Raw genomic sequence first — 144179 nt, 5'->3', positions numbered from 1 at the left:
TTTTGTCTGCAGCATTCTATAATCCTTGCCGGAAGATATGTGGTTCTTTCTGGGAAAATGTCGTCCTGGAGTCCACCAGGCTACACCGGTTTCAAGTACTTAAATGCCGTCCCTCACCCTTAGTCGGTAAGACCAGGAGAAGCAAGGCAATGGACTTAGTAAGGAAGATTGCGTCTTCCTTTTGCCTTGCCTTGAGGGAAAACCTTGTATTCTTTTGTCGAAATAAAAGGAAATAAAGAAAGAGTGCCAACACCAAGCCTGTTACTGTGAATATTATGCACGAAGTTAACCACTTGTTTGTATAATTTAATTATACTTCCTTTTTTGTGCCGTGCATTTCACGTTTCTCTTTGTTACACTTTTTAAAACTTGAAACTCGACATAAGTTTTCTTCCCAGCCCGTTACACAAAAGTTTCGTATGCTCTCTAGCTGAAATTTTGAATAATTCAGTCAAAACCTCAATTATAGTAGCGCCAGTTCTCAATAAAATTTTGGGCTGTCATAACTAGAAGCGTATAATCAGCCAGCTGTTTTGTGACTTGTTAATGAATGGTTAACGTTGGACCACAATCTGCTGTTCACAAAAGATCGATTGAGGTTATAACGTGTAGCTGCTACTGTTCCGTATGCTTTTGGTTACGCTTGTTTTCTTTTCTTTCCGTCTTCCTATGTAAACGTGTGCTTCACTTCTCCGTTTTCCTTTCCTTCTCTCTGTCTCTTCTTAACGCTTTTACAGTACGGGATAGTAAACCAGACGTCTGTCTTCAGGTCGGCCTTCCTGCCTTTCTTATTTCGTTCGCTCCTTTATTTAATATTCTCCATTTTATATTCTCCGCTTTCATGTTGAACCTTGCAGGTAACTTGGTGCTCTCAGTCTCGTTAGTGTTTGTTAGGCATTTGGTGCTTCCCATCTTTCCTTGCTTCGTGATCAGAAGCAGTCGGCGCGATGACCCTTCAACTTCAAGTTCACATGATTAAAATATAGCCACTTGGTCGTTCTAGTAGGGGCGGCTATACTTGTACCTTTCCTCTTAAGATTTGGCGTTTTTACTCTTAACATAGGTAATTCGGGGGGGGGGGGGGGAACTTGAGTTTAGTTTCGGGAAGAAAAAAGCATATTCGTTGCCCACCATAGAGGCTGACGACTAGCCGCTTACTGACAGTCGGCCGTTGAGAAAGTGCATGCTTCAGCAATCGCAGCCGAATTTATTTCGCCACACGCACCACGGCTCACGTGCATGGCTTCTTTGCTTGGACTAAGCTTGCGAGATTACAGTGAACTTCCATCTCTCGCAGCCAGTAAATGATCACAATTACTTAAGCCTAGACTACGTATAACTGAACAACGGCCTTTCTTACCCAGGGTGCACTTTCGATGTATCCAAATTTGCAATAAGAGCAAGAAGTGAAGGCTTGCACACCGGTGCTATATGTGCGAAAAAAGCGCTATACATTTTAAAAAAGCTCAATTATTCTGAAATGTTCTCCTAAGGTGGTCTCACAAGTCCCCAATAGATCGAAGTGAATACATTGAAGCGTTGCATATCTTTAGCTGGTATGAATAGAGTGCGTACAAAGTGCTTGTCATTCATCTATTGAACTCGTGGCCTTTGTTTAAGTGCTGCCCAAAGTGTGTTGTTCCCTGTCTACAGACGTCTTATCTGTAGCTTATAACCCTCAGTGAAGCTCTTCTTTGTTGGGTAGTTTAATTATTTTTTACGAAACTTTCTCTTTCTATTTTTTTTTCTTTTTGATTCAATGACCATCTTGAAGAGTATATAGCGTACCAGCCAGTTTAATGGAACCCTCTTTAGGAGAACAGTAAAGTGGGCGATTTGGTATTCATTATTTATTTCTGCAGCCAAAAGAACGAAAGCTGATCTTCGTCCTTCTCGCCGTAGGTATATTGAGCAACACTTTTTGAGCAACCGTCTGCGAAGTACAGTAGCTTCTTTCTGCTTAATACAGCTGAACACCCAGCAAACTTATCACAAGTTACAAAACAATGTTTTTTTTTTCGTCTCTGTTTGGTGCGATTGTGTTTCGGTCCATTATAGTATGCGTGCATCGCTGACACGCCTTCTTGAAGAGTTCGTTTACAGTGAACTTGTGTAAGTGTGCAAAAATATATTTCACTGAATAATGTGGACGCTCAAAAGAGCTTATCTCGGAGAGGGACAAATCATGCTTTGTAAAAAATGTGCCACTGGAGTACAAGTTAGATGGCGCGCTCATGTACTGTACAGACTCTGCTCTAGACGGTCACGAGGCTCTAGCGCTGAGAAACATACGGCGCTGCAGCACATACATTCGCATCATCGTGCTCGTGACTGTCAGATTTTTTCTCCTGCTCTTATCGTGCACTTGTAAAAATATCAGCGAGGCTTTCATTTAAACGTGCCTGTTAACCACGTTCCCGTTCTCGAAAGAATTGAATAACTTACACGTAAAATTGTGTTTACTAGCTGTTTTCTTCCGAAGGCTTAGGCTTCGACATTATTTCAGACATTATTTCATTATTTTCTTAAGTCTCTCAGTGTCCCCAAAAGAAGCCCCAGGCTCCAGTGGGTCAATATATCGTGTCCTTGCTATTGTTGATACCGAAAATCCCGCCCCTCAGTTCCTTTCTTTCGGTCTCAGCACAGAAGTGCCAGGGTAGCCCATTTTCTACACCTAAGTCAACGCCCCTACCCCACGCTTTCCGGGCAAAAAGAAACAAAAAACACAAAAAAATAACAGAACGCCAGTGAAGTTCCTAAAGAATTAGGTACCTATATTTAAATTCGATAACTGGGTAGCGTAGGCAAAGCAGTGAAATTTAGAGCCTCGAGTCTCTGGTCTTGCTCGATCCATCCCTCGTTCTCTCAGACTTACGGTGAAGCTGCAGACATTCACGAAACACTGATTTCCTGAAACAGCGCGGGTCATCACTAACGAAGCGATGCAAGTAGGAGGCAAAGTATTCTTTTTTTGTTTTCTTCCTGAAAGAATTGGATGATGGACTCTGCTTTTTTCACGTTATGCATTCTCATAGCATTTACGTCCGGCCAGCATGTTTTATATCCCAGAGTTCATCTTTACTGCTCTTAGGGTGTGTGAGCTTTCAAAACCAAGCGTGGCCCATTATACTCTAAAATGGCAACAAAAACAAGAATAAATGTACAATAATATCCCCAGAGAGGCTTTAAGTTTATCGCAAACGACTTTCGTGGAACTGATGCGCGGCTATATTGACAGTAAGAAGTGCACAAGAAATTAGGAAAATAATACTTATTACACAAGGTCCTAAATGCACACCACCACGCAGTAATTTGACGTGCGTGATCTTCGCTTTCGAGTTATCTTGGGCTGCACTGATTATAGCGGCAAAAGCAATTTACTTACAGGGACACGTGCAAGCAACAAGACGTGTGGGGCCCTCTCAGGGCAGAACCCCACCAAAGCGGAGGCCATTACGCCGGTGTATTTTCAAGTGGCACTTGCAGCTTTTCTTCTCTGTCTCCCGCAATCCATTGGAAATAAAGATATATTAAATTCAATATTTAATTCAAGAGCATTGAGGTATCTGGGTTCCTATCCTAACGGATGGAGGGAGTGGATACAAAGGCAGCGGACTACATGCGTGTGCCAGGGGCTGCACTGCGGGGAAATTCACGAAGCGCTCTTTTTTGTTGTTTTACTATTGTCACGTTCTAGTGATGGCGAAGAACGACACAGTGTCAAAGCTGTGGGTTTCAAATTTAGCTCCTTATTGGGCGAACTAGTGCCCAACAAGACAAGTAGCACTCAAGCACAACGATTAGCGGCGAGCAAACTTCGGCGGTAGTCGAAAATCTGCACTCGTCGAGCGTACCCGCTCGTGTCCGCATGCCTTCCAGAAAGTACTACACAATTCGTGTCGCGCATACAGTGAGATTACACAAGGTTCGGTTATGACCACAGAACCGATAGAACCATCGATACCGTTAAAGAAACTTCCGATACAGGCCGGCGCGTCCTGCGCCGAGTGATTACGTTTAACATTTGTGTACCGGTGAACAGTGGCGATCCGAGAAAGGTGAACAAGGGCAATTGTCACTATAATAAATCCGTTGTAATTAATGCTCACTATATATACTTCTTATTCTTAATATGCGTGCAGCTATGATGTAAGGATTACGCTGGCTTCTTGGATAATGCAGGCGCTCGGTCGAAGAAGATGTGAACGCCTTTGTAACGGGCGCAGAAAATCATTATGTTATGTTGTGCTGTTATTTTGAGAACATGACACTATAACATGTGGGCCTAATGATCAACCAGACTTCATTTCCGGCTTTAAGACAACGCACGCTGCGTCACACTCAAATAGGTTTCATCTCTTGGGGGTAAATATCGTGGTCCGTTGTACTGGAATAGCCAATATTAGGCCGATGTTGAGCTTCCATCAGTCCCTGAGTGCAGCGTTCTAGCGCGCGACCTAAAGGACTTCGCACAGTGCTCATCACAGCGCCAAAATTGAGTGCAAGCTTTCAACATTGGCCTCCAGGAAGTTTTCTAGAATACTGTCACTTGGACAGCATGCATCTGAACCTTGCTTTCACGCACTTCGGGCGCTTGTACTGCATCTGGAGGTCGCCTGCTATAGGAACTGTGCCTTAGTAACGAGAAAAGAAAGCTGTTATATTGGCGAATCACGATTAGTTGGCAGTAAACATAACTGATTTAGTTATTGTTGTGATAACCATTTTTTCTTTAAATGAAAGTAAAATCAAGACAGTTATTCGCCTAAGAATGTGACGGCTACTCTTTTTTCCATGGTATAGTATATAGTTCGTCATCACATCACATTTTCTTTGGGGTTAAGGTAAGTATATAAAATAACATTACAGACAAAAAATAAATGTCTGGACGTGCCGGTTGCTGGATAGAACCGACTTTACGTAGAACCGATTGCAGGTAGATTCGATTGCAGGTGGAACCGCCTGCTGGCATCAAGTGGTTCCAGCAGAGACTTGCTGGCAAATGTTTCATTCGATCGGCGCCTTTCACAAGAGTTCTTAAAAACCGCAGAATTGATATTCGGGCTCAGTGCGTCGCGATTCAGAAGACAAGTGGGCGAGCGGTATACTAGACGACGCGTACAGCGACGCAAGGCAGGGCGCTCATTTGCACCAGCACATTAAGAAAACTGAAAATAGCTGAAGAGACTTCATAATAAATGTGCTTCTCGACCTCACGTTCAAGGTCACGTTAAGGATCGCCACAGCACGATACTGTTCCGAGCAGATTGACGGAACTGATAGAAGAACTGACTGACGCCAACGTAGAGATGGTGTTTCTTTTGTTTGGTACGACTTCTCTTACTTTGCACTAAAGGAAAATTATTTTCACGTCTCCGTAAAGTTTAACGCCGAACCCCATTACAGTCTTCACAAGTTTCGAAGAGCCTATGGGCATAGCATTCTTGTCGTTCCGTAGAAGCTCCTGCAGAAATCACCACGAAACATCAGAGAATTTTTATCTCTATTTGATATTTCTTTAGTTTAATAACTTTTTTTCTTAATTCAACGTCACAAAATATATGTATAATGTCAAAAGAAGGGCGGAATATTTTGCATTACGAAGCCAGCTGATCGTGTTCCAGATAGCGTGAGCATGTGCTCCGAGTTTTAGACTGTCAACGAATGATTTCAAACTGTGCTAAAGATTTGCCAATTAGTGTAATCCATGATAAATGTTCTTTTACATAAATTCTACAATTCTGAAGCTCCAGCAGAAAAACAATGAACCAGCTTTCCGGAAATCCCTTCCACATATGAAGACTTCGATCAATCAGAAACCATTAACGCACTATCGATCACTTCCGTCTTGAAATAGTTATTTGTCGTACAAATTTCTGGTTGGACGACACATAATTCAATGATGTTTACGAAGAAGTGTGATGCCAGACATTGTTCTCGACGTAAAGCCATAAATACATATGGTTGGTTAACAGCCGTAGCTTGCTTATTTAAAACGGCAATGTCATTCATTTCTCGCGCTGAATTCACCTTTTCTTTGCATTTTCAATAAAGAGCAGCCCTTGACGTGATCCTTATAATATATGTATTCTAAACATGCAGAGTAACAACTTTCGCTCACATTCCCGGCCTGCATGCTTACGCCCCAGTATGAGTGCTTACCTCTATCATCTTAGCTTCCCATATTTATGCACAAACGCTTAACAAACATAGGGCGCTATAACGTAAAAGTATTCCAAACTTTTCTATTTCGATTCTGCTATCAGCCCTCCACAATTGGTCAAAAACTTTTTCGACCACCCCCACTTCACCTGTCTATCACGCGACGTCACGAAAACTGCGATACCTCCCCATCTGATATGATGTGTACACACTTATTATGCATGATTTGACAGAAAAAAGAAAAACAGTTATTTTTGCTTCGACGCCTTTTCGCCATTAGCATCCGGCTATTGGTCAAAAAGTTTTTGGGCTGCACCCACTTCATCTGCCTGTCACGCGACGTCACAAAACCGCGAAAACTTACCACGTCAAAGTGACGTGTACGCATTAAAGATGCATTAATATGCCGAACAAAACTCAATTTTCTTTTGAATAGCCGCAGGCTGCCCCGTTCCGAAAGGAATAAAAGATGGCTGCCGCCGATCGCTCAGGCACTGGCTACTCGCACCTGCCGGAGAGCATGGATGTATTTGCGCATAATAAAACTTCTTGCGTGGCCGTGTAACGCTTTCGAGCACTTTCAGCACGTTTACCACCTCATTCTGCCAACTTTTCTTTGCTGAGTGTCCCTTTTAGCGTCATTCTTAAGCTTCCGTTGCATGCCGCCGCGATTTTCGACCAGCCACCGCAAGCTAAGTAAGGGAAAGCCGACCAATCGCAGACGCCGGCACCACCCTCTTTGTCTGGTTATCGATTTTCAGTGCACTGGCTCTGCCCCATCGACTCCCTCCCCACTTGAGCGTTCTCCTCGCTTCTTGTCAGCCAATAAGATACGACAAGCCGTTCAGTGTAGGCAATGTTATTTGTTTTTCAAGCAAGCAAACGTGACCTCCAATTAACGAGGAGAGCGTTTTATTGGTGTGTTCAGACAACCCTGCGGGTGACCGCCCGGTGCTTGCGTCGGTGGTTACGCAAATTTGACGTCAGGAGATTGGAATAGAAACATATTGGAATAGTTTGACGTTATAGGGCCCATGGTAAAGGGAAAATTTTGATGTGGGCATTTTTCCATCTGAATAAGATTGGGCTGCGGCGTGTGACGTCCAATCAAGAGGGCCAACCAACTGTGAAAACGAGTCGCCAGGCGCATTCCGCCTGTTCTCGCTGCTGCGTCCGTTCAGACTGAGCGACGGGATACGACACGTGCAGCTGGCCATCCTGCTTTCTCTGCAGTTGCCAGCGAGAACCTCCGAGCATCTCCGTGGCGCATATTAACGGTGGTAAAATTAAGCAAAGGAATAGCGCGAACGGCATGCAATCATTCCCATTAAAGGGGCCCTTAACAGGCGGCTATATGCCAAAAAATAATGCAGCCTAGTAGAAAAAAAGAAGGTATGTGAATTTGAAAGTCAGTACATGTTTTGCCATATCGGTAGCTCAGCGGATATTTCTTTAAATGTCTGGCGTAATGACGTAGCAGTTGAAGCTTATTTACATTTTTTTTTTTACTTTCAGTCGTCCCCAGTTTTCTTCCAATCCCTTTTCTTCCAATGCAGTTTTTCATCTTCTGAGAAATGTATTGCATTTCGGCCCTAAAATTCTCGTCCGGCTAACTTCACGTCATTGTTTAACTGAGAGAAGAAAGCACAAATTTCTTGCATAATCTCCCCGCCATGTCTACACTTGTAGTTTTCTATGTTATTTTTGTAGACAAATATCAGGGCATTCAACAAAACCGCGTAAAGAGAGTTTCTCTTATTGTAGAATTGTGTCGCTAGGTAAGTTTATTAGTAGGCGCACATGAATTACAGACGACAGAAAATAGCGTTTTCATGGTGTTTTTTTGTGTCCGTATCGTATAGTATCTCAACAGAAACATACAAACGCAAATATTTATAAAATTACCTCTCCTTGCCCTCTCTCCAACCCGTGTCTTCTGCCATAACACAAGTCGCATGCAACGTTCACAACTAATACAAGAGCAACTTCAACACAAGAGAAACAATAAGCACACGTATGAAGAAGAACCCAGGGTGATGTGCTATTATTGGTTGACTAAATTCCAACAAGGAAGGAAACGCGACAAGACTAAATCGAGCGGCCTGAACATTTCGAGCGAGTGTTGAATGCTGCGTAGTGTTGAGTGGTGTGTTTTGTGTATGTCTTGTATCTGTGTTGCGAACTGTGCGCATCATTTTATTTTTCATGATACCCATCTATCTATTCTATGCATTCCTACTGGCAAAGCTCTCTAGGATTTATTAAAGGCCATCCCTCTCTCAGTTGATCAACTGATTGCAGACAGATATTCATGACTTGGAAAGCGATGCCGGCTGTCATGCACCACAAATAGCAACATCCTCGCCATCACCAATATGCGATGTCCTAAATACGGCGTCTATGACGTGTTTCTGGCTTGTGCACTTGTATCTGGTGCATGTAGCTAGCGAAAATGCAGTCTTTGAAATCTACTTGCGACACCCAAGAAGAGCCTGTACTAAGAGTGCATTTTGACACCACTTAAAAAACATAATGGAGAGAGCAAGAAATAATAATATCTGACTAATAGTAAGTGTTCGAGCGAGCTGATTATTTTACAGGAGTCCACCTTTCTCTTTAATATTCCTCAAGGTGCACTTATATTCTTAAGGATTCCGAAAAAAAATAATTGCATAGGGAAACTAGAAAGATCTTCAGAAGGAGCTTTTGACAGAAGACCTAGGCTGTAGTAACATGGAACGCGGCTGGCTAACGGTTTGCACGAGTTAGAGAGCACGCTAAAGAGTATCTCGACTGTGCATCTGACCCCTTTAGTGGTCATCGGCGTACCTGTTTGCTGTGTTCACTTTAGCATTTAATGCAGTTGAGCGCATAGTACAGAGATTGCATTAAAATGAACATATTGTGACATGTATTAAAGAGCAGTGCTGAATGCTTTTCAAGTGAGAACACAGAAGTGTCATCAAGCATCACGCAGGACCTATATTTCTAGATACTTTGCTTCGGTTGTGCGGAAATCACAATCACTGCATTGCGACTGCAAGACGTGCTTGTGGTAAGGGAGAATGCGCTGGTTGCTTTGTTCCTCTAGAGTAATAAAGCAAAGGAACGAGTGAACACGTGAGCAACGCAAGTAAAGAAAATCAATAATTGATTAGGTCCCCAAATGATAGATTGGCGTAGGCTTTCATTATGATCCTTGTATGTGTGGAGCAGAAACATACGTAGATATTTAGCACAGCTGTGTCAGATGCTCGAAAGAGAAAAGCTATAGTTGTTTTGAACTTCGGCAAAATTATGCGCAGCAGACCGTCCCTGAAGCAGTCTTTTTAGGACATATCTTTCACGGGAGAGAACAATTCTGAAACCGTTGGCCCATGCGTCTGTGATGTACAACGCCTCAAATGTGCTATTGTGACTCTTAGGTGCACCAGCCTTTGTGACCGCTTGGCTAGAACTGAAGGATGAGTCTTTTATGTGTGTGTTCGTGCTTTTTTTAAATGTTTTTTCTCCTAATTTTCCTCTTTCATCACCATTTACTAATTTTCCAGTTCACTGTGCTCCTTTATGTATATATTTTGTTGCGCGCCGGAAAACATTAAGCTACTTTTCATATGTAACGAAAGTGCGTCAAAAGAAACTAGTTGAGGGCTGTTAGGCGCTCTTCAGAGTGCATTCTAATTATTTAATTGTAACCATATGTGCTAGCTTTTTTTGTCGAGATTGGTTAGCAAGCTTTCTTTATCCTCGTTTTGTTTGTACAGAGTCTTTTGACGCAACAAAAAGCACCAAGGCCTAGTAATAATTTTATATGAAAACAATTTTTCGCATTTTCTGCAGTGCTGCATACAAGTATAGTAAAGATTGCGTCCAAGTCTTCAAATTAGATCTTTCGTTACACCTTGCAAAGTCATATTCACCGAATAAATGAACCGGCATCAACAAAAGTTTACGGATCATGGGATCTCAGAAAGCGTTGAATTTACGAGAAGCCTGTAATATTAGTCAGTAAAACCGTGCATCATAATGTTGTTCGCACGTACCAGTATAGACTGGAAATGTGAATATCAGGGTGCGTTGTTAGGCTGTGGAGATATAAGGCTTTTTGAAAAATCTTGTGGTCCGTAAAATATTCTGGTCGACTGCACATGTGAAGAAAAGCCCAAGGTGTCGACATTAATGTGTTGATTCCTTTTCTATCTCCACCATCGCCCGAAAGACAAATAAAGAAGTTCGAAGCAGGTGTAGTTAAAGAGCATATGTTGCCTTTGAAGACTCGTTTCAGCATGAAGTGTTCAATTAAAGGGTAGAATTCATGCACACAAGCAAGCTGTGGGAAAAACCAAGCCTGCTCTGTTTTAGTAATATTTTTACACTTAACCACGCAGACTCAACGATAGCAGTTCACTGTCAGACGCTCGTTCTAATTCCTAATCTCAGACTTCCAAGAAGCCGGACAAAACTATACTCACCAAAACTCTTTTCCTCCTTCTATGAACAGAATGGTAAACCGATCTTCTGTTAGCTGCTACTGTGGGTCTTCCTTTGTATGACTTGCTGCCATCGTGTTCTTTTGTCCCTAAAGAGGGCGGTAACGCGGAAATAAAAATAAAAAAAGAAAGGTTCAGTTGTTTATCGACAGAACTTTCGTGACCTGCACTGCTCACTGTAGTGGGGCTCCAAAATAGCACAGTAAAGCGCAGTTCCCTTTGATGTTGAGGTTAGCGGAACACTTAGGAAGTTAGGCTCATTTACATTAAAGTTAATTTGGTTCCTACTCCCTTTATTTCTATTGGCTCCTTTCAAAATTTTGTCGCAGAGCTTTGCGTTTCATATTTCTCTATGCTGTGCCATTACCGGCCTAATTTAGAAAGCTGTCACGGCGGAACTTACTTTCGGGCACAATTTCTTGCTCAACTTTCTTTGGTGCTGGCGTCTTCAAATTTTCCAGAAAACACACTGATTTTAAATATACGATGGAAACGCACTGCATCCCAAAACCTGCTACAACCAAAGAACTTTACCGTAAGCGTGGTGGATCTCGTGTCTTGAAGTATAATTTTTTGTTGCAATTTTTTTATGTGATATGCCTTTCTTAAAATATAGCTGGTGCAGCTCAGTGTAATGAGGAATATTCAGTTTGGGTGCTCGAATATATATTTCCAGGTGAGATGGTAAGCTCTTACAATGACGATGTTCGATAAGTACATGCGAACTATATCTTTCCAGCAAAAAAAGCACGTCTGAAATGTTGCGCCTGTTGTTGGGGCCAGAATGAATTTGAGCCAGTCTGTAAAACGAATGCATAGTGTATGCCCTTTCAAGCACAGCCCGCGATCGCGATAGTTTGCAGGGATTTGTAAAAATAAAATCGAATGGGTGCTATTGAAATATAGCCATCGGGTATGCAAGCCAGTGTCAACAAATGTCAACATCTGATGTACTTAACGGTTCGCATGTCTAAGGTGTTTATGAATTATAGACCCTAACCCGGCAATAAAATACATTAAGAATCATGAGTAAGGCAAGCCAAGCTTACTAGTATGTTCTGTCTCAATTTTCTGACCTGAAGCGGAGAATTCCGTTTTAACTTCTTGCCCGTACTATAATTCTTATAGTGTGTAAACGGGGCTATTTCTTCTCCTCTTATTTACCCCTGCAAACATTGCTTGCCAGAGAACTCACGCAAAAAATGGGACAGAGCCATCATTGAACGAATGTGCGCGGACTCCTTGATGACGAATCTCTTCGCGAGAGCTCTGAGAAAAAAAAACGTAAAATTGGCAGTTTCTGTTTACGTTGAAACAGTATTCCGGCAAACGAGGGGACGGTCGTTTAAAGCACATTATCTACAAATTTACATCTGGGTAAATGGAACATGCGCGATACCTTTCTCACTATTATTTCTTAGTTTAGTTAGCATAAGTCTGACTCATTCGGAGTCCGGAGTGGAACCAAATATATCATGTAGGCCCTAAAATGTTCCCCTTCTATATTACGTTTTCTTTTTCTTTTTTCTATATTCCTGATTTCTCTAGTGCATAGCGAAGAGAACGACACTCAAGGTAAATCTACTGCGGCCACAGCGTCGTCGTAATTCTCTCTGATAGCGACTAGTACGCCCTCGGAACCTTCGAACTCTCCTCTTACCAGGGGTAATGGAACAAAGGCGATGGGCAAAGCCAATCAAGCTTGTTGCAAGGAACCTGTGCATTTCCTATTCACCCGAACATTGCAAGGAAGCTCGGATGCCCAAGCAAGTCCATCTAAGTATTGTCCATCAGCGTGGCTCCCCCAACACTATCTTCCCAGGCGCGCAAAAGCAAGCATCTGAAGGCGCCCCGAAATAAGGCCATGGGGAACTCTTTTATCCTAAGTAAACGCAGGAACAACAGCAGGAGGAAACCTGAGAGCCTCGAAGAGAGCGATTGACCGAGGGTTTCTGTTGCTATGACTGTCGCTTGCCTTGTTTGATTCGCTGGACTGGATGCAACCCTGCAGTAGAGTCGACCATGTTGCTATGGAATAAGCCCGTGGCTGCTTGCATTTCGATCACGAGGCCTGCAACGCGATTAAGAAACCTACTGGCTAGCGATCACGTGGAGGCATGACGACGTGGTGTCCAGAAAGTTTATTCCTAAAAGCTTGCTCATTGGGCACGCACGTGCATACAGAAATTTAAACAACACGTGAAAAAAAATTCCCTGCCGTATGCTACGCCACCTGTTTACTTCCTCATCCATTTTTGCTTTACTAAAGCGCTGTGCTGTGTCTATGAAACAGCGCAGGCCCTTTCAGAGCTACATCGTGAGAAACGATATTAGCAGGTTTGGCGAGTTTCGTAGGAGAATACATGGGGGTGCGGAGCACTCACAATCACCTTCACTGATGACGACATGAGAAGCGCTTGCTTCACATCGTATGCGCAGGTAAGTAATGGAATTGTTCTCTTTAACTGTTTAGTATAAAATTCATGCTTACTTTTGAGCCACTTCAACAGTACTTTCACTTCGGAAGGATGGCACAAAAGAAAAAAAAAAAGAAACCGGCGGCATTTCTCGCAGAAATTGAAATCGTAGCCTTTGGGCCTCGCGCTAGTAATTCCAGTTTTCTTTTATCATTTATGTGTGTCATCTCAGTACCATACTCGATGCTTTCCCTTCTTTTTTTTGCGTTGAGCTTACATTTCTTTGAGCTGCGTTGAAGAAACTTTTATACAGCGAATACCTGTACTAGACAGTCCCCCACGGCATTCGTGAAAAACTGGGACAAACTTCGCCAGATTACCATTATCCATTAGAAAAGGAATGTTAGATCATGATCTTCTTATTCGACAAGCAAGTACTCCTCCTTCCGCCATTTTGCGAGAAAAGACGGGAAACAGAGCAGAAGGCTGAACAGGACATGATCAGACCCGAAAGTAATAGTGTCGCCGGCCTCTATATCGAAATGCGAATCTCTTTATGTTTTGGAGAGTGGCATCGGCAAAGGAAATAGAAAAAAAATGACAGTAAGGAATAAAACATTACCAACAGTAAGCTGCCTTAAACAGAACGCGATAACCACAGCGTAAACAAAACGACGCGAATTCTCCTCAGCGAATCGACGCAATCACTGTGTTCACGAATCTTTATACCTAAGCTGCGTCTTCCATGAGATTGATAGGGGTGTAATTTTTGCGTATGGCGGTGCCATAGAGAAGCTCTCTGAAATGACGCGCACTTAATTTACTTCTCGGCAACCCCATCATTTTCTGCACGCACCCACTATGCGTTGTCATCCATAATTGCGGTGTCATCTTCCCCTCACTTCGCTCATCCTTTCTCGCACAAACAGGTTCGAAGTCATGCGTCCCGCATCGATTTCATTTCAACGGCGCTATGTCAATCTCCATACAGAGTGGGGAACATCAGCAGAATGTCCGATTCAATCAGAGGAATCGTACCCTGCCTTCTCATCTGCAGCCACCGAAAGATTGAGATATTCGAGGTTTGACATCGGCCCGGACGAAGCTCAAACATTGAACCTCGGTTTCGCAATCTGGGACTTGCTCAGCTGCATTCCCGTCTCCCTACCTTAATTCGGTATTTCTCTGAAGCATTTCTCGCTGCGCCCGTAGAAGTTGCTTTTTGCCCGTTTTATGTATGCGCAGGACGCTATAGGTGATGTGCTATCCGGCATTGAATTGTTCGTGATGCGCCATGCTTACCGCATCCACAAACTTGCTGAGAGGCATGTCAGCGGCCTGGTTCACAAGAATGGCCTGAGCTTTGCCGCAAGCATTGGGAGGAGAACTGCATGGAACAAGAGCGGACAGTCCACTGCCCGCGTGTTCTCACTGAGGAGCCATCGAATGGAGTATATATATATATATATATATATATATATATATATATATATATATATATATATATATATATATATATATATATATATATATATATATATATATATATGATTTGCGACTCTTTGGAGGTTGTAGAACTGTGCGCGGCGGATCTGCTGCAGACGACAACGCCTTCTTTTGAGTGGCGGGTGAGGCAGTCGTGTTCCACGTCGGTGCTCGCGCCGCTGCCGACAGCACATGCATGCTGAATCAAACCTGGCCCTCTCCCACAGCCGCCACAAGCGTGGCTGCAGATTGAGGAGCGCTGCTCTTCCCCAAGGCTCCTGTATACGCAGCAACTAAGCCTAAAGACGCCACAAAGCTCTCGCGCAACAGCGTGTGCGCCTCAATATAGCTACAATAGTTGGCGTTCGGTAAAACGCACCCCGCATCTCGAGTACGCGAGCACACGCGCGCATTTGAATGGCACCTTTGTATCCGCGGTGGAAGTACGACCACCTATGGTCACAAAAGAGGGCGAAATAGCTAGTTAAAGCTATACCGATTCAAGCGTGCAGTATAATATGTCCCACGGCATCTTTCAGAACGAGGAAATTAAAAAAAAAGACTTGAGTTAGAGATTAGTGACAAATAACGGCGTCAAACTTTCTTTTGGGAATAAACCGCGTAAAGGAGAAATCCTTTGAAAATAAAATGACTACCAGTTCAATTTTCTGGCTCACAACCTGGACGACATTCGTTTCAGCATGTCTTCACATCTTCGGCGTCCAAGTTTGGTGTCGATATTTAGCCTACGTTCTCCGAACTGAGAACTGTACATAAAAATACATAAAAAATAAAAATGTACATAAAAATATTTTCGCCTTTCATTGGCGAAAATAACTAGGAATGCCGCACATGCGTGCATTACAGCAAATAATCCCGAATGACATGACATCAAGCAAACTTCACTTCTAAGACGTATATAACCGCGTCTATGAACACAATATTTCTTTGTGTATTGATCCATCGCAGTTCTTTGCTTTAATACGTTACGAGTAAATTCCCATTCTACTTGTGTTCTAGTCTCGAACCCGTTTACTCTTCATTCCAAGGCTTTCACAGTACCGTATAGCTCTGTAGCAATCCCTATGTTGCTTTTATAAAAGACCGTATGAAGCACTGAAGCGTGCCAAAACAATGGTAGTTTAACACCATGTTAGTATAAAGCATTAGTTAACCAAGTGTTTACTGCAAAAAAGAAAGAATTAAGGTCGACCTAAAATAAAAGGAATGTGAAATGTTCATCTGTAATAATAGGTTCACAGAATGTTTTTCTTATTTGGGGGGGGGGGGGGGGGGTGGGAATTACCGCTGACCATTTTTCGTGCCTTTATACTCCTTGTCAACCAGTTAATTCGGACAAGTGTTCTTTCGACAACAGAACTATAGTATGGGTGTCGAAACAATGCTTACTATGGTTGGCGCCCTAATTGCACTAATACAAACGTACAACTTTTTCCTTCAGTTACAGATTCTTTCTCTGTAGTTTCATTGCGAAAAGAGATAATCTTGTTGCGGCGCCATCCCGTTTGGTTTCATTCTTTCTCTCGGGGTCACCATTAGGTAGAGTTATACACAGCAACAGATGTGGCCCGGGAAACTAGCAGCGAATAGCACAACCTCAGGAGTCGGCAGGTACTAATGAGATTAGCGTCGAGAGATTCGTAGCACGAGCCAGGGGAACCGTTGCTCGTTTATGCTCGAGAAGCGCTTTCGTCCGACTACGTTGGCCTCTTGCTCCCGCCATGAGATGCTGTCAGCGAGGTACGGCTGCCAACATATGCGCATTCTCTTTCTATCATACTCTTCCTGCTCGCGTATACAGCCAGAGAGATTAGCGGACGTACGAAGCTGGCTATGCACGACTACATGCGTGCGCAAGAAGTCTAGTACATTGTAAAGCATCAGTGTCTGTTCTAAATTAGGGAGACCTAAGGGAGAATAAATTAGGGAGACCGAGGGTGCCGTTGTAGTCTTTGACTTTGGGACCCTCTTCTGTATATTGTCTTTTTCCGATTTATTTTATCTAAAGAATAATAAACTGAAACTGAAACTGAGACTAAAACCTTGCAAGAGCTTCTTAGCCGAGCATTTAATTCCAAGCATCATGGCGATGAACAAGAGCAGCCCCACAAAGCAAAACGAAGCGTAACATGCCTGCAGTGCGGCGGTCTCGAAAATGGGTCATGCACAAGTGAATCTGGATGAAAAGCAAAAAACAAATTGCGACATTCTGCGCTGCTTGCCGGCGCAAGGGCACAAATACTTACGATGACACTACTTCATTGTGCAGGAAGTTCCTTCACAGAGCGTGCAAACTTGTAGACAAGAAAGAAGGGTGGAAGAATGGTCGTAATTACTACAGCTCCTACAACGAATATGAAGAAGAGACATGAAATGACAGGATCATAGGCTGCAGTAATTATGAATCAATACCAACCAGCCGAATTCACCATTCGTCTAAATATGATCGTCTGATATGGTTTTACGAATTGCTTCTTTCTTCCTTTCCTTTTTTCTTTGGATGCAGACTGAACACTATACGAAAGCCAAAAAGTTTCAGTGCACGAGTTTCTTTTTCAATTATTTTTCGACGATATCTTGCCGCCCTACATTATATACGTTGCAAGCGCGTTCGTAAGTTTGGTAATAATTATTTGCGCGCTCTTTTTGTTTTACTCTGCAAATTGGTCACATCTCTTAAGTCTTTCCGAAACCATTATTCGAGGCTTTCTGTTAACATCAATTTAGCTCATTTTGGTTAACAAGGTTTCTTCGTAATATAAACCATTTTCATGATGGCATTGAAATTATCATTGAACGCGGACTGCCATTCTTCTTCCGGCAGCCTGTTAATGTTCCAGGTGTCCCGTTAATATTGAGCCATAATTACATTCTGCAAAAATCAGTTCACATCAAAATTCGACCTGTGTTTTAAACATTACACAAACGCAAAATTTCAGTAACATTTCTCAGTACGCAGCTTAAAGTGAAAGAAGGGAACGGAGCAATCTCAGGGAGCATGAAACCTCGGTTATTCGATTGCAATTCTAACTTGTGAAGTGCTTTTCCGAGTCTTATGATTAAAAATAAATACCGTTTCAGGAAAGAGCAACCATCACGAATAATATTGTTTTTCCGCCTCACATAAGGAAGAAAAATGAGTATTCCCGGATCCTCTTCGGTGCGAACATTATACGCAGTCAATTTATTTGCTTTTTACATGCGCTTAATCAAAGTTAAGACACCCTCGCTCTATACCACGCCCAATATGCCTATCGCTAACTGTTGACTTAACCAAAAGTGTATGTCTCACAAAACAAAATGTGCTTTAATTTTGTTCGCGAGTTTTCGAGCCCATTCACAAGTCGCCGACTGAGATAATATTGGACTGTTTCTGGAATGAATTTAAAGTCTGAGGTGCCCGATTTCTGGTTTCCCTAACTCTTATCACAATAGTTTAATCATTCCTTAAAAATATGTCAAACTTAAAAGATAAAGTTATTCGGAATGTTTTCGACCTCCACGTCAAAAAGTGAGCGTGAATTGCAGGAAGGCTACTTTCGGCTTTCTTACGTTCTTTTACAGCTTAAGGTATTGTAGAGCTCCTGAAATTATACAGAAACGTTATCGACGTACGGTGCTCTGTCGTCTCAAAGAGGGCCGCTCGTAAATACAATGCGTTAACGACAGCCTTGCTTCAAATATTGCTGTAGGTATACTACAACCACGAGCTAAACATAACGTCATACGCGAATAAAAGTGACAGATAACCAATCTCGGCATTTGCTTCTTTCTCATGCAGTCTTGCCTTTACAGCAAAAGTAATCTTTCCTTTACAACCTTTGAAATTAAATTAAGCTTTTGCCATTACTTTGAGCAAGATATTATAAAAAAAGAACTATGAAAATGGGCAAAGTTCCTCTTTGTAAAAATAATAGAAGATTGTGCATTTATTAGGAACATAACAGCGCTTACATAGATAAAGCACACAGAAAACATATGCTTGTCTAAGAGATACCCTTGGGGTCTAAAAGCTTAGCAAAAGTAAAGCTTAGCATCGATATATTTTCTTTTATTGCGATTGCAATTATATGTACATTACAGCCTCATTTTTTTGCCATTGCAGTGATGTTCCGTGTAAAGCCCAAGGGCAATAACACCGCCGCCATGCGCCGTGTACTGTATACGTGTGAGTGAAAGCGCGCGAGGGGAGCCGACGAGCGCGGTTCAATTTGGCGCGCGCAACAGAGGAAATCCAAGAGGAAACGCGCTGTCTTCCGTCGCGCGAAAGGCAGTGGTGAGTTGGTAGGGAGGGATGAGGGGTGGCATTGCTCTCCAGCAGCAACCGCGTATTTTGCGACCGCGCGCAAGGAGGAACCGACGATCGCCGCTTAATCTCACGCGCGCAAGGGAGGAAAGTGGGGAGGCAGCTCGGGAGAGAGGAGAGGCGCCGATCCGCTCCGGCCTACTTTGGGCGGCCGCGCGCGCCCGATCATGAAAGCGATTTGCAGATGGCTCATACCTATGTGCGTGCCCTGTTCTCACCGCTCAGTTTACGTTGAAGCGATAGACAGCACAAAGGTAACTTCGCTCGCTGCCGCTGCTGCGCTTCCTCAGGCCAGCATTTTGACAGCAAGTGTCCGCGGTCATTGAGTGGGGTGTGTTCATGTTTGCCTGTGCGTGCTGATACAATGCTTGTTAATTTAGTTAGTAAGCGAATGTGGCCAAGTTTGCGATATTGCGAAATTTGCTTATTATCGCAATGCCACGATGCTTAAAGAAAGGTCGCGCCGACAGTACGTACTTTCATGTTTCCCAGTGTTTGTGAAAATGAACTCGGTAACAAACCATGAATTGCAGGAAATTTCTTTTTACTAAGTAGAACATACATTGTATTGCGCAATAAAATGTACTAGCTGCTTCACAACCTTATTTTAGCCTTTGCAGCAGAAAGAGATAAACGTCAATTCAATTTACAGTTTATTAAAATTAAGGAAGATGTGTCATGTAACAAAATTACCGGGCTTTTGCCACGAATTAGTCTCACTAGAAAGAGGATTGAGAAAATTTAACCTTCATTGAACATTTTTTCCCATAACGACTCATCATATTTCGCAGAAAAATTACCTCCTACTACAGACTTGATTCTTAAAGAATAGCCAAAAGAATCATGTCTTTCGTTTCGTAAATAACAATTTGTGGAACTGACCTCGCTAATGTAAACGAGAACGAGAAGAATACCCCTCACTAAAGCTGTACGTAACGACCAAATTGTGTTGCATTTACCAAGTTTTTCATCACGAATGTGGCGTATCCGAACAAATATAGTTACAATTGCATACGCCCTTAACCCCTTAACCTCTCCAAGTCGGAAATTGAAAAGTTGGAGGCACTGATCCGGAAGGCCTACAAGACGGCACTGGGGCTACCAAACTCCACGCCAACGGCAAAGCTCATGGCTCTAGGAGTACATAATACCCTCAAAGAGATGTGGGAAGCACAATACCTCTCACAACTCAATAGGCTCGCACTCACAAAACCAGGTAGAGATCTCCTCGAAAAGATCCATATTAATCTGCCCTATACGATAGACCAAAGGGAAGAGGTACCACGTGATGTGAGGAGACGCATCAACGTGTACCCCGTTCCGCGGAACATGCATCCCGCATATAACATCGAAAGGAGAAAAGCAAGAGGGGAAGCCCTGCAGAAGAAATGGGACGAGCGACCTAACACCTTCTATGTAGACGCCGCAGGGCCAAAGAATGGAGTGATGACTATTGTGGTCTCAACGCCTTCAGGATTGATGGTGAATTGCGCCTCGATGAAAACATCCAACCCCACTCACGCAGAGGAAGCAGCTATTGCATTAGCTATAGCATCTAACCCCAACGCCGATGTGCTCACTGACTCCCAGAACGCCTGTCGCAACTTCAATGATGGATTAATTCACAGGTCAGGGTTGTCATTGCTGACTAAGCATCCACCCAGCCAAGCCTCAGTCATCTGGTTTCCCGGTCACCTGGAACTACCAGGAGGAAACGAAGCCGCTCACAGGCATGCCCGAGCTCTTCTATACCGGGCGTCTCCCCCTGATGACCGTGAAGAGTGCTGGGACCTAACTGCTTTAGCAGTGTATGCTGACCATCTCGCACCATACAGAACAGCCAGGAAGGAGTACCCAACACCACATAAATCCCTCGATAAGTTGGAAGAGAACACTCTTAGGAGACTCCAAACTAATACATACCCAACGCCAGCTAAGTTACACCAGTGGTACCCTACACTGTACTCCCCGCAATGCCCACACTGTGGAGAGGTAGCTAACCTCTACCACATGGTGTGGGCTTGCCAATTTAATCCCATAGTTGACCCCATTCCAAATCCCTCAAAAGAGCAGTGGGAGGCTATTCTGCTCAGCGATGATCCTGACCGTCAGCACTGGCTGGTGGGGAGGGCCAGCGCAGCAGTAGTAACCAGTGGGCTACCGGAATAGGCGGCCCACCCACGAGTTCTACGAATATCCTACAAATAAAGATGTTTTCAATCAATTCAAAGAAAAATAAACACTATAACACAAAGGGATCCGGCTGCCAGGCGAGACAAAATTCTAAGCGTGTCACTAAACTACTAGTAGCTGCAAACAAATGGTAAGGAAACTGGCAGAAAAAAGCGGAAAAGAAAGGCAAATCAAGAGCGATGATAATTCTAAAGACTACGAAGATAACTACATGTTTGTGCATAGCTTGCTGGTCCTGTTAAGAGAAGGAATGGCTCATACCTGGTATCGTAAAAACAAAACAAAGGCAAGGCTTAACTTCAGAGTGATGTCAGGAACAAATCCACATTCGTGCGTTATCTATTTACTAAAAGCACATGGGGCTATAATATAATATCTTTCCGCAGTATAGCACTTCACTGCCTAAAAAGCAGTAGCACTCAGTCTAGATAGCGACCGAATTGTGGGCTCTTTTTATTATTGTTCCTAGTTGTTATTATACAACTGCCTCCTAATGTATATGCAAAAATTACACCGAGTGGCTTATAACCACCTGCTCTGGTGTACTTTTAATCAAAGAATTCTCGCACCAGAGCACCAACTCAGACGCTGTCTCAGTGGCCTCCGAGTTTCTCGCAAGGTCTTCTTTCTCGCTGGCCACTGCGCACTTTTCTGCAGCATCACGCAGTATTGCAGTTTCGTATGTAGTAAGGCAAATGGCAAGCGCAGGCACAAAATCAGACGGCTTCGAAAAATAACCAGGAAACAAAGAACGGCGAATCTAACGGCACATACGTACCTGTTCTCTAGAGATAAAAGGATTTAAAGGAAGCTTCGCTTGTATTTCCTACTGCGCGAAACACTCGAAAGAACGGTACACTCTTCTATGCTGCGCTAAGTCTTTATTTGAGTCATCTCTTAGGCGTACACCTTTATTTAGCGTATGTGGAAATCACACTAAGGTTCGCGAAGCTGCACGCTTGCGAAGTTTTTCAGTACACGTGGAAGTACATATCCTCAATACGAAAAGGCAAATCAACGCAACGCTCGCCAAAATGGCAGTCCACCTCACCTGTCCACATACAAAGATATTGTTGTGCGTAAGATAGAGGAGCGTTGGTAGAGTGTGTGACAGCGTTTCTTTTAATTATCATCAATCATTCAACAATGTTCCACCAATACTACAGCCGTTCGCTTACATATTTTTGCAGTGAGTTATGTGACATATAGGAATAAATTGCTTATGCTGCACAGGTATGCCAAATTAGAGAGCCAACTTAAAGAATTTCTGACAGAATAAACTGATGGGACAGACAGGTCTCAGGTGATGAAAGGTGCATATCGTGAGCAAAAGATAGACGAAATCTAAATTGTTTCACCGCACCAACCTCAAAGCCCTTATCCCATTGAGCGCTGTCGCTTACGCATGTTGATTTATACATTTCGGTTAGAAGTCCTTAAAATATCTAGCGTAAACCGGTTTCAAAAGGAAGATATCGCAACTGAAAGGAAACTTCATGAACACGATGTATAGCCGCGGCGGAGATTCAGGGGTTACAATTAACAGCGCATACGCAGTTAATCTGCGAAACGATATTAGATACCATCCTGAAACTCAATAATAGTAAACTAATAAACAAACACAAATAAGTAACGTGTTGTATTGAACTATTATGCTGTAAATCTTAATAAATAAATGAAAGAAAAGATGACAACGACACTGTTGCTAAATAGACAATGCACTGCGAACCCGACAAGAACTAGTGGGCGAATTGAAACTCACTAACTTCGGCTACACTTTTCCTAACTCAATTTTTACCAAATTTAAGAATGGCACACGATCAGGCACCAGCCTAATTAAAGCTTGTCCTCATTAGATATGCAGAAACAAAAGTTTAGACGCTTTTTTTGCACACAGCAGCACCACTCACTAAAGTGACTTCCTCGGTACCTGTAAAACACACACTAAGCGCGGTCGCTGTATTTAACCACACAGCATTTTTAATTTCTACAATGAAGGCGCGTCATTCATTAATTGAATTTATCCACCAAACTTGGAAGCAGTACCACGCCTACAGTACGAACACGCATATTTAGCGAAGTTGCATGCTTCGAGCGCACGTCAAGACGGGTGTTTGGGTGAATTGGCTCGTCCATTGCCTTCGATTGGCCTTGTCTCGGACGCCTCATTTACATATTATCGAGCACCGCTGACAATGTTCGCGCCTTTGCCCATCCCTCCCCCCCATCCTCCCCTTTCCTACTTGGGCAATAATTGCATACAAACTATACGTAGCTACACACAATAGACCGCCGGCAATGCATAGGGGTTATTGAATTTCTGCGGCGTTTCCGCGGGAACACGACTCACACTGCGCAACCTGATTTTATTGGTTGCCCAAGTCTTGTTTAATTAATCGGCGAGTTCTCAGTAACGCTAACTAAATAATTATTTATGCGAAGCATGCCAATGGAATTTCTCTAATATGTCACGGTGCTCATAATTAGGCCGCAGTAAAGCTCGAGTATGCATAATGACAGCATATTTGTGCGCGGTGCGAACCTGTCATAAGTGTCACTTCGCCATGATCATAAACATACATAGTCAAGCATTCTCAGGCATACATACAAACATTCTCGGGTATACGTTCGAGTCTAGGCTGGAATGCACGCCCCGAGAAACAATATTCTACTTGTGGAAGACAGCCACGCATTCTACGAGGTGACACATATGTATACATGCCACTCACTGCCTCCCAGACAGTGCTGAGGCTTTTTTTATCCAGCAGACGCCCAAGAAAGTTTTTTTTTTTGCCACCGTCGAATCTATACCAGCACATACTGGCCTTTGGAATTCTCCTTCTCATACATTTGTTTTGTTTGTGTCTGCATTAAGGATCTGGGGAAACTTTTTGTCGCTTACCGCGCCTATGGAGATAATCTTTATTGCGGCTGCGTATGTTACAACTCTACAGTAAAATACATAATTTGGGGCGTTAGACGCTCCTTGAGTTCGCTTTTTGTTTGTTTGTTTGTTTGTTTGTTTGTTTGTTCGCTTTTCACGGTCGTTGGTGGTTTCAATTGCTTACGTATTTATTTTCTTCTCTCTTTGCATTGTACTACATATGTACCCTTCTGCTAGAAACTGAGTTGTCTTGCGAAGTTAGGTTGTCTCATGGTAACTTTGTGCGTTCTTTTTTTTTCGTTATTGTCAAGTTCTACCATTATGTCACAGCTTCTGAAACATAGCAGTGACATTCCTGCCGTGGTGTCTAACGGCGCATCATTTGAAAGAGATGTTTTATTCTCTTAATATATGCTAAATATAGAAACCAATTTTCCTACAGCACGATTTATCGCATTGACAAATATAGACAATAATTGTAGAGACAGCTTTTTCTTGCGTAAACATGCCTATGCAGTAACGAGACACGTCTTCAAGAAATAAGGGTCATGTCTTTGAGTGAATTTCTTTTTTACAGCTTATTTTTTTCAAAGTGACAAGCAAGAAACATATTAAGTCCGGTGGCAAGTCCTATCAAGCGGGACAAAATAAACGTAACCCGCTAGGACCAACCCGATTTGTAGGAGATCAAAATATGCTTGTCGGATTGGCTTTTATATGACGACTATGAAAGCTATAGCAAGCTTAAAGGTTGGCATTAATATAAAACATGGTGAAGATGCGTATTTCGATGTCTCCATCACACTTACATATTGCTGTTTGCAGCTCCACGATAGAAAGTAATAAAAATTAGGGCACAGCTCGTCTACGATGACTACCTAGGCATGAAAACAGCCGAAACGCATCGTGTATCAGCCGTGTACCGAATCCTAGCTCCGTTCTCCCGCTAGTGCGGCTGGTGATGATGTTGATGAGGTTATGACAGGCATCCCCTTTGAAACGGGGCCGGGGCAAATACTTCCCTAGCCTGTTTAATTTAATCAAGTTTAACTACATCTATCGCTATCTAGACTTTGGCCTATCGGATCTCGATCTTTCGTATTTAAAGCCTTTATCGCTATTGTGCATCATTAGCTACACTTGCAATGACTCTGGTCATATCGTTTATTTTTTCCAGTTTCTCTTCCACAAATGCTCTAATCGTCTCTTACTTATCTCGACTGCTGACCAGTTCGTTTTCCCATGTTCTTTGAAGCGAAGTTCTTCTTGAAGGTGGACACTCCCTACTTTTCACGCTGGATCAATCTCTAGGCATTCCATTATGATGCACCGAATCATTTCCTGACTTTCTTTTGCAGCACACGCATGCATCATTCTATGGCGCATATATTCGCGGGCGTGTTCTTGTGCTCAAGCAGCCAGCTCGGGCCCCATAGAACAATACACTCCCCTGTGCGTTTTCATACGGATTTTTCCTCCATATTTCTTTCTTGCTGTTTTTGGCAACCTCCATCAATCCTTTGCACCCAATTTACCATCTCGGTTTCTCTCACTTCCTTTTCCATTACTCCTCGTTGTCTATTCACACTTTTATTCATTCTGTACTTGCTGGCCAACCTTTTTTTTACTTCTTTCTTCGTTCAGTGTCCACACTTTTGAGGTACAGATATTTGCGCACCCTAGCCTGCCATTTATTTTCATTCCTGTTCCTTATTCCTTCAAAATTGATCTTGCTTTGCGCTACGCAAAATATAAAATACCAGCTATCCAATAATTCAATGGCAAGATATTTTTCAGAGAACTTTAATGGGCTAGAGATCGCTCCTCGGAATGTTTTTATTAGTAGGTTAACTTGCTTCAATTTTAACTTGCCTTCAAGACACGCCTGGGTTACGTTTAGTCATAACGTCTGCCGTAGTGAAAGAACCGAGCACTTGACTGACTCCTTTATTATTGTTATTTTGTTTGCTTTTCAAGAGGTTTTCGGCTATTCGCTTACAATAACAATAATATTGGATGGTTCCCCCACAATTTTTTATTGCAGTTACGTGTATTGGAGTTCAGAAACCGCTTTCGCGTGATGTCACAGGCTTCTCGTAAACTATTAGACCTTTTCTGCAAACTTTTACCCGCTGAAGTGCCTCAGTGGGTACGGCATCCCGATACTACTTGAGCACAATATCAGCGGTTAAATTTCCGGCCTCAGCGGGCGCATTATGATGGAAGAAAAATGACAATACCTGGGTTTACCGCCTATTGGGTGCACGTTAAGAAAGCCTCAGGTGACCATACTTATTTCGGACGCCTCCTATACGTCGTCCTCCATTAACTGCCTATATAAACTTATATTAACTTATCCTTATTAACTGCCTATTTATATATTTCAATTTATCTTATCTCTCGTTGAGCTGGCAGATGTTGTCCCCTACTAGTAGAAGTTGAAAGCTAGCGCTTTCTGCCTTCTCTTTGCGATCGTACATATATACACAAACCTTATAATAATGATGTGTCAATGTCCAGAGGCCGCCGTCACTTATGTTTTAAAATGCGTACTACTGCAGGTTATGCAGAACTTAACTGAAATGTTAAACTTACTTTAGGATATTACTTAATAACAAGATATATGCGTGAAATCATGTGAAATCGCGTGAAAAAAAAGTACTTATTACTTAAGCCAAATTACGCGTACCATTTGGGCTGGAAAGTGCATTACTCGGTTGCAAGACCATATTACTCACATTTTATTTGTTGTTTTCCTTTGTTGATCGCTGTACATATGAAAAATGTTACGGCTAAGAAGCGTGGCCGAGTTCGTAATGTGCTGTAGGCATTATGCCGACACTTTATAACTTTCTTTCTTTATGAAAGTGGGGATAAGAGGCAGAGTTGCTGTCTGTCGTTAAATTTGCGTGTAGAAGCCATTGTTTGTGGGCCAGAAGAGAAATCACTCCAGGGTGTCTGTGAACTCCGGGAAATTTCGATTCTGTATGGCTCTCAAAATTGAGGAGAAGGGCTACAAGGGAGGAGAGTACTACATACATACATTGAATGTGCGCTTATTTAGGTGCAAATAATTTCTGAGTGCTAAAGAACTTACACTCATCCCAATAGCGCGTGCTCGAGTTAAATGCCAGTAACCGCCCAACGTCAGTAATAATTTTAGCCCTACCCTTGGTAACGCGTATGATATAGCTCATAAATCATATTGTTACGTGTGAAAAGACACAGACGAAAGAGGATATTTACAGGTTATTTACAGGTTATTTACACTGGAGCCAGGCAACCAGGCCGATCCTCGCTCGCGCTAAGAGCTGTGACCAACTTCATCTTCATTCTCGCGGCGGCCCCTCTCTTGAGCATCGGTCGATGATATCGTAATAATATTATTCAGCATTTTTCAAACGTGCCATAGTATGCGTTTCTGCAAATAGATCAAATGCATTGCATGCCTGCATGCGTTAGGAATAATGTAACTAGCAACTAGCTCACACAGGCAGAAAAACACAAATCATGATGACGGCCTACTCGACCGAGCATCTGCTTTCGCATCTCTAGTTAGAATTTTGGAAATATAATGTCCATCCTGCTTGCTTTGCGCTCAAGAAAGACGAAAGGAACAAAGCTGCTTGAGCAGCGCTGTCCTCTGTTATAGTAGGCCCAGCGACGAGACCAAATTATTCTTGATCACGCATATTGCCGCAGAGAGCTCTCCACATGCCAGTTACGAGCACTCTCGTGAGGCATTACTCATCGCATCGCCATTAGAAGAGCGCCAGCAACGCCTCGCGCATGGCGATACAGCGTGTGTCTCCCGTGCACGCGCACACGGCCGCGCCCGAGTCTCCAGTCCAATGAGAAGCCGTGGCGTGGCTCCTGGCCTTCGGGGCGCGTGAAAAGTGTGTTCTGTGTATAGACGCGGTTGACTGTGGAATAGGCTTCTGTCAACTCTCCTTTTAAATTGTATGAATGCTTAGTATTGAGTTTCCGGGCACAAGTTCGCCCACAATAAACCAGTTTGCTTAGTGTGCTTCATTGAAGTGTGCTCCAATATGAATTGACTGCACTTGGTAAGAACCTAAGCTTAATGTGATGATAAGATGCCAGCATTATAGACATCTCATGAGTCTGGATGCATACTAGCTTAGCACACTCCTTACGTTATAACTGTAAATTCCTTGCTCAAGTTTCACCTATTCTCTCTTCTCACCGTCACACCCGAGTACAGTTGAAAAATTGCATACGGTGCAACTCAGTGGAACTTGCTTAAAGTGCACCTGGGGAACGCAATCACAGCGCCTATTTTACGATATCCTATACATATGTAAAGACTGGTCAAAACAAGTCTCTTCAGGTTGTTCTTTCAAACAGAGGGTGCGTAAATCTCACCTATGCAGTGGTGCCAGTGCCGACGTTGCATTTGTGAATGGCGGACGTCTTGACGACGTTCTTAACACGCGGACACGGGGTACCTTGTAATTACCACGTTTTGTTTTCCTCAAAGCAGTATGAATTAAGAAAGAAAATCAATTCAAATTTTCTCAGATGAGAAAATGGCCAGCCAATTGAGGGCGCAAAATTTCTCTTGCTTTACGGTGCTTGCTCATGGATGATCGCGTCCGCGATTAGCTATTTCGCTCGCAACGTTTGCGTCAGCAAGCAACCCTTGTGTGAACGATATTTCCCTAGTGCAGCACATGTGCTAAGCAAGTAATATATTTATGCTGATGTACCATCTTAGTAAAGGAATCCAATCAGAAAGTGTTGCTCAAGCGACGCATGGTTTTATGAGAAGCTCTTTGAAACGCAGGCTGCTTCAGAGCACGACACCCAAGGTTGTGATAACAAAACAAAACAGAAAGACTTTCCGCTGAGAAGAAAGATCATCTAGACAGGTGACACGGCACCTCCGTGATGTGGCCAAGGGTAACAAACATTCAATATACTACAGCTAAGCTGACTATGGCTAGCCGATTCGTCCATTTGTCCGTTCATTTGTCTCCTGTACGCCGAAAACTCCTCTGACGCAAACACCATGCACATGTGCGCAAAAGAAACAGAAAGAGAGGCGCGCGATTGGCTGCGCCACAAGTGACGTCGTGGCTCTCGGTCTCCGTCTCTCCGGCTCGGAAATTGGTAGGCCACGTATCATACGTACTCCTGAGGAGCAGGCAGCTTTCGATCAGCAACGCCGCGAGCTGAACCGGGAACGAGCTCATCTATGCCGTGCCGATGCTGCAGCCCAGCACAAGAACAGGCTCGTGCAGTCGAGCGCAAGCAGCAACTGCGTACCGAGGATCCGGCAGCCTACCAAGTCATCGTTTAATCAACTGTCGGGATTAACCCAGTGATAAACACCGGGGCAGCAAGTTTCAGCTTTACTGTTTAACCATCTGTACGGAGTGCTTGAGCGGTGATGTTTTTTTAACCAGACAGCACATTTTCACCCGGAATATTGAAGACGAAAGGGAATATGGAAGAATAAGAATGGGTTGACATTTGTTCTTCATGGTAACAAATTAATTTGGGTCCACATAGGCTTTGCGCTCCAGATATTATTTCCGGCTGCTAAAGGAATATTATCTTGGTGGTGTGAAGTGGCGTAACGCTAATTACAACACCATATTTGTACTTTGCCACAATTCGGCGCACGGTAGCTTTTTATTTCCAGTCCTCTCGTAGCTACGGTTCGCAACAAGTGTTGTCACTTATAATGGGGGATATAGTAGGTGCGACGTAAACGCGCAAATGCGGAAAGTTCTCTTCGCTGCGTCGGTTCTCGAAAGAGGCATGGCAACGCGAAGAATGCTGCGCAAAGTATGGTGCTCATGATAACACACAGTGATCTGCAGTATTGCCTTATTTTGCCTATTTGAAAGGCGGCGGTGGAACGGCGTACTAAACGAAGCTCTGTAGCCCCCTTTCTAGATCGCTGCTCCTATTGGAATAAAGCTAGTGGTGTTGAAGTGCGGTATACAGCCCAGCTTAAAGCCGTTTCCAGACATTCTTTACATTTAAGTATACCCATAACGGAACTAGCGTTGCATGTTAAGGTACTTAATGGCAGTTTAATCACAAAATCATTGGGAGTAATATCGGTTCTATTGTCTGCGTCTTCATCCGTTGTGGCAGTGTCTGTTTCACCTGAACATAAGAGGAACACTTGCTACGAAGAGAATAGAACATAGTAATTAATGTTAGATTTCATCTGCACTAATATCTGCATACTTGACATGGCTGCGGCAGAAAATAAAACGAACGTAACTCAGCCAGTTAGAACTTCAATATTTAAAGCCTCTCAGAAAAGTAGTCTGGTACAATCTCCAACTTGCATTTTAGCTGGTTGAATTTAAAAAAAAAGAATAATTGAAAAACAAAAGGACTATGCAAGAGAGCATTAACAGAAAAGAAGTAATCTAGCCGCGTAGCTGTATTCAAGCGCATAGATGGCTTGCACAACTTTTAAATTCGTTGAGCAGAAAGAAGCAAGAACTGTGACCGTTATTGAGCAATTCCCTTTGTTTCGAGTAATTCGCCCTTTAGGTCTATGGGACGCTACTTACGAAACGAGTTACGACACTTGAAGGCTTATTTAAAGCTTCCTAGAAAACTTTGGTGACGAGAAAGGGTCCTGCAAATATTGCTCAACAAGTAAGCATTACCGGAAACAAAAAGTCAATATTTTTTAGTAGAATCAGAGTAGCTATAGACAACGACAAGGCCCTAGACTGAAAGGCTCACTGAGGCTTTCTCTTACAGCGTTTCGAAAGTTTCTTGAATCCATTCTCGCGGAACATCACGTTTATTCTATAGGTATATTCTCAAAAGTAAGAAGGTGCGAGCACCACGTGACTTTTTCTTAAGGACTTTCGTTCTAAGACTGTCTGAAACATCTAGATTTTTAAAGAGAAAGAGCAAATATGTATTTTCTGGACGCAAGCTCTAAAGTTCAAGTGCTATTTAGGTTGTTTCACCTCTGAATAGCCATTGGCCGGTATTTTTCCCGCATCTAAAACGGTAACCGACCGCCAAGCCATCACTTCAAAATCGTCGTCTCTGCAGGCGAAACAACCGCACAAACAACCGTTTTTTTTTTCGCCACGCGTCATTAACCGCAATGGTGTACTCCTCTCTGCGACTAGCAGCTGTTTCCCTGACGCAATCGACGACTTATGTAAAACACTCTACGTCGTGTGTTAACAAGGACAATTGGCGAGTTTGAAAGCTTGCAGCTTTGAAGACAGTTCAAGAACTAATGAAAGTTGCTAAGTGGAAACAAAACAACTTGTAGTAATCCACTGATGTGGTCCCAAAGCACAAAATAAACTTATTATGCAGACGCATGTATATTAGGTGCAAACTAAATGTGTTTACGATCATTGCTGACTGTGAGTTTAAGTCGCTGAATCGGCGGACTGAGAGTAGCGTCAAAGAGCAAGCAATGCAGAGTCAACCATTTAATTGTAATGATGTAATTTGTAATGACAGTGACACAGTCAGCTCAGATTGGCATATAGCTTGCTCAGTGTTTATAAGCTCAGCCCGTGTACACATTAATCGGCGCCGCAACAATCAGACTTCCATGTTTTACATGTATCTTTACAACGTGATGTCGCTTGATGTTCAGGACGTTTAAACCCCTTTCATAAACTGTGTACTATAAAACAAAACATTATGTGAAAACAAACTTGGTGTAACCGGCGCTCTCGTTTCGGCCATAAGGTTTCGCGTTAAGTCCAGTGAGTTCAGTGTGGGAGGTATTAGGGCTCACGCCGGAGTTCCGGGACTAAGAGAGTTTTGTGCAGGGATCAAGTGATGACGCTTTTGTGAGAGCTCATTAGTACGCATTCAGATTACTCGCAGATGCCGAACTTAGCGTTGCTTAGCTTGAAGAACAAGGTGGGTTTTTCGACTAAGATGCTGCGACTACTCTCCCGTCGTTAATGACGTTCGTCTCAGATTGCGTGCCAGAACATCGGGTAGGGTTGCTGACAATTTGGAAAGCATCCTGTGTTTCGGTGCGTTGGCTGTTCCCTTCAATGCCGTCGTGACTGATGTCTTTGTATAAACCAGAGGTTACCACTTCAGATGCTGCGCAAACATTGGATCCCAATATGGCAGGAAACCTATTTTTAGATAAAGAGCACAGCCAAGATGACTGATTAAGAGGAGACATACCAACGTGGGCTGTATTTGTGTACAGCCTACGGACGCTCATTTTGGGCGATTTGCACCATCCTCCGAAGCAACATGGCTTCCGCGAGTAGCCAAGAATACATAGTAAATACCGACACAGTGAGGAAACTCAAAAGCCTTCGCGCTACACGCTCATTCCGCTTTCTCCTGAATTAAAACATCCGATCTGCGCCGCAAATAGACATCTTAGAACCGCGGAAAACACTACGAGCAACCAAAAGAGATCACATAACTAAACACGAACTGGAAGCGGTGCCTGACATATCGCCCACGGAGGCATCACCGAAAGTAGTTTCTTAGCTGCATCTGTGCAAGCAGAGCGGCTGCCATAAAAAGATAGTCGAGAGCCTGCAGCCTGACGATGGTGCTTCCTCGCGGCTGGAGTTTCTCTAGCGCGTCCCAGTGGACACCAGGCGAATATCGAGTGCTTCGCTGACGTGGCCCACCTTTGTTGGGCAGCGGGTCTCTCGCCGAACCGTCAAGCACTATCACGTAAATGTACCACGAGCCTCTGCCGTTAGCTGCTCTCACGGCTGACCGACGCTGCACAGAAAGGGCTGCCACATACGCTGCCTGTGTGTTCTTTCTTGGTCCATATGTATTGCGGTTTCTGAGGTCAGACAATGGCTATGAGACGCTGGAGCTTCATTCAGGCGATCTCGATATGGTCGTCGGTTGGAGGGAGTGAGCCGTTAAGGCGCGGCGCCTTAGCAGTCGTCAGGACCCCAGTGTCACGCAAAGGCACGAACGATATCTCTTGGAATTGCCGCAATGCCAGCTGCTAGTGATACCTGTCAGACAGTGGGCGTAAATGCTCAGTGCGGCCTTTCTGGTTGGTTCCAGCAATGGGCCTAACAAAGCACGACGGGGATTGATATTTACATTAACTGCAATTGAATGCTGACAGCGCGGAGTGGTAACACATAAGTAAATAGAGCAAGAAAAAAAAATAAAGACGATGCATCCAGTGCAAGCTAGAAGCGAATTAAGGAAAGAATACACTGTTATCTTTTTCTCCTTGCTAGTGACGAGTCACTAGATCAGGGTATTTACATAACCGTCATTCCCTACACACTTTGAAGACGGCCTCAACAATGGTACATTGAAAGGTCGGCGTTCCACGTTTTCGAATATGGTCAGTTTATTGAAAATGACACGCCCTCTAGTTTAAGCGCACATGTACGGGTCTTTAGAAGAAAAATGTAGTTTAAATTTTTTCCTTGTTGTTTTTCTTTATGCTACTTAATGTAATGGATGTGGACTTCACTTTTACCGTCTTCATAGTACTAGTCTGTTTTGCGACTTAGGAGCAACATTTATGTTGGTCCATAGATTAGAAAATTTCGCTGGCCCGCTGTTTAAGGTAAAACCTGGTAGTTTACGCTAAATGTCCAAGTTTGCTGGCGTCGTTCTGCTTAAGATGAACTTGAGAATGACGTATAGTGTATTCAAGAACAGCCAGATTGTTCAGCCGTATTATGTTCTCCACCAAACAAAACAATCATATTGCATTTCATAACACCGTGCACGAGCCTTAACGCTCAATGCGTTAACACAGACACAGACAACACAGACAACAATTCTGAATAATTTCCTTTTTCAGTTTTAAAGTTACACGGTTTATAAACAGGATTATCACTGGAGCTAGACCATGGCTTCTGAGCCATTTAGCCATCTGAGCATCCAACAGACTGACACCAAAACAAGAAATGAAGCTGAGCTCGTGCAATTTAGTACTGGTATCAGAAACGCGCACTGCCTGACTACGTGCCCTTGATAGTCTTGGAGCCGTGCGGACGACCTCAATGCTAGCAGTGGCTTCAATGAACCTAAATGAGCGGTCTGCTTTGTAACGAAATATAAATGCGAACTTCAGTTGTCTCCCTTGTAAAAGCCATCGCCCAAGCACCCTGTACAGATGGTTAACCAGCGAAACTGAAACGGGCTGCCCCGGTGTACATCATTGGGTTAATCCCGGCGGTTGATTATATGACGGCATGGTAGGCTGCGGGATCCTCCGTACACAGTTGCTGCTTGCGCTCGCCTTCACGAGCCCGTTCTTGTACCGGGCTGCAGCATCGGCACGGCGTAGGCGAGCTCGTTCCCTGTTCTGCTCACGGCGTTGCTGATCGAGAGCTACCTGCTCCTCAAGAGTACCTATGACGCGTGGCCTACCGATTTCGGAGCAGGAGAGATACTGCTGCGCGCGCCTTCGGCTGCAACGGAGAGCAACGACGTCAATATTGGCGCAGCCATTAGCACGCCTCTCCTTCTCTCTCTTTTTTTGCGCACGCGCATGCGGTGGCGCCGGACGAGTTTTCGGCGTGCTGACGACAGATGGATGGACTGATGAATCAGCTACCCATATACAGCTTCGCAGTAAAAGCAGTTTCCTTAAACAACAATGTACCTAATATAGCAAAAGCACTTTAACCTCTAGACCAGTGACGCGTACTTAGCATGCATTTTGACGAATGCACTCCAGCAATGCAGTAGGCAAGTTAGCATTCCCATGGGCGCAACTGATCCGTATCTGGATGGATTATACTAAAGCAAAACTATACTGCGCAATACCAGCATCCTCCTCTCCACCACTGTGAATACAACTATGAAGCCAGCAGCAGTGGCTCAGCGTTCTTATAAAATCCGCCGTGGGTTTCATTTCTGCTTAAGCCGAACACAGGTGGAATGCTAAAACAACAGGCACTGATAATTTAGAAACAACTCATGAACGTCGACTGGCCAGAATAAACTGTAGCCTCTACAGTACAACGTTGCTTGCAACTAGGGCACTGGTTTGCAAATGTACGGCACCAAGAACATGCACTTCTATTAATAGGAACCTACTACACACGAGAACAAGATGACTTGGGTGCAAAAAAAAAAGAAAAGAAATAAATCTGTGTTACAGCAATACTTATGCAATTGGTGTGCCAAACTTGTGCACCATTTCTTTAAGGTTAGCCCGTCTCACTTAATTTTTTTTTCCTTTTTCAGATCGTGTATTTGTAGGTTTTTGTTTATTCTCCTGTGCTCGCACCTCGAGCTCTTTACTTTTCTTTCCGAAATCTTGTAAACCAACTATACACACCGGACCGCAGCGAAATGAATTGCGTTCAGTTACGAGACACGAAAATTTCCAGACTTAACTAAGCGTAAATGTGGCTAAGTCAAAGGTCACGAGCCTCCTGATGAAATTCCTACTTCATGTCTTTGTTACGCATAGCTCAGGCGAGACAGTTACAGGCATAGCTGCTTGCAGTGACTTACGTTGAACTCCGTGAGAGACGTAGCGGGATAGCGCAGTAGCGACAGTGTGCAAGGAGGCCTTCGATACTGGAAACAGCTTTTGCAAGATTTATTCTGCATACAATACCATGGAAAGCTCTGTATTGTGAAACGCAGGCGTTTTATTTATATTTTGCGAATGCACTTGCAATCTTTTTTCCGCCATCAAATCGGCAGCGCGAGCTACTCGCCTCGAGCTCACAGCCTCTATACGCCGGAGATGTATAGCTGGTATCATCTGGCAGAGCCTCGTGTAATAGCACTGATTCTTGAAAACTCCACAGCATTTAATGGCAGAGCATAATAATGCTGATGAACTGTTAAGGGCTGTAAGCTGAATGCTGATCCGACTTTTAGCTACAATGCACGTGCTCTAATCTTGGATTTCCTTCTCAATTCATCGATCGTCTGTTCTCCATTGCCAATATTTTTTTCACGCTTTTCTTTCTATGTTTCTTTTTCTTCTTTTCTTTATTCGGGTTCTTGGCAAAGTGTTCCGGCAGTTGAAGCAACGTCCCCCGCCTGTGTGCTTTTATCGGCTCTTTTGTCGTAGGTAGCGCGGCTTTCTAATGATGGTCATGAACGAACTCAGACAACGATCAGATTCTTTTACTTAGACTAACTGAACATTCCGGAGTAAGTTTAGCGTTTTCTGAAGCACTTGGGGCCGCGAAAGAATAGCCGCAATCGAAAACTAAAGCAATAAACTAAGAAATGAAGAAAGTTAACTAAAGAAAGTTCTTCAGAGGGTTAACTCACTTTACGCCAACGCGTGCATGAGTCAACATTTCTAATGTCTAGAATGTCGTTTTCGGAGACGGCGTATGGTATTCTTCCGCAATTGTTAAGCTTTTGCCTATAAATGGTACATTATGAGAAATAAAACAGCATGAAACTTTGCCGATACGTTCTTGCAGCTTTCGCGTTTTCTTTCGGGGGGGGGGGGGAGGGGGGGCAGGGGCATAGACGCTGTTTAAGCAAATATTATCGTATAACGAAGCCGGAAACATGAGACTTGAAATTGGGATACAGAAAGGTCGCAGCATAGATTAAGCAGCCTACGAACTTAGCTCACATTCCAGTTATGTTGGAGAAAGAAGATCATCTAAGCCGGACACATGATGCGCAACGTGGATATCCGGTAGTCTATTTAAGAATTAAATGCGTTCTAAGTAAGGAGGAGCCCAGTGGACGGTAGCAGATTTTTTGGTGTATCGACAAAATTACAGATTAACAGTCATCATCATCATCATCATCCTGGTTACGCCCACTGCAGGGCAAAGGCCTCTCCCATACTTCTCCAACAACCCCGGTCATTTACTAATTGTGGCCATGCCATGCCTGCAAACTTCTTAATCTCATCCGCCCACCTAACTTTCTGCCGCCCCCTGCTACACTTCCCTTCCCTTGGGATCCAGTCCGTAACCCTTAATGACCATCGGTTATCTTCCCTCCTCATTACATGTCCTGCCCATGCCCATTTCTTTTTCTTGATTTCAACTAAGATGTCATTAACTCGCGTTTGTTCCCTCACCCAATCTGCTCTTTTCTTATCCCTTAACGTTACACCTATCATTCTTCTTTCCATAGCCCGTTGCGTCGTCCTCAATTTGAGTAGAACCCTTTTCTTAAGCCTCCAGGTTTCTGCCCCGTAGGTGAGTACTGGTAAGACACAGCTATTGTATACTTTTCTCTTGAGGGATAATGGCAACCTGCTGTTCATGATCTGAGAATGCCTGCCAAACGCACCCCAGCCCATTCTTATTCTTCTGATTATTTCCGTCTCATGATCCGAATCCGCCGTCACTACCTGCCCTAAGTAGATGTATTCCCTTACGACTTCCAGTGCCTCGCTGCCTATTGTAAATTGCTGTTCTCTTCCGAGACTGTTAAGCATTACTTTAGTTTTCTGCAGATTAATTTTTAGACCCACTCTTCTGCTTTGCCTCTCCAGGTCAGTGAGCATGCATTGCAATTGGTCCCCTGAGTTACTAAGCAAGGCAATATCATCAGCGAATCGCAAGTTACTAAGGTATTCTCCATTAACTTTTATCCCCAATTCTTCCCAATCCAGGTCTCTGAATACCTCCTGTAAACATGCTGTGAATAGCATTGGAGATATCGTATCTCCTTGCCTGACGCCTTTCTTTATTGGGATTTTGTTGCTTGCTTTATGGAGGACTACGGTGGCTGTGGAGCCGTTATAGTTATCTTTCACTATTTTTACATACGGCTCGTCTACACCCTGATTCCGTAATGCCTCTATGACTGCTGAGGTTTCGACAGAATCATAGTCATAGGGTAATATTGCCCGGTGTAAGATGTGGTCAACTTGAAGACAGTTAAAGAATCGGCAATCTGTATTACAGCAAACACAAAAAGAGCTGTTGTTGCTGTTGTTGATAATGATAATAATGGTCAAGATTGTGACGGCGATTATTACAAAGATAATTGAAAAAGGCAGCGTATATCACTTCTCAAGATAACATTTTGGGCCCTACCAATGCGTGTGAGAAAGTGAGGCTCCCTACAGCAACCTCTGCGTAACAGAATAGAATGGAACAGGCAGAAGCCATCAACGTGTCCTATTGTTCTTAAAAATATCTTTACGCACGCTCTTTTGCGTACGTTTAAGCAATGGCAACCCCTGAAGAATGGGTTAGATATACACACAGCGTAAGGTACTTATATCTCGCAAATATGCGCATAGTGCACTACGCGAACTCAGCATCCCCAAATTGGTGCGCAAGGCAACCACCTTGCCCTGTGTCAATCTTCTGGTCTACACGATTCTCCTGCACGAATTTCCTGGTCTAGACGACAGTCCTACGGCATCCGCCAAAGGCGTCTACTACGGATGATAGTGAACTAAAGAAAGGAAAGACGCTTGGTGCGTCCGCGATTCCCGTGGCAACGCCGCAGTAGACGCAGCGGTTCTCTCCAATCTGTACAGAGCGGCGGGCGAGGAGTACGTCGAGACACCCTAGCAGCCGCCGAAGAACGCTCCTCCTCCCTCGCCTGACACCCCGGCCTCGAGCGCCACAGGAGAAGGCACGCTTCCGGGTCGCGTTCCTCGCTCGCGCGCACCAGATTGAACCGTGTTACACGCTTTCACTTACACGCAACCTCACTGCGACGCCGACGGCAGAGGTGAACGTAGAGTGTCCATATAATTGATATCGCAATAAAATATCTTCTTTAGCTGCAGTCTCACGGCGAGGTAAAGGCAATGGTGTAAAATTAACCAAGAAAGCTGGACTATTTGGAATAAATGCATAGTTGAACTCGGCACAAAAGACGAAGCGCCAAAACAGAAAGGAAACAAAGAGGGACACTGCCACGTAACTTTAGGTTCCTGAAATATGAAGTTTTGCCCCTACGAGAAAAAAATCCAAGACTATCAATTATGCACATGAACACGACGGCAGGTAACTTGATTAAGATGGGTTTTAAGTTTAGCGTCCTAAATGAGGGCAACACAGCGGTAAAGGTATGTAGTATGGCGCGGGGTTACAGATTATTTTGACCATATGGGGTTATAGCACGTATACTTAACGCACGGTTACGAGAGTTTTGGAGCACATCTCTTAGACGCCAGTTCCTGCGTTGAGCGTCGGCGTGCCTCGGCGTCCGTTGATGTCTATCGCAACCAAGCGAACAAGCACAGCGAAGGATGAAAGAGCAAACGCGGAGTGCAGCAGGTGAGGAAATACGGCGATCGCGAAAAGAGCGCGAGGAGGAAAGCGGAAAAGAAAAGTGTGGCGAAAGGGAGAGAAGAAAAGCGTAGTGCCGCGTAAGGCAGACTCTGCAGCAACGATGGCTACGAGATGGGGCCAGAGTAGCACGCGTCAGACATATAGAAACAAAGCGCTGCATGAGCGAAAGTCTGTCTGCAGCGGCTACTGTGATTCGTGCCCATGCGTCCCCCACGCGTTGCCTCTTGCAATCTCCCAATAAGCGAAGTAGTCGCGCCACACTTCACTCCACTTTCAAGTATCGTAGTGGTCAGTGGATTTTTTTTTTGCATTCCGTTTTTACCAGAATGTGCCCGCCACGACAAGACCAGGCCCGCAACGCCGTTCTCAGCGGCATAACGGCCGTAGTCCCTACATGCTGCATCGGATCACAGGAAGTGCATCAGGTGATGTAGGCACTTCATGCAACTGAGGAAGCCAGTGTGGTAAAATGATGCTACAATTACGTGACGAGTCTGCATTTTATTCTAAAACGCTACGTTGCGCAACACAATTGACTAAAAGGAAGTGTCAGAACGTGCGCAATATGAATTAAATCTAAAGTACATGAAGTTAAACATAAAAGTTATGGCGTATTTTGTTGCCAGGCAGAAGCAGGTTCGTATGTTGCCCACAAATTCTGGCTGAATTAATACAGCGGCTCATTTTCCCATCTTAAAATATATATCCGGAAACTACAAGCAGCAATCCGACAACATTGTCCCCATCGTCTGTTAGCTCTGTTCCTCTCCATGGTAACAATCTTTCTGTACCACGAGCTTTAGGAAATGACAGCATTCGTGTCTTTCGTCATACCTTTTTTTTTTCTTTCAAGACGATATCGTTAGGTCTATCCTGGTAAAAGATAGAAGCTAGACCCTGAGTGGAGGTGGCTGTGACATCAAGCAAACCGTTTTTCTTGCAATGAATAAAGTGTTGAAGTCAATCTTAAAGACAAAAGACAAGGAGGTAACGTACAAAGGACAGACATAATATATAATGTATAGCAGTAGAGGCAAAACATTTACTGATTAAATACATCACGATTAGTTGTCTTCGTGCTTTGTTCTTGGTGTGCAAGCAGCGCACTTTGACTGATTGTCTTGCCTATGCTGTTCATGTTGTGGCTAGTTTCCCATCTCCAAAGTAATTTATTTTTAAATTTCAAATTGTCTGCTATCCCTCCATCACGAAGTGACGTGTTCTGTGACACAGAAAAGTGAGGAACGTATACCAGCCATGCAAAGCAGAAAACCAAAGGAAGCATCTAAATACCATCCCGACACCACCGTCGCTGCGCTTCGGGAGACAATGTCGTGTTCCATAACCGCTCCGGCTGATGGTATGTCAGGCCCGCGGTCGATGAGGCTTACATCATGCACGCAACGCAGATGATGAAAGCATGCATGGCAGCTGCACGCTATTACACCGAAAGTGGAAGCACGGAGGGGGCTTTGACTTCGTCACGTATAAAGGGCGTGGTTCTATTGTGTCGCCTACGGCCGCGTGTATGGAGGCCTTCACGTAGCGTTATCACCAAGAAACAGGCGTTAATTCTCGGAAAGATTAATTACAAAAGCAGGGTCCTTGCGTTGCGGCCGCCCTAGCCTTATACTTAGCATGCGGTCTTCATGAAAGAATACGGGACGCGGTTCAAGTACCGGCCGTGTAAGACAAACGTGTACAGGACAACCATATGAATTATCACGCCTCCTCGCGACTTGCTCAAAGGTCCTCCCGGCAAGGATTTTCTTGTCTTGACAGCCAGTGCGACCTGATCTGCTGCTGTGAATTCGCTAAATACTTCGGTAATCTGGTTCACACTGTTTGCTTACTTCTTTCCCTCTTTCTTTGTTCTGAACAGTAAGTGCAACACCATGTAAATCACTGTTTTCTCACTAAAGGTAAATGCTAGAAACACTAGTAGAATAAGTTTATTAATCTCAGGAATATCACGACGCAAGAGCAGTTTTATTGTCTTAAACCAGTTCGATGACTCTTCTAGTGTCGTATATGAATAAGCGTATGTAACCAACAGTCCTGGATACAAGCCTTGCTACTACAAAAAAAAAGAAAATAAAAATGTTTCTTTACGTATACTGAAAATTAAATCCAGGTGTTTTTCCACACATAAAAAACCGCAACCATATTGTGCGGAGGCGAAAGTATTGTATGAGGTAATCTGAATAAAAGTTAAACTTAAAGCGGGCGTGTGAGCAACAACTTCCAGCGATTCTTGTAGTGTATCTCACAAGGGTAACTCACTCATATAGCGATCCCTTTGTCATAATAAACACAAGCTATTACAAAATTATTTGTTAGGATAGCATGGGCGCTATAACATAAAGCTATTCCAATGTTTTCGAATTCTGCAATCAGCCCTCCGCGATTGGTCAAAAACATTTTTGAACCACCGCGCCTTCGCCTGTCTGTCATGCGGCATGACAAAAACCGGGATAGCTCCCAATCTGACATGCCGCGTACGTGCCGATTATGCATGATTCAACCGAACAAAAAAAAATAATTATTTCTGATTTGACGTCTTTTCGTCATTAACCCTCTGCGATTGGTCAAAAGGATTCAGGCTGCACCTACTTCACCTGTCTGTAACTCGATGTCGAAAAACCGCGACGACGCATTGCGTCAGAGTGACGTGTACGCGTCAAAGATGTATTACTATGCCGAATAAAACTACATTTTTTTCTGAGTCGCCGGTGACTGCCCCATTCCGAAAGGTATATAAGATGGCTGCCGCCGATCGCTCAGGCACTAGCTACTCACACTGACCGGAGAGCATGGGTTTATTTGCGTGTAACAAAACTTTCTGCGTGACCGCACAACGTTATCGAGCCCTTTCGGCACGTATACGACCTCGCTCTGCCAACTCTTCTTTGCTGAGGATCTGTTTTAGCGGAATATTTAGGTGTCCGTCGCAGGCCGCCCCAAGTTTAGTCTAGCCACTGCAAGCTAAGTGAGGGAAAGCGAACCAATTGCAGACGCCGGCACCTTCCTCTTCATTTGGTTATCTTTTTTCAGTGCGCTGGCTCAGCCCCATCCAAACCGTCTCCACTTGAGCCTGCTCCTCGCCTCTTGTCAGCCAACCAGATTAAAAAAAAAACGCTCAATGTAGGTGACGTTATTCATGAAAGCAAACAAACGCGACCTCCTATAAACGAGGAAAGGGTTTGATTGGGCTATTCAAGCAATGCTGCGGGTCACCGCCCGATGCTTGCGTCGGCGGTTACGTAACTTTGACATGAGGAGATTGGAATAAAAACATGTTGGGATAGCTTTACGTTATAGGGCCCCATATCCGTGAAAGTACGTTGCGCCTAGAGCGAGTGAAGAATGGCACGAAGAGCCACCAGGCATGGGAGACTCAAGACTATTTCAGAAGATTCAACACAACAAGCGAAATTTTGTGCATGTAGTGAGACAGGATGAATCTTCGCGATACCTCGTTTAAGAGAACGCTGCTGCTGCCTCCTAACATTCAAAAATTGGTAAAATGGTTCACTGAATAAACAGCTCGGCTAACTTTCGCACTGTCTTGAAAGAACACATAAAATTTCCACTACAGAAGGCTACACTGCCATCTTATAACGTGAACTCTCACAGGGGCGGAAGTTTAAGATTTCATTAATCAGAACCTAAAAGTAGGTAAAATGCTCAACTGTTGTAAGGATTTTGATATCCCGCGGAGCAGTTGCAAAAAAACTAACATATTCGCTTGGATTTTTTCCCTGCTGATGGTGTTTACCACAACGCGGATAGTCAACGCGCAACTGGAACTCTTAGGTAGAAATGGAAATTTGATAACCATGTTCGTAGATACAAGATAGGTACTTAATTTCACTAGCGTGACCACCTGTTCAGAGAGACACTGCCATCCTTGCTCTGAAGAGATTGCGCGTGTGCGCGATAGGATTGATAGCGGTGAACCCCAAGAATGTCACTTCGCTGGTGCTGTAACAATGTGTGCCAAGCTTTCAGAATAAGGCCTAGATACACGAAATACTCCCGGAAACACTGTAACTGTAGGAGTTCTATCCCCGAAGTTCATGCAGTGAGTAAGCTAAACGTGGATGAGCGTATAGTTGGGCCGCTTTGTCGCTCTCTCTACACGAAAGGGCTCGGTTGACTTCTAGTCCAAGCTGGACTGCTGCACGAGAATGTAAACGTTTATGTGTGCGCATTTTTGAGCAATTGCTTTTTTACGGTTTGTGGAAATGTGTATACACGAAAAGCAATAATATAAAATTTCTTATGAATGGTGCAAAAATTCATCAAGTGGTTAAAAGGCCTATGGAAAAGATGCCATATGAAAAAAAAACTGTTCAAGTGCATCCAGCGTTTTCGGGAAGGCCGTGAGGACGCCAAGGACGATGCCAGATTAGGACGCCCGAATGACCTCGCGTGAAGACGAAGACATCGGTCGTGTGCGTTTTCTTGTGATCAGTGACAAGAGAAAGACTGTTAGAGTGATATCGGAAGCAAGTGATTTGGGAAGGTCACCCGTCTACTGGATTCTGATTGAAAATTTGGAAATTAAAAAAAGTTTGTACCCAGATGGCACCAAGAGTGCTGACTCCTGAGCAGAAGTTGCGACGGAAAGGAAGTTGCATTGCTTGGAAAGCTTCAGAATACTTCCATGAATTCTCGGAAAATGACGCCACCAGTAATGAAACATGGGTTTACGTGTAGGCCGCCAGTCTGAGGTCAGAGACCAAGAAATGAAAAAAGACAGGCGAGCTAAGGCAAAAAAGAAAAAAAAAAGATCAGCGGTAGAACCAAGAAAAAATAAGTTTTGTTGATCATAACTTTCTAACTACCATGAAATTGGGTACTGCAAATTTATACCTGAAAATAAAACTGTCAATGCAGCTTTCTACATGCTCCTGAAGTGTGTGAAAGGTTATGTGCGCCGTGTCGACGGAACTTGTCGAAAGAGGGGCCCTAAATTCTGCAGCGCGATAATGCCCCTGCGCACTCGGCAATAATAATGCGTAAGTGGTTGACACGCAATTCTAACACCTTCCCTACTCGCCATATTTAGGCCTCTGCTACTTATTTTTCTATTGGTTTCCGAAGTGCTAACTGGTGCTTTGGGGGCACCATTTCGAAGGTGTGACAGCCATTCAAAAGGAAACATCACTGCTGAAGTGCCTAAGGAAACAGGACTCCCATGGGTGCTTCCAGCAAACGACGAAGAAGTGGGCTAAGTGCATTGTGTCTTATAGGAAGTACTTTGAAGGTTACTATATTCTGCGTCTGAAATAGTGTGCAATAATTCTTTTAAACAAACTGTGATATTTCCTGAGACAGGGCACGTATTGATCATAATGTGAGCAGCCAAACACTGGGAAGTATCAAAAGAAAGTTTAGATTTACACGCTTACAGCTAAGCGGTTAGAGGAATAAAACCAGACAGTAGAGGGTGCATAACGGTTCGAATCATAGCATCCTTTGATATTCATGAAAGAGGGTAAAAGTTGAACGAATGACATCCACTACTGACTATTCGCGGAAAGCCACGTTTGAAGGCTGGAAAATGTCGCGACATGGAGACTAAGCACCGGAGCAAGGAGTACCAGACGACGAAAAACTTTTTACGCTCTCAGTCATGTTTGTTAATTTCAGATTGGAGCCCCCTTATACTACTCTTTAATTTCCTCATCCGATGCTAATAGTACCTTTAAGAAACATCAATTGATGCACAATTCTTTACAAAGGCATTGTCCATTGCTCTGCTCACAGTCCACTGTTCGGCCTCTAGCATTGTTTATTTAGCGTGTGAATCCCTGGTGCTAAGATGTGCATCGGGTTACAACCATTAGTCAGCAAGTCGCAGTCAATGAGACACGCTGTGTAAGCCGTTCGCAGAGGTCAGCCACCCTCAAGAACGACAAAAGTTAATTCACTGCCTTATAAACTGACAAGCGATAAAAACGGTGTTAAAGGTACCCCTTCAGTCTTTTTGTCTTTTTGTCTTTAGTCATCGCAATGCCCTGGAGAGTGATTGTCTTGGCGATCCAAATAAAGGAAAGCGACCATTGATGTTCTGTGTTCTCATCGCAGCCGCAGACATCGCACGGCAGCACTGTCGTTGGTTCCGGTTATAGCGTAATGCATAAACATTAGTTAAGGCAACTCGTATATTATAACCACAGCCAATACAGAAGCGTTGCCTCACGTCGGTAACATCCGGGTGGAGATCGGAGTTGAAGCGAGTGTATTTGCAAGCGTGCAATCTAGTGCGCATTATTTTTGAGGTTTCCCGCTCTGATAAAGAAAGTTTGCGTGCTAAGTGCGGAAGCAACCTTACAGCTGCTGTTTTGGAGAGTGGAACGGGAACGCCTTGGCCTCCTCGATGTGACGCACGAGCAGCCTTTGTTCCGTAATCATTTCTAGCGGTCGCGCACTGGCTAGGTAAACACCGGAGAGAAATTTTGTGACATTTTTCTTTCACTGTTTGGTTAAACTTTACAATTTTGACCGCTCTGTGGTAAACTAGTGAATGAGCACGCACAGTTTCGATGAATATCGTGACAAATAATGCAGCGTGATCGCTGTCTGTGAGATCTGGGAAAGCGATCAGGCAAGATTCTCAAAATGACGCATGAGTGTAAACGCATCGAAACACCGGGAGCTTATGACTCCAGTTTACAGTCATTTAGGAGAATAAAATAGTCATTAGATCATTGGAACTGTTTCTTTTACAGCTGTGCTCATGTGACAGAAAAATAATCTTCTGTACAGCAGCGTTTTGCCTATGAAGCATGCGTGGTATTTAAGTCGTGTCTGCACCCACTGCGAGATATATACGTTTCTAGACCCGCTAACGCAGGCTCGGCGAACGTAGATTGAGGGTCTTGCCGTAATAGATGGATGTTGCGAATTTTAGGAAAAAGAAGGAGGCTATGGATATAATAATAGTCGCAGAGTGCTCGCATATGTCTCCACGAACAGGCTATGGTTCGATGTGTAATTCTGAGTAATAAGTACCGTCTCCACTTGAAGACGCCTGAACAACGTGGCTAGGGTTGCGAGAAACGCCGAAATTTGTGCAGCTCTTTTCTTGCGAAAACTAAACTGCTCTCCGTTCTCGTCTGACAACGCTATTAAGAGCTTTCTAGCATCATTATCCTCTGTTCTACAATTGCCGGCTGTAGCACAAGCGTTTCAGTGACAGATCGGTGCGCGCTGTGCTGTACAACTTAATTTAACTGCGCTTCTGAGAAGAGGTCGTGCGCATGATAATAAATGTGCACTACCACAACTTTACATAACGCAGCTCGTCCTTCTAACTCCGCTAAGTTTGATTCAACTCACAAAACGTTTTGGCTTTACTTTCAATTGTAAGTTTGTTTGTTATCTCGTCATACAATCACCCTTTTGCATTTGTATTTATCAAGTGGACTGCCAGCAGAAAAGGTGACATCATGGGCGTATGCGCAATATCATTCACTTTGAAGCAAGAAAACCATCATTAAAAAATCATCATCATCATTAAAATTAAAAGCGTCCGCTGCGGAAATACAATTACCCGTCTTTCAAGAGTACGCTACTATAGAGTGCACTGTGATTTCTGCACCAAAGTAAAAGAGGTGCTTGTCTTTAGAGCGTCATAAAGAACTACTGACAGCTTTTATCGATATTATGGTGTTTCAGAAACCTATGAACCCGCCGCGGCAGCTCAGTGGATATGTCGTAGCGCGGCTGAGCGCCAGGTAGCCGCTACTATCTATCGATGGATGGATGGGTGCCTGAAACGGGGTGTCTGGTTGCGCCACCAAGCACTCTGCAGGTCACGTCGGGTGCATAATGGTGGTGGCGGAATGCAACAACAGCTCGCTTACCCTGTTTTGGATGCACATTAAAAAATCCCAAGTGGTAAAACATAATCTCGAGTCCTCAGCTACCGCGTCACTCATAACCCCCTGTGCAGTTTTGAGACGTTATCCTCAATATCCATTTAGAGAGCATATTAAGAAAAACTAATGAAAACTGTGTGTGTGTGTGTGTGTGTGTGTGTGTGTGTGCGTGTGCGTGTGCGTGTGTGTGTGTGTGTGTGTGTGTGTGTGTGTGTGTGTGTGTGTGTGTGTGTGTGTGTGTGTGTGTGTGTGTGTGTGTGTGTGTGTGTGTGTCAGGCCAAGCCTTTCAGCGACATCATGGGCCCTCTGGACTGCCCTTAATTGGTCCTGAAACAATGGGCTTTGACACCTTTTCTCCCACTGTGTCCATTCTTCAACGAGGTTGGGGAGAGTCGCGGGACACTCCGCCAGCATATGTCTGATTCCAATGATGCCATTACAATCATTGCAGTCCATTTTAGTCTCCCTCTCTGGATATATTTTATTAATGGAGTACGGCATGGGATATGTACCCGTTTGCAATAAGCGCAGTGAGACTGCCTGAGCCCTGTTCACTTTTGAATGCGGCAATGGGAATTGTCTGCGTCCTAAATAGTAATGTTTGGTAACGTCATTGTATGTTATTAAATGATCTCTAGATTCCCTGGCTTGATGGTGAACGGCTCGGTTGTGACTGTCACGGCTAGCAAGTCCTCGTGCCAAGTCATGAGCAACCTCATTGAGGTTTACCCGAGTCTCGTCCGCTTTCCCCATATGCGCAGGTAACCATCGGATTTCAGTTGTCATAATCCCAATGTTTTCAAAATGTTTAGCTGCAACTCCAGCTACGTAGCCTTTATCAAAACACTTTACAGCGGATTTCGAATCACTGTAAATGCAGGCCCACTTATTACTACTCCTGATGGCTAGAGCAACTGCCGCTTGTTCCGCCACCAAGGGGTCCTTGGGTGCATGGGGTGCATGGGGTCCTATTGCCTGTAATATGTTCCTGCCAGCTAGTGACTTTGTCAATCTTTCGTGTTGCGCTAGCTGTTGGGCCTCCGCGATTTCTTTCATTGTGTTGTGCACGCTTAGACTCATCAGTTTGTCGGTTGAAGCGTTACTGGGTATCCGTAGGGCTACTTTAACGAGCTTCCTGAGCATCAAATTAAGTTTCTTAAGTTCTGCCTGCTTCCATTTGAAAAATCCAGCCACATAAGTGAAGTGACAGAGAGCAAAGGCGTGTATTAGCCTCAAAGCACTGTCTTCTCCTAAGCCTCTGTGTCTGTTGGTAATTCTCCTTAGTAACCTAATGACTTCATCTGTTTTTATTTATTTATTTATTTATCATACCCTCAAAGTACGGTTGTACATTGCAGTGGGGAGGGGCAAAGTAAATACAGAGGCAATTCACAAAATAAGGAAGGAAGGCAAAAAACATGGCAAAAACATCGTATACAAAATAATAAGAATGGTAAGTAGAAACTTGTAAGCGTGGCAAAAATACATGGCGTAACAAAAAAAGAAAGGAAAGAATATACTATATAAAAATACAAGCCATAACTTAATATTATGGCATAAAAGCAGTTATTATACAGAACAAGCATTCGAGATATGTTATTATTCGAGATATGTTGTATTGTTCTATAGCTAGCATTATTTCCGTCTATGTGATAACCAAGAACCTTGATTTTTTCAACTAGCCTGATTGCGGATCCTTCATGAGTGTATAAGCACACTCTTGGCTCATCTTCCGGAATGCAACCTCTTGGTTTACGACCTTTTCTGTGATGTTTAATGAACAAGAGTTCTGATTTGGCTGCCGAGCATTTCAACCTCATGTCTTTCAGTGTGTTCTCTACAACATATAAACTTTCCTGTAATCTGGTCTCTGTCTGTCCTACATTACCCTTGGCACTCCATATGCTTATGTCACCGGCATATATCACATACTGTATACCCTCAATTTTCTACAGATTTCTTGCAACCTTGAACATCGCTAAATTGAAAGCATGGGTGAGAGCACAGCCCTTGTGGAGCGCCCCTATTTCCCAAATTCTTAGCTTTTGATTTAAGCTCACCCAGCATGAGTTGTCAAGTTCTATTTCTGAGAAAGTCCTTAATCATGTTGGTATCGGCGGTAGCAAGAGCGGATTACATTAGGCGATCCAACAAAGATAGCATATAACATAAGTGCTACCAAGAAATCTTACGCATTACCCCCAAGTGTACGGTGCTAGTCGTTACTATAGTAGAGCTGTTTGAGATGCTCAGCAACAACAGTGACCTAAACGGATACGAATCGTGAATCTCTTTTATGAGCTTCTACAAACAGACGTTAAAAGAACGGTGTTCAATCCTAGATCTCTAGAAAAATGGTATTAAACCATCTGAAGTCCAATAAGCTAACGCTCCTACTTCTAGCAGTGCGCGTAAACATTTCGCTGACCTGCATCGCTGGAGTCAATATAACCGTGCGGCGAAACAGCCACAGCTCGTCTCTCACCATTCCACTTTTCTTTTATTGTTCAACAGCACTGGAAAATTTGTGAGGCCAAGTGATGGCACATTTTCTGAGGAGAGCCGCGCCTACCAAAATAAAATGAACAAAACTGTAAATTCAAAACGAATAAAACGTTGGAGCATTAAAAATGCGAAAGCAAAACAAGTAGGACAATTTCGATGACGGCAGGTTTGCCTTCTTGGCTTTTACTTCTTGCTCGTCGAACCGTTAGTCGCTTCGTCGGAATGCTCTATAGTGTACGCGCTTCGTTCATGCTCCGCTGGCTCTCTTTCTCTCTGTGTCCCCCCCTTCCACTCTCTCTCTCTCACTTTATATCCTCCTTACCCTTCCCCTCGTGCACGGTAGCCAACTGGAACTACCTTTAGTTAACCTCCCTGCCTTTCTATGCATCCTTTTGTCTCTCTCTCTCTCTCTCTCTCTGCCCAAAATCTAATTTTAGAGAGCAGCTCTTAGGCGCCCATTCCTGCGTTGAGCGTCGGCGTGCCTCGTCCTTCCTCGGCGTAACCGAGTGCACGACGAACGCAGAGGGGAATTAATGAAGGCGAAAGGCGAAGAGAGCGCTAGGAGAAAAACAGCGGAGGAGAGTATGGCGAAAGGATGAGAAGAAAAGCATAAGACTGCCATCAGGCACGTACCCAGGATTGTTCTTCAAAAGGGGGGGGGGCACGGGGGCGGGGCAACCCAAGGTAACTTTTCTATGCAAATGAGGGGGTACCTTTGCTAGTTCAAATGTGAATGATGCCCACCATTCGCCATGAAGACGCGTAAACCAGCCAAAGAAAAATAAGACAAGGTGTATCTCACAAGTACACCTGTGAGATACACCTCTCCTTTACTTGGCAGACAAGGAACCACATCAAATGGACTCGCGCAGGAAAGAAGCGCAGGAAGAATACTGCCAAGAACAAGCAAACAAGCGAAAGTGTAAAATAAAGATTTGTAATAAAGATTTCTTTTTAGTAACGCAATGAAGGGGGCTAGTTGGTGAACGTTCATTGTAATATTGCGCTCAGTTTTACACAGACGATATTAAGGAAGGACAGGACGTGGACGGACGTAGCGTTTTCTCCGATTGCGCTACGTCCGTCCACGTCCTGTCCTTCCTTAATATCGTCTGTGTAAAACTGAGCGCAATATAACCATGAAGTACGGTTCTTTTAATTAGGTCTGGAAGAATTATAGAGGAATATATATTTGCGCAACAATCAGAGTTCTTTTGGATCCTTCGTTTGCTGCTCTACCGAGTGTGAAAACCGACTCTTATTGTTATTTGGGAAGTTGCCTAACGATGCATGGCTGCCAGTCCCGTACAAGCACGTAGAGCCCAGAACGCAGGGGTTCTAGACGTACTGCGCTCACCGTGGAAGGTTAGAAAAACACCCACGTAAGCACAGCAGAGAAGTGGCTACTTCAGACGGCTCTAATTATAACTATAGATAACTGCCACGCAATAAAAGAACACGCAATTGTTCTCCAATTCCGACGGCGTCATCTCTCCTTCCTTTTTAAATATAAAGATGTTGATCCATAAATGTTTTGACGAACAACGGTCAAATTTGTTAATGCTTGCTTTTATTTCCCGTTTGGCTGTTGCCTCGGCTCTGTCCCTTAGTAGATCGCTTAATTTCTCAACTGCTTGCGACTCTTGTTTCCTCTCGTCAATTTTCCACGAAAAGTGCTGTACAATTAGATAAACACCAGACGAGGTAATGGGTGACAGTCATATTGCTTATGGGTTTAAGGGTTATTGCAGGGTCTGATGATGGACGTTGTTTCGCATTATTTTATTTTGCACGTTGTCTAACCCATATGGCAGGTATACACTTATATGCTTCCGAGGATCTGCCAGCGTTGCGGTGAGCCGTCACTCGAAGAAATAATGAAGGAAAAGGAAAAGTTAAACGCAAGTGCCGTTTTCTCCGGCCGCAACTCGTTGCACGCGCATACAGAACGGCTGACCACGGACCGAATCCTTTTCCTGGTCCCTGAATTAGTCTAAACAAAGAATGTTGAACTAACGAAGCAAGAGCGATGCGTGTGACCGGTGAATAGATGGCGACAACTGAACGCAGCTCGAATCAATCGCGCGGGCACCGAATTGACGAGAAAGCTGGCCTTCCCACCCCAGGAGATCCCGTTAACTACCGCCACACAAAAGGAGCGAAAGAGGCCGCAAAATGTTGACCGCCGAACAGCTGTCAAGTCTCAAGATTGATTTGGCGGGGCTTTAGCAATGTATGGGAGGAGTGGCGGCGTGGGCGGGGAGGAGGGGGGGGGGAGTATGTTGCTTAATTTTGGGAAGGTGACCCTCCTCCTCCCTCCCCCCCCCCCCGAGTACGTGCCTGACTGCGATAGCGAAGAGAGCGCAAGGAGGAAAGCGAAGGAGACCACCTTGTAACACCAGATGGTGGCGCTTACGTCCGCGCATCCAGCGGTCGATTAAGACATCTCTAGCCTCCTTGAAGCCCTTGGGTTCAGCGAGAGGAGGGGGGAAGAAAACATATCCGCAGTAGAGATTAGTAAGGGGCGATTGGAAGATTGGTGGAATAAAAGTAGGGAAACGACAAACAGCGGAGGCGTGCAAAAACAATGTTCACAATAGGTGTTCAAAAGAGTTTGGTTATGGGAATTCATCGTTGTTTTTATTTCCTTCTTTTCTTTGTTTTAACGTAAGTCGGACATTAGGCAATATAATAACAAGAGCTTGGTGGGGCAACCCGCCGCCCCGTTTCAAAGGTGGCTCTCATAGCATTCATCCATCCATCCGTGGCAGCATCGGCGCCAGCCATCCGCGGGAAAGAAAAAGAAAACCAGAAAGCTAGCCTTCGCGTCTAGCGTTCATCGCAAGCGTTTCCAGGTAAAGATTACTGTTGTATAAGCTGCAGTTGCTGGGAAGCGACAACTTTGTGGCCTGTCTATGTACAGCACCGCGTGTCGCGGCTGTGCGAGACGGTGCGGGGATCGGTGCTATGCCTCAATATATCGCGAAATGAAAACACGTATAGAGCTGCGCTGAAATTTCGCATCATGGAATATCGTAATCATCGTAATCGTCGGTGAATAAGTTGTTTATTCCTCATGCAGGACCTAGCCGGTTCCTCGTCATTATTTTGTGAAAGAATCCTTGCGAAAATTTCTAAAGCGCCTAAAGAACAATCATGAGGGGATGCAGGTGCATATTTCAGAATTGCGGCTTCATTCAAGTTCACCATTTTGCTTTGTACTGTCGGTGACAAGCGTTCATGCACCGCGAACTTTGCTAACGTGACAAACCTCCGCGAAATACGCAAAGAGGCAGCCTACAGGCTGTGGTAATTAGGTTGGTGGAAATTTAGTGCCTTGACGCTAGTCGCAGTTCTGACAACAATCGAGTGTTAGCGCAAATGATATTGGAGCCCACCCCTTAAGGGCAAGTTAAATTTATTTTACCACCGCGTTTTATTTTAAGACTGAAAGGAACACTGTACGACTTGCTGTGAGAAAACCGCATCGCGTTCTTAAGTTTCAATCAAATCGCTAAACCCGATAGGAAAATGAACCTACTCGAAACCTTCATGAAACAGGAACTGCTGGGATGGAGCGTAATGTTAGCTTATTTATTTACTTATTTATTTATCTGTCTTTTATTTATTTATTTATTTATTTGTTTATTTATTTATTTATTTATTTATTTATTTATTTATTTATTTATTTATTTATTTATTTATTGCGTAGTGCGACAATGACAATTTGGCTGAACTGCTGTGGCTAGAATATAGCGAACAGAGACTAGGCCCACTGCCACTGAAAATTATATTTTTCTTTTTTCTAGTAAATACGTATCTCTCTCGCTCGCGCATATTTTCCCTTCTGTCTTCAATCGATCATTGAACGACAGTCGGAGAGTGCCTCACGTTCTTCACAGAAGCCGCAGAAGAGCTGCAAACGCATCAGCGACAATGGCGATAGCCGTACGAAGCCTTCCAGGGGCAGTGACGATGCGAAAGACACAGGCGGAAGAATAATGCGATTCGACATCGTCATCCGAGTAGCGGTGACTATCATCGGAAGCGTCTTCATCAGAGAAAGCCGATCGATAACAGTTTCCGTCTGCTGGATTACATTGATGGCGAAGGCGTCAGCGGTTCTCGCACAGAATGAGAAACGGAGCCAGGTTAACTGTCATTTCCTCTCTCCAACTTCGTCGCACTCAGCGCAGCTCACATCGTCCATCATCAACGCAGGAAGCAGCGCTAGCAATTCTGAGTTCAATAATCAGTCGAAATTCATTTCCCGATGGTCACACAGAAAGTGCTTTGTCAATGACGGTTCATCAAAACACCTAATAACGCTCTTCTGGGCTTGTTCCGGTGAAAGAGAAGATAGAAGAGGCTGTCATATGTGTATGTTCGAATGAGTTACGTAGTACTTACTTACAGGATATCTGAATTAAATACTTAAACTACCTATCAGCAATTTCACTCAAAGTAGAATAATAATAGAAACGCGGACTCCCACCTCATAAATTAGTTATATCATAAAAGTGCTGCGAAGGTACACAAGATACATAAGAAAAAGAAGCGTTCTGCGCTTTGTTCTGTCCTCTTCCTCTTAATAAGGCGAAAGCCTTAAGTGGCTCGTGGCGCGGGGACCTTGAGCAGATGCGAAAACTGGTACAAAAGCTCACATGACCTTCTCCGGTGTGTGGAGAGGGAACAGCGGCATGTGAAAAGGGAACGACAGGCGCGCAGATAGATAAAAAAAATTAATTTATGATGTCTTACATGCCAAAACCACTTTCTGATTATGAGGCCCGCCGTAGTGGTGGACTCCGGAAATTGAGACCCCCTGGGGTTCTTTAACGTGCATCTAAAGCTAAGTACACGGGTGTTTTCGCATTTCGCCCTCATCGAAGTGCGGCCGCCGTGCGCTCGCAGACAGAAAAGAGGCTGTTCCGTCGCTGACGTCACGCGGTGGTGGCGGTTCTGGCGACAGTCGACTACGAAGCTAGAGACACTCCAATATAGGGCGTTCGCCAGGGGCCTAGCGGATTGCGCAGTAGGCCTCGGAAGTGCTCTATACGGCCTCGGATGCTCGCCAAGCGAGAACCGCGGTGCATCGTGCGAAGCGGAGAGAGCAAGGCGTTCGACCGCGACTTTCCTCTGCTGAAAGGATGCAACGTAATTGTGTTCGGCTTGCGTTACACATTTGTATCACTTAATGGCGACAAGCATGCTGCCCTTTTAGGTAGTGCATCAAGTGCTCGCATGTGTCGTTGAGAAGGTCGACTTAAACGCGCTACACGTGTACTTCACCCTGCGGCTCATTATATCTAGCAAGAAGTCTGGTCCCCGATTGCATAACCTAACTCATTACCAAGTGTGCAGCAGTCTTTCCCATTCAACTGTTACAGAGAGTGTAACATGCTGGCGAACTTTGTTGTGCATCTTGCGCAGTGCGTTTATAATACAAGTATTAACCAACTAGTCCGCAAGAAAATATTATTTCGATAATTAGGCGCGCTATGACCAAGCTATATCTTTGCAACAGATTCGAATTATCTTGCAATTACAAAGTGGTTGTTACTGAAAAACGTTTCCTATTGAAAAATATCGCCAGCTGTCGTACTACTCAAGAGAGAAAGAGATATAAATGAGATATGAAAGGCAGGGAGGTTAATCGGAAGATAGATATACAATTCGCTGCCCCACACTCGGGAAGGGGCGAGGGGAGACAGAAAGATAAAAAAATGCACACACATGGAAAGAAAGGCTGCTTACAGAAAAAAGAAGAAAAAACACGCACGCACATGAAGGAACACATGAAGTGCTTCGAGCGGCCTGTCGCGCGGCAATTTTGTGTGCATTTGCGTGCTTTTTCACGCTCGGAAAAACACTTTTATGTAGCACGTATTGAGCAATAGAAAGCTGTATCGGGAGTTTTTCATGTTGCTCTGCAATTTTCTCATTGACACTTTTCATATAATTGTATTACATGAGAAGTTCATCAATTAATCAAAACTAATTGTATAATTCAGCAGAATGAAAAAATAATGTGAGTATCTTCAAGGGACGGCAAGCAACATTACCTTGATTCTGTCCAGCTACGTGACATTCGCATATATTTAAGCTCTGGCTAAAGTTAGCTGGAACACCCTGTATAATGTATTTAGGCACACTGGCCTCACAGATGCCGTGCTTCCAGTGCGCACACAGTTCATTTGAGCTCATAACGTGTACCTTTACTATAGAAGACTCCGTTTCTAGTTCATACAGCGGCATATTGCTTCAGCGTGTGGTGACTCGACAACAGATAAACGGGATGGGGGACACCTGATCGTCCAAATATACCGTCCCGCATTGACTGAATTATGTGCAGAAACACCCTGCGAGAATTATGCCAGTGAATTTTCAAGTTTGATGTTTGGAGTTTATTTACCAAACAACTCCTACTAGTGAAGGTATGAGTTGTCTTTCCCTGGCCGTCATGAAACTTCAGGCATAAGCCATTCTTTATTTTTTGTTTTTTGTTTCAGCATTTTCAGAACGGCATCAGCTGAGGGGTGGGATTGCTCTTCCTCACTCTGTGCACGAATGTTACTTGAATCTTGTTTGGATAAAACGTGCCATCTTTATGAGATAGGAAGCACCGCATTAATAAAACAAACACCGCACTCTTCTCGTCCTACAATATGTTCAGAAAGAAGACCACTTGTAGAAGCAATCATAACAGCCCTAAGCCTCGACAACCCTATTTCATATATTCGGGTAAAACATGAAGGACATATCACAGGCAAACAAGTAATCGAGCCAAGAAAAGCACAAGGGAAATTAAATGTTATGTACTAAGTAGCAGGGGTTCTCGTTCATAGGATGATCTAAATCCGCTGCCATGGCGTGAATGGTGCTGCTTGCACCGCCAAGGACAATCGTCCACACACGCGCAAAAAGTTGGCGTTGGCGGAGGGAGGGTGCCGCGGTATCTTGAGAGAGAGCAGCGCGCTCGTAATACGTAATATATGTATCCGGCTCCAACTTCTGGCAAATCGTCTTTTTGTTCATATTCGGTGCCAATTTCATAATAATTTCTACATTTCAGTGAAGATGAACATTGATTTTCCTGTGCTTTTCCTGGCTTTATTTTCGGTTTACTTCCGATAGTCGTAACTAAAAAAATCAACCCCCTCGTTTTGCCGTATCCTTCTCGCTAAGGAACATACGTTGCAATGTTTAGCATTCTACCGAGGCAAGTGTCTAATGGAGCTTCACGGCCCCGCAGTTCAAGAAGTGTTCTTGAAGGCAGACTGACCCGTAAGAAGAAGCTCCTCCTGGAAGTGTTCACTATCTCACCCAACCGAGGATTTCTTGTTTCTCTTTTTTTTTTCAACCGCATGTGAAAGGAGGTCTCAAGCCCACGCCTGACAGCCACATTCGGACATTCAGAAGAATTCCAAATTAGTTCTGGCCGCCACAGTGCCCGATTGATGAGCCGGGACTAAATTTGCATAATGTGAGCGGACTTCGGAGCAGGCGCGCACTTGGTACTTCACGTGCAAATTTATACCAGAATTAGGAGCCATTTACCGTGCCCATTCAGTCACACCCGCGGCGCTGTCAGCGCAGCTTACAAAAGCTGTTCGAGAAACAGCGAAATTGCTTGGTAGATATCTAAGTGAAATTTTATTAAGAACGCGATCATTATATGTGCGCGACCATTACTTGTATTGAGGAGCACAAGCAGCAAGAAAAAGCTGTTACTGGCGCTTGCTACACCCACTTTATTTACATAGCATCACAGCCCGTGTCCTCATTGCTTACCCGAGCACTATCTTGATTCCTGAAGTAATAAAATTATGTTAGTAACGATTCCGGTGCCCCACTTATGGAAAGTAAGTGAAAGATTTAGTCATCCCGTAATGACGGCCTCGTATTCTCGTAACAGTAGGGATAATAACCATATTGTATGATATGCAGACATGACAAGCTAAAGAAATCGTTCATTTAGCTAAAGATACCAATTTCTTATTATTTTGAAGGTTTCAGTGCCGAAAGCACGATATGAGCATGAGGCACGCCGTCCAAACCTGGGCCGTCCAGCAGGTCTCGGCGGCTCTTGAAAGACAAATGCCGAGCGAAACCGACGGAACGCTGCCCCTCAGGGCGACCGGCGGCGGGAATAACACGCGCTGGAGTTAAGTAGGGACCACCCTCTCAGGAGACGTCAGGACCCACGTCGCGGCGCCATTTAATCATGGTGTCGTTCTGCAGGCGACTAAATGAAGTCGTTTCTCTCTCTCTCTCTCTGACCACCTGGAGCTTTTAACGTCCACCCAGTGCGCGGTACAAGGGTGTTTTTTCAGCACTATGGCATAGTGAGTGAGCCAGCAGGGCGGCTGATATCTTACAAAATAATCTCACAAAGTACTGCAAAGTTGCACGTGCAAGCTCATGCACGTGCTTGCAAGGCGTTGCGAACACCTCTAGACGTGATTCATATTATAGCTCCCAGAAAACCTCTCACGTCATCCCTTTGCATTTGTATAATGGCATTTTTCCGCATTCATTTTACGTGAAAAGACGAACTTTCAGTGCATAAAGGATTAGTGCCTGATATGTACCCTGAGCGAAAGCGACCTAAGAACAAAATGCTATGCAAGGAGCTTTTTACATTTTGTGCCTAATTCAGAGCGGAATACCAGGCCTTGCTTGCTTATGACGCCACTGATGACCACTGAGAACTGATGACGCCACTGTAATTGACTATGGCGTTACAGAAATGATGGATAGATAGACGGGCAAACACAGTAAACAAAGTTTTGAGCCCTAAGTGCTCTCTACGTAATATTTGCCTTCCCACGCCTTAGTGCAACCATGGCTGGCGAAAGCAAATAAATATTGAAGCGTGGACTGCCATCGTCCGTGTTCAACCACCTCGGACCTCTAAATCGATGTTAGCGCAAACTGCCGGCTGTGTCTTGGATAGAATACGTGGTTTTACAGCGTCAGAATAACTCGTACTGATCGTGTCAATTTATGGCTCCATAAAAAGTTTAGGGGTGCCTGAATTTCGGCATTCACTTTACAGTTCACAATTTAAAAAGAAGTCGGCTGTTTAATCGCCAAACGCGCTGCAGCGCAAACTAAAACGGAATGTACGTTTTATAGGCAATAAAGGTTCGATTTTGGTCGGGTTTAGTATAGTAAAAAGTCCCAACAACCAACGTATTGAATAAAAAGCAAAAGGAAAAACAGTCTGGCAGTACTGCCTGTCCTTCTTGTTTAAGTTTGTCGCAGTTTATTGCTTAACATATCTCGCTGTCGAAAGTACTTTTTTTTTCGTTTTTCTAAGCAATAGCATCAAGTTTACGGAAACTGGCCAGTAAAAGGCTCTTAACCAGTGCGCGCGAAAGTGACACGCGGAACGTGCGGTTTTAATCACACTGTCATAAAGTATAGCGACCTTGCAGTGCATTATTTTCTTCACAAGACCAGGAGACGGCCATTCTGCTTCCAGCATGCGCCGACTCAGGCGCAGCGCTTCTGCTGTAGAATCCCACTAAATTCTGCATGCAACAATATACAGCATCCAGTGCTCCACGCACAAGCATATCCCAATGAATTTTTACCTGTTTTCGGTTAACGACACATGATTGTCGTTATCTTGGAGACTAAAGATGACGTGAAGAGTCGCCTGACTTGGCCTCGAAATACACCGCAAGTTACAGTGTAATTTCTAAGCGTGAACTTGCATGGGCTGAATTGTGAGGACAAATATGACGATAAATCTTTACGCGCATTCAACAACGGCTAGTTCGAACGGTGGTGACAGCCTCAGCTATCTACTACGGCATGCCTCGTTCCTTAGTTTGGTGCGCATCCGCTTTCTAAAATTGTACACTGAAGCTTTCATTGATTGTGGAAGTCGTGGTTTATATACTCTACCAAGATGGATATAAAAAATAGGTATACTTCTCCTCTATTTGGTACCGCACCGGTAGACATTATGCAAAGGAAACAAGCACCAAAACTTGCGTATTTATGTGCACTTCTTGTCTAATGTGTTTGTCATATTCACCTTGGTGCCTCATGTGTGACGAAGCCAGCTTTTTACTGTTGTGTCTGGGTGCGTGTATTGAGTCATCTATGTATTTTTTTTTCATCTCTGCGCTTGTTGACCACAGAGAGCATCGCGGCCTCGTGGGCCTGTTGCGAACTAGGCTATGTCGGTAATCCGTATCATTAATGGTGCACCTTTATTAGTTTTTTTCCCTTGTATGCATTAGCTTGTCTAGAAATGCTTGCGGACTTTCCGTACCCTCTTTAGCTAATTTTTCGAAGCTGATGTGTTCCTTCTATGAGTTTATTATTATTATTATTATTATTATTATTATTATTATTATTATTATTATTATTATTATTATTATTATTATTATTATTATTATTATTATTATTATTTGAGAAGGAGTAGCCGTCATCATCATGCCACACAATTTAATTGCCTATTACTAGTTCTGCAACCAGCGTGTTTGTTACAGAAGGATAAAAAAAAGCAAAACACATAATGAAAGACAGTGACAAAACTACATATAGCTCACAGGAGTAATTCTATAGTATATTTAAGAAAGAACTAAAATAATAAGCATTAAACCATCAGCACTGTCATTATAACAAATGGTGTTAAGTACCATTGCAAAGTTGCTAACTACGAACTCATGATTCCACTGAAATTACCCTTCCGGAAGGTAAAAACAGACTGAAGCTAAATTATAAATGAATAAATATCCTTTGTTATCATTTCAATAAATTATATTCTCAAAGTTCATTATATTTCGTGTCCCCATATTGTCACTGTCTCCATTGCACGTCACCCGACGCGCACTTTGAGTCTTTGCGTCTACTCTCACTACAGGCCGACAGCAGACCGCGGGAAGTATTACTGCGAACCGAAGAAAATATTTGCATTAGGGCCCATATTCACAGAAAGTTATTGGGGTAGAACTTCTCGCTTGAAATGGAGTAAATAAATTCTCCGGTTTTACATGCCAAAAAAAAAAAACCCAATCTGAGGGTCGCCGTGAAAATTTTGACGGCCCACGGTCCTTTAACGTGCACCTAAATTTGAGTATGCAGAGCGTGAAAACATTGTGACGTTAGACATATTATTAGCCAAGGCAACCATCGTGACGGCCAAACGGCCGTTCCTAAGGCTTTGTGAATGCGATCCCTGAGCCTTGCAAACAGAAATATAGGCGATAATAATTCAGAAGTAAGCACGGCCAAATAATTTTTTGTTGGTATACATAGTCCTTGAGTATCGAAACCCTACCCGTAATCACGCTATGCCCTTGTAACGATTTTTTGCACCGCTAAAACACTGTTCATCATATTCTAGCTGTCGTTGGGCCTTCTTTAGCCATACATTGCCATTGTGCCAGCGAGCACGACCAATGAATAAAAACTTATTTGCATCCAATCGAAAACGCCATGTCTTATGGTAAATATATAGTAAATATATAGTAAATGTACTCTCCTAAGCCAGAAAGCAAGGCCTTCGTGTTTTCAGTGTAGCACCTACATATGTTCCAGAAAAGGAGTTTTCTGGAGTGCGTTAAGTCCAGAAATAAATGATATTCAGCAAACAAATTTGGAGGACACTTAAGCTTCACCTTTAAGAGTGGAACGCGATAGCATTCAAAGATCCCTTATCTGCTTCTCAAGCTCCCCGGCAGCTGCAGCTTACGTACTCTCAATGTTTAGCGAGAAAAGCTGGTGGTGAACGCTATTCACGAAGGCGAGCTTTCTGGTAGAAACATGGCTTCTTGCGTCGGCCGATGAGCGCAAAAAAAAATCATCTTTAGTTTTCTGTTACTGTTTCACATTTTTAATATTTAAGTCTGAGAAGATTTAACGTAAAAGACATGTACTGTCAGTGTTTTGTTTCATGATATTTGTTTGTGGGCTGTCATAGTGTGACAATGTAACCCACATATACCGCATGTGATATGGGAAAGCGTGGCACGTCTAAATATATACGGGTATTTTCGCTCACAGGGACGTCGGTGCCCTTCGTTCCCTTGTTTCGGGTGGCTAGAAGCTGTCGCTGCAGTGGCTCCCGTCTCACGTCGGCGTCCAGGGCAACGAGGAGGCTGACGTCCTGCCAAAGGCAGCACACCTTGCCACTGTACCAGACACCGCCGCTGTGCCTGCCTTCAACTAAGCAATGCGCACGTTGCAGCGGCACCTAACGGCGCTGCACCCGGATCGGCACGTCGCCAGCGGTCGCCCTCACCGTCCACTTCCTGATCGCGGCCTCACAAGGCAGGAGCGGTCCATCCTGCTGCGTCTCCGGATCGGCTGCTCCTGGATGGCATCGCGGAGGTACAGGAAAGGCCTAGCTTCATCCCCGACCTGCTAAGCGTGCGAAGAGGATTTAACAATCGACCATCTTCTTTGTTCCTGCCCCGCCTTCTCCAAATAGAGGGCTTCTCTCTACGTCTCATACCGACGCCTCAGACTTATAGCGCTCTCGGCATCAGAACTGTTGTTTCCCGGCCGGCACCACGGCTTCGCCTTCAGGAACCTTTTTACGTTCCTGGAGGACATGGGGCAGTCGTGTAAATTGGGAATGCGCCGCATGGCTACCGCTGACAGCGGTACTTCTCGGTACCGGGCTCTGCAATCGCCTCTCTCTCTTCTCTCTTTCTTCTTTATGTCCCCCTCCCCTTCCGAAAGGGGCTGAGTCATGCTCCCTAAAGCGCTGCAGAAAATAGCGCCTCTTCCTCTTCACAATCACACATACTTTCTCTCTCGTCGGTGCTGGACGCCTACGGGGACATCGAATTTTCTGCGAGACGGAGCCCTTAGCGCTCTCGCGTTAAAAATCCCGGGGCTATTCAGGGTTCACCTGTGCTCCATGTCGATCATAAAAAAAGGCACCTGCTTTGCAAATAAACTGTGCAAAGTGGAAGTGGACAGAGAACACATACGAAAGGACAGGAGCCAACTTCCGGCTGAGCTTATTTAGAACATATATTCACCTTTTACATGCAATGAATTCACGTAATTATGGTTAACATACTACAAAAAAATTGCAAGCTCGTATGCTAAGTGATCACTTACGCATGATAATCAAAAGGCACGCCCACATACTTATCACGAAATAGGAATTCCTTATCGAGAAGAGATAAAGATGGCATGCTGACACAGGCATCACCCTTTCACTTAATGTAGCAGGCCTTTATTATGTCCCTCTACAACTTCCAATAAATTTGATTAGATTCTTGTGTAGCGAAAAATATTCGTCTGGCGAGTAACACCTGCGGCATTGAACTTGACGCCAGTGACACAAATATTGCGGTGTAGATGTTTGGCACACTGCTATGTTGCATGGCATGAAATGTTTACTATCACACTTTTATTAAGGCGAAAACTATGGACGGCTCATCGGACGAAAAATTTGATGTACCGTGTTACGCAGTCCGGCGTTATGGCACCGAAATTTATTGGGAGTTGAACCCACGACCTTTGGTAGGAGTCGAATTCACTTGGACATACGGGCGAACCGATCTCTCCAAGTTGTTTTCGAATTGACATCGAGAAGGTCGAGAATTGAACCCACTGCCTAAGTTGTTAATCAAGGCGAAGTTAATTAAGCCATGGTTAATTAAGATAGAGTTAGTCAAGGCACATGAACCAACAATGTTTGGTTGGAGACAACAATAGGAAGTAACAATTCATGAATGAAAATGTCAAGTAATGTAATGAATGTCTCGTGAGTAGGCAGGATTTCGCCTTCATCCTCTTTAGCGTAGGCTAAAGTGACTGTCAACTTTTTACACAAAGTTAATAGGCTGAAATAAAACTTTAGCAGCATTCACTATTTCATCGGCGAATTATAAACCGTACCAGGATTCTTGCTTAATTCACGAATATTGATGGGTTTCACTTCTCCGATTGTTGCTATAGTGTCGCTGGCTTTATTCACGTTCTCGCGTGTCATGCATGTACGTGAACACGCTGTCAAAATGTTCTCAGTCCCCCTTTTTCGTTCGTACTTACTTGTGCTTCATAGCAGCTATCCCCTACTGCTTGAAAAAAAAAATGCATGACCTTTCCTCGCAGCCAAAGGTTGAAAAGGCGTTCCTTCATTTTCTCCCAAGGCGAGAAAGCGCACTTCTCTCGAAATCGACCAGAATCTTTGAAAGTGCGCGAATGAGCGCGCGTGCAGCCATTCACGCAGCTGTCGAAAAGCTTCTGAAAGCGGAGTTCGAGCTCGCTTTTTGCTTGAAGCGTGAAGCTTCTTTGACGCTCGCTGGCGGGAAATCCTCAGATTGGAAGTTCCTACGAATGTTTAATGCCCTACTGCGCTCATGTGTATGCGTTCTCTCGCCGGAAGTTCTTGCGTTTGTAGCCGGTAAGCGTAAACAGAAAAGAAACGGTTCCTAACATCACTAGAGTTATAGGCTTTTTCTTAAACTAAATAATCAGAATAAAACACAACATTTCACTTAATCTTATCTTTTGCTTCCGTTTAGGCTCCCTCTAAACCCCGCAATTGTGACGTGTCGCATACAGTTTAGTTCAGAGCCAACAAAAAATAAATATAATAATAAAGTTTAGCTTTCCGAGGAGAACTAATGCAAAAATAGTATGAGCGTCCCGAACAGACCCCGCCCCCACTGCAGTGAAACACAAAATAAGTTTAGACTTATAAAGTGCTGTTTGAAAACTGTATTTTTGTTAATTTTGTGTTAAGGAGTTGATTACTAGAATAGAAAATAAAAGTGAACTTTCAATATCTGTAATTTTGCGCTTAGGCCAGAGCATCGGTACGTCAGTGTGTCATCATAAAGTTAATGCTCGAATTTCAACCGTTGTTAATTGCCCGATGTATTCATGAAACTTCTTAAGAGGAAGCTTTAGCTCGGGCCCAACTCGGACGCGGCCTATTCAAATACATGTAAAACGCAAAAACGTTTTTCTGAGATACCTCCTGGACCGATGTTAATGAAGTTTGTATTGAAATTTGAGAGAGAAAGTTAAATTCTAGTGACTGTTGGAAGCGAAATTTTGATTTATGGCCTGAATTTTGTTAAACAGTTTTCAAAAATTCGAAAGTTAGAAAAAGGATTGAAGCATGAAGTTTACAAATTAATAGCTCTGCATCAAGAAGAGATATCGCAATTGTGTAAACGGCATCCATTATATCAATGAAAGCGGACAAATTCGATATGTCATTTTGTATCTTATATTATTTTTTTCACGGTGCGCACGAGGCTTCCTCAAATTCTGCGTTTACACATTAGCAATATTTTTTTAATTCATGCGTAACATATCAGTTTTGTGCGCTTTAGAAGTACTATTAGATGAAATTCACAGAACTGTGATATCATGTTTCATCGCTGAGTCACATAGTTGTAAACCTGATAGTTTCGTTTTCGCATTTCTTTTTATTTTTGCCAATCTTTAATAAAAGAAATTGACCTCCTAAATCAAAAAAATCGAAACCAATAGTCACTATATTTGAACTTTTTCTTTTAAATGCAGCAAACCTTGCCAAATTTGGTGCTGTGGTTGCCGAGGAAAACGAATTCTCCTTTTACAGGTATTTACATAGCAGCACCCGAACTAGAGCTTCCTCTTGAGTTCAGCGTTTGGTTCTTATAGAAAAACAACGTAGTACATATTCACAAATAAAAATTAACTAGGCCCGAGCACACGTCATGCGAGTCCATGACGTCCCGGCAAGCTGACACTAGAAATCTAAAGGGGTGTTCCCACTCCCGTCTTGCCTTTTTGCGTGTTTTCAGGCTTACCAGGTACGCTCCAACACCATAAACGTTGTTTTTTTGTGTTGGTAGAAAGGCAATTTACTAATACAGGTCGTGCTATTTTTTTCTGGTATATGCCTTTAAAGTGGGCCCATACTTGTTTAAGTCCTAGAAAAGGCTGCACCACTCAAGGCACGCGGCCGTCACGCGGCACATGGAACTTCCGCCGTCTTATATGTAATGAAAACTTTCAAAGCTCCTGCTGCACCAGGAGGGCACCGATCGACATCGCTGAATATGAACACATCTAGCGCTTTGTTCATAGAAGCTCAACTACAAGAAACTAACCCCACAGGATGGAGTGTCGTGAGACACCTAAGCGCTAGCTACCTGGATGACACAGGTGCTGCATCGAGTTCCCGGTGCCGTAATGCACGTATAATTAGAAAACAAGGACAACCATCGCCTCAGATAAGCTGCGGTTTCTGTTAACACGCTTTCACAGCCACTTAAGAATCGATGCTAGCACAAATACCACAATGACTTTTTTAAAATTATTATTTACGCTGCCTTACAGGCTCCAACATCACCCCTTCACTCAAACATCAAACATGACAGTACAAAGATACACCGAGATATGCTCTGCGAAAGACAAACGTACGCTCAGTGGCTCTCGCACCGAGAACAAGAAAAACGTAATGCGCGCATCCAGCAAAGAAGTTCGATTTCTTCTCCGGCAATTTGTCTTCGTGAAGCAGTTTATTCGCGATCGGCTGCCAGTAATTTAACCAGCGCTGCTCGCTGGCAGCCCCTCGGGACACGCATAAGCGACGAGTTATGGTGTGACCGTTGCCGTGTTGACACAAGCGAACGTCGACTCATACTCATTTGTGCCTCATTTGCGGACACACACGACGATGGAACTGTGTGCTCCACACGGAAAGGAAAAAATAAAGGATGGCAATGGGTAACTGGAAATGACGCCGTTTTTAGTTAGCTCAAGTGTGCCTTCGCATTCTGCTTCTGCAGCGTGCGCAGAAAATTATCTGACTTTTTTGTTATTGCAACATTTTTCCTTTCTGCTTTCGCATTACTTCGTTTTTTTTTCAGTAGTCCATTTTTCCAGCCCCTTGTCCTTTAACAAGCAGCAAGAACGAAACTTTTTACAGTTCAATGTTGAGATTAGTCGATGGCGCATTCACAAGAGAGGCACTGAATTTCAGTTGACTTATTAGCCAATAAAAAACAACACAGATACAGAAGTTCATACTTGAATTTTACTATTGATGAGTCTTTTTTCTTTTTTGTCGAACAATTTCAGTCGCATGACATGTTGCAGTGATGGGTAATTGATAGATGAGCATGTGCGCGTATACGTATCTGCCGAATTCGATTTGCGAATAAATTTATGACCTGCCCTGTCTCATCTGTGCCCCACATGTTATTGTTCTGCTAATAAGTATCGGTACACTTTAACGAACTTCACAAGCAACACGTTTTATTAAATAGTGAGACTCCCCTGCTACGCAGGGGCCTATATATCTTTATCGTTATGGGATGCAAAATTGGTCTGAGGCTCGCAGAATGGCGCTGTAGTGGCCAGAGGCATCAAAACCTAGCACACGACAAGGTTGCGTTCTTCGACTAAGTCAGAGCCGGGGTCGCCGACGGCGCTGAACATAACAAGCATAACAGACGAGTCACCCGATCAGTTCGATCTTCGGAAACATGTCAGTGTTCGTGAATATCCTTGCATATATAAGGACAAGCTGCTGACTTCACAGGGATCACGGTGGCATTCACCTACGAAAGTGCACTTAGGCATATTAAGTTCGGCAATCAAGCCATCTGTTCATGCACCAGCAGATATAACTATCTTGCGGTAGCAGAAGAGCAAGTTGGAATAAGTGGCCAGTGGTGAAGAAAGGTGGAGAAAGAGATAACTTAAGTAGCTAAAGACTAATCTCAATTCTTCCATTGCCTTCAAAAGGTCTAGAAAACATTATCCGCCTTAGGATGACTGCTTCCTTCAATAAGTATACTGTTTTCATACCATATCAATATGGTTTCAGGTCAGGCTGCACGACTTAAACTGCTCTTCTTAAACAAAAACAACTAATATTGAAAAACAGAGACAAGGAAACTAACACTAGGAGTATTCCTAGATTTCTTGAAAGTTTTCGACAGAATAAACAGTGGAACACTATTAGAAAAATTTAATTGTTATGGTACATGCGGAATTGTTATAGATTTAATAAGATGTTACATACCAACAGAAAGCAACGCGTATCAATAAACAGAAAATTATCTTCCTTTAAGCTTATTAAGCAGGGTGAGCCTCACGGTAGCATACAGGGACAATTTGTATTTATCATATATATATATATATATATATATATATATATATATATATATATATATATATATATCACCTTGTGAAAATTGATGTTCCCATTAACTATGGTATTTACGCAGATGATACGAGTTTATTCTTCTCAGGAACTAAAGAGGATGAGCTCATAAATTTGGCAAATCAAATAGTCAGCAAAACATATAACAGGTCGGTAAAAAAGCTTTGTCCAGTTAAATTGCTCCAAGAGAAAAGTGGTCTTCTTTACAGCAAAGTCCACACCCTGTGATCTCACTCAGTGCTTAACACTCAATGAGACGGAAATAGACTTTCAGCTACAGCAAAAACGTTGGACGCTATCTTTCATGAACTGTTCCTATGGGACCACCAAACCAATTACTTACAAAATAAACTTAGTAAAGTGTTAAGTATGTTGCGCCGATCACAGCGGTTGCTACCAATACCACAGAAGCCTAAGGCTTATAACGCACTATTTGTTTCTCACCTGCGCTATTGTCACCTCATCGTTAGGTAATTTATTTTAACTGTGAAAGAATGTCTTACGTGCAATTTCTGACTTGCCTTACAATGTACATACGTTTGATGTATTCCAGAAATTAAAAATTTTACCAGTAGACCACCTTTACAAGTATGAACTCATATGTTCTTTTAAATATGATTAAGAGTACTAATCATATCAGAAACATTGCAAATATGCAACAGAATCCTGCTTCTCGCCTAAATCGATACACTGAACACTGGGCAGTCCCACGCCAACACACTAATTACAGCTTTCAAACACTCTGCTACTGCCTTCCCTCAACGCTTAACAAATACAAACTAAGTGACTTAAACATAGGTCATATGTCCGAGAACACATCACTGCAAAAATACCTGTGAATGTTCACTTTTTAGTGTGTCACTGGAAAAGTACTACTATACCATTTCAAAGCTGTCATTCCTGCTCTTGCTTTGTATATATATATATATATATATATATATATATATATATATATATATATATATATATATATATATATATAGAGAGAGAGAGAGAGAGAGAGAGAGAGAGAGAGAGACCAGTCAAGCTGCCGTTATGCAGCTTTTATCCTGCCATCGCTGCCTCTATGCACATCAGTGTGCTTCTGTGGTAAATAAACTTCAATTCAATTTGGACACACTATTTTCGTGTTGAAAACCAACCCTTCGGATCGAGGCGCGCACACAGTTTTTGCAGTGTTGGAAAACAAGCTAACGTGTTTTCATGAGTAGTATTTGCATCTAGGCTAATTAGCGCATTTGGATTTGAAGCTTCTGTGTAACATGAGTAGTACTATACGTTATGTTTTTGTTTAGTTGGGTTTCTTTTACCTCAAAGCCAATGTTGTCGTAAAATTGCGATTGAAGAAAGTTTGAAGGCTTCAAAGTCTATAACAAATAAAATAATCACCAACGATTACGATACCCCATAAAGCGAAATTTGAGCACAGCTCTATACCTGTTTTCATTTCGCGATATATTGGCTGGCGCGGACAATCTGTCTCATGAGGCGCGTTGCAAATAAAGCGAACTATAGCCCGACTGCCTTGCTAGAGAGAGGCGGGCATAGCTGGCGTGTAGGTGACGCTTGGGCGCGATTCACAGCAGGCGCCGCAGACAAACCTCCACTCAGGCAGCGCTTTCTTTCGATATATGGTATCGGTGTCGTCATCGGTGAACAGACGACGTGCGCTACTTTGTCGCCATCTTGTAGGCATGGTCGCAGCAGAGCGGCCTTGAGCGGCCCTACGCTTTTCTTCGCAGGCTTTCACCATACCCTCGACCTCCGCTTTCCGCCTCGTGGTTAAGCTGCGCCCTCCTCCTCTGCTTTCCTCCTAGCGCCATCTTAGCTATCGCCGACTTTCATCTGCTGCGTTCCGTGTTCGCCCCTTCATCCCTCGCTGCGTTCGTTCGCTCGGTTACGAGGGTCGCCGACGCCGACGCTCGGACAGGAACGGGCGTCTAAGAGCTGTGTTCTGAAAATATTAACAAAGGCTGGAACCACTTCTAAAAGCACTGCACACGCATGTGCACTTCCCTTGCTGGAAGCATTCGACAAACGGTTTGAAACGGAAGGTGGAAAATACATCTGTTTCGACCACAGCTTACAGAAAGGACGATTCTAGCGCGGTACTGTGCAAGTGCCGAGAGTCCTACCCGATGCCTCGATTCGCACCAGACGTGGACCCCATTTTCTCCTCCCTAGCCAAAGCATATACAATAACACTGCCGTTCAGCAAAGATTGTGTGTTCTTGGTCGTACGTGCCTGTTGGTAACCTGGGAATTTATTTACTTTTCAATTGATGTTGCTGTTTTCCTATCCATGCTGTTTCTCCTCAAACGCCTGGTTCAATCTCTTTCGGATTTGTGGCGCCTTCATAGCACCGTGGCAGCTCTGCTGCAACCTGATCACATCTCTTAAGGGAGCAACGTATTTCTTTTTCGATTGCACTAGCGTGGGAGCAGCAAGGCATGTGTGCGGTCTTTCACAGATTTTGGTGGTTTTATCTAGGCACAGCTAGCAAGACGGCAGAGTTCATCACGATTGGCCCGAGCGGCTTACGAGCGCTCAAAAGAGATTTGCCTGTTTGCCATAGCAAAACATCTATAGCGCCTTCTCTATGCTCTCCCTTGTTTGTTTGTTTGTTTGCTCCTTCGTTTGTTTGCTTGCTTGTTTCTTTCTTTACTTTGTTGTAGTTTATTTCATTCGTTTGTTTGCTTGCATCTTTGTTTGTTTATTTCTCGCTTGATTGCTTGTTCACTTGTTTGAGCTGGCGCAGACATTGATGTTGCCTCGTACGTGCAGATGCAAGTTAAACACATCGTGTACACAAGTTGCAGGGAAATTGAGTGCCCAGATGTAAATCCATAGAGGAACGATATTAAGATATCATCATTAGGATCATGAAAACAAGTTCATTTTAAACTCAAGTTTCACAATTTTACACATCAGTAAATGTCTGCACAGGAAGCTGCGTTGTGCGTCAGTTTCAAAAGTATGTTTATACACACTTTTTTTTATTCACATAACCTAAGAGCCCTCTACGGGTATTACATAGGGGGTTAAAAAAACCAATAATTGATCATATTGCATATTACAGTGCAAAATTAGAAAAGCATAAACAAACTTGCGCTCAGGAAAACCGGGAGCATACCTGGATAAAAGAAGTGTTTGAGAACACGCACACACGTGTACCATAATGTTCAAGACAACGTAAATAAGAATGCTCTTCTGATAATAATCTATTAAGTACCAGCACAGAGTAACCACTTCAGTTTGTTCACAAATGCGACGTAATTATTTTCGGAAACGATTTCTGCAGGTAGTTTATTCCAATGATAAATGGCAAGGAACAATGGCGAATGACGCATAAGTTTGGTGTGAGCTACACTCTAAGAAAAAAAGGACTAAAAGGGGTAGGGAGGTTAGTCCTTTTGGGGACTAACTGATTTGCCACAACCATTAGTCCTTTTGGGGACGAACTGACATGGGATGAACTGTTACTCCCCATGCGCTTACTCCTTCGGGGACTAACAGTTGCCCCTGCCCGATGGTCCTCAAGGGAGTAACTGTAATTCGTTCCGATGCTCCGCAAAGGTGTAATTAATTAAATTAGGTATTTATACCCTAATAAAAAAATTAATGAGCTGAAAAAAAAAAACGTGCCCGACAGCAGGATTCGAACTCACGTACTCTCGCTCACAAGACAGATACTCTAACCACTTCACCACGCCGCTTGCTGGGCAAGACGGGCTATTTCGACAAGGTTAAGCATGGGAACGCAAGTGCGGCAATATAAAAGTGACTGTATTTTGCGCAAGCTATGCAGTCAGAGTCTAACGTTGAGTGTACTTGCAACCATAAGCGACTGCGAAAAGAAATCAGCCCGAGTATTTTTAGGGTGATTTAAACTGAGGCACTACGCCATGTGTATACGTGTAGCGAGCTCAAACGGGGCACCGAAGACGACAGAGAAGGGCAATTTCTCTGTCGCTTAGCGCGTGCCGTTTGAGCTACACATCGCTTCAGTTCGCAACCTCCTTGGGACGGAAGGAACTTAGGTACTATAGACCAAAAAAATCTAGCCGTCTATCAGTGACTTGCGCGTTTAATGTGTATCGCTCACTTATGGAGTGCGGACGAAGGGCATGCCTCTTCACATTCCAGTTTTAAGTTTCACGTAATTTTCTCACGAAGAGGCAAGGTGCTGCTTTGCATGTAGTTCAATACACAATGCACGAACTTCGAACCATTCACGATTTATAGACAATACCGTTTTCGCCGCATCGCTCCATGACACGGACGAAAACAGCGAAGTGCCTGGGGAGTAACTGTTGCCGTTCGTCCTCCCATTGCTCTCTTTCCGAGCAGGGACTAAACACTTACTCTCCGAAATTTGCACACGGCCCGCACATTCATGCAGTTCGTCCTTTGAGGGACGAAAGCGCCCTTTTTAGGACTAACGGCGCAGTTACTCCCGTTTTCCCCGGGATTTTTCTTAGAGTGTATCTTGGGTTGCACTTTAAGGCAGTGGTCTAATCGGGGGGAAATGCGAAGTGGTTGTTTAATATGAGATTCTGTGAACGGCGAAGGATTGTGAAAGTGACATAGCAGGGTGACAAGTCTTCGCTTTTCAATTGAGTTTAAATTTAGAGATGATTTAATATCTGTGATGTGAGAGTAGCGAGCGTATTTCTTTGTCATAAACCTAGAAGCCTTCTTTTGAAGTGATTCCAGTTTATCGGCAAGATAAGCTTGATGCGCGTTCCAGATGAAACCGGCATATTCTAGTTGTGATCAGACTCAAGTTGTGTATGCTAAGAATTTGGTCGCCTGATTTGCAAAGTACAAGCTACGGCTAATGAAACCGAGGGTTTTTGATGCTTTGGTGGTTATATATTCAATGTGTTTGTGCTAAGTCAAATGAGAAGAAATGTGGACACCTAGGTATTTGATTGCCGGAACTTTTCAATGGCCACGTTAGTGATAGAATAAAATATGGGTTCAGTGACTCTAGCCGTCGTATATGTTACATGTTTCGTTTTCAAGACGTTTACTTCCATATGCCATTGTTCGCACCACTTAGCGATTTTGTCAAGATCCGATTGCAAAGCATTAGTGTCATGAGGGTCAGTAATATTTCCGTAGATAACAAAGTCGTCCGCAAATAGCCTAATTGTAGAAGTGAGGTTGCTGCTTATGTCATTAATGTAAATAAGGAAGAGGATTGGCCCGAGCACCGAACCTTGAGGCACACCAGACTTTACATGGGTTAGTGCGGAGCAAAATTCATTGGCAGACACGAACTGCTGTCTGTTAGTTAAAAAGTTAACAATACCGTTCAAGACGTTGCTGTTTATGTTTATATTTCCAAGTTTAAATATAAGACGATTGGGAGTAACTTTGTCGAACGCTTTTGCAAAGTCGATGAATACGGCATCAATTCTCATTAAATGGTGTATAGTGTCGGGTAGGTCGGCCACGAGTTCAAATAACTGTGACTCGCAGGAAAAGCCACGCAAGAATCCGTGTTGGTTTAAAAAAAAAAGTTTTGCTGACTGAGGTACTTCATTATTGCTGATGATATGATGTGTTCCAGAATTTTGGAAGGTATACTCGTTAATCAGATGGGCCTGTAATTTGAAAGGACAGAAGAATCTCCAGATTTGAATATAGGTATAATGCGTGCGATTTTCCAAGCGTCCAGTACACTTCCTGTATCAATGGATTGCTGAAAAATTGGGACGAGTATGCGAGCTATCACTAGTTTCGTTACCTTAAGCAGTTTTGGACATATGTCATCGGGTCCAGGGGCTGAATTACTTGGCAAACGATCAATAGCTTGCTCAATGCCTTCCTGCGTAATTAGGATCTCATTCATGCCCGCGTTTATACTAATAGCATTAAAACCTGTGGGAAGTGGTGCTTCGTTAGTAAACACGGAACTAGAAAATAGGTTCAATTCGGTGGCAACCTCAGATGGCTGAACAAAATCACCGTCTTTTACTATTGTTATCAGACTAGATGAAGGAAGCTTAGGATTGACTACTTTCCAAAACATTTAGTATTGGTTTTAAGCAAAGTTGATATGTCATGATTAAAAAATTTATCTCTGGCTCTCTCAATTTCTGCTTGGCATATTCTCGACTGCGCGGGGTAGTTATTCCAATCGCCCTCAGATGCCGAACGTTTTGCCTTAGTGTAAAGGCACTTTTTCTTCCCGATGCAATGTTTAACGTTGGAAGTGAACCATACGCACTGTGACGACGTTGTGAGCGTGATTTTCTGGAATGTGTCTTTCTTTTAATTTTTCAGTTCAACGCTTAGTAGATTCCAGTTGTCATTTGAACAGCGGCCTAATATTGATTCCAGGAACGGCTCACTGAACAATGGCGGTTCACTAGCCAATCCTTCAATATTAGCCCATGCGTAATTGTAAATAGTTTTCCTAGGAATTTCCGGCTTCGTCTTTTCTAATGCGTATTTGCAGTGAAGAGCATTGTGGTCACTGACACATTCCACAACATGCATTGTCATTTTTTCAGGTTGCGCTGTCAAGACAAGATCTAGGACCGACTGGCCACGTGTCGGAGCAGAAACAATCTGTGACCAAACTGAACTGAGAAATCAAACAAAGGAATTCTTTACATTCATTTTTCCTTGCAGTGCCTGCGGCTATGTACGTCAGCCAATTTATACCTGGGTAGTTGAAGTCGCCGGCAAGACTTGTTTCTGAGGTCGGATATTTGTCATGTATAAAACTCAGTGATTCATTCAGGTCCATAAGAAACTGAGGAGGTGAATCCGGAGGACGGTAGCAAACACCGATGATGCAGGTAATAAAATCACGCAGTCGCAATGCAAGCCACAAGATTTCAAGACATGAAGGGCTGTCTAGCAAGGTGGCTTGGAAATTAGTTTTCACAGCAATTAAAATTCCACCACCACGTGAGGTGCACCTGTCTTTCCTAAACACAGATAAGTTACGAAACAAACAAAGTTCGCTATTGTCGATATCAGAGTGCAACCACGTTTCAGTTCCCAGTACTATGTTCGCTTCACAGCATTCAATGAGTGCGTTGAGGATGTTTTGCTTGCCAAGCAAACTCCGAAAATTACACACGATGAATGAAAGTTTTTTATCTGCCCCATGTTTCTTGCGTCAGTCTGAACTAGCATGCGTGCATACTAAGATTGAAAAATCGCAGGCTTTAAAGTCGTTTTTTCTCCTCCTAACAAGTTAGTCCAAATCTGTAGGATGACACATCCGGTGAATAAGGAAAGAAGACAGAAATTGCAATATTTAGCACAGAAATCTGTCTCTATATTGTGGCAAGGATATAGTATATTAACTCCTCTTATAATCTCAAGTACATTAGGCAAACCATTGGCCAAACATTGGGCCTTAACGTGCGTCTTCAAGAACACAAACAAAAAGTGCTACTGAAAGGTAGGGACGGATTCTTGGCGCTACATTGTTTGGTTTGCGGATGCGCCCCTCAGTTTGAAGATACCGCAGTAATCGGAAGGTACATGGATGACGAAGCTAGAATCATCGCTAAGGGTGCTGCTGTCACCAAGCCGTTCATCGCGGTTTAGCAAAAATAATTGTCATATTCAGGACGCGCGGAAAGTGATGCGCCCATTTGGGGTGTTTAACAGTTGGGACATAGTCGCGCACCGGTTATCATTACTATGTTGCATACATATATATATCATGTTTTATGTTACTCGTGAGAAATAAGGAACATATGGGAAGTCAGCGCTTGTTCTCGTCTTGCCTGTCCTTGTCCCGGTGTGTGCTGCAATTCACAGTAACGGTGCACGAGTTAGCCCGGTCTCAAACCTCTCCACCTTAATAGCTGCTTTTTTACGCACGTTCTAAAGACATACACTTAGAGGGCCTTGCAACTTGCATGTTTTGAAACGAACGTCCGCAGCTATCTCGTAAGTTCCGTCTCCCTCTCGTTTGCCACTCTAAATTGAAATCACTCTTGAGAGCGGTCTCACGCACCAACGTTTACTATGCCACAGTCTTGCATGATCAGCACCAATTTTTGTCGCTGAAACATTTCCAATCCCTGCACTACCAACAACCTCATGAGAAAGGGAAGAAAGGAAAGGCGATGGGCTTAACCAGGCGTATGTCCGATCTGCTACCCTGCACTAATGGGAGGGGCTATAGGGACGAAAAGAGAGAAAGAAAGGGAGAGAAAGAGAACTAGTTGCGCGCTCACGTGATGATCGGCAGCAGTCTATGAACGATTACAGAAACCTGTCGATTTGAGCTACTGCAGTAATGGTCTGTTTGCTTTCTGTGCCAGCGACGCGCACGGCCGTAGCCTAAGAATATTCGTCTTAAAAAGTGGTTTTTAGTACAGACAGTTTATTCCTTCACCTTACTTACCCATGGCCATTACAATGAACAAGTGCACCGGCGTTCTCGAGGCCTGAAAACCAAGAATCCAAACTCAAGCTGTGTCTGTTGCTTGTCATAAAGAGAGTAAAATGCCTCATTCAGATCTTACGACCGGGTACGAGTAAGTCCCACTTGTATACCCCACCGGAAGCATGTTGGGAGCACGCAAATTAGTGGTCGCGTTCGCTCCTCACAGTTGCTGTCTGAGATATTCTATTTATTCGAGGTGATGTTGTCGCTACCAGATATTCTGAACATCTGCGCATCATAGGAATCGGACTGGTTTATTCTGTCTTCACTATATTATTTGGAAATCGACAAATTTCCTTTTAAGCCCTAACCCTTCGGTCTTTTCCAAGAGTAGCAAAGAAAACAGGCATGCATTCAACTGCTCCGGCAGAACATAAGAATATAATAGGATGTTGAAGCGTTAGATTCCGACTCAGCAAACGTCAGTGCGCATCCAACGACTACCAATGGCCGCAATATTCTCTTCTTTCGCGCCCAGCACCCTACAAGACAACGAACTTGGAAGTTTTGTTGCAGAGGCAACGGCCAAATGCACATATGAAAGCTTCCGTCTCGTCTGCCTTGAAGAATGAGCGGTATATAGCAACCACGCGAACAAAACCATCGTCTATGTTGAACAAGAGGAGCCCTGACACATATCTTTGTTAGGGTGAGCTTTTAGTGTTTGTAATATTTTGACTTTATTGATAGCATTTGCTGCAGGCCTCGAGAGTGACGGATATTAGGTGGGCGAAGCTTTCATCGGTTTTGATGGATCGCCAAGAGCAGCCTGCTTTTTTTTCATAAAGTGGATTTACTACAAAGCATTCTATTTCGAAAGCCTCCTTCCCATACTTCAAAGTAATATTTTGTCATTTCTCTAGTTTTCCTCTCTTAAAACCATCCCAAAACACTACTGGCATAATCTTTTGCTGATGCACACCTTTCTTTGATTTCCATCCTTCCTCAGAATCTACCAACTTTTTCAGCAAGTACACGGCGATGAGTGATTGCAGCAGTTGCTCTGTGCAGTGTAAGCGCATGTTGCGCCCTATCTAAAAGAAGCGCCATTGCATGGTTCTAGTAGATTGCTATGCTCTTGCAGAGGTCCGTCGTGTCAGTAACTTGAATACGCCGTAACGAAGAGCCCCATGGGCTACCTTTAGCGAGAAAATATATTTGGATGAAAAGTAAACCATCGGGGGGAAATTCAGCCTTGATTGTTGTAACCTGATTGTATTATCTGTCACCGAAAATAACAGAAGGGTTTTACTGCGCTCTATCTGCAGATATGCCTTTATGTCTAAACTAATTGCTTGCTATACACATTAAATAATGTACCACGTTTCTTGCGTCCTTTTCCACTAGTTTAGTTTGGCAGTCGTAAATTTAGTGAGTACATTTTGTTTACCTGCACAATGTTGCAGCCATAGGTGTTAACAGATTCATCTAGTTTTCATGCTGTTGTTGCGTCACAGGTATGATAGCCATATTTAGTCGATAGAATAAATCCGTACGATTCAACCCTGTTCTCGTCTATAGTGCCGTCGCCCTACCGCTTCTGTCGTCATGCTATCGTTGTCATATTGTTATTGTCGTTGTCGTCGTCAGGTCACCATGCAGCCGTAGCCAGCTTTGTCTATGTCTTCATTTTGCGTATACCACTTAGGAATTTGAGAGATTCTTTTTAGCCCTTTGTAGAGCTCTCGGCTTTAGTAGTGTCGAAATATCTTTGGCCAAAGATTGAGGACCACGTTTTGAGCGTTTCTCTTAAATATTTTTTGACGTCCCACTGATTAAACGGAACGACAGAAGGCTACAGAAAACATAACGAACCCCATTCCACGGAGTGAACCCGTGTTTCGCGTGAGCGTGCTTTCTCTCATTTCTGCCGTCATTGTTTATCTAATTATTCTTATTGCCTGTATAACAAGTAACACAGCTTGTGAATGATAACCTTGGTTTATTTTTGAGGAGTACATTGTAAAGCAAATTAAACAAACACAAAGCTCACAAGAGCCGACTGAACAAACGGTCACTCTCATGTCGTCTGTAATTCGGGCTCTATTTAATTTGAACTGCGAAGCCTCTTCCAATGGTCACATGTAAGGGTGTGCCCTGCAAGATGCAGATTAGTGCATCACATGGAATTATATCTGAACAGAGTGGTTGTAAAATCGTATTGCGCGTGTTTCATATGGGTAGAATATTAAATAACCCTTTAAAAGCAGCTGCAAATTACCCTATGTCTAAATTTCACATCCGACATCTCATGCGGTTATGGCAAGCGAGTGTCATTTTGAAAGTCTATAGGAGTCTTTCTTTTTCACCATAGTTGATTTTATTGGAAGTTGGCGCATTCTTTTTTTTTCTTTCTTCTACTGAAGGACCCAGGGTTAACCATGACCATACTTAACCGAGTAGGGTTATGTGTATATAACTCACCGGCTTTTTCATTATTCGCTTTAAGGTATTCCTTGCGAAAATCGAACATTGCTCTAATTTTTCTTTTTTTTCTGCTACACAAAACACACCCCACCTGCAATAAATGAGCATCAGCGGACTGTTAATGATATGATAAGTGTATTACGCAAACTGCAGCTCATTTGAATCAGGAGCAGCAGTCATATACGAGAATGGATAGAACTGAATTACAAGAAATGTCGAAACAGTGGCGTACAAAATTTGTTCTGGCAAAATTGTGGACGACACGTTGGCCCTTGGGCTCCGTAGCTTAAGCAAGAACAACCTTAACGCTTTACTGTACAAGGCGCGTGAGACTTTATATATATGTGCAGTCGAAATTCTTGCCGTCTTCATGAATTTAAACAAAACGGTTCTCAGGAAAGCGTCCTGATGAATGAAGCACTTCTTCCGATAAAAAAGACAATAATGAATTGCTCTCTCATTCGCGCTCATCTTTTTCTCTCTCTCCCATCTCTGATCCTGTTCTTGACATCCTTTATAATCTAAACCGATTTTCTCACTTTTGTGAGTAGCGATTTCCCCACTTCCCTACCTACCGGCATTCATGAGAGAAGTCTGTGAATAAGGCACTGAGCTATTTCTGGCCGGCCGTCTGCTAGACATCTGTCCGACACATCTGGCTTCATGTTGCTCGGAGCAGTCTCGCTGGTGACGTGGCATTCTGTAAACGTATCCTCATACGCCCAAGGTGTCGGCGTCTGAACCCCCAACGACCTCGGCGTGGCCCTCGGGTGGCGTGATTCCCCAGTATCTCGAGGCGCGGCTCGAGCTTGGAAGCCGCAACACAAACGAACCTGATGTGACGGCGCAGACAGCATAGACGGCAGCAGCGCATTTGTGGTGGTGTGTAGGCATGCGATGGACAACGTCTCGCATGATGAGTGTTTTATGCTATACTTCTCGCTGCCCATCAAAGGGATGGCGCGCTAGGAAAGCCGGTCGATAATCGCTTACCGCTTGACGCAACAATAGGTCTGTGGAAAGACTGAAGCTGTCCCGGCGATCCTTTCTTGCAGTTGGGTGGCAGGCAGTTTGTCTTGATACCGAGCGGCAGAGGTACACGACCGACGTGTACTCGTTGATTTGCTGTTGTTGTTGGCTACTGCCTGCTTTTTCCTACAAAGCTTACTGATGTTTCGGTAACAGCCAAGCGTATACAAGATAACGGTCGCTCTGCTTCGACAAGCCATGTATTTGCATCTAACCAGCGTCACCTCGTCCGAGCATCTCTCTTCAGTAACCAGATTGTCACTCGCTTCCCCGCCATTATTTCTTCCATTGGACTTGACTCACCTAGGTACCCACCTAGGCAATCTCGGTGGCAGGAGCATATGCAAGTAACAGTCCACATAATACACATTCTCAGTTATGTCGGTTATTATCATCATTTTAATTATTATTATGAGCTTACTTCATGTCCACTGCTCGACGAAGGTGTCGTCACTAATTAGGTGCCGCGCACTTAAACGTGAAATTTCGAGACGAGCTGTCTAACTATATATGTACAGGTGGCCTGATTCATATTAGTATGCACCAATAGCTCCACTTGAATTATATTGCTTGCTTCAGCAGATTTCATGTTGCGCCTATAAATTTTCTAATCTCATCAGACTACACAACCTTCCCCAATCCTCTACTACAACCATTTTCCTTGCCTAGACACGTGTTACTCTACTTTGACAGATTGTCGCTTATTTGCTCTAAACATTAACAGAGCTGCCCAGCTACATGTCGTCTCTTTTATCTCTACTGGCAGTAACAACCCCCATCATTTTCGCCATTCCGTCGCATGTGGCATTGAGCTCACTTTCTTCTCGAGTTTCCTTTATTATCATACAATGGAGGCTAGCACTGGGAGAATGCATGTATTGTACACTTCTTTAGAAAACAGTAAGGTGCATTTCATTACTTGACAACGCCTGCCGCGAGCGCTCCCGCCAACTTTTATTCATCTAGCGGCTTCGTTATGATATCACGGCTACCCTGTGACTACTTCACCTTGACGTTTACATTACAATGAATACTGTCGCACTTTTACGTGCGGGCAAGCCGCGCCTCAGTTAATCTGTGGGCGACCTAGATGGGAAAAGAAACTAATTGAGAGGAACTCCCTGTACGCACCCTCGAACGTGTGACAAGTCGCTTAGTCCACGACAACCCTGCGTAGTCGAATAAGATCAAGCAATTTCAACATATTTTTGGGTGGTTATCTGTACAAACCCGGAAAAAAGAATATTTCATATTTAAATTGGTCACGTTTTCCCAGTCAGAAGAGGGAGAAACACAAAGAAACAGTTGAAAAAAGGTTTTCGTGTTATTCAGGGGTTGCTGAGGAGAGATTGAATTAAAAAGTACCATGGTTACTCCAATACTCTATGTATTACAGCGAAAAAATAAAGAAAGAAATGATCATACTGAAATAATTGAATAACTAACTAAAAAATACCAATAAAACTAATGAAGACAATAATACCTCAGCGAAAAATTCACTTGACCTCTGTCCATGCTGTTAACCGAATGAAATATTATATCGTCTCTTTATGTTATCTCTAGCCCAGAGATCGAGTTTCCGACAAGATATGTCATGACCGTGCTGAATGGTTGCATTTCTCAGTTGTACTTTTGAAACCTAATCGCTTGATACAACTCAGTTTCTTTTGTAGGCTCCCACCCCTTTTCTTCTTTTCTCTTTTTTCCTGCTTTTTATTGCTGTTTTTTCACCCTTCGAGGCCTATATCTCATACGTCCAGTCTTATGTGCAAACCAAGCCGACCGAGCACATGGTGCCCCTTTACCTGTGCGTATTGCTTTCCGTGATTTTATTTTTTATTTCTCTCATTTTTACCACCGTACGTTTTATACCAGTGGGCAGAAGTCCCCGCTTACCCGCTTCTTCAATATCGCATTTAACTGCCTGCACTCTGTTTTCTTTTCTCTTTCATCTCGACTTGCCAAACCTTAGGTTACGCGACCCCTACGCGCCTCGTACAGTAGCGATAGCTGAGTGCGGTCTATTTGGGCGAGTTGGCCCATCCTGACTTTGTATACGCAGCGCACGGAAAAACGTGGACAAAGACGAAAGACCCAGCGCTTAGAGGAGAGCGAGGTGGAGGCACACAGAGTGCTGTCAGGGAAATCAATAGGTGCACAACCGAAAACACAAACCACAATCGAAAACGGCATAAAGTTGCCTCCAGAGACAACCCTCGTTGTACCACGGTTGATCAATTCAAGTCTCCATCTTCCTACACGCGGCGCGGTGGCACAGATGCTATGAGTTCTGCTGCCAAGCATGAGCTCGCGGGCTTGATTCCCAGCCAAAAACACTTGGATTTAGGCGCACGTTCTAAGAAACCGAGGTGGTCAACATTATTCCAGAGCCCTCCACTACAACGTCTCTCATATATACCCAGCGTCGCTTGCTCCGCAGCAACCTACACTCCGCAGCAATCACGCATGACAATAACCTCATGCCGCTGTTTACAGTCTTCCGCATGACGTCAAGAGTTGCCGACAGAACTGAGAGCGGAGGACTTTCATTCCAAGGATATGGTAACAACTCGTTCAAACAATTTACGCGTGCGCAGTCACCAATGAGATGTCTAGCACAAGTAACTCGTGAGACTCGGAGCCCCAACACAAAAATACCCACCTCTACAACCTATTTTGCCAATGGAGGTTTGTTGCCCTTCTGTAACGTTAGTCTGGTTTGGGGGGAGTTCTCACTCGCAATAAAATACCATCTTCTATTGACTGGCGGACGGCTTCTGCGGACAGGCTTCGAACAGCGCGTTATCGTTCGAACATTTATGTGTGGGCTGATGCAGAACTAAACACCACCGAATGTGAATGGCACCGCACACTCGCCATCGACGTGTTCACGAATTCCAATGTTTGAGCCATCGTGGTTCGGAAGTGGACCTCGTGCTTGAATCCACGGAGCAAGTCAGCGAGTTTGAACCAGTTGTCACGGCAGGGCAGTTCGGTAGGGTGTGACTACGGAATGTGTCATGCAATAAATTTTTGGTCCAACACGAGGAAAAAGGCAGGCAGCCAACAATTGCAGATGCTTCCATGTTGGGTTATTCTTACACCTCGGAGAAGCTCTGAGATTGAAAAGTTAATTTATTATTTTTAATAACTTCACCCTCGGTTGGTTAGTTGCTTATGCAGTCTTATGTCTCATTTATTCAAAAAATAAAGTTAAGCTAGTTATTACTAATGTTGAAAGTTGAGTTAGTTGGTTGTTAATTTTATAGAACATTGTTTAACGCTCTAGGAGAGACGAAGCTATAAAACGATAGCATGAAAATAAATTATGTTCAGAGCCAACCAAGGCTAAAATGGCAAGCGTCTTACCGCTTGACGAAGCGGAAAGTAGAGAATGTCCATTTATCTTCGTTTTACCGCACGCCTCACTTCTGCTGAAAGAAATACAATAGGGCGGTGAATACCCACGTCTTAGACACCTCTTGAGTGGCATCAGTTCCTTTTTATTTTCTGTCTTAAATATACACCCGTGCTTGATCTAGATTACCAGCTGTCAAGAACGCCCACTCTGGGCTCATTGTGAGAAAAATAAATGCGCCCTGGCCACGATTGATGGCTTGCAAGTTCAAAGAGAAATCATTTATTTCCATGACGGTGGTAGACTGCATACGAAATAGCCGCACAGAGGATACCGTCTTAAGAAAATAGTGTAGGAAGTTACTTTTCAATTCCAGAAAATTGTGAAATAAGAGCAGTTGTAGAATTGTGACTTCTATCTATCTATCTATCTATCTATCTATCTATCTATCTATCTATCTATCTATCTATCTATCTATCTATCTATCTATCTATCTATCTATCTATCTATCTATCTATCTATCTATCTATCTATCTATCTATCTATCTATCTATCTATCTATCTATCTATCTATCTATCTATCTATCTATCTATCTATCTATCTATCTATATATCTATTTATCTATCTATCTATCTATCTATCTATCTATCTATCTATCTATCTATCTATCTATCTATCTATCTTTCTTTTTTTTCTTGCTATTGCGCTCGAAGAGACCGACCCGGAAGCTGTACTAGCTAGAAATATCTTCAAAATTAACTCTAAGCCTCTCGCAGAATACTGAGAAAGCTTTTACCAGAAAAAAAAAGAAGATAAAACGAGCCCTATGATGTCATGAGTATTTTAACGTATGCCACATTCGGGCTCAGTCCGAAAGCTTGTCTAGAAAACAAGACGGTTTAAGAAGTGTGCGCAGCGATCGCAAATCATAACGTCAGCACTCACTGAGCAGACTACGAATTGTATAAAAAATATATTGTTTTGTTTCTTTCACATACATAGTCTTTTAAATGTGAGAAAGTGGTCAATAGAGATGAATTATGGACAAGCAATGAAGTTACATTACGATGTCACTCTAAGAAAGCTTCGCGTGTCTACTATGCTTAAATCCTAACCGCGTTCAAAACAGGCTTCGCAAGCCCGCATCTCTGCTGTTTTATATTAGGACAGCTTCCGTTGTGAAAGTCGCATAGACGGTGCTACTAGATTTACCTTTAGGTGGCAGACAGAATTTATTGACAGGAAACGCAGAGAGGTTGACCTGAGCTAGTGCGCTCTAGTCTGCTACTCTGCACTGACGAAGAAGGAAGGGGAGTGAAAGTACTGGGATGGGTGATGATGATAACAGAAGTGGTGTGGTTATGTATATTAGAGAAGGGTAATAATGCAAAAACTTCTGAGTTTTATTAGTCTTAAACACAGGTCGGTTTGGTACGGTAGTGTTCAAGGAGGAGGAGACAAAGGAGAGGAAAGACAGGGAGGTTAGCCAGTGTAAGTACCGGCTGGCTACCCTGTGCTGGGGAAAGGGGTAAAGGGAATAAAAGGAGAAAGAAGAAGAGGGAAAAAAAGGGAAAAAAAGATAAAATTCACACAGTAACGCGAAACTACGCGCTACAACGTTCAAAGGCGGTCGCACAATTCGCAGTTCCTTAAAAACTTCAACAAAGCCTTTAAGGCCTTGAGTGCCGAAGCCCGTCTGGACCAATGTCCTAGAGCTTTTTCCTCTGTAAAGGGGCGATTGTCCAGTTTTGCGAGAGCGGTCACGAGCACATTTCTTCGCACTGCGTAACGGGGACAGTCACATAGGAGGTGTTGAATCGTCTCCTCGCAGCCGCAGGTGTCACAAGTAGGGCTGTCGGCCATTCCAATGCGGAATGAATAAGAGTTCGTGAATGCCACGCCGAGCCACAGGTGGCACAGAAGTGTTGCTTTCGCTCGTGGCAACCCTGGTGGTAGGCGGAGTTGCAGACGTGGATCCAATTTGTGGAGACGTGCGTTCGTGAAATCACTGGTGTTCCACAGATTCTGCGTCAGCTCGCGGGCGAGGGAGCGAAGACTTGTGGCTGCATCTGTTTTTGACAGCGGTATGGGTATAATCTGGGCACCATCATGAGCCGACCGGGCAGCGTCATCCGCACTGTCATTTCCTGAAATTCCACAGTGTCCCGGTATCCACTGGTAGATGATGTTGTGTCCCTTGTTGATTGCGTGATGATGGAGCAGTCGGATGTCTGCGACTAGTTGCTCATTTGGTCCATGGTTGAAAGGAGACATCAGACACTGAAGAGCTGCCTTTGAGTCACATAAGATGGACCATGAATGTGATGATTTGTGAACTATAAACTCCAGAGCAGCACGGATAGCTGCGAGTTCTGCAGCCGTCGATGACGTAATGTGAGATGTCTTGAACTTGAGGGTGACGCACTCTGCGGGAATCACCACTGCTCCAGCTGAACTATTAGAGGATACAGAACCGTGTGTGTAAACATGGATGCGTCCTCTGTGCTGTTCATGTAGCGCAGAAAGCACGGTTTGTTTGAGGGCGAAAGTGGACATCTCCGTTTTTCTTTTGATACCGGGAATAGCAAGAAGAGCCTGGAGTGGATGGAGGCACCACAGCGGTTGAGGTGGTCGTGCTGCAGGCGTGAAGTTTGACGGTAAAGTTCCATGGTTGGCGGCAATAGTCTTGCTAAACGCTGAACGAGGTCGAGCGGCAGGAAGGGAGGCGAGATGATGCGATGGAAGGCGGGCGAAGTGCCTGATATGCATCCTTAAAGTGTCGACTTGAAGATACGTGTTGATGGGGTGGTCATGCGCGATGGCTATTGTTGCTGCCGTGGACGCACATCTAGGAAGACCAAGGCAAATTCGCAGAGCTTGCGCTTGTACAGATTGTAGGGCACGGAGGTTGGTCTTGCCGGTCCCGCCCAGTACAGGTAAGCTATAGCGCAGGAGACCGAGGAACAGTGCGTTATAGAGTTGGAGCATCGCACTCACAGACGCACCCCATGACTTTCCCGCAAGAAATCTGAGCACGTGGGTTATCATGACTAATTTCCTTTTTAGGTAAGAGATTTGGGGACTCCATGCAGGAAAGGTCTCGATCTATTATCACTCCTAGAAACCGGTGCGTCTTCTCGTAGGCAATTGGCTGTCCATTAATTCTGATAACGTACGGTTTCATTGCTTTACGCGTGAAAGCGACTATAGAGCACTTCTCGCAGGACAGCTCCAGACCTCGTGCTCGAAGATAACCTGATGTTAGTGTGGCCGCTTTTTGAAGTCTGGCGCGCACCTGAGGACGCGTCGCTCCTGATGACGAAAGGCATATATCGTCTGCATAGATCGACACATGCACGGATTCCGGAAAGGTATGGACCAGGTCGATGAGCACCAGGTTAAATAGAGTGGGGCTCAAAACTCCGCCTTGTGGTACGCCTCGGTAGGTGTTGCGTTGTGATGACGCACCGTCCTCTGTTTGCACAAAGAATGACCTGTTGGAAGCTGGATATCCACCGAAAAACAAGGCCGCCTAGGCCGACCTCACCCAAGGCGTCCAGGATGGCTTGATGGGTTACGTTGTCATATGCGCCTTTGACATCCAGGAACATCGGCGCTGACAGTCTGCTGAGGCTTTTTTCGTGCTGAACAGACGAGACAAGATCTATAACGTTGTCTATAGAAGAGCGTCCGCGTCGAAAGCCTGCCATAGCGTCAGGATATAACCTGTAGTGTTCTAGATACCACTCTAGACGCGTCAGCACCATCCTCTCCATCACCTTTCCTAGACAACTGGCCAGAGCAATGGGACGATAACACGCCACATCTAGGGGTGATTTACCTGGCTTGAGCAAAGGCACAAGGCGGCTGGACTTCCATGCAGCTGGAACTTCTCCTTTACGCCATGAATTATTGTACACGTCTAGAAGTGCATGCCGGGCTGTGTGACCGAGGTTTACAAGAGCTGCGTATGTCACCCCGTCAGGCCCAGGCGATGAGGAACGTCTGCACGCTGCCAACGCCGCCTGCAACTCCTCGATGGAAAACAGATTGTCCACACGAGAATCCCGCGAGATTGGAACATCACGGGGATCACGTATAGCGAACGATGGCGGTAAACCAGCAACTTTGAAACAGAAGTCCTCCGCTACGTCGATCTCTCTGCGACCTTGGTAGAGAGCCAGGCATTTGAAGGGGTGGCGTTGTTGCGGTGATGTTCGAAGACCACGCACTGTTCTCCATATATGTGACAGGGGTTTATGCGGATCAAGGGTATCACAGAAGGACTTCCATCTTAGAGACTGCAGGGAGTTGATCCGACGCTGGATCTTCTTCTGTATGCGTCTCGCCTCCCTTAGGTCGTAGATGGACTTGGTGCGCCTGTACCTTCTTTCCGCGCGACGGCGGATTGCTCGAAGCCGCTCCAATTCTGCTTCGAATTCAGAAAATTTAGGAATAGGCCTGAAAGATCTTGTGGCTTCTTGAGCAGCAGCGTTAATTAGCTTCTCGATGTTGCCAGGCAGACAGTCCTGGACCTCTTGGCAATTCTTCTCCATGAGCAATGTGTATTTAGGCCAGTCGATGTGATGAAGAACTGTAGTAGAGTGTGACTTGCGTATGCCGTCGATTTTAACATATGTTGGAACGTGGTCACTACCATGCGTTTCGTTGTCCGTGAACCATTTCACACTGGCACTGAGGCATCTTGAAACAAATGTCAAGTCCAGGCAGCTGCTGTATGTCAATCCCCGCAGAAAAGTGGGACTGCCATCGTTTAGGCAGCAGAGCTCATGGTCCGACGCGAAGGATAGTACACGTCTGCCTCGACAGTCCATCTTTAAGCTTCCCCATAGCGGATGATGCGCATTGAAGTCGCCGGTAATAACCCATGGTCCAGGTGTCGCTGTTAAAATTGCACCTAGTCGTGCGTTGTCAAGTCGACTATTAGGTGAAATGTAGGCACCTATGAGCGTGAGTGCGACGTTCTTGCATTTTATAGTCAAACACACATACAGATTGTCGTCATCAGGTGCCAGTGGGTGTAAAACATATGTGAAATCGCATCTGATATAAACGATGACTTTGCTGCGGTCGGTACAGGTGGCAGACATGAAAGCTTCATATCCTGATAGGCGGATGGCGCTCTCAACGTTTGGTTCACATCATCATCATCATCATCATCATCATCATCATCATCATCATCATCAGCCTGGTTACGCCCACTGCAGGGCAAAGGCCTCTCCCATACTTCTCCAACAATCCCGGTCATGTACTAATTGTGGCCATGCCGTCCCTGCAAACTTCTTAATCTCATCCGCCCACCTAACTTTCTGCCGCCCCCTGCTACGCTTCCCTTCCCTTGGGATCCAGTCCGTAACCCTTAATGACCATCGGTTATCTTCCCTCCTCATTACATGTCCTGCCCATGCCCATTTCTTTTTCTTGATTTCAACTAAGATGTCATTAACTCGCGTTTGTTCCGTCACCCAATCTGCTCTTTTCTTATCCCTTAACGTTACACCTATCATTATTCTTTCCATAGCTCGTTGTGTCGTCCTCAATTTGAGTAGAACCCTTTTCGTAAGCCTCCAGGTTTCTGCCCCGTAAGTGAGTACTGGTAAGACACAGCTATTATATACTTTTCTCTTGAGGGATAACGGCAACCTGCTGTTCATGATTTGGGAATGCCTGCCAAACGCACTCCAGCCCATTCTTATTCTTCTGATTATTTCCGTCTCATGATCCGGATCCGCCGTCACTACCTGCCCTAAGTAGATGTATTCCCTTACCACTTCCAGTGCCTCGCTGCCTATTGTAAATTGCTGTTCTCTCCCGAGACTGTTAAGCATTACTTTAGTTTTCTGCATATTAATCTTTAGACCCACTTTTCTGCTTTGCCTCTCCAGGTCAGTGAGCATGCATTGCAATTGGTCCCCTGAGTTACTAAGCAAGGCAATATCATCAGCGAATCGCAAGTTACTAAGGTATTCTCCATTAACTTTTATCCCCAATTCTTCCCAATCCAGGTCTCTGAATACCTCCTGTAAACACGCTGTGAATAGCATTGGAGATATCGTATCTCCCTGCCTGACGCCTTTCTTTATTGGGATTTTGTTGCTTGCTTTATGGAGGACTACGGTGGCTGTGGAGCCGCTATAGATATCTTCCAGTATTTTTACATATGGCTCATCTACACCCTGATTCCGTAATGCCTCCATGACTGCTGAGGTTTCGACTGAATCAAACGCTTTCTCGTAATCAATGAAAGCTATATATAAGGGTTGGTTATATTCTGCACATTTCTCTATCACTTGATTGATAGTGTGAATATGGTCTATTGTTGAGTAGCCTTTACGGAATCCTGCCTGGTCCTTTGGTTGACAGAAGTCTAAGGTGTTCCTGATTCTATTCGCAATTACCTTAGTAAATACTTTGTAGGCAACGGACAGTAAGCTGATCGGTCTATAATTTTTCAAGTCTTTGGCGTCCCCTTTCTTATGGATTAGGATTATGTTAGCGTTCTTCCAAGATTCTGGTACGCTCGAGGTCATGAGGCATTGCGTATACAGGGTGGCCAGTTTCTCTAGAACAATCTGTCCACCATCCTTCAACAAATCTGCTGTTACCTGATCCTCCCCAGCTGCCTTCCCCCTTTGCATATCTCCTAAGGCTTTCTTTACTTCTTCCGGCGTTACCTTCGGGATTTCGAATTCCTCTAGACTATTTTCTCTTCCATTATCGTCGTGGGTGCCACTGGTACTGTATAAATCTCTATAGAACTCCTCAGCCACTTGAACTATCTCATCCATATTAGTAATGATATTGCCGGCTTTGTGTCTTAACGCATACATCTGATTCTTGCCAATTCCTAGTTTCTTCTTCACTGTTTTTAGGCTTCCTCCGCTCCTGAGAGCATGTTCAATTCTATCCATATTATACTTCCTTATGTCGATTACTTCCAAATGACGATTATTGGAAATTTGTTCTTAAAAACAAACGGACGTAAGTCCGAAATACGCGATTTAATGCCTCTGACATTCCATTGGAAGATAGACGCTTCCTTGACCTCTTTAAGGAACGAATGTAGAGGAGCAGCCATGGTGCTTCTCAAGACCGGACAGTACCGGATACAGGGCATCCAGTATTTGAAGTGCGCCTCGAGCCGCCGGAGTGTGTATGGCGGTCAGTAGTGCTCGTAGCGTGTTCATAAGGGCCCTTATCATGGTGACAACTTGTTTGTCGTTGTCTTAGTTGCTGCCAGAAGGTGAAGCATGATTCGGCGAGCGTGCTACATCTTGTCGCTCCGCTGGTGGATCTAGCCGTGGCAATGGCGGCCACTCCTCGCTTGAGGCAATGATATGGGAGACATTCTGCTGAGGAATCTCATTGCTGCTATTGCTAGTTGTATGCAGAAGTTGCTGGACTGTCAGTGGACGCGGTGCATCCTTAGCAATAGCAGTGGGTTTCCTAGATCTCCGGCGACGTGAACGTCGACGTCGCACCTTAGCGGCAGCCTCCCTGTGCGAGGAACCATCCCTGACCATTTGCCTCAAGACTTTCGCCTCATTTTTGACATGTGGGCAATTCTTCGAAGTTGCATCGTGAGAGCCCTGACAATTTGCGCACTTTTGGTTTTCTGCACGACAGGTGTCGGAGCTGTGTGACCCAGAGCACCGTGAGCATACGGCAGCATTTGCGCAAACCGCACTAACTTGCCCTATCCTTTGACACTTCCTGCACTGAAGCGGCTTTGGCACAAAAGGCCGTACAATGTGTCGGAAGTGACCGACCTTGACGTGGGACGGTAGGCTGTCTCCTTTGAAAGTTAACTTGACACACTGCGAGTTTCCCAGGCGACGGGCTTGCAATATGGCAATTCCCTCTGTCGCCGGCTTGATGAGTATATGCAGGTCAGCATCGCTTATGGAATTATCTACGTCATACACAACGCCGGCCGTAGAGTCATGATGGTCTTGTTTATAGCAGCGTACGTTGATGCTATCCAGCACCTTAACGTTGCTCAGAATGTCTAGCGCGCTGCGGTTTGTGACATCTATAGCGAGGATGTTCTTACGGCCGTTGATCCTTAAATCTTTGATCTGACCCGGAACAAGTGCCTCGAGCGATACAGATGTGGCTTGGCGGTTGATCCGGTTCAGATTGTCGCTAGCAGCCACAGGCACATATAAAATGGTGAGGTCTCATGGCTTTCGCGTCGGGATCACAGTTGCCTTACTTGTGGAAGGAGACGTCCTGACAAGCCTTCTCTTTGCTTTGTGCTTCGCTACGGGCACGAAGTCGCTGTCATCCGAGGTTTCATCACTGGTCCCTGAGTAGATCACAGTGTCCTCGCTGTAGGTGTCACTCGGGCGACTAGACCGCTTTCTCGGTGCGGTCGCTGTTGACGTAGAGGGACCAGGAACCTCTCCAGGCGACTCCACGTCCATCGCCGTAGTTAAGGGAGTGGCGTCTCCCACAAAGTAGCTTTAAATTCTCAGAGACAAAAAGGCAGCGTTCCACACAGGACACTTCGTCGTCGTCCGTAGTGTTCAACTACACACTTCTCCCAAACGAGCCGGCCGTCCAGCCCATCGGGCCAATGCTACGGAAAATCGAAGCCCTATAACACGCGGTAGGGCAACCGAGTATTTACATGAGTACAACAACATGACTAACATCGTGTAGGATTTGTATTTAAGAAAACCGCAAACAAGACAAAGACAAGACCTAAAGGACTACCACCTGTCTCATATCAATCGATGCCTTTTTTTGCGTGATCATTATAACACAGAATGCATCCAGTGTTCAAAATGCAGACGCACAGTATGCTAGGTTCAGCCCGGTCTGAAGTCGATGATACATATCTAAATTTCTTGGTGTAAATCTTCTCTAATTCTCAGTTTTCTACTTTTCCAGGGCGAAAATCCTGGTAGTTATCTTCTTTATGGGCATTATCAGCGCGCCTGTAGAGTCAACCAGTACCAGCGAAGCTAAGATCTCAAGCATTGATTTGCATGAACGTTAAAGTATTAGTTGACCCCCCCCCCCCCAATCCTATATACAACTGCCGAATGCGAGGCGACACAAAAATAAACAAAGAACATCGCCAGCAACCAGGCGCCTTGTTTTCTATAACCTATGCTCATTTTAGCGCCGTCCTTTATATTTCCGGAGATTATGTGTGACCGAATCTCCGAAAATGGCGATTCTTGCCTTTTGGTAGCGATAAAATGCAGTTATATGGCCTCGCTCTCCAGTGACGAAATATATAAAAATATATGTGAAACCATCAATATCAGCGCTGCATCAAACCGAGGAATGTATTCGTGCTTGGGCAATCATACGATGTTGCAATGGTTTTCCAGCAGCACTCGGTGGCTTCTTCGCGTATAAAGGCACGGGCATTCGCTCATACATATATTTCATCCTCCCAGGGGCACCATTTTGCAATAATGGGTTTCCCAGCGTGCGTCCTCGCTATCTTATCAACTATGATTTGCATAAATTTCTTAGAATGTTTTTATTCCCATATTTTCGCCAACCCTGATGCCTCAGTAGGAAGATGTTTTGCCTCTTTTGCATATGACGCCGAAAGAGGATACTTAAAAAGTTTATGGTTGTTGTGTAACGACGTGCTGCAGTTTAGAGAATGAAAATTTTATTAAGCTTCTTCCGCGTCCTTGCATTTTCGTCACATAAATCTACAGCACAGTCAAGACAGCTGAGGTCGCAAATTGCATATTGTTTCTTGTTATCGGCCGCAAGAAACACAGCCTCAATCAGAGATTACTGATTACTTGTTCCTGCTATCTACTCCACTAGGAAGTGGACGCAACCAGGGTGATCACTGAGGAAGAAAGTGATTGTGCTACGCATTGAAGCATTGTAGTAAGGCCAGCATAACTAAATTAATCGAAAGGAATGCCACGGAGAAAGAGAGGCCATCAAGGCCGCAGAAAACTCCACGTCAACTACAGCAGAAAACACGCTAATCCATATGGAAGTAGTTTTATGAGAACAGGGGCGTTTGACGTAACTTTAGCAGTCTACACAACAGTAGGGGATCATTCTGGTTCGATATAGTTAAATAAGTGCACAGAAAATAAACTTCCAAGGAGTGCTGACAGACGGATGACAAGCCTATAATCCTGCCCTGTCAGGCCATGCAAGTTCCAGGTAGGCTGGTGTGGATATGGTTTAAATGGCGTCCAATCGGAGAGGTAGGAGGTAGTAGCCTCCTGCTGCATTATTTCACAAGTATGGATACTACGAATGTGTTTTAAAATGCTATCTATATATATATATATATATATATATATATATATATATATATATATATATATATATATATATATATATATATATATATATATATATATATATTTATTTATTTATTTATTTATTTATTTCTGTGTTACAAAATGAAACAATATTAACGTTCGTCTTATTGAAGACAATGTGCGTTATATTCGAAGGGCAATATAATAGTTGCGTTGAGGCGCTTAAAATATCAAATTGCAAAATATTTCTCGCACAAGGAAGACAAATATCGTAAGCATTATTTTATTACTCCCTTTTATTGCTCCCTATAAGCAGTAAGCGTTCTACTGAATGTTATATTGATCTGCTCTATAAGTTACAATCCCCTTTGTAGCTAATGTCGAACCTACAAATATCATCATTCGGTGAACTGTCGAGTGCAGACTGCAAACGGTACGCTACATGGTATGCGTTAAACGTATACACCATAGTAGGCGTGTAAAACAATATTTACGACCACGCCCCACTTCCATGATATAAGCAACGCTGCGACCCGGCGCTCCTGGCGCCACGATGAACGCGTGAACTCATCCGCGCACCGCGCGCCTTTCAGCTGTCGCAAGAAAATGAGGCACAGCGCAGGGCAGCAACCACCCGGTAGGATACGGTGAGCGAGTACCGCAGGTCTTGCGCGCATAAATTCAAACAGCACGCAAAAGTCATTGGGCTTGCATCATTCGCGATGAAATGGGAGCAAACATACGGATGCTAGGGCCATCTCAATTGAAACGAAGTCGCAGGTAGAGAAGCTAATGTATGAAATCTGATGTATAGACGCGTATACGTTTAAGTCATGCACGACCTGATCCACGATCAGATTTCCGATGCGCGCGCGTAAACAACGCAGGTTCCTATCTCGTGCGATCTTCAAGACAATTCCTTTTCTTTCTTTCCTTTTTTTCTTCCGTTTCTTTTGTAGAAGGTCCGTCAGAATGAAACCAGATTGAATCGTGCATCTGCCGAAATTGCATGAGAAACAAGTGCTCCCGTGAAGCAAGTGCATCAGCTGCTTCGAACACGTCCGCAGATAGCATTCTTGTTTGTGTCAGGCGCGGACTGCATTTTTTGTGGATTGTCAACAATCGCAATAAATAATTCCAGGAGAACCAAAAGGCAATGCACCTTGTTAGAGGTTATAAAAAACTTCGTTTTTGCCCTAATGGTCGAGTTGTAGAATCTTCAAAACGTTCACAGCCAATTTCAGATCTGCGTATCAACTTAGCAACCCTGATATATATATATATATATATATATATATATATATATATATATATATATATATATATATATATATATATATATATATATATATATATTTATATATATATATATATATATATATATAGACGCTACTATTACGCATTCATAGACGCAAGCGCATTGAACCCTTTCCAGGTTTTATTTTATCTTATATGTAAGGTACATTCCTTGCTTCCAGCTGTTTCAGTTTATGTCTGGTTCATTAACTTATACTGTCTTTCTATATAAGGCTCTGAGCGTTGCGAGTGAACAATAAAAAAGGACACTCTTTTGTTTACCCTGGTTTCGGGGCCATCGCGAGATGATTGGGAATTACAACGCACACAAGGCTGCTCGAGGCTCACAGCAATAAGACGCCTGCTCTCCCGTTGCACTCTCTTGGAAAGTCTCATCAAGACGGCTTCGCCCCCTGGCATGCACACTCGCGGTCGCGAACTGGAACAACACAAATATAAAGCAACCTGGTTACACGAACTAAAACCGTTCACTATAAACCTTACGTCCATCTGCACTTCACCGAGGTGAGGCATCGCCGCTGTGTCGGCTGCGGTTAGGAGTTGGTTCAACGTTGGTCCACCGACGTCACAGCTTACTACCGGTTTCCGTGCGAAAACGTAGAATTTTGCCGCCGAATAAGAAGAAAATACCGCTTACCAAAGTACCAAAGCCGCTCGTAAGCTCGAACGTCGGCGAAGCGACTGCATACGGCAGAAACAGCGCTGAATGTGCCTAGCATGACGCCCGACATTTCGGGGTTCTGAAAGTACCAAACGGAGTTTGCAAGCCTGTGTGCTTACTCACTGTCCCAACCCCGACTGAAGCAAAAGGACGCGGCTTTGAATGGACGTCCGAAAGACAAGCCATTCCGCGTCGAGACTTCTCGCGTGCGCATGCGAAATTAGACACTGAACGTAAATCTACAACGTGCATTCGCTGGGTCACAGCGGTGCACTGTGCCGCTGCGTCGTGGCTTGGCGGTTTCTTCTTCTTCCGGTCGCCTGCATTCTCACGAGAACACCGGAAGCAAGCGATGACATCAGCCATTACCGCCAGCACAATCAGCGTTTCCCTACAGAATGGAGCGTAGCACTGAGATTAGACGGTCCAGTCGTGTACCTTAAGCACTCAACAGTCCACACAGGAGCGAAACTGAAAGAAAGAAAGAAAGCAAGAAAGAAAGAAAGCAAGAAAGAAAGAAAGAAAGAAAGAAAGAAAGAAAGAAAGAAGGAAAGAAAGAAAGAAAGAAAGAAAGAAATGAAGCAAACGCAGCTTGACTAGAAGTGAGTGGCCGGGGACCAACAACATCTCCTCCCCACTAAGCTTCGTGTAAGCCTCTTAAGCGTGCACCAAATATAGTCAGGCCGCATTTGTTAGAGGATCATATTTTATGTAGGAGTGCATCATTTTTTTCTTAGTCTTTGGTTCAGTTATTCATGAAACATCGCCTTAAGCAGGGCCTTTTTATCACACTCACATGTTTAAGCGTGCCATAAATAACGGCCAGTACTATTTTTTTACCTTACTCAACCAAAGACGGCTGCAGGGCTATTTATTGCGAGGAAGTCGCGGCCCTCCTAAGATATATACATTGATGAACGCTTCGTGGGGCCACCAGCCGCGGTTACCCAGGAGCTAAGACATCGCGCTGCTGATCTCGAGGCCATGGGTTCAATCCGAGCCGCTGCGGCTACAATCCGATGCGGGTGAAATGCAAAAACTATCATGTACCGTGCATTGGGTGTAGGTTATAGAACCCCAATGGGTCAAAATGAATCCGGAGTCCCCTACTACAATGTGTCCCATAAAGATATCGTGGTTTTGGCGCGTAAAACCACACAACTTATGTTCATGACCAATAAGAAGAAATGCGGCAAGTGACAACACGATAAGAAATGGCTTCACGTGTCGCTTATCGCGCGCGGCCGGTGAAGTGGTTCGGATGCCGGCGAAGAACCTTGTCAAAGTTTGGGACAGTCTCGTAAACATTCAAATGCTTGAGTAATCTCGCTGAATACTCTATTATTAGCTAAATATTATATTTTCACACTTTTCTGACCATTAAATGGACATTAAGAAAGGAAAAGTAAATCAGTTTCGAATGATAAAATAGCAAATTAAAATCTGTCTACATTTATGTGTCAGAAGAGCGTTGATTACTAGGGAGAAAAATCAAGGCCGACCTCATAAGCGCTAGCACACGCACGCAAACAAGCGTATTGATGGTTGCTGCTACTAAGGTAAAACTTTCATATTCCGAATTTTTCGTCAAAATAGCACCGCTGCTTCGCCATCGTGACACCACATGTTTCAAAGCTTTCTTTCTTCCATCGATTTTAAAGGCTGTTGCGGCACAATCAATATTGAAACATGCTTAATTATGTCTTAGTTTATTTTCTTTATTTCACACACAAATATTTATTTTAACAGATATGTAGAATAACTAGGACGTTGTATGGGTCAAAGTTTATTGTGTATAAGTTGTAGAAAACGTGAGCACAATCCGTATGTTGGTATTTCTTGTAGGTGCTGTAAGAATGTGCTATTCTATAAATGATCCGGCTGTAATAAAGTTTGAGAATCCACTGCTGGAAAAGTAGAATGTATTCAACAAAAGAAATAGTTAAATATTGTGAAGGCGTAAGAAACTAAAGCTCTTCACGTGCTTTGCACGTGGTTCCTAAACGTTTAACCTTTCCACTGTTAGTGGATTACATATACATGGTGTCCCAGCGAACTTTAGCCACAGTTTAAAAATATGCCGATGCACTCTAAAGCGATGCGATCAAATGCATGTTGCTAACTATTGTACGGAGTAAGTCGCACTACTTTTTTATTCTGCCTAATTGCATAATGAGTGAAGTTTAATTAACCAACATCTGGAGCGACGAAGTTAGCTAAAAAAAAGTCCAATTATAACGTTGTATAGCGCTTTGCGAAACGTCCGAGAAAACAGTTTCTAACTTTCTATTTATTAGGTATTAGTGTTTTCCCGCTTACTGCAGATGCCCGCGAAATAAAAGAAAAATACCATGTCACATTCCCTCTTGCTCGTCGTGATTGCAGCGCTCCCAAACTGTGCGCGTACAAACGAACATAGCATCTAGCAGGGCATGCCGCTGCTTAAAAGGCGACAGGGCAGTGACGCACGCGTTGGCTGTGCGATTCACGCCACCGTGGTGCTTCCCTCGCGGCGGTTCTTGATAGCGATAAGCAGGCGTAGCGGCAGCACACCCGTCTAAATGTTATGTTCAGTTATGTTCGTTTGTACGCGGAGCGTTTGGGAGCGCTGAAATCCTGGTGCGCAAGCGGACATGTCACGAAGTATTTTTTTGTATTTCGCGGGCCTCTGCAGTAAGCAGAAAAACACTAATGCCTAATAGCTAGAAAGCTAGAAAGTGTCTAATCAGACGCTTTGCAAAGCACTCTACAAATTTCTAATTGGAATTTGTTGCCTAAGTTCGTTGGGTCCGTAGTTAAATAATCTTGACTAATGAAATTAAGCAGCCCACAAAAATAGTGAGACTTACTCCATACAATAGTCAGCAACATGCATTTGGTCGAGTCGTCTTAGAGTGCATCGGCACATTTTTTATCCTTGGGTAAAGTTAGCTGGGACACTATATATATATATATATATATATATATATATATATATATATATATATATATGCAAAACAACACTTTTACTTATTTGCTTGTGATGGCATGCCCTATATCAAAGCAAAATGATGTAAATGTGAGGTACGCAACGCGAAATGTATTTGAAGGTACACCCTGACCGGCAGCACATTACGGCAGCGATACACAATTCCTATCAGAGATTAGTTTTTTAAAGAGGTAGTTAACGTGGACATCCCTATTTAACTTCAACTAAAAGTAAACCACGAGTATTTAATGCGTATCAACAATATATATTTGCTGCGCATAAAGAACTAAAGGCTGGTGAGCAGTGACTGCTTCATTTTAGCATAAAATCTAATTGCATTGCTTTTATTTCTATCCATATTAAGTCGAATAGTTTTATACCACGAGCAAATCACGGAAAGTATATGGATTTCTTTGTGTATTAATTGAGCAAGGCTAATAGCAGAATAATGTGTTGTAAAATTTTCTGCGTATAACATGTATTTACCTGTTGTGCCCCCGTTTACGATACCATTGATATAAACAATGAATATAAGGATACCCAGAATACTACCTTTCGGTACACTTCAGGTGAGAGGCATGAATGGAAGCTATACTTCTTCATGTTTACATTTTGTTATCTACTTTTAAGGACGTGCGACATCAAAACGGCGCGCTCCCCGACTGATAAAAGTGATAGATTGCGCTATTCTGGACTGACAGCAAATTTGAAGCTTTAGGCTTGAAAAGACGCCCACGCAACTTCGTCGTAGTGCATTCCAAGTCTGATATGCTGAAGCCCAATTTTACAGTGCCTGCGGAGCAAAACTAGCTGCACTTGGGAGGCCGTGCATAATGAGGCTTCTTTGTGGCGTCCGCGGCTACAGACGTTGTGGTATGGGTTGGCCAGCAGACAGAACTGGCGGTGGCTGAGAGAGACTGAGAAAAAAAGAAAGAGAGGTAACTTTATTCAACACGACTTTCCCTCCGGGGCTAAGACGTCACGCTTACTGATACTTCTTTTTGTGGGTGTGCAGCGTCCGTAGATGTAGGTGCTGTGATCTGCGCTGGCCAAGAGGCACTTGGGTGTATTTATAATGTGATTAACCTTCTTCCCTATTTCGCCTTTTACAGAATGTAAATAAAGGTGTCTGCAGGAATACGTCGTGTCGCAATGTTTCTTGCATTGTAATAGAATTAACGTCGACGATCATCGTGAGATCGGTTCTGCCGGAATGCTTTAAGCGTTAGTTATAAGCTCACGCTGATCTTCATATAACATACTGACCCCCGTATTCAGAAATTAATCTTAACTTGAAGAACCATGGTTGACCTAAATCTGGATGACGCCTGGCGTGAACATGCCCAGGACGCTCATCGCCATTCTTTCGGTGCATTCATGACAGGCGTCATTTAGATCAAGTCAAGCATACGCTTCAAGCTGAGATCCCTTTCTGAATAAGGGGTTACTAAGACATTGCCCCAATTTTTTAAGTGTTATTTTTGTTTCTATAAAGGAAGGGGTAAGAAACAGGCAAGAAGATATGCGATAATGTTATCATTGCCTATACTAGGGCGCATTCTTTACTCTGTAGAAATACTGCAGCCATGAGATGAAAAACATAATCATGTCCTTTCTGATCCCGCTGTCTTTATTTTGGGCTAAGGAGTGCAAAACAAGAACAATCACCCTCACAAAATAGCAACAGTGTTGGCTGCTTTGTGCTCTCCTCCTATTATTTTATCGTTATGTTTTTTCCACAGCTGTACTGCGTTCTTTTTGCTCACAGCGATCACGTCAAACTCTGCTGCACACGGCCTCTCAGTTTATTTTTTCTGAATATACCAGATGAGGTTTATATAGGTTATAGAAGCAGCACATAGAAAGGAAGAATAGAAGGAGTCCTGGATAATGGGTGGCTTTCATTTCTCGTAAGTGCTCTAGGGTGCGTCCTCCAATACCGGGAATTCGACAGGGTATCTTTAAGCCACCGCAGCAGGCACGCGGCAATCTAAAAAAGGGTCCGACAAAATGGCTTCATCCAGACCTGGCTAGAACCGATCACCGATATGGCAGTCGCACTTTAGACAACTTGGGAAAGAAATGTGCCATGGCTGTCAGGGTTTGTCTTCGTCTATATAAATGGCTCTCATATAGAGCCGCAGTCGGTAGAAACAGCAGAATTCAGGTGGTGCTAGTACTTGGAGAGTCAAAGGAACCTAGCTGGTTATAAACGCTGCGTATGGCAATATTTATGGCTTACTACTTACCCACAATCTCTCGCGCTGTAACCACGTTCACGGCAATGAAGCTAAAATGCATTGCCAATATGCAAGCTTCCCATCTATAGCATTTAAATGTACTTAAAATAGTTCTTTTTTGCACATAGGTTGCTCCAAAGTGGCGTCTCTTGAAAAGCAAGAGAGGAAAGTGATTTCCAAATAGCTTTATTTTTCTTTGAGGCATAGTACAGTGCCCTGACAAGCGTAGTGGGTGTAAATCTTGGTTTACTATAGGAGCGAGTGTGGCTAGTTAGAACCCGTGCCAGCCTTCAATAGCATACTGCCCAGATGTAGTACCTTCAATCTATGAATCCCCCCTGCCCCGCTTTAATTTGTCATTGCTTCAAACACAGTCTACTGCACTTATGTAAGGCAGTTTTTCACGCTAATAAGAAGACTAGATCATTGTGATGAATGCAGTCCTGTTTCTCCCAGTGCATATCCGCTTAACGAAAGAGGACATGATTAAATACGGCACGGTAAGTTAGATGAGGCTCTAAAGTACGTTCTTGTTATATATTTGTTAGATTTATGTACCTTGGCATCTGGGCATAAAACCCTCGTGTGAGCGTAATATGTTCTAGTATCTGAACACAGTCACGCAGAAATTGCAGCGTCCATTTATATCCTAGAGCGCTGTTACATGCTTTCGCAACCAACAGAAGAGGTCTTCTGCCAGGCTTAAGCACCACTTCAGGTAAAAGGACAGCGCAGCCATACAGCCATAAGACAGCTCTCTTTCAGGTCGACAAGCTCCAACAGAAAATTACCCATCAATTTATTACCCATAAATTTAAACTGCCACGCACCTTTCTCAACGTATTTCACTTGCGGGAAAAAAGTCGTTATGGTAAAGCCAGAAATTACGAGTTACATTATTACCCGTCGTGGTGGCAAGTAATAATTCTGCGCCCTTGCTGCGCCCTTGCTGCTAAGCGCAAGGGTGTGGGATCAAATCCCGCTCGCTGATGCCGCATTTTGATTCGGGTGGTGACAGCTGTTGAAAATTATTCCGGAGTCCCCTACTACGGCATGCCTCATAGTCCTATCGTTATTTTGGCACGTAAAACCACTGATTTTTTTATCTTGCGATAAAGCTTTAGTTTGCGATAAAGGTACAGCATATTTATGGAATAGGCCAACAATCTTTTTATGGAGCAATGGAAATGTTCCATTATGATGACAACAGCAATTATGTTCAAGAACAAAGGGACGTGAATGCTACACAAGGTGTGGCAGTTGATAGAATGGGATGAAGACGTAAAAGATTAATGAAATTATCAGCAATACAAGACAACCGTGGAATAGGTATTGCGCCTACACAATTTGTAATACCAAAAAAGAAAGAAATCTGTAAGAGTGTTGGGACCAGGTCTCTTTTTTTAAATCTGTACTTCATATAATTCATATCGGCAGCTTCGTCTGTGTAGACAAATAGTTTTGTCGCGTTATTATTAAGGTTGAATTACACACTTGCTGTGACAACAAAAAATAATTGTTTAAAGGTGTAATCAATGTCGATATTTTCTTGCCTAGTGCCATCTCTACCCGTAGAAGGGAGCAGGAAATGTGATGCAAAGGCAGGTGCAGTAACTGCTTTGTTTATATTACACAGGATTACAGTTTGTTTAATGAGCTGGTCAGTACTTTCTTTTTGCCGCATTTTTTACTAGGGATAGTATGTTGGCGTGGCACAAGAAAGAGTTAATCTGTATTTGTAATAAAATATAAACACTACTCAAAACGACAAATTTTGGCGAAAACCCGTCATACAGACATACATTTAGGAATGACGTGACGATGCTTCCAGCTGAACGTAGCTCGAAGATACATTGAAATTTCCATGCGTGGAGGTTCCTTCAGGTAAAAATAACTTTATTTTTGCGTAAGCCTATTCATTTCTAATTTGAATGGCGGGCAGTACCAATTTGCCACATGGTGCAAAGAAGAAACATTAAAGCACGTATTGCGTGGCCGCGCGTGGTATGAATAGGTTTGCCCTTCGAAGCACTTTAATGAAATCAAGTGACAGGCCTTTACGGAAGAAAAGATCGCAGGGACAAGACCTCGTACGCCTGCGATGTACACAGCCACCAAAACACCGATACGTGTCTTGGAACGCACTGGCATATGTGACCGTTTTTGACGAATGAACGATAAACGCTTCAGTGCGTGTTTGGGTGCTTCATTAGTGCATAACCAAGCTCAGCCTGTAGGATAGCCAACCGGGCGAGACAATGGTTAACCTCCCCGTCTTTCCGTCATCACTTCTTTCTCTCTCTCCCTCTTTCTCTCTCCGGAGCATCATAAGGATGTGCATCCCGTATGAGATTTCTCAACAGTCCTTCGTGGCGCCTTGTCCTGCCGTCTTTCTTGTGTCTGTTGTTTTGCGCTGAACAATGTATTCATGGCATTCAGGTGTATGTCAACTTTCTCCTTCCACTAAAAAAAAAAAACTCAACGACATGCCACTGTCGTTGAGTTCAAACTCAAATACGTTGAGTTTGAACTCAAAACGTTGAGTTCAAAACTCAAATATCCACTGGCAGCTGCGCTGTCAGCAAGTAAACATTTAAATTATCAGAGTAAAAAACGAAATTAATTGTCAAGTGTATAGCAAGAAACGTGTGGGTCTGATGCAAGAAAGCCTGAAGAAGGCAAATACGCAAAAAAGATAGTGAGAGCAAAGAAAGAGACGAACCGAACAAAGAAAAACATACTAAAGCCGGTGTTGTACTATACACGAGTAAGATACACTCCTAAACTCTTGGAAAAAGGAAAGATAGCTGTTCATTCAATTTTATGTATGCGGGAAAGGCATGCTCGCATGTATGTGTAGTTAGAAATTCAGAAAAAGAAATGCTCAGACAAGCTTTCATTTGCATGCCAGCAATCCTGCGACAGCGTTTGGGCTGCCAGCGATCGCCGACCCGCAAATTATCCTCACTGGCTTTCTTTCTCCGGTTCTGCCAGCAGTTCGACTTGAACCAGCTCGTATAGGGTGTCGAAATGCTAAAGTAAAATGCTAAAGGCGATGCGCAGCGTCTGCATAGCGTCTTTCTTGGTTTCATGAACGTTCCTCACTTCAAGCATGCATCGAAGGAGACCTGCCTCGAACACGCCGTGAAGAAATTGGTCAAAGCTAGCAGAGCTCGCCGGGTGCGGCTCATTATAATTCAGACCTCGTCCAAAGGGCCCGTGTCGAGAACCGAGTTGCGTAGGGCCTGTATTTCTTCACTTCAACCGTACGCAACGCAGACGCTGGAAAACCTCGGGTAGAGTTGCAAGATGGTTTGCGCTTCCTTCTTTTTGTGGTTTCACCCCGTCGTGCCTTGGATGTAGCAATCATTTGTTGCATGTCTATCTTCGCAAGTAGAGCAGCCTCTGAAATGATGTGTAGCTCCATGGTGTGGTACGCAGCTAGCGTGAGCAGTTTTGTACGGTCGCTTATCTTTCTATGCAAGGTATGTTCAGCTTTCGATGTGACGAAACGCGTTTTGGTCGCAATATGCAGGCGCGAATGTGAAGTGGCTGGCTGCGGTAAGCTAGCATTTATCACAGGGAGAAATACTTCGAGTTACATGATATGCACTTTCTGTTTTATAATTCTGGCTTGAGCAAATCGGTCTGACGAGCTGGCGAAACATGGCATCAAGAAATACGCATAAAGAAACACTCGTTGACAGATCAAATGTCAAGTACCAAGTGATTCTATTCCTCAAAAATATATTGTTATTCTGTCTAACTAGTTCAGTTATGGAAAAAATTCAGAGCTGAATAACTTTCGATAGTTTTCATGGCCTGATTCAACCAAACCTTCAACTCTAGATTAACGATTAGCAATTTTTCTGTGTATAAAGGCACGGCAGTTCTTGTCGCATTCTCTTCAGCATATTAAGACCTCCTGACTTACTTTAAGAAAACTTTGGGAAGAGAACTTCAACAGACTTTGTCGTTTCGTCCTAAAGATCAAGGTATGCTATCAAATTAACGAACTTTTCGTTTTGAAAAGACATGTATTATTTTACCTGTTTACAGGCAGCAGTGGCATTTTGTAACGGAGTTATCCTGTTGAGGTGTGTCCATTTTGCCAGAACTGAGAATTGACATTGTTTACACAAGGTCTACGTTTCACAGTACAAAGAATGTCATGACAGTTTACTTTTGTTACATTAAATTAATGTAATTTTTATGAGACCAACAAAACTAATTATTACCTAGAATGACGAAACCGATATTTGGCAATTCTTTAGTAACCTATTACGATAATGAGTGTATATCGACTTACCAGAGTCATGGCTCTTTCTAATTATATGCAATTGCTGAGCCAAATGTGGCTGAAACATTGGCACCTATAGCACACAGTTTATTGCATTCCTCGTTTTTAAAGAAAAATCCCTGCTAAACAGTGGTACATCTAAAGACAGAATATGAGCTGCCTTCGAAAAGAGGATGCGGACACTGTGAATCTAAAACCATTACCTCTAATACTCGAAATAGAAAGAATTTTTGTCATGATTCATAGAAACATCTACACTTCAAATAGCTTGAAACAGAAAATACATATTACTTCACACCATTCGCGAAATCTACTGCATCGTTGACTGCGCATGACATGGTTGGTACGAAGCATTCCTACCATGCTGCAATAATCAGTACGCTGTTATTTATTTATTGTGGTATACTGTAGACGATCTAAAAACTGCAGCGCAACTGTACTCAAATATGACGGGACTCATACATATATATCTTCACATATTGTGTTTTTGTAAACTGAGCGCCCCGCAATATCAAATTTTTAACTTGGAAACTTTTTACGCGTTCTCCTCAATGTGAGAAGGCTTCCCCTCGTGGAATCTTCTGATTAACACGTGACTAGACTGGTTTTTAGGATCGGAATAAAGTGAGACCTTCGTACATTCAAATCAGAGAATTCACACTACAGCTTTATTAGCAAGCACACAATGTTTCATCGCATTATTGTGGAGTGGAAGTTGCAGTTAAATGAATGGGGTTTGGAATTTCATTCATATATAAGTTCAGGAAATTGCGAAACGAGCGAACAATACATTTCCATCCTCTGGTAATTGTCGTTTAGAATCACATCACGTTTTAACTAAATGACAAAACAGGGTGATTCTACTCTAACCTGCAAATATATTCGAGCAAGTAATAACGTTTTATTTGCATGGGTACCATTACCCATAGAACCCATGCTTCCAAAAAATTTGACCTTCTCCCCATCGACTAATGAAAACTATTTCTTTATAGAAGCCTACATATATACGCCAGTACCCGCCGTGGTTGCTCAGTGGCTACGGCGTAGGGCTGCTTAGCACGAGGTCGCGGGATTGAATCCCGGCCACGGCGGCCGCATTTCGATGGGGGCGAAATGCGAAAACACCCGTGTACTTATATTTAGGTGCACGTTAAAGAAGCCCAGGTGGTCCAAATTTCCGGGGTCCTCCACTACGGCGTGCCTCATAATCAGAATGTGGTTTTGGCACGTAAAACCCCATAATTAAATTTGTTTATATTCACCAGTGACTGCTTTGGCAGGCAAATACTGAATACTGTTATTGTTACTGTTATTGTGCCACTCACAACAACATAGCGTGGTTTCTGGCATAAGGTTAGTGTGCATGGTTTACCAAAATGCACAAAATATTGCACCTGTCAAGAAAACAGTGGCAACCATGGCGCTTCGCAAGATCGAGGATTCAAGTAAATAAATTCAGATGAAATCCGAATATTTTTTTCTTTATTTATTATGCCAGCTGGTTGCGATAATGTATGATCGCCTTAGCAGATAAGGCCACTTTGTTCCTAAAATTTCGCGTTCACAACTGCTATAGTTCGCAAAGAAGATACTATTCTGTTTGAGATATTCCCGGAGGCGTTCACGTGCTATTTAATGACGTCATCCCTTTTGAGGACGGCGACGTCAGCATGAGCGAAATACCAGCTTTGGAAGGCTGGCTTGTCAAGACAGCATCTCTTTTTTCAAGTTTAGCAAGCAACACAACAGCCTAGTGTCAACGAAATACTCCCACCATTTGTCCTATTTTACGACCGAGCACTATAATCCATTTCCGGGGCCCCCCGAAATGCACACGAAGAGGCCACCTGCATGATATCTGTTCTTCGCCCAAAAGTCGCCCAACAGCCAACTTTTGCGTAGATTATCTGCTCACACATTATGACGGTAAAATTTAATCACAAGCCTCAAGTCTAGAAGTGGTAGGAGCACTGAAAAACAAATAACTGAACGATTTGAAAGACACACCAAACCTTTTCCAAATCTGAACTCTTAAGTTTAATGCCTTGGGTGAAGGGTATCTGCATGAACATACAAGTATTATTCTGCACAACACACATTGAAACGATCCCACCACCAAAAATTTAAGGTTAATCAAGCATTGCTTTCGGAATAGATTATACTTCACCACAAGAAGAAGTTTACTGCGGCAGAACATGATTTACAAGGAAGTAAATTTTAAACCGGAGTCCTAGGGGAACTGCTACTGGAGCAGGGAGTGAACATCTACTTATCGCGAGTGTACGGCTGCCGCAAATTGGTCACACTGGAGTGTTTATTTCAGCGCGAGGAAATTTGAATTCATTACTTCAGAAGTATTATCCTAATTATTCGGCGTCTTAAGGAGAGGGAACTGGCAGCATAAGTTCGATACGCCGCGCGAGTGATTTTAATCCTTTCATTTCTTAAAATGTTACAGTCACGTTAACCATGCAAAAAGGAAGAAAGACACAGTCCCAGATAAAAAATATAGGACCTACGGCGTTCAATCGCCAGACCTCTGACAGCCGTACACTGTAGGTCTCGTATTTGCATCTAGCACGATGTTCTTTATTTTTTTTTTTGGGGGGGGGGGGGGGGGCTTGCGGACTTTGTCCTGGAGCTTTAGTACCGATGCAGAGTTAAGCAGGAAACTTCGGCAGAGGAAACGTCGCCTTATTTCGAATGTCATTGAGCAACAGCAATCACAGATGACGCGTCAAAGTGAACTTATGACAACTCTGCTCTAGTTGCATAACCTCCAACGGAACGTGGTGGAATCCGATATATTCGAGGAAAACTTTGCGACTCCCAACTACTGGTTTTGTTTGTACGAACATGCAATATGAGAAGAATGGAATGTTCTCTGTCAATGAGAAGATTAAGAAAATGCTTCGCTACATCGGTGTCATCGCTAGAAAGTGGTATGACATGCAGCTTTTGGATAAGCTACCAGTTTGTAGGAACAATTATAAAATAACTTTTTTGTCGGCTTTTTATCACAACGCCGTTGAAAGTTGGGACGTGGCTGTACAATTTAGATACCAGTTTGGTCCTTTACTAGAGCACTTACTCGAAAAACACCGTTTATTGTATGAAGTGGTACCTGAGCTCCCATCGCCGGCAGTTATAACTTTAATTACTCAAGGGCTACGCGCAGATGTACGAAACCAAGTTCAGGTATGTGCACCGAGGATATTTGAAGACCTCCTGCAGTGCATAAAATTCTTGTTACCAACAATGGAATGGACGAGAGAACTGGCGGCTTGCAGAATAAGACATGTTCCTAATTCAGCTGGCCTGAACGCCGAAAATGAATTGAACGCCTACCAACGAGTGGTTCCTACACTGAGCCCATCACATCGCCTAAAAGAAAGTTGATATAAGACTACCGATTGTGTCGAGGGACGTTACAAAGTGCCCAACTGGAGGATTCGACTGTACTTCAATTGTGGCCGCGAAAACAAGTCATGTCGAAGACAAGCCCCAAATACCCGCCGTGGTTGCTCAGTGGCTATGGTGTTGGGCTGCTGAGCACGAGGTCGCGGAATCGAATCCCGGCCAAGGCGGTCGCATTTCGATGGGGGCGAAATGCGAAAACACCCGTGTGTGCACGTTTAGGTGCACGTTAAAGAACCCCAGGTGGTCAAAATTTCCGGAGTCCTCCACTACGGCGTGCCTCATAATCAGAAAGTGGTTTTGGCACGTAAAACCCCAAATATTATTATTATTAAGCCCCAAATATAGGCTTGTATGATACTGTGTGCGTAGTGCCCACTTGCTTGCTTCACGTCCCTGTCCCGGTGAGTGACATTGAAATGAAAGCCTTTGTCGGCAGTGGAGCCTCTGTGTCCATAATGAATAAGAATATAGCGGACGTCCACCGCCTGCGTAGTGGCAGGCTGCGTACTGTGACCTCACGTAAGGAGTGGGCGTGAGTAGTTCTTCAATTGCAAGGTCACAGCATTAAGACAGACGTATTAGTGTTGTCGGATGTAACTTACGGCGCTCTGTTGTCCCTCCCCGATATGAAAAAGTTAAAAGACGAACACTACAAGGACGGCAAGGTCCTGATTGACGACAACTTAACAAGAAAGAACGACCTAGATGCACCTGGACACCTAAAACAAATCCGCTGTGAGGATGACATAAAAACGGAAACCACAGAGCTTTTCTGCATCGCGAACTACTCACCAGCAATGAAATCTCATGCGGTTCCTTTCGACCTCACAGACAAAGCAGTGGTTGGAAGAACACCATATAATATGTCCCATAAAAAAGAAGATAGTGTTAAAAACAGAGCTACAAGCAACGGTGGACGCTGGCATCGTTCGACCGTCGCTGTCACGATTTGCATCGCATTTAACTATTGCTCCGAGAGAAGACGGAACATTTCGTTTTTGCACAGACTGCCGAGCTCTTAATCAAGAAACTGAGCTAATACGTTAACCAATGGATAAGGTTAATGACATAATTGATGAGACCCGTGGTTTCCCTTGCTTTTCAAGATTACAACTTTGCAAGGGCTGCTGACAAATCCCATTGACTGAGGCAACGAAAAAGCACACTGCGTTCACCGCACCATTCGAATTATATAAGCATAATCGACTACCTTTCGAGTGGAAGGACTTCGCAGCATGGTTTCAGAAGATCATGAAACATTGAAGCCATACGTTGGCACATTTTGCAACGTTTATATTGATTAAATAATTTTTATTGAAAAACAAAAGAGGAGCATCAGAAACACCTCTTGCAAGTTTTTCAGGCTATCTGGCTTTAACATCTCAAAGAGAACCTTATAAAAGTATCTCCTTCCAAAAAAGATAGTGTTCCTCAGAAGTTTTTTTGACGGATCCACGAGAAGTACGAAGCAGGAATCACTTAAAAGAATTTCAAAATTAGTGAAGCCCGATGACGAGACGTAACACGAACAGTTCAAGAAAACTAGGTATTTCTCTGGGATACGTTTTGTAGACTAATTGAAAGGTATATACCAGTTAATACTATAAAATGCAGCAACAACACACGTTGGTTTAATAATAAACTCAAACGTCTTAATAACAAAGAGAAGCGTCTCTATAGAAACTCGGACCCAGACAGGCAGTCTGTATCATGGAAACGATACGAAAAATGCGATGCCTAGTAGCAATCCCTCCTTAAAACAACACGTCGGTAATCTTTTTCGTCATGACTTGGCATCGATGTTTATCACTAATCCTCACAGGTGCTGTCGCATAATAAATCCAGCTTCCTATCCTGATGCAGATTCAAACGGCGAGATGTTTCTGGAACTTATGTGTGCGCAGATTCTAAATGACGCGTTTTGCTCAGTGTTTGGTCATGAAGATATCACTACGTGAGCTACATTAAACGAATTTCCTGATGTAGGCATGTCTGATATAGTAGTTGACGAAGTAGGTATTTTTTTCTTTGACGAGCCGTCTAAAATTATCACCTACGTGTGACCAGAACAGATTCAATCACAACAATTTTAGAAAACACAGCTGAAGGACTGTCGCGTATACTCTCCGCAATATTTTCACAATCTTGGTCTAGCTTAAGCAGTCCTAACGACTAGCAAATGGCCAAGGTCACTCCAGTCTTGAAGTCCGACAAGCGTTCTTCAACCCTCAACTACAAACCCTTATCCTTAGCAAGTACATTCTACAATTTATTGGAACACGTCATACATATACAGTTCATCACGTAATTGGAAAGCAGAACTTATTTTGCAAGTGTCAGCATGAATTCCACGAGGGATATTCGTACGACAAGCAGTTAGCTGGCATTATTGATGACCTGCAGTCATCCATAAATTTTGGTATACAGATGGACACAATATTACTTGATTACTCGAAGGCATTCGACGGTGTTCCACTCCACCATCTCCTAACAAAGCTAGCAAGGTACATTGATCTTCTAGTTTTCGCATGAATTAAAGACTTCCTATCTTGCAGGATACAGTTCACATCATTGAACAACTTTAACTTTTCATGTGGCCAGGTGACGCCAGGTGTACCGCAAGGCAGCGTGCTTGGGCCGTCACTCTTTCTTGTTTTTATTAATGATTTACCAGACAGCGTTCCATACAGTATCAGAATTTCGTAGATAACTGCGATATTTACCATAAAATGTCCTCTGTAATTGACCAAAGCCTCTACAAGGTGACCTTAACTCTGTAAGTGCTTGGGGCGACACTTGGTCAATGTCACTAAATTCCTCAAAGAGTAAATTTGTCTTTTACTCATCGAACCACTATACTTCAACTTTCCTACGTATTAAACGACACTAACATTGACCTTGGCTCCAGTTATAAGTACCTAGTGAATAAAAATGCACCTGAACCTTCCAGGCGGTTAGAAGCTCTTCCTCGAAGCCGCTGTGTGACATCACAGCTACAGGAGTGCGAACTGGGCCTTCTTCATAACCTAAAGCTTTCTGAGTGCAAATAAAGTGCGAAACAACAAGAGGTGCATAAAAATCAAATGAAGAACTTTAACAGAAGACGCAGCAGCGGTATACCGGATATACAACGCTGTGAAGGAATTGGAACTTCCATTGACAAGTTCTATGGAACCTTTCAAGTAATCAAGACTACCGAGCAGCGCGCTATCATGAAGACCACCTGGTACTAGGGAATTTCCAGGCGAACAGAGTACGTCTTCATCAGTAATGTATTAAAATATAACACCAGGAGGTGTGAACAAATAAGTCCGGGGAGTGAAGCGGTTTGTTCCTGAACAGCTTGAGAAGATGATGAATACCGATCAGGAAGTAGACCTAGAAGATTTTAGTAGGCGTTGGCGATTAAATGGCGCACGACACCCGTCTCTGTATAAATGTGTCGCAGTGAATTAGTTTAGGAACGCTACACCTTTCCCAATACCTTCGGAACACAGTGAGTGCCCGTTTTTACTCAATCGTCCTATATCCCGCCAGTTACGAACTAAATGGTTGTGAAGGAGTGACCTCCATCCACAACATTTCTACCATCATTTAACCTGCCGCTTTCCCATCTTAGCCTCCTGTTCACGTTAAATACATTATTACACTTCTGTCTATCCGTCAGACTACTAAAGAGGCATTACTTGTCAGCTTTATTCGCTACGTGATGACTTTTTTCGCCTCTCATTACAGTCCAAGTAGCCGGCCATTCACGCGAGCATCTCTGAGGCACGAACTGCGGACTGCGCTTGAGCAATCTTTCCCGAAGGTGGCAGAACTGAAATTGGTTTTCGAAGCGCCGACTCTAGCGGTGTGTGCAGTCCCAGTGCAATTGGCTGGCACAGCACATTGCTTTCCCATATCGATATGCCTTTGGTTCTTTTGTCTCATTATTATTTCCCGTTTTAATGTTTTCTTTTTATATGCGCAGCAGCTACCTTGCTGCAGAACAGAGAAATCTGCAGACCGGAGATGACGAACAAGTCCAGTTGCGAGCCAGCGAGCAAAGAACGTAGTTGCGAGTCAGCGCTTGTCCGATGGCCTACTTGGTCTTCTTACGGTCTCTCGACAAAATGCATTCATTCTCCCTTTTTATTCCCAGAAAGCTGCAGAGTAGCACTCGTCCCGCCATGATGCGCAACCGCTGGATATCGCGTTTCTTATAAATGCTTTTCCATAAGCACGCGCGCCTCATACAGCGAGGAGAAAGCGATAAAACGTTTTGTGTGATTTTGTGCTTGCTGCGATGTCGAATGTTAGATTTTTCTAGATTTGAAACGGGAAGAATACAAGAAACAGCTACCAAATATTCACAGAAATTAAAGTGTCCGGTCCCACACGGGATTTTAGTCGACAATGAGATATAAATAAAAAGATATAAATATATGCAAATATTTAAAACCATAAATAGGTTTCAGATATAAATCATGAAAACACCCGATCTCAGTTAGTTGACCATCTGGCTGCTTGCCTCCTAAGTGTTGACAACATTGAGGAGAGCAAGCCATTTTTAACTCTTTCACAGAAGATTTTGATTACTCAGCTGCATGGAGTGTAATAATATTTGGCTCACGTGTTCACACAATTCGCGTTTACAGATCAGCAAAGAATTCTTACTGTGTTATAAAAGTGCTTCGGAACTTTTGAAGTCGTTTTGGTGTCGATATAGCAAGAATCTTGAAGTTTTCACTTTCGTAGATTTTAACTTGTGCATGTTGTTTGTGCATACACACAAACTCGCCGATGTTAAGGATCAGTTACAGAAATAAAAGCTTTCTAGGCTGTTGTACAGGCAGGACGAGTAAAGCTTCGTCCAACAACCAAGAAATGTGTTGTCATGTTTTTTATTTGTTGAAAATATCCTCATTCTTCACTTTGTTAGTGTTGCGAAGTACTGGAATACAGCAGGCGCGTTAAAGTATTTTTACACGTTTAAACAGCCGGTATAGCTGCCGTTCTCAAGAACTCGCAGTTTTTAAGTCTTTTTCAACTGAAAGTTCAGGCTGAAGTATTCCGCTCCTGCGCAGTTGAGCAAGTAAACAGAGGATGTTTAACCCCACATACATAGCGCCCAGGTTGCCCCCTCGGACTCTCGCCGCTTTGGCAAAAGGAATCGCGAGTCGTCTAGAAACCTACGAAGTTGTCTCTCAACCGTGCGAAGAACTATAATCGTCACTGTGTGAATCTTCTATAGCCTGCCGTTTCCTGCGAAATCCCACCATTCTGAAAGCTATGTAGCGTCTAGGCGCAACTTTCATTGAAGGAGTTCGTGTATACAGAGATGGCGATAATGCATTTCAAAAAGCTCTCTGAGGCATGCGTACGCGGCACGTATTACATGAAGCTGAACCGATAGGTGACACTATGAATAACCTGGTGCTATGCTATTTGAATGCAAGAATGAGCACTCATGAACGTTAGACGGGATCTGACGAGAGCATGTGCTCAAAGCTCAAAAGTGTTTTCCTTCTACAGACACGCGCGCGCGCACGCGCAAGCACACAAGCACTGCGAACTAGCTCGTTCGTATAGATGGAGCCCGCTGAAGGGCTGGGAATGAGGATGTCCGTATTATTTGCTGTTGCTGCGGCTTTTTCAGCACAAACTCGGTTCTAAAGCCTGCTGTGCGTACCGAGACGACGCCCATGCGAGTACCGTGGTTTCTTACATACGGGAGACATTGCTGTCTCGATGTGCTCAACATCTCAAGAATAATTGGAGGCAAGGCATACACTTATAAATATTTTAACATGATCGGTTAAACATTGCCTACACATTGATCAATACAGTACCCGCTCTTACGCCCCACACACGCTTATCATTTTTTGTTTTAGTTTATGTAAATAAAGTAATAAAATACACATGCACTGATTATAAAGCTCCAGCGTGAAGCAAAGCGCTGGAAGCAATCAAATTTTTTTTTTGCATTCTGCTACTAATTTTGTGTTCTTACTCCACAAGACGTGGCGGGGAGCATACTCGAGCGGGAACTTATTAGTCATGTACAATAACTAGGGCACGAGCACAGCAGCGGGATCTCGTCGATGGGCAGACAGTTGGGAGACAAGTGTTGCATTCAGAGGATATGAAATAGATCAACAACCATAGTATCAACCTCGAAGGATTCATGATTGTTTGTCGGACATATATAGGCTTGAAAGTCGATTGTGGATAGCTGAGAACCAAGTGCTACTCTCGGGGATTTACCTTTAGGACGAATGTAAAAAAAAAAACCTGAGCGTGAGCTCGCATTCCATCACTTCGCGCAAAATACGAAGTATGGGGCTGCGCAACACACAACTCTTTTTTTTTTTTTGCAGGTGCCGGAAAGCTGTCAAACAGATGCCTGTGAGTGAAAACAACGCAGCGGTAAGCGCGCAATCTATTTCTAAAGCTGTTAGAATAACAAGCAGGTCACTGCATCGGTCCCATTGCCTGGTCTGTATTATAAAAGCGGAACACTTTCTCCGGTATAGCCTCAAGGATTGCACGCCTCGCAAGCGACTCGTCCTTTTTGAAATTTTCCTCTTATATTACCTGGGTTGCTTGCCGGTCGACTCCTCTTTCCCGATGCTGTCTCAAACGTGCACGGTGAGTCTCTAGGGAGTTCAGTGAGAAGAGAGCAGTGCGGGGGTTGTTCTCAGCATGCTTTTTTCTGGAAAGGTCAGTGCGCTCTCCCACGCTGCCCCGCCCATCCCCTCATCGTGCCTTTTCGGTGGCCTCATTTGCGCAGGCAGCGAGCAGAACCAGAGAATGAACGCGACTCTCCAATGACAGGTTCGCTCTGAGCACCGACTCCACTCCCTGGACTTTTCAAGGGTATTGCAGCTATTCATGAAAATAAATGTACCGGGAAGCACCTGTCTCACGCGCGCCACTCGTTTATTGCCTTACGATAGCTACTCGCGCAGTTTTTCACTTGACAGCACGGGATAAACGCTGCGGCGGCTGCTTCGAAGGTTTGCGCGCCTCGGGATACTGATTTGCATAATCATCTCGGCTCTCTTCGAGACCAGCCGAAAGAGTTGCGGAGAACGTTGGAGTTTTGCAATCTCTAAGAAAAAGAGCAGCGTCGGAATAAACGATAGAAATGATAAAGAGGTTTAGGAATCTCTTAAAAGGAGCTCCAGCGTTAGGTCAGTGATAACATTTTAAAAATGCAAAATTCCGCTCAATAGACTCTAAACGATAGAGCAGAGAAATTCAGCAGACCAAAATTTATTAGTTTTCGGTACTCTACCACTATTCCAACTAAGTACTCTCGTTACGCTAGGCATAAAGGAGGGGTCAGTAGTTTACCTAAACCAGCGAGGAATCTTTATATTTGTAGGCTTACAATGACAAATGGAGCGCACATATTTAGTGCACGCTCCATAGTAGTGCGTAGTATTTATTTGGATGGTAAACTAAAACAAAGTTGAAGGCTTAACTTTACTTTCACCGCTGATTACGTGATCTTTATTATTTCATAACAAGCTAAGCAGAGAAAACAAAAGAACTTTAGTGTACTTGGAAAAACATTTCAAGATTAGTAACCCTGAAGTACCTCATACAATATATCAAATCTTTGTTGACGATTTTGTCTGCTAGCCAGATTCCTGCGCTGTCGCTTTCGTACTAATAAGAAACGTGCAAGAAAATCAACTCATATTTGCTGGTGTTCTGATGCAACTTAATTCACCACCAGTGAATCTGACGTAAGTGAAATCATTCTTACAAGTGCACCATTGGAAAAATTATCAATCAGGTCATGTGTTTAAATCTTTTCATCTGCTATGCGATATCGTCCATATCATTGTGCTTGCTTGTAGCAGACACTAGTAAAACAGACACCACGGCAGCCATTAATTTTTTGCATTCGTTTTTTACATCAGTGGAATGAGCAGAAACCGCTCAAACTTCAAAAAACCTGCTAAACAACTGTTCAAATAAAAGCTCTTTTAATCTTTGTTGAACTGCAGCGCACTAGCGGCTTGAGCAGCGCCGCATGTGCCTCCTAGAAAAACATATGAAACTTACGTCACTAATGAACAACAGCCGTATTTCACCTTACCGAAGTATAGAAAAGTGATATCGATATCGAGAAAGAGAACAAGGTTCGTATTCACAAAAATGTCTTGCACTAGATCTGTTCGTAAGAGCGTAAGCCACGCAATCGTTATAGTGGACACGTTATAAGTGAAGGCGTGCGGCCAACTATAAACAAGGTCAAAGGTAAACAAGTTTGGGACTTCCGCCCCCGGTGCAGTAATGATAAGGATACGACCGGACCTGAAAGGAGCACATGCAAGTCCAAAGTAAATATGTTTGTGTGGAGCCAATAGCATTTTAACATTTAAACAGTCACTGCCTTTAAAACGTAAGACAAACCTTCAGTCTGATGCAATCAGGGTTATGACTGGCGTTGTACTTGCAGTGTCGCGCCAAAAAGTAGCCTCCGCCTATTATAATATTGTCCAAGGAGCTGGAGCCACAACACTAAACCTTGCTACTGTTTTATTGCTTCACCCTCTGGTGAAACCGCCATTTTTGCACTGCGTTTATACATGGCCTGCCCCATTTTCGGCAACAGTGCCTGTGCCCGTTCTTGGCCGATCCCCCAGGGTTGCGCCAGGGAGGGGCCCTAACTGAATACACACATTTGTCGTACTTCTCTGAGCATACACCTGTTCTCAGAAATCTTTCCTCGACAAGCATCAAAGATCACTTTTGTCTTCGCAGCATCGCTGCGTTGATGTCTCACAGTGTGCATCCACTTGAATACTTGCTTTTATTTCAGTATAACTTGCGAACGGTATAGAGCACAAAAATTGTATCACATTGCACATCGCATATAATGACGATAAACACAATTGGGCGCGACCTGTTTATGGTTGTGCAGCACTTAATTGATTGCCTCAAGCTTCTCGTCGGGTGCGTTTTAGCATTTGCATTAGATCTGAATAATTTCATCTGCTTCCCGCACGATTATAACGAAGGCGCCAAATAAAACAACGGACGAAGGAAGGAGACACGGGACAACCACGGAGGCGCCTTTGTTGCCTTAGTTGTAATCATGTATAACCAACTCGCCTGCCAGCGTGTGCTCAGTGGCTTTATGCACGAATGCTCTGACAAGCTCCAACTCAATACCATGATCAAGAGGGCCAATAAACAAGCCCTGTATCTTTCCATCACCACCTCTAACGAGAAACTGGACGCCCTCGGCATTCATAACGCCATAGACGAGCTTATTGAAGCGCAGCGTATTAGCCAATACGAACGACTAGCCAATTCCACCACGGGCAGGCACATTCTAGGCACCCTAGGCATAACCTACACCACCCAATACGGACCAAAAGTACCCATCCCTCCAAACATTCGTGCTCAGCTAGTTATCCCGCCCATACCTCGCAATATGCACCCTGAACGCAATCCGGAGCGACGTACAGAAATAGCTAAACAACTACAAAAGCGCTACGACCAAGCCGCTGACGAAACCTACGTGGACGCAGCAGTATACCCCAACCAAAACTCCATTGCGGTCGTCGCAGTTGCGGGTTCACCGTACCGCCTCACCGCGGCCGCATCAATATTCACCACGCAACCCGAAGTAGGAGAAGAAACGGCCATCGCTTTGGCCTTCGCGGCTACCAATGCACAATGCATCGATTCAAAAACGGCCATTCGTAACTAGACAAGAGGACTGATAGCACCCCAAGCGCAGAAGATTCTCTCTGGCACTCCTCCCTCAAGGCAACGCCGCGTGCAGATCATCTGGGCCCCTGGTCACTCGGGTCTGGCTGGAAACGAAGCCGCCCAGGATACCGACCGAGCTCTCGCACACCGGGCGCACCATCCTTCTCCTGGGTCTTCCGATCCTGACCAGCCCTCTGTTCTGCATCGCGGTCACGCGCGGGACAGAATGGTCAGGATTAGAGAAATTCTCCTGCACTACCGCAGAGAGCGGTTACGCTACCCCCCAGCACACAAAACACTGAATACATCTCAATCCACCACTTGGCGACTCCTTCAGACACCAAATTTTCCGGACCCCGTGGTTTAAAATCGCATGTACCCCGATGCATACTCCCCACTCTGCAAAGCGTGCGAGGCCCGCGCTGACCTCGATCATATTACCTGGCAACGCTCCAAAGCCTCATCCACCAACACCTCCCGCACTAACACACGCATCATAACTACGGCCGAGCAGTGGGAGGCATTGCTGCTCAGCTTGGACCCAAAGGAGCAGCTCTGGGCCGTCCGGATGGCCGAAGACGCCGCCAGAAAGCAAGGACTGGCCACCGTCTGAGGAAGGGGGGGGGGATTGCAGGTTAGTCTCCCGACCCCCGCCAACCCTGAACCCCATCAAGGACATAATAAAGTTCTATCTCTCTCTCTCCATTGCATCTCTCTAGATGAGTAGAATATCTTATAATAATCGCGCTGCCGCAACAATAACGCATACGATGAAAGCGCTCGGTATTTTTTAACAAACTAAATAGTTGTGCCAAATAGCATTCGTACTCAACAGTGTGTTTCCACACTCCTAGTTGTTCGTGTAGCAGGAGTGAGCTCAAGGCTAATAGAGCACTGCGGTCCTCTCTACATCTTTTCACAAGAAGCAGTCACAAAGCAGAATACGTCTTCTTCTGTCATTTTCAACTCCATCAAATAGCATGACTGTCAATATCTACCTCTAACAAGGACACGTATGTGCGCGGGAAGCAATGCTGAATTCACACACTTGTACCAGCAAAGTAAATGCTGTTGACTTGGTCAAACAATGTCTTCTTCTAGGTAGAATGCATGCGTGCTCGAATCTTCCGAAAAGGCGCCTGAAATACCATTTTCTGCCGACCAATATTTATGTTTTTGTTTGATACGTGTTCTTTCTAAACACAAACAATGCAAAAGTCATCGCTTTCGCGAACAGATCTCGTTTTCTCGGCATACCATATACTGCATATAGAGGCCTTTAGCGACGTAATTCACTAAAGAACTTCTAAAGCAGATGGGCGTTCAGTGTAACGAGGGAGTTGAAAGACTGCAGAGCCCATTAGCAGCAATGGAGGTCAAAAAATATTTATTTCATCTGGTTATCGCATCTGGCGCTGCAGTGTCTGCGAACGAAACATAGAACACTCGCTGATGAGGGAAGGCGTTTGCTGGAATCGGTTCACGCATGAGTAAAACTTTAGCTTAACGGTGAGAATAATCTAGTGAGTCTTCCCCATGCAGCACCCCATTTTTGCACAATAATGACGTGCACGCAAGGTAGCATTTGTGAAGCTGATTTTTCGAGCGTTCTAGCAACAGTGAACTGACTTGATGTCCTTTGATGCTGACACCTAAAGAAGTTGAACAAAACTGCATGAAACAAGGTAATGTGTGCCTGTCAGGTATTAAGCTTGTGCGTGAGAGAGAAAATAAGAAATGAAAGGGGGAGAAGTCAGCCAGAATAACTGTCCGGTTGACTACTCTGAAATCGGGAACGGGGAAAGGGCAGCGAGTATGAGAAGAAGCGAAGGCGAGCTCCCAATAAACTCTATTCGTACTAGCCTAGACGCGATATTTAAAAAAAAATGTCCGACAATTACGATACCCCTTAATGAGAAATTTGAGCGCAGCTTATGCGTGTTTCGTTTCGCGATATACTGAGGTGAGGAATTTGAGATCTAAATCACTGCACCGACTGGCAGTGGGCTTGTGCCGCCAGCGCCTTCGCAGAGGGAGGGGGTGTATGGGAAAGCTGGGATTATGAGCGGCATCGGAGCCAGCTCTGGACGAAGACAACGACGATCGCGCGAGCAGTAGCACGAGCGCGTTCACGCGGTTACCCCGAGGGACTCCGACGTTCAATCCAGGAACGAACGCCTAAGAGATGTGCTCTAAAATACACTAGCACTTTTGGAGCAACTTGGGCGGAGGTCGTCTAGCACAATGGTATAAGAATTCTGTTTTTCTTATGAGGATGACCGTCAAGTTGTCGAGAATGGTTTGTCGTTGTGCTTTCCTTTGTACCCTCAAACAAGGACACTCGCACAAGAAGTGCGCAATTGTCTCTTTGCACCCACAAACTTCACAAACTTCAGGTCACAAACTTCAGGTCATATTGATGAGGAATGGAGTAGGCATTATTGAATGATGGTGCAAGCCATAGACGACAAATGTAAGTTACGTCCAGTCGTGGCAAGCCGTCCGTAAGGCCGAGCTTTAGATTGGCTTCCAGGGAACAAAGGTGCTGATATGTAAACTCTGAGGAATTCTACTGGGCCAATATAAACTCGTGTAGAAGTGCGCTAAGCTATCCCGGTGCATCTGCTCTCGACGTCGGGATAGCATAACAAACAATCAACACTGCTATGGGCAGACCTAGAGACTGCCTCGAAAGTTTGTGAGGATAAACGTAACGTAAAATATACTATTTTTTAGCTCAGAGCAATGAGTGTAGATAACACGTACATAATAACAATACAGTTGCTGTGTGTACGCTTCCCTACAGCTGGTCATGATATAGCCTCACGGTTATGAAACAAAGAAAGACTGCCCATATAGTGCAATATCTTAACAAGCGTAAATAAAATACTCGCGTACATAAAATTTCAAAACTGACACATACTTATGAAAACACACCCTGGAGGCTGCCTAAATATATTAAGCGCTTAATATCATCAAGCAGAAGGTTCAAAAATAGGAAAATCATCCGTAGTGAGTGCCGTTAGAGTAGCAGATGGGCGGCCTTTAGTAATCGTATTGTTTCCCCTGCTTTTCCTAAGCATATGCAACTGTTGTTTGCAGATCATGGATTTGGGAATCATTAACCGGATTACAAGGTATTCGCCTTGTACGCGACCACGTCAGCGCGAATAGGGCACTATTTGGTCCGAGAAATATTGAGCACGTTTCGTGTCTCGGGCGCTAAGCAATGACCGATTGCTCCAGCTTGCACGCATCTTTAACGCTCTGCAGAGAAACCTCGCACCGTATTGTTCGGCTAGCACTTCTCTCTGACATCTCGCCATTTTTCGTCACAATACAAAGAACGCGGGCGAAATATATCGACTTCTTTCGTGAAGACGAAAAAAGCAGTCTTTTCTCTGAAACGGAAAGGCTGTCAGAGTTTCACCACCGGAATATTGAAGCCATTTCCTTGAGCATGCGAGCCACGCCCAGAATTTAGCAATAACGCGAGAGTACAATGGTGCGGCAAAAAAGGGGGAGGGGGGGGGGATACAGTTGACTTCACATGAAGCGCAGTCTGCGCCTGCACGCAATACCTTCATTATGAACACCACGAAAAACTGGCCATTGGCACCAGCGTGGCATTTTCTATAGATATATGCCGTGAAGCCTTTTTCTCTTTTTACGTTTTCGGTTGGCAACAAATATGCCTGTAACGGAAACATACAAAGCAATGTCCAAAAATGCAGTGAAACACTCTCGTCGAGATAAAGTTATACTCCTCTGGTCGCTCATAGCAAAGTTGAATAATAGAAAAGTGCAATGTGTCATCGTTGGTGTAAGGAGTTATGGATGCGACAGAGTACACCTGATAATTAGGCAAAACATACCTTGACTGAAATAGATTCACTATAAATACGAAAGTGACTACTGAAACGAATTTTATACATCACTACGTAACAGTAAAATAATGCTCACTATGATAAAATGATAGCACAAGCATTTTTCGCTTGGTTTAACGTACTCCGTTAACATTCTCAATATCGCTCAGTTGATGCAACGCTAAGAAATTCGCAAATGTCATCTTTAGAGACATTCTTGCTTCTATATAAATCCTGTTAAGTACCGCGAAGTCCAACTCTAAATAATCTTTGTTACTTAACGTTTTAAGGGAACATTCATTTGGGATATATAGGCAACTTCTAACTTTCCTGCTTTTAGCTAGTTTCTTTCTTTAAGTACTCCTTACGCATGTTTCCTTTTCTCTTTGTTTTGTTTAGAAGGTGATCAACAAAAGAAGTATTGGTTGCAAAAAGAAAAAAGAAACACCGATAAAGTTCACTCCGGAGATTCCAAAGCGATCATACACGTGCGCTCAACTGAGCCTAGAATGTGGAAATTATGCGAGAGCTTGCAAGGCGCCACTAGACAATACCGGTTAGCATGAAGCGGTGTGTGTCACAGGTGGTAATTTTGCATAGGGAGAAGAAACAAAAGGAAGCTAGTGCCGCGGGTTGAAAGCGCATAATTAAGAAAGGCGCGGCGCCATATCCTGACGCTGATATTTTGTGGATATATCTGTGCGTTCGACCTTAGTACAGGACAGCTCATATTAGAGCGGCATGCGTTATTAAGCAAAAGCGGGTGTATAAGAAAGATGGTTACGCCACACCAGCTATGCTATATTGAACCGACGTGAAATAATGGGTCTGATGTGCGCAATAAAGCTTTCCTTTATATAGGTAAACCAGAGGAGAAGGACCTCTGCGTTATTAGCAAGGAGACCAATTACTACGTAAGTTCAGTGTTGCTGCAGAGAATTCCTGAAAGCAATTCTCAAAACAAAAAAACAAGAAAAGACGTTGCTGCAGACGAATCAAACTCCGGCGCATGCAGTGTTCTGTCAATAACTACATTCACAACGTGCAATGTGTATCATCTGTGCAGTTGCCATCACCTAATTTAGTTGTGTAAACCAGCGGATACGCTACAATATTGAAGTATTGCGAGAACTTGCCCTAAACTCACCATAGCTTACTTTTTTTCTGAAATAAACGTGTATAAGTGGTAAATCCGTACGTAACCTGCGCCTTAATAGCAGTAGTGGAGTAATACGTAGTAAACACAGGTTTCAAGCGGGAGAGAAAATCTTCGTATTTCTTTGACGCATGAGTGCCAAACGTATGCGTGATTGAAAGAAGTCATCATTATCATCAGCCTGGTTACGCCCACTGCAGGGCAAAGGCCTCTCCCATGCTTCTCCGACAACCCCGGCCATGTACTAATTGTGGCCACGTCGTCCCTGCAAACTTCTTAATCTCATCCGCCCACCTAACTCTCTGCCACCCCCTGCTACGCTTCCCTTCCCTTGTGATCCAGTCCGTAATCCTTAATGACCATTGGCTATCTTCCCTCCTCATTGCATGTCCTGCCCATGCCTATTTCTTTTTCTTTATTTCAACTAAGATGTCATTAACTCGCGTTTGTTCCCTCACCCAATCTGCTCTTTTCTTATCCATTAAAGTTACACCAATAATTCTTCTTTCCATAGCTCGTGAAAGAAGTAAGATTGGCAAAATGCTTCGCTTTCACCTCTACTCTAGGAAAAGATAATGCTGCAAGCAAGTTGTTCAAGCTATGAAACAGTTAATAAACGTGGATAGTGATGCAACTGTAATTTATTTCTCTTGTTTAAAGTTGGAGACATATACGATGTATATGAAGAATGTCGCAGTCGAGCAGATCGCATTATTATCAACTGCATTATTGTGAAGATGATATTTGTTTTCCTAGGACGACCATCATGTGAGCAGCCTGTGAGCTTGCGCTGTTGAATACTCGAGCCTTGTTTCTTGAAAATGGGAAGCGCGTTAGGTAAACTCCAACTTTACTCTACGCAACGACATTTTTTAAGGCTGGCTTGAAAGAAGTAACGCCCAGTTTCGAATCTCACTTTCTTGGTGATAATATATTATTCAGTATCCGTGCCTTTACATTCTCAATAGGACCACCAGCGCGTCTTTCAAAGGAATCCATTTAACTGGTTGGTTTCTTGAACGTTTTGAGAGGCGACAATTCTGCGACCGTCACTGGCGCGGAAGGCAGTTTGATGCGCTAGTACACTTTTGGGGGTGCTTCGGTCTAAGAGGCTGCCCGTCTATTACAGCTGTGCGTTCTCAGTTGCATCCATACTGCGTTCACTTCCAAGCAGGATAATAAACATAGACGCTCGTCTCGCTGAATCCTCAGCTTTCTTCTCAATTTTTATTTTCTTTCTCTAATTCACATTTTTCAAAAATTTATTCATCCAGTCCGTCTGACACGTACGGGAGATACCACTTACATTAGGAGATCCTGTCATATACAGCTCAGATTGTATGTTTTCCTCTGTGAAATTATTCATTACGAAAATCGCCATCCACCGTTCATCCCTCGTTGTCAAAAATGCAAGCATTAGATGTTTCGTCTCAGCAGGCTACAGGTCTATTCGTCATTTCTTCGTTCCCGACTGGCGTTCCATTTCGGAACTCGCGTCACACTATAACATCAGTGAAAGCACGTCACCCTCCACTGTCTGAATACGTAACTCACAAAAGCTGCTTTTTTATAACGCGGTTAGAGACTTCTTTTATTCTTTTTTTGTTTTTTCTCTGGTTGCTCTTTTTTTTTTGTCACTTGAGCTTCATGATCAATGATTACTTCTTTTACTCTAGTTTATTTGGCAGAAGTGCTCAAATTTTAGAGAGCTGAAGAATCGTGAGCACTCCAGCAAAAATCTTTGAGAGGTGTTTTCATTTTCTTCAGTTCAGATTACACCATTTCTTTTTCAGCTACCCGGAACTTTGATAGAAGCGGGTTCATCTCATTTACTTTGACCAGGATGGACACTGAATGATGAATGACACGTACCTTCCCTTCGTAGGGTTACATTTTCGTGACGACGGCATCTTAGAAGTAATGCTGCCATATTTTGTGCCATATATTGTATCAACATGGCTTTGCAGGCTGTAAAAGCGGAAGTCAATGCAAACAAGGCAAAATGGCTCCAGAGGCACATTTCTTCGTCAGTATTCGCCATGCTGAGTGACATTAGTGCGATTCATTCGCAGACATGTCGCTTCAATGCTAAGGCACGTTTAAGGCGCTAAATTTCCGCGATTAGAAATCGCAATTTTATGATTTTAAGCTTACAATGTTTCCTATTTTGTTTCCTCTCATTCGTTTTAAGTTCTTGCACGTTGGTACATACATAGCTACTGCTAACGTTAATTTTTATTCCGCTACAGCCTATAGGAATTACGCATGCAGCAACCAACATTGTTACATCCTTTTACATCGCAACCCCTCGTCAGAACTCAAATGCTTTCTTTTATTTGTATATCATATTTACAACTGGCACAAGACTCGTAAATGTAAATCGAGTAGCTCGCAGCAGTGATCGAAGCAGCGGTAATATTAGTGGTTACAGGTGTAAAAACGGCTTCTATGGGTGCCTAGACGATTAACCAGACTCGATACTTGCAATAGATAAGCACATTTGGTAGGTAAGTGCGGCGCTACTATGCGACGGTGCTGCACATACTGAAATCCATGAGACCGTTTTTAATCTTGGTTTTTAATGATGATGATTATAATTATGATGATGTGTTTGTTATTCTTCCTAATGATACGTAAAGATACGTAAAGCCATTTTTGTTTTTTCGTGAACGCAAGCCTGTCATAGGGTGATGTGTGCAGAGCAAGCTAGCGTAGCGTGGGTAAAGCACAAGAAAGCTAAACTTGTTTCTTTATGTTTTTGTTTTCATTGTCTTTTTTTTTCCCACGGCGAATATATGAACGAGATTTTTCAAACGAAGCTTTCTTTACGCGCACACCCGCACTCTCCTGACCGCGGTTGCTGGGTGCTGGTGTCTTACCGAATAGTTTAGAGTTAAAAAGAGAGATAGAGAGAGAGAATTCCGTTCCTGATGTATGGTGGCATCGAACCTCGGTCCCCCAGCACAGCTGCCCGATGCTCGCCTCACTAGGTCATGATCTCACGTATACTACTGTCGCGCCACCGCCAACTAGCGTTTTCGAGACGATTGCTGCGTGTACATCATTGCTTAGCAAGGGTGCGCGAGATCACATGCGCGAGCACTAGTTCCTTTACGCCAGTGACGAAGGAATAAAATGGGCAAATTTACAACATTCTGTATTGCATTTCAATAACCACTTCAAAAATGCCTCGCTTCACATAGGTTTTAGGTGTGCGTTGAATCTGCAATTTCTTTTTCTGAGATTTTGCCGGACAGCCATCAAAGGCTAAATTTTGCCTTCCCTTCTGCAGTTCAAAAGTAGTGTTCAGGAAGCATATGGTCTTGCACGTTTCTTATTGCTGCCTTTCTTGTTGGGGGCACTAGATTCATCGAATCCTAAAGAAAGAAGATGACGCGTGCTAGCTGGTTGCAACATTAGATAGAATATATATTGCATTACTAACCCGTCTAAGCCACTACTCTTGTAAAGCACAGTTAGTGTCACTTGTCTTCTACGCTGCTATGCAAGGTCACAGGCATATTCAGCGTTGTTTCCTGCCAGCGACTTCAACGTCTGTGCACATTTAGAGGCTCGGTGATTTTCGCTAAGCTAAATACAGGCAAACATGTGAAAAGGTCGAAAGTGAGCGGCTCCCAGCTGCATTGTTTCGATCGTAAGACAGCTACACGTGCCCCATATTAACAAGAAGAGATTCTACAATGAGCGGTACTAAGCATCAACATTTCATTAATTACGAACAATCTTAATAGAGAGATGGCGAAACAACCATTACGATGAGATATGAGGACGCTATAGAAAGAGGCCGTGTGCGGAGAAAAATAACATTAAATCGGGAGAAAACGGCAGCGAGTTTTGCGGATGCAAATGCAGTATAAATTCAATGGTGAAGTCAGAATAACAGCTGCGCTATAGCACTCCGCCGTCATTCGAGAAGGTCTCGTGATGAAACGGGCTCGGTGAAGCGAGGGTCTCTTCATCTGAGCATCCCATCTCAGGGTGCCACTGCACCGCGATACACCCTCTGCTACTGCTCGGGCATCGGGGTGTCGTCTTCTTCTCACGACCCTGTTCGTAATTCCCAGAAAATGGAAAAAAAGAGAAATAATACTAATAAACAGCACGTTCGTTTTTCGTCGCTCGCTTGCACAACGCAATAACGTCGCGAAAGGCTTTAGTTCGGCATCTAGAGCCCCGCGTCAGGTTACCTCCGTCAGAGTGGCGTTTCAGCCGTTCTCGTTTCCAACGCTGTGCAACCGACGCACCGTCATTCCAGCTACCCTTATTCAGTCCCTCCGATCTCATGCATATTTGACACGCGTTGGGTCACATAAATGAGTATCTCATTAGGTGACAGCCGAGCTTTGTCGCCACGTGTAGTCGGCTTCTGTCTGTTGCAACGCCTAGACAGCGTTCGAAGCAGATGGTGGCGAAAGCTGTACATGAATGTCTACAACTGCGGGCAACCTTCCGCAAGACCGAGCCCGTTTTCCGTAACATCGAAAGGAGAAGGAAGAGAGAGTGAGTAAGGGACATGCTCGTGCTGCTCAACAGTGCGAGCGGCTTTCTGTCGCAAATAGCAGACGTCGCGATTCGCGTGAACGATGAAACGACGTGGAAAACCGATTACAGAAGTTTCATTAGGTAAATGCCACCGTACTCGTTTTAACGGTACCGCTCACCGTAATGCTCACGAAACTGTAATAAAAAAATTGGCAAGAAGAGACACTTAATGTCAGACTTGACTCCAGAATGGGGCGCATAATAAAATAAAGGATTTCAATTAAAACTGTCGAGTGAGCAGAACATTGGAAGCTCAATAAGACCTTTCGTGTGGCGCTGACAGCACTCCACCTCATCAGACCGGAGTGAAGAGCAATGCACGGTAATGATGCTCACTCATTACCTTTTCTATGCATATTAGGGAGGTGCACCCATTCAAACGACAATCGAAGCTAATACTGTGGATATTCTGCTGCCTATAATCATTTTATTGCTTGCTTTGTTTGCTTTCTTGATACGATCATGGTATTTTTGTTCCGCTGCAGATAAGTGTTCGATCCAAGGACACTTCGTCAATTGATGTTATCAATTATCAATACGAAAGTCCCTTTCAGCAGTCTACTATTTGGCTATTAAACAATATTCCAAATGCGGACTGCAATTCACCACATTTATAATGAATGTTGTCTTACAACCCTTTGCTTTTGTTTAGCACCAAGAAAACGACGATAAACAATCTAAAACTCGCTTCGTTCCATGCTTCATTTTACAGAGAGGTATTTGCAAGATAGTGAATTTCGACGTGACGTATTACGTTTTATATACGCCCCCCTGAGCAAGTATGTATGGTTTGTCTGCTTGTATGAATATATATATATATATATATATATATATATATATATATACGGTGCAGGTTATCTTACGGAAAATACAAGGAACCTAATTGGAAAACCATTTACAATTAAAGCGAATTTTGCAAGACTGCATGCACACTAGAAACTTTCGTGACAGAACACGTTCACAATGGTCCCGTTTCAAACCATGATCATTTCTTGATGGGTCGTCCTTTCCTCAACTAGACTTACGATTTTCATTTTGCTTGTTCATTCTCTATAGGACCTTTAACGGCCTTAGCTGTAGGTTGCTTCTATTAGAAAATAGTGTCTGTTTTCCTTTTTCTTTTTTTTTTTAAATCAGCGCCCCGTATCAAGCACTCTTACTGAAAGAAAGCCAGTAGCTGCGCTCAGGCGTGTTACTATGGAAAAGAGACATACAAAGCGCTGATTTCCAACTATGACTACTGTGTGGTACTCTGTTTAGCGTTTTTCACTTTCTTAAGCCCTTCCACTGTGCCTCCTCCCAAATGATGCTTGATGTAATGATAATCGTCATGTGACGTTGTCGTCCATCCCTGTGTTCCATATAGAGACAAAATGACTGCGCAGTAAGTCGACGCACGACAACGCGTTCCCTGTGCCTCAAGGTGCATATTAAAATGTGGTACTTCAACGAATAATATTTCAATCTACCAGCCAGCAGACATTGTTGCACATCTTTAGACGCACTGCTTGCCGACGCAAACTAAACGCTGACAGAAGTTATCGCATGCTCAAACTTCGAATTTATCGTTTGGATTTTAGGTACAAGTTTGCGCAGAGCATGAAGCATCATCTGAGAAATTTGATGTGTCATCGCAAAGTCCTATTCCTCTTGCTAAGCAAACCGAGTTGCAATATATGCTACCGCGCGACGTACTGACCTGAAATTTCTTGAAAAATTAAAATAATTGCACGTTGTGAGCCGTCCGATAAGTTGCGTTCCTCAACGGCTCATTATGCACAACAGGGCAAACTTTTAACAGCACAGATAGTTAACTACGTGCCAAACACGAGCTCGGCGCACCATGCTATTAAGATTTTCGGTGTTCTCGCCGCATTAGTCCGGAGCAGGAGTGACCACGTGCTTCAACTGTGCCACTTTTGTCTTACGTTTACTACCTGGATGCCAAGGAAAACCGGACAGGCAGCCCGAGATTCACGCACCCTTGGCCACTCGCAAGAAAAAGATAACAAAAAATGCGCTTGGTAAAACAATCTCAGCACTCTACTGAACATAGACACTGCTTGCTTGTTTACCCAGAAGGCAGGGGGCGCCATGGTGTTTTCTCTTCTGCAGGGTGGCTCGCACGAGAAGCCTCCGCTGTCTGCTGCTTGTGTATCTGCGTTTTGTTAAAATAGTGCGGGACGTTGGTGCGCGTGTTCAGCAGAAACATGAGCTACTGTGAAATGTGCTATACTACGTAATGTACATAGCGTGGCATTGGAAAGAGGACGCAGTGTAAAAAATCCAAGGCCAGGATAGAGCGACACGCACACAGCGCTCAGAGCTGAGTGCGTGTCGCTCTCTCGTGTCCTTGTCTTTTTGCTCTTTGTCCTTTTTGTAATGCACATGTTTTACGTGTGTGGGTGCGGGGGTGTTTGCTTGCTTTCTTTTGTTGCTTTTGCTTTTGCTGTTTCTTAGCGAGATGGACCATGACACAACATATTTCGAGTTCATAGTTCAGTAATATTTAGACCAAACAACAAAAAGAAGCATTCCTGTTTCTTTCAAATGTCGTCACTGAGTACCTTCTTATTTAGAGCGAATTATGCGGAGCGTGTTATGATGCACTGCGTAGTGGAGAGGTCGGCATTGACTTAGAACCACCTGGGGATCTTTAACATTCCCCTAAATAAAAATACGCAAGCGTTTTTGCATTTCGCCTTCATCAATATGAGGCCGTCGCGGACGTGAATTGAACCTGCTACCTCGTTCTCAGTGGCGCAAAGCCAAAGTTACTGATTCACCACGGCAGGTGTCACCTTTCAAAAGCTTACAAATCAGCGGAAATGCAACTTGCTAAATAAATATTAGAGCGGAAGCATTTCCAGAGCAGGTAGTCTATACTTATGAATATAGAGCACGTTTCTACTACCCGTGATGGGATAGTGGCTTTGGCGTCGCGCTGCTAAGCCCGAGAGCAAGGGATCGAATACCGGTCACGGTGACCACATTTCTATGGGGCCGAAATGCCAAAAACGCCCGTGTACCCTGCATCGGGTGCACATTGAAGAACTCCAGGTGGCCAAAATTACTTCGCAGTCCACCAGTGTGGCGCGCCTCATAATGATATTGTGGGTTTGGCAATTAAGGCCCCAGAATTTATTTGGTTTAGAGTAAACTTCGGCGTGCTGGCTGTACTTGTCTTGATCGGGAACCGCGCAATATCTTTATTTACATGGCGACTGCTTGAATTTATTGATCACTGACTCGTTTGCCCTGGTCGCACAGATGCCTTGGAAAAAATAATAGTTCAAATGCTGAACATGACATCACCTGCCGATCTATCAACACATAAGGCACTCAAATGTGGCTAATGCTACTGTCTTCACAGAGTCATTAAGTGTCATGAGAGCGTTATATATTCAATTAAAACACAATAACTCCAGTTTGAATGAACTCTACAGCTTATTATGATCCGCATGTATGTGCAACCAAGTGATTGTTTTACGCTGGGTACCTGGCCACATAGGTGTGAAAGGCAACGTAGCTGCTCACGAAAACGCTACGTCAGTGAGTTTTAGCGACACAGATGGAAACATCCTCATCCCTGCCATAGACCTAAAGTCTTTTCTACGCCATAAATTGAGGAACCATTGGCCAGGAGAGTGGGATACCCAAGCATTGTATAAGCTTCACATGATAAAACCAAAACTAGGGAACTGGATAAGCGTCAAAACGGCACGATATAAGGAATGTCATGAAGGGAGACAACATCGACGTTACCACCTAAATCTAGCACACCGGAGAATCCCGATAGCTCACCCATCAGCGCACTGAACAAAGAAAGCAGCAGATGACCGACAGATGAACCTAAAATTATCAACCACGCCATGTGAAATACCCGGCAATTGTGTTTGTGTTTGCAGCATCCAGCAAACCAGCACTCGCAGAACTCCGATTCTATATTATTTACCTCGTTTCCTTTTTCTGGCTCTTGTAGCGATGATTTCCTTCTCCTACATCACAGCAATAAACTTTAATAGAAGATCCATCCCACAGTACACTTTTGGCAGTTATGCAGAACGCACTCAGCGATTGCGTGCACTCTGCAGCCGTGCAAGTGTCACGTACGCCATTCCTCGCATCAACCACATTCGCTTGCTGCAGTCGCGTCTGGAGCCATGTTTCTCACAGGCGATAGGTGCGTCTATGCGGACACCAGGCGTTCTCCCGAGCCCAGCTAGCCTATCTTGTAAGAAGGCCATTTCTCGACAGCCAAAGTGAATCTCCCGTGCCTCGCAGCAACTTAGTAGCCGCATCCCTTGGAAGTGCAGCGACGTGGAAATAGCGGCTGCGTGACAGCGTCCACGGGGTCGAAAAGACCCATCTAAGAGGGATTATTGTTTCACGGCACCGTTCACGCACAATCCTCTCATAAGGGTATCGCATGACGGAACCGACAATCTTGCACCGTCTGCTTACGTTCAAAGCGGCAGCAGATCCGAAGAAAGATAACGCAGAGCAGCTACTTTGACGCGGTCTTTCATCCACCTATCTTCCTTTCCGTATGGCGAAGGATGCAGCTTGCAGCAATATGCGCCAGGAGAGCGGAACGCTGGTACGCTCGACGTGACCTTTATCGCATTCCCTTGACAATGCTCGCCAACTTATTTCTCTCCACCCGCCATGGTGTCTTAGTGTGCTGTGGTGTTAACCTGCTAAGCATGAGGTCATGCGAACAAGTGCCGGTGGTGGCGGCCACCGCATGTCGATGAAAGCCAAATGCAAGAAACCCCTATACCACGCATTGGATGCTCAGAAAAGAGCACCGGATGATCAAAACTAATCCGGAGTGACTCACTTAGATGTTTATGATGAGAATATCATCTTAATCAGTCTTTCGGCACTCAAAGCCTTAGAACTTAGCGCTTAATATTTTTTTTACTTTTCTCTTTCTATCTCTGTCAGTTACTTTCTTGTTCGTTACACCAACTGATATTTGCTATACGAACCATACTTCTGTTTTAGGATATGTCGTCGTGATAGCTCCCAGATTACGTCTTGTCAATGATGAATAAAAATGAAACCGAATAAAATAAGCGATCTATAAACGAAACAAAAAAAAACAAATAAACTGCGTTTGATCACAGCAAAAGAGAACGCAGCAACCATCCGTGCAACAGGAAACACTACACGGGAATACAAATACTTGACGTGTTTTGGAGCACTAAGGTGAATCTAATTTGCATCTTCACTAACAACCTTCACTAACGAAAGAAACTGGACAGTGTAAAAACAACAACATGAGTTTTCCGGAGCACATTTTTTTGTTTATTGTCGTTATTATTTTTTATCTAATTCTGAGGTCTTACGTTTCAAAACAATTATTTGATTATGAGGTATGCCGTAGTGGGGGACTCCGGATTAATTTCGACCGCTAGGGTACCTTCAACGTGCCCCCAGTGCTCAAGATACTACGATTACTAAGTGCTAGCTCAATGAAAGCCTTCTTGCACCATGTGTCCTCCTAATGTACATACATAGACACCTCGCATGTATTTCGCACTACGTATCTGAAAGATTTTGTTGATTAACTTAAACTGCAAGTGCGAATGTCGTCTTTCCAATGAATATTTAGCTCGGCGCAGTATACCTGCGTTCATATCTAAGCGCTCTTGAGTTTGGTCAAAAATACAGTGCTGTACACTGAGAAGGTGAGCCCCCTACAGAATGTGCCTCTCCTAATTTGCTTGCGCTGAAACTGCAACGGCCACCTGAAGCTGTTTAGATGCAATACACAGGCGTGTTTAAATATGCCAGTACTAACAAACAGGCGTCATCTGTTGCAAATTCGCGGGATTGTAAACTCACCAGCAGAAAAATTGTGTACATGTGCTACAGTACACTCTTTATGAGTGGAAAAGCGTGTAGGTTTAATATAACTTCCTGCACCTCGTCACGTTTCATGCAGTTTCATTTTCTCAGTGCATTGCCAGTGCATAGCACTGTTGAGAACTCTCTTAAGGTGGTCGGCTTCCCAAAGGAAAACCCAAAGGCGGCGAACTGAAGATGCCCACGAGGACAAAAAAAGAAAAGGCTTGAGGTGAACGTTACCTCTTCTTCCGGAGGCTACGGGATGCAATATAATATCTGCTTCATTAACTGCAACGAAGGGCACAGATCTCGTGAATAAAATAGACGGCCGCCATTCCTACCAGAAACTTTGCAAGATTGCCACTGCGTTCCCATTCTGCACCAAAGCTTTAGCACGGATCCGAGCGTTTAAGATCGCTGCGGAAGAAGTGCATTTGATAACTGCTTCCTCCCCTTCCACACCATTTAATGTCGACTCGCACAATGAGCATTAACATTGCTTGCGCACAACCTCGACTTTTGACCAATGTAATGTGAAGCTTTCCGAAACCAAACGACAGAATTTTATTATATATTCCTGGTGTTACGTTCTCTGATTATATATCTGGACAAAAATTTACAGTCTACGAAATCTCTGCCCTCCGGCCTTTGACGCGGCGCTTCCTGACGAGCCACTTGAGCTCGGTATCCTTATATTCGGTGTTGACAGAAAAAGGAGACTGTTTTACAAAAGTAAATTTCTCAAAAGAGACAAGAATTTAGCTGGCGGCCACACGCAACAACGTTCTCACTTTCCAATAAGTCCTGGCCAAAACACCCGCGCTTAGAGGCCCCTTACAGAGTTGCAGGCCTTAGACGGCGTAGTGCTAAGAAGCCAGAGGTGCGATCGAGCACTTGGCGGAAAGGCGGTAAGGCGTCGGCACCAAAGGCCTGAACAAGAGGAGGACACCAGTGACACTGCACCAGTCTGGCTTCGTCAACGACGCCCCGCGGCTGTGCCTCGTGGTCTGCGGCAGAGGCTCGCTCCAACGACAACGGCCCCGTCCTACGCTACGGGGGCCTCTCCCTCGCCGACGTCAACACTCAACAAGCCCGTCCTACGCTACGGTGGCAACAATGATGCAGAGACTTGTAAGCGGCACCTACTACATTTTGGACATTTACCTGTGAAACCGAACAGCAGCTGGTGATTCGTGAAGCTGCTTCGTCCTTGTGTCATTCTTGCGCTATGTATCCCAGTTTGTAAGTTTAATACGCTCAGAATGTTATACCTGGACAAGCGCAAGATTAGGTTCATCGGTATATTATTGGAACTTATTCTTATCCCCCTGATGTATTATGGTTTTAGTTTATAAATGTGTGTATTTTGTTCTCGCCTATGTTCATGTCTTTGCCTAATGCGCCGAGAACCGCGACAACTGATCACATCTCATCACGCAGCAGTACGTAAACTCTTGACATTAAAACATATGATTTGCGCAGTTGAATGGAGATCTTTTCACGCTGGGATAATCCAGTGCTAAAGTAGAAACCATAAGTGTAGTAGGGACAAACGTTATAGTGCTATATTTGATACATGTGTCAGGAAATTCTCAGCTGGTTATACGTTGTCAGGTAGAGTTACGCGGTACGGTGTGTATACGTATCTTAGTTCTCTCCTCGTGTGCAAAACAGCGAACTTCTGCGCGCGTTCTCAGACAATTTGAAGTACATTCATTTATTTATTTATTTATTTATTTATTTATTTATTTATTTATTTATTTATTTATTTATTTATTTATTTATTGAACTGCACATGTTCATGGCTATGTGAACTCGCATGCTAACCTTTGTGTTCAGGCTCTTTGACTGTATTGAATGTTCATGGGCACAATCTTGTGATTTATTTTCTTTACCATGCGACGAGGAGTAGCCGGTGATGTGTGAAGGTGCAAATATCTTTGAAATCACTTCAGCAAAAACATTTCAGCTAAGTTTGGCACAAGGAGTCGCTGTTCAAGGCATAATACACAAGAATGTCATACATAAGAAATCATTTTTGTATTACAATTCAGGGCAACCTTTCGAACGATTTGAGGAATACTAACGGCGGACTCGCGTGGAGAATAGTCCACGCCAAGACGATGGATGCACTCTAACTGAAGGAAAACAAACACTCGGTGGTTGTTTCCGCGTGATGCAATCTGACGTCATCTCCTGGCGCTCACCCAAGCATTTTTTTCAAAGACGCTGTGGCTCCCTGAGAGTGATATAAGCACATTTGAGTCGGCATAATACAACAATTCTGTTACGGTTATTTTATTTTATTATTTATTTATTTATTTTTCTCATGAAGGTGCTTAGCGGCGCCCCTCGCACCTTATGATGGCATGCTTTATTAGCCCATTTCTTACAGAATGATTGTTAATGACCAAGATCACAAGGTCGTGAGCGGTGGAACATAGCAAAGAAATTAGAATCGAGCAAAACTGTTCGAGACAGCATGCCATCCTTGATCCCATTGCATCATTGCGTTATTGACACTAAAATTTTAGTCAAAAGGTTGTAACGAAGTTGACACGACTACCACAAGATATTCCGCATGGCGCGACCTAAAGCATTCATACGTTGTTTTCTCACCACAACAATATATGTACAAGTTCTGAAAAATAATGTTCCTTTACGAAAAAAGAAAGGAAACAAAAAGGGAGTGACCATTGCTGTGCGTTCAGGTTGACTAGATTTCTTTATCACGTGTATAAAAGAGAGATTCTAAGTCTTCGAGTCACATTCCTCGCGTTAGGTCATTTCACGTAATCACACAAGAAGATTACGAGCGGAAACTAGATAAAAACAGTGCCTTCGCGTAAGGGTGGTGCACTGCTGTACGTTCTGGCCCAAAGGCTCGGTCGTCTTTCACCCGTCTGCGTTCTCGTGAGGAAACAGGAAAATACAGCCCACAGCGGACATTATCTCAGCATCCGCCGACGCTATACAGGAAAGGTCCGAGTCACCAGACGGCAGAGTATGTGCCTTAACTTCATCGTGCTTTCCGCAACAAGCAAAGAAAGACAAAAGCAACGAATCGAGTAGAATCTCGCCAGCATGTTAACGTGCAGTAGTAGTTCTTGCAGAGACCTGCTTTGTTGGGCTGTGTGTAAGCCGTGAGATAGCGAGCGGAAGAGGACTCCAAGACGACCCGAGCAGCATTTGCGATAGGACCGTGTCTGACTTTCGAAAAGACATTTGGTTTACTTTTTTCATCACCCCTGCGGTGAATTATGTTTATTACAAACTTTCAGGAACAAGTTGATTTTCTTTTTTTTACCGGGTGGTTCAGACTAAAACTGCTCTGATATTGCTCTAACATCAAAAAGGCCTGCCAGGAAAAGTTATCTCGGCAGGGCATTGTTGGGCAACTGAATTCAAGGCCATTAGAACAAGATGAGCTTGATAATATTCAGCGTCAACGCTTCTTTTCGTTTTTAATTAAAACAACATAAACAGTAGAAGAACTCTAAATGATCATTATGTTTCCTATGTACTTTCTCTAGCTACTACGCATTTACTTTCGGTATAATGCATTCACATGCTTCCAGAGATAACACCTGCATTTTCCAATACCAATTATTAGCTTTAGCTTTCAAAGTTATTGCACGACTAATGCTGAAATCCTCCTTATTTTTGCTGAAAGTGAATTTTTCTTATTCACTTCAGCAGCGATTCTGTGAGCTCACTGCTTTATAAACATATTTTTCGATAAAAAGCTCAGAAATTCACCGTCTTACTTACCTTTGAAGTCTCCATGACAGCAGTTCCAGGGTTGTTCCGACCAAGCTCTCTAACTCTTTCTAGTTAGGAGACTCACTTCAGGTCACAGAAGTACACGGCAGACTACAGCTTTTACCTCGAAAAGCTCCCCTGACAATCCACAAATACCAAACAAACTATGTCTTCGTTTCGACGATGTCTGAGCATCCATCCTAGAGTGTGGCGACTGAAGCAAGCAAGATTTCCCCTATTGCGGCCTTGGAACCTGATGTTATGCTATCATGGCTGAATAATCATTTTTGTTTGCCATTGCTACTTAATGAGTAAACGAAGTACTTCTAGAATGTCATTCATTTCCTTCGTGTATATTCTGCTTTGCATTCTTCTTTTTTCCTAACTTTCAATTTTATTGCTTTTTTATCTTTCTGTCGCTCTGCCAAAGCACTCATGTATTAACTGCTAATAAAGTGCACCGCCTCACTTTGTTTTTGACATCTACAGTGACGAGCCGGCTCTCAGTTAAGTTAAAAATATGCAGTACGGAGAATTAAAATAGTGTACGGACAAATTGTATTTAATTTTTTCGATGAGCTTTTCGATAGACAGACCATTAGGTGGTGTTCGACAACAGATGTTTTTGAGATGGAGCGGCAGCAGACTTCGTCCGCTACAACAATTTAGGAGGCCATGCACGATCCAGGCCTCGCGGTCCGCCATCAACATTCCTCGTCTAGTGAATGCAGCTGTGGCAAATTGCGCACTTTGCTCCTGCCATCTTCAGTGCTGAATGTGTACACACCAGTACACAGCGGCTATTGGTTATGTTAGACGGGGAAAATAGCTGGGTCTAGAACTGTCACCATTGTCCAGCCGATACGTGCGGGACCAGAACGGCTCCGTAACTTAACCTAACAGACCATTATGTACTTCTGGAAATTAAGTTAGTGTGCTTCCTTGGTCTTGTTTAAACACAATACCTTGTCGTCCATATGATGTCAATAGAGCGTAAGAAAGGCTGACTTACGTTAATCTCAGATCTGGCCGAAATAAGCAAGAAGAACTTGACTGTTTTTTCGGCGAAGTGGAAACTCGTTTCAATGTTGTTATGTTTTCGGAAACGTGGTTTACTTGTGAAGGTGACGTTTATGTTGTACCGACGTATAAGTGTTTCTATATGAACTGATCCATAAGAAGGGGAGGTGGTGTTGCAATGTTGGTTTCGAATCTTATGGAATCGGAAATGCTGCCTGAATTTTCTTGTATCACGCCCCATTACGAAGTCTTGGCAGTCAAGTCTGGCACAAGGATATTTTGCGTCTGCTATCGTCCACCGGGTAGCAGTTCTGCTGAGCTTTTTTTATTTCTTGATTCATTCCTAGAATTTGTTAACACGAACCAATATCAGTTAATTTTAGGTGGCGATTTTAACATTGACATGCTCGCCAATAATAACACAACAATTGAGTTCTATACTTTACTTAACGTTCACTCCTGTGAAAATGTCATCATGTCACCCACACGGATTACGACAGAATCAGAAACACTTTTAGATCTCTTCATAACAAATTTCAAAACAGATAGCTTGAAATCTGGCACCATCGCTTATGCTCTGAGTGATCACATGCCAATTTTCATATCTGTCAATCTCACTCCGAATTCCCAACGACAACCGGACCAAACGTCATTTTATCGAGTTATAAATGATCAGACGTTATGCGAGTTCAAGGAACGCTTATCTATTCTTAACTGGGAACATGTTTTTGAGGAAACCGACCCTGATGAAGCATACGAAAAATTTTTAGAGATATTTACTGACATTTATAATGCTTCCTTTCGACTGAAGAAATTCTCCCAATCAAAGAAAAGTAGAAAACCATGGGTCGACAAAGATATGTTGCAATTGATAAGAAAACGAGATAAACTTTACAGACTGTTTTTAAAAAGTAGGTGTCCTGAAGCGCTGAAAACATTCAAAAAATTTAGGAACTTCGTTACAAAGCAACTTCGCATCGCTAAAAAGCAATATATTTATAACCGATTCAATTCAACTGGTGGACAGTCCGAAAAAGTTTGGAAGGTTTTAAAATCTATCTTTGGTAATTCTTCCGAACCGACCACAAAAATTATTCATGAAGGGATTGAATTAAAAGGTGCTGACCTAGCAGATGCCTTTAATGACTACTTTCTTTCTTTTGCGGACACATCAAACAGCGATGTAAATCTGTCTAATATGAGTGCCCGAAATAGCGAAACAATATTTCTAATGCCGGTTACAGTAAATGAAGTAATTACAGAATTTTTATCACTCAATAATAGTAAAGCTACAGATGCGTCAGGTTTCCAGATACAGCCCATAAAATTTACTATCGACATTCTTGCACCTTGCCTTGCCCATATCTTCAACTTATCTTTAGTTTCCGGCGTTTTCCCGCATCTTATGCAAAGGGCAAAAGTTATAGTAATATATAAAAAAGGGAACAAAAATGTAGTGGGAAACTATCGCCCAATATCCATCTTACCTGTGTTTTCAAAAGGCCTCGAAAAAGTTGTTCTTAAACGGCTATCTTGTTTTAGTGAAAGTTATAACATTATCACTACAGCTCAATATGGCTTTCGTAAAAACAGATCTACTGAGTTAGCTCTCCTTGCTCAAAAAGAATTCATACTAAAAAATTTTGAATCAAAAAACATGGTACTAGGATTATTTCTAGATTTTTCAAAGGCGTTCGACCTTGTTAATCACTCTGTGCTGCTTAAAAAATTGGATCATTACGGTATTAGAGGCATAGCCCATATGCTGATTGCCTCATACTTGCGACATAGGTCTCAGTTTGTTAGTATTGCCGGTGAATGCTCCCAGTTGAAAGCGGTAGCTTCCGGCGTTCCGCAAGGGAGCATTTTGGGTCCGTTTCTTTTTGTTCTTTATGTCAATGATATTGTCCACATCGACAGCACTGCTAAGTACATAATTTACGCAGATGACACCAGCTTGTTTTTTTCGGGTACTTCAACTGCTGATCTCGCAAATCGAGCTAATAAAACCTTAAAAGAAATAAATACTTGGGCGGTTGATAATCACTTAAGAATTAACGTAAGCAAAACTGCAGCAGTCATGTTTCGCCCACGTCACAAACACTTTGAACCTCCTCTAATTGAATTAAACAATACCAGTATAGAATTTGTGCAGTCTGTGAAAACTCTGGGCGTTTACTTTGCAGCAGATGTGTCGTGGAATGATCATATTAATTACGTAGTTCAGAAACTTTCCAGAACAGTTGGTATCATGCGCCGCAATTGCTTTAATTTTCCTACATCAGTTAACTTGTTACTTTACCCCTCTTTGTTCTCTTCCATAGCCAATTACGGATGTACGGTGTGGGCAACAACAACAGCTGGAAACATTAACAAACTCACTGTCTTACAAAAACGTATTATACGCATTGCATGTAAAGTGCCGTATTTCTTCCACACTGTAGGCCTTTTCCATCAACACAACATTATACAGATGAAGTCAATGTATAACTACAGACTGTGCTATAAATATAAACTCGCCATGATGAAAAATGATGACTCTTTGCTTAGACTTGCTGGGTTAGAGCAGAGCAGAACTGTGTATGATACCCGCACAGCAGAACCTTGGAATGTTAAGAAATGCCGCACAAACTATGGCAAACAAATGTTGCAGCATACCTTACCGACACTTCTGAACCATTTGTACTGCTACGAGAATATTGATTTATCTAATATTTCTCTGAAAGAATTGCCCCAAATGTTCGTGTAGTTTTGTACTGTACAAGTACAATGTACTGCGTACTGAACGTGCATGTCTCATTCTCTGTACCGAACGTACCTGTTTTTTTGTTTTTTTTTCTCCTCACGTTTTGTTTGTTGTTGTACTCCGCCGCCGTCAATGCTGCACTGTAAGAGGAAGCCAGGACCTCTCAAGCTGTCTATACAGCTTTTTCCCTGGCTGTCCTCGCAACACCAGTTGCGGAAATAAACCTAAACCTTCAAACCTTCAAACCTTTAACGAGATGGCGATAACGCTAGCCTTTCTGACGGTCTGCCATGTTGCTCCAGTTGTTGAGTAGAAACATGATAAATGCAGTAATAATACATATATTTGTATAATTAGTGTATACTTATCATATTTCTCACTGTATTTACAGAAGAAACACATACACTCGCTGACATGCGAGGGCACGAAAGTTACTCGCAAACCTCATTACGACCTGTGCATGTCATAACAAACAGAGGCGCCTTTCCCGCGTTCATCCTGCCGGTGGTGTCTTCTGCATGGGCCAAGAATTCACTGCACATTCAAGCTCGAGTGGCGATACAAGGCGGCTTTATCTAAATAAATTATGATAGAAAATAGCGTTCAAGTGCTTCCCAGTGCAGGGTACCGCATGAAATTTACCTTGGCGGAAATGAGAGATGCTATATTTTTACGTATGGTAGGTATTTTTACGCATCGGAGATGTACGAAATGTTACACCGATCCCTCTTTGCTAACAATAGGCCAATGCGCTTGTTTCTACGGCGTAACGCTGGTCAAGTCGACTTTTTCGAAGTTCACGGTATTCGACTTTATGCTCTTCTCTTGGCAACGAAAAAAGAACATTGACCCAAGCAGCATGCTGTCAAAGGGAAGAGTAAACAGCTTAAAATTACGCACAAATGCTGCTGGAGAAAAATCCGGGTCTTTCATAGACGCGTAGGCGCGATAAGCATGGCGCAAGTGATACATTAATTTCTTTTTTTTTTGCGCTCTTTGGCAGTGCTTACTTGAAAAAGTGCGTATCGGCTTCTTTTGTTTACGAAGTGACACTGTGCTATTTTCTTGCCTCGCAAAGTTCCGTTCTATTCAACGTTTAGTTAAATGCGGTAAACTAACAGTTGATCAATTTCTAAGAAATTAATAACTTACTGCAACTTAATGAATAGGCGATACTAAACCTAGTATACAGGATGTTCCAGCTATAGTGCATGGTGTTTTAGAAAAAGACCGGCATTCAGCGCGAAGATAGCCAAGTGCGTATTGTTCACCGTCGAGTAGAGCAGCCACTAGTAATTTTCTGTTGGTGCCATTCGATTTAAGACTTAACCGATATTACCTGCTCTTTTAATTCACTCCTCTGAACGACGTGCTGTCAATGAATAATTCGTAGAAAATTGAAAGGAGCCTAAATCTGGCATATGTTCTGCCAGTTACTTTTTGCCGTTTATCTTTCCCGGCTGATAAAAAAATCCCCCGAAAAATAAGAAGATTATCACGCGAGTAACCGTCAGCCGGCATCAAAAGGCAGCGCCCCCAAACAAGCTCCATAGCAGTTGGCAGAGGTGCCGGCGCAGGTCCCGTAGCAACACAAAGGCGTAGTGGTCGGGACGCGACAGATCGACTCTGGCGTCCAAGTACTTTAGTGTCCCTGAGTTCTTCACTGCAAAACGCATATAACAGTTTCTTTAGAAGGTTGTTTAGCGCAGCCGCTAAAATTAATTGATCCAAAACTGAGAAATTCGACCTATAAAATTTCGTTATTGTGCCTATCCGTAGACGTATGAAAGCGGGTTGTTACCTGAGCAAAAGAAATCGATTTTTATGTTTTTGCTAGCAGGCTGGTCTGGTAGACAGAATTAAACGTTCAACCAGTAGTATTGACACTGACAGCGAACGTTTCGCTATCAAGGTTAATGGTGATAGCGCTCTTTCGAGCGAAAGCTCTACTCCTCGAGGTACAACACCCAAGGTCAATCTCGACGCGCGCTTCACCTTCAGCCGCTGGCGAGCAAGTGTGAAGGTGTGACGTTACGTCACGTGATCCGCAGGGGAGAGGCGTCGCAGCTGCGCTCGCTCGAGCCTCGCTGCTGTGTACCACGTGACCAGTCGTGCGTTTAACAGCTGCTTCGGCGGCGCTTGGTCGCTCAGCCTCGCCATGAATGAAGCACGCGCCGGCGCGAGCGCGTCAACTCCTGCCCACAGGTGCCAGGCTGAGTCTGAACATTACGGTAACCGCAGTTCTCGCTGCAACTACTTTACAGACCATAAATCAGTCTTTGCCTTACTCAAGCCATAGCAAGACAGTGATGAAACCTTTGATGTGCAACAAAACATTCAAAGAAGCAAACCGTGTCTAACCATGCTTAACAGAGCTGGTTAGACAAGTAGACAGTGAGCGCCCCACGTTTCCTGTCGAGTAAGCTCTTCTGTGAGAAGCAGAAGACTTGATAATACAAATATGAAAAGAAAGAGAGCCAGATTTTGTCGGCACTTAAAAACAACATGATGGTTTTGCTATGGGACACCACTGTGACAGCTTGGGCCAGGCGTGTAAGTTTTCGCTATCATTAATCATTAGTCCCTCAATTTAACCAATATTTTCTCGAAGAACAATGCCTTCAATGCTGTTATACATGCATTCCTGCCTGCGGAGTGCATATTTCGGTCGATATTCGTAACTTGAAATCACATGCATTCACAATGCACAGAATATGATATATTATACCGCGGCGTGGTTATGTGCCGCCATCCCTTTGTGTCATTCATAAACATTTAGTAATTCTTGTAATGTTTCGTCCGATATCCGAACAGCGTCTCTTGCCTTCTATTCTACACTAAACTACTGATGGAACTAGGGCGTAGAACTCTGGCCACTCCTCCAAGTCTATAGGCACGCTTGGCGAGATTTCAAATGGAGAACACCGTGATGGATTATGGTACGCAAGGTAAAAGCCCGGTAAGAAGAGACACCTGCATTGCACTTACTATATACGGCTTTGATCGATAACGCAGTCCTCCCCCCCCCCCCCCCCCTGTAACATATATAATCCAACGGCTCCATCTCCTGCACTTTCAAGAAACACGATGTCTACCAAAGAGCTATTCAATCCGGACAAAGAACATAAACTTCGTAAGAGAACCCTTAACAGTGTTCTAAAAGCTGTGGTCCTTTACAACAACTTCTTTTACAGGAAAGAATGCGAAAGCACACGAGCGGTTGTCTTTCCAACTAAACAACATGGAAGCAAGCGTATGTAAACGATAGTTCATCTTGTATTAGCGGTTGAGGCAGCTTAAGCATTGAACACTGTTGCAACATGGCTTAAGCAACTGCGACTACTTTGATGG

The sequence above is a fragment of the Dermacentor variabilis genome, chromosome 5 (genome assembly GCF_050947875.1).
Source record: "Dermacentor variabilis isolate Ectoservices chromosome 5, ASM5094787v1, whole genome shotgun sequence".
Lineage (NCBI taxonomy): Eukaryota > Metazoa > Arthropoda > Arachnida > Ixodida > Ixodidae > Dermacentor > Dermacentor variabilis.
The sequence above is the reverse complement of the archived record's forward strand: the minus strand, read 5'-3'. Positions refer to the sequence as shown.